This window comes from Prunus mume, linkage group LG2 (assembly GCF_029339155.1).
Source record: "Prunus mume cultivar Tortuosa linkage group LG2, ASM2933915v1, whole genome shotgun sequence".
Classification (NCBI taxonomy): Eukaryota; Viridiplantae; Streptophyta; class Magnoliopsida; order Rosales; family Rosaceae; genus Prunus; species Prunus mume.
The window spans coordinates 2,333,412-2,458,621 of NC_142699.1; the positions used below are offsets into that span (position 1 = coordinate 2,333,412).

At 36.7% G+C, this 125,210-nt stretch overlaps 14 protein-coding genes and 3 pseudogenes across 21 annotated transcripts; 10 read left to right on the plus strand and 7 right to left on the minus strand.

Moving 5' to 3' along the window:
- Window positions 1-1,593: 1,593 nt before the first annotated feature.
- On the minus strand, window positions 1,594-5,042 carry LOC148919414 (disease resistance protein RUN1-like; annotated as a pseudogene). The gene is made up of 4 exons (XR_016124440.1): window positions 4,476-5,042; window positions 3,066-4,183; window positions 2,401-2,671; window positions 1,594-1,677 (listed from the first exon to the last, which is right to left on the minus strand). The product of XR_016124440.1 is annotated as a disease resistance protein RUN1-like (transcript).
- Window positions 5,043-12,305: 7,263 nt separating this feature from the next.
- On the plus strand, window positions 12,306-16,352 carry LOC103319112 (cytochrome b-c1 complex subunit 6-1, mitochondrial). 2 transcript variants are annotated; one of them, XM_008220611.3, is made up of 5 exons: window positions 12,306-12,436; window positions 12,948-13,017; window positions 15,425-15,509; window positions 15,944-16,033; window positions 16,132-16,352. In XM_008220611.3, coding segments are annotated over exons 2-5 (210 nt in total). In that variant the 5' UTR covers window positions 12,306-12,436; window positions 12,948-13,015; the 3' UTR covers window positions 16,165-16,352. The 2 variants fall into 2 exon arrangements, with proteins under 2 accessions (XP_008218833.1, XP_008218834.1); XM_008220612.3 differs by lacking the exon at window positions 12,306-12,436 and adding an exon at window positions 12,680-12,731.
- Window positions 16,353-17,599: 1,247 nt separating this feature from the next.
- LOC103319111 (phosphatidylserine decarboxylase proenzyme 3-like) lies at window positions 17,600-34,267 on the plus strand. The gene is made up of 21 exons (XM_008220610.2): window positions 17,600-17,924; window positions 18,038-18,117; window positions 19,425-19,449; window positions 19,906-19,965; window positions 21,007-21,075; window positions 23,176-23,274; window positions 23,357-23,407; window positions 23,506-23,589; window positions 23,958-24,049; window positions 24,630-24,785; window positions 24,917-25,001; window positions 25,749-25,860; window positions 27,222-27,322; window positions 28,368-28,415; window positions 29,015-29,161; window positions 30,990-31,085; window positions 31,187-31,261; window positions 31,384-31,476; window positions 32,963-33,049; window positions 33,156-33,206; window positions 33,943-34,267. Exons 1-21 carry the CDS (start codon window positions 17,736-17,738, stop codon window positions 34,087-34,089), a joined length of 1,947 nt encoding a protein of 648 aa, XP_008218832.2. The 5' UTR covers window positions 17,600-17,735; the 3' UTR covers window positions 34,090-34,267.
- Window positions 34,268-35,229: 962 nt separating this feature from the next.
- Window positions 35,230-37,869, plus strand: LOC103319110 (serine decarboxylase-like; the record flags this gene model as incomplete). Its single annotated transcript, XM_089046805.1, is given in 8 exon segments — window positions 35,230-35,416; window positions 35,603-35,834; window positions 35,962-36,137; window positions 36,140-36,154; window positions 36,221-36,280; window positions 36,283-36,306; window positions 36,309-36,353; window positions 36,632-37,869. Coding segments are annotated over 8 exon segments (1,308 nt in total), but the record flags the coding sequence as incomplete, so codon positions are not given.
- A 1,097-nt stretch (window positions 37,870-38,966) lies between these two features.
- LOC103319109 (peroxidase 43) lies at window positions 38,967-41,256 on the minus strand. Its single transcript, XM_008220608.2, is given in 6 exon segments — window positions 38,967-39,270; window positions 39,273-39,620; window positions 40,306-40,438; window positions 40,440-40,469; window positions 40,577-40,759; window positions 41,003-41,256. Coding segments are annotated over 6 exon segments (969 nt in total). The 5' UTR covers window positions 41,207-41,256; the 3' UTR covers window positions 38,967-39,199.
- A 1,808-nt stretch (window positions 41,257-43,064) lies between these two features.
- On the plus strand, window positions 43,065-56,873 carry PDR2 (phosphate deficiency response 2). Its single transcript, XM_008220607.3, has 22 exons — window positions 43,065-43,277; window positions 43,425-43,675; window positions 44,074-44,166; window positions 44,346-44,548; window positions 45,446-45,518; window positions 45,620-45,792; window positions 45,875-46,046; window positions 47,479-47,583; window positions 47,698-47,808; window positions 47,902-47,988; window positions 48,067-48,249; window positions 49,151-49,201; window positions 49,292-49,417; window positions 50,371-50,450; window positions 51,246-51,354; window positions 52,392-52,520; window positions 53,100-53,165; window positions 53,362-53,433; window positions 54,192-54,343; window positions 54,575-54,686; window positions 54,771-54,887; window positions 55,397-56,873. The coding sequence occupies exons 2-22, from the start codon at window positions 43,427-43,429 to the stop codon at window positions 56,516-56,518; spliced, it is 3,585 nt and encodes a 1,194-aa protein (XP_008218829.2). The 5' UTR covers window positions 43,065-43,277; window positions 43,425-43,426; the 3' UTR covers window positions 56,519-56,873.
- A 736-nt stretch (window positions 56,874-57,609) lies between these two features.
- On the minus strand, window positions 57,610-60,024 carry LOC103319107 (putative clathrin assembly protein At1g03050). Its single transcript, XM_008220606.3, has 2 exons — window positions 59,364-60,024; window positions 57,610-58,873 (listed from the first exon to the last, which is right to left on the minus strand). The coding sequence occupies exons 1-2, from the start codon at window positions 60,022-60,024 to the stop codon at window positions 57,747-57,749; spliced, it is 1,788 nt and encodes a 595-aa protein (XP_008218828.2). The 3' UTR covers window positions 57,610-57,746.
- A 7,743-nt stretch (window positions 60,025-67,767) lies between these two features.
- LOC103343072 (disease resistance protein RPV1-like) lies at window positions 67,768-69,761 on the plus strand. Its single transcript, XM_089046928.1, has 2 exons — window positions 67,768-68,297; window positions 68,548-69,761. The coding sequence occupies exons 1-2, from the start codon at window positions 67,768-67,770 to the stop codon at window positions 69,692-69,694; spliced, it is 1,677 nt and encodes a 558-aa protein (XP_088903054.1). The 3' UTR covers window positions 69,695-69,761.
- On the plus strand, window positions 67,798-73,676 carry LOC107880241 (disease resistance protein LAZ5-like). Its single transcript, XM_089046927.1, has 7 exons — window positions 67,798-68,297; window positions 68,548-69,667; window positions 70,073-70,345; window positions 70,495-71,352; window positions 71,486-72,346; window positions 72,426-72,814; window positions 72,937-73,676. The coding sequence occupies exons 5-7, from the start codon at window positions 71,899-71,901 to the stop codon at window positions 73,522-73,524; spliced, it is 1,425 nt and encodes a 474-aa protein (XP_088903053.1). The 5' UTR covers window positions 67,798-68,297; window positions 68,548-69,667; window positions 70,073-70,345; window positions 70,495-71,352; window positions 71,486-71,898; the 3' UTR covers window positions 73,525-73,676.
- LOC148919415 (TMV resistance protein N-like) lies at window positions 70,148-71,827 on the plus strand. The gene is made up of 3 exons (XM_089046810.1): window positions 70,148-70,345; window positions 70,495-71,352; window positions 71,486-71,827. Exons 1-3 carry the CDS (start codon window positions 70,148-70,150, stop codon window positions 71,825-71,827), a joined length of 1,398 nt encoding a protein of 465 aa, XP_088902936.1.
- Window positions 73,677-75,072: 1,396 nt separating the features above from the next.
- Window positions 75,073-76,716, plus strand: LOC103319198 (VIT-like transporter 1b pseudogene; annotated as a pseudogene).
- Window positions 76,717-78,807: 2,091 nt separating this feature from the next.
- LOC148919416 (TMV resistance protein N-like) lies at window positions 78,808-83,151 on the plus strand (annotated as a pseudogene).
- A 2,475-nt stretch (window positions 83,152-85,626) lies between these two features.
- XND1 (xylem NAC domain 1) lies at window positions 85,627-87,359 on the minus strand. The gene is made up of 4 exons (XM_089046337.1): window positions 86,985-87,359; window positions 86,198-86,524; window positions 86,103-86,119; window positions 85,627-85,944 (listed from the first exon to the last, which is right to left on the minus strand). Exons 1-4 carry the CDS (start codon window positions 87,145-87,147, stop codon window positions 85,807-85,809), a joined length of 645 nt encoding a protein of 214 aa, XP_088902463.1. The 5' UTR covers window positions 87,148-87,359; the 3' UTR covers window positions 85,627-85,806.
- Window positions 87,360-89,989: 2,630 nt separating this feature from the next.
- Window positions 89,990-98,123, minus strand: ARC5 (P-loop containing nucleoside triphosphate hydrolases superfamily protein). Of its 2 annotated transcripts, none has more exons than XM_089045809.1 (16): window positions 97,385-98,123; window positions 96,995-97,117; window positions 96,686-96,907; window positions 95,812-95,945; window positions 95,617-95,709; window positions 95,341-95,404; window positions 94,833-94,881; window positions 94,553-94,635; window positions 93,663-93,820; window positions 93,460-93,520; window positions 93,097-93,159; window positions 92,888-92,988; window positions 91,666-91,723; window positions 90,843-91,187; window positions 90,472-90,636; window positions 89,990-90,363 (listed from the first exon to the last, which is right to left on the minus strand). In XM_089045809.1, the coding sequence occupies exons 1-16, from the start codon at window positions 97,928-97,930 to the stop codon at window positions 90,274-90,276; spliced, it is 2,355 nt and encodes a 784-aa protein (XP_088901935.1). In that variant the 5' UTR covers window positions 97,931-98,123; the 3' UTR covers window positions 89,990-90,273. The 2 variants fall into 2 exon arrangements, with proteins under 2 accessions (XP_088901935.1, XP_088901936.1); XM_089045810.1 differs by having other exon boundaries at window positions 96,995-97,127; window positions 97,385-98,023.
- Window positions 98,124-101,146: 3,023 nt separating this feature from the next.
- LOC103319150 (uncharacterized) lies at window positions 101,147-104,798 on the minus strand. 2 transcript variants are annotated; one of them, XM_008220660.3, is made up of 4 exons: window positions 104,585-104,798; window positions 104,056-104,486; window positions 101,848-101,907; window positions 101,147-101,755 (listed from the first exon to the last, which is right to left on the minus strand). In XM_008220660.3, the coding sequence occupies exons 2-4, from the start codon at window positions 104,470-104,472 to the stop codon at window positions 101,414-101,416; spliced, it is 819 nt and encodes a 272-aa protein (XP_008218882.2). In that variant the 5' UTR covers window positions 104,473-104,486; window positions 104,585-104,798; the 3' UTR covers window positions 101,147-101,413. The 2 variants fall into 2 exon arrangements, with proteins under 2 accessions (XP_008218882.2, XP_008218883.2); XM_008220661.3 differs by having other exon boundaries at window positions 104,056-104,491; window positions 104,585-104,796.
- A 3,378-nt stretch (window positions 104,799-108,176) lies between these two features.
- On the plus strand, window positions 108,177-114,899 carry LOC103319242 (zinc ion binding / DNA binding protein). 2 transcript variants are annotated; one of them, XM_089046571.1, is made up of 10 exons: window positions 108,177-108,300; window positions 108,499-108,648; window positions 109,887-109,966; window positions 110,507-110,694; window positions 111,647-112,460; window positions 112,753-112,865; window positions 113,198-113,257; window positions 113,922-113,972; window positions 114,177-114,247; window positions 114,544-114,899. In XM_089046571.1, the coding sequence occupies exons 2-10, from the start codon at window positions 108,527-108,529 to the stop codon at window positions 114,698-114,700; spliced, it is 1,656 nt and encodes a 551-aa protein (XP_088902697.1). In that variant the 5' UTR covers window positions 108,177-108,300; window positions 108,499-108,526; the 3' UTR covers window positions 114,701-114,899. The 2 variants fall into 2 exon arrangements, 1 of the variants encoding a protein (XP_088902697.1); XR_016124327.1 differs by lacking the exon at window positions 114,544-114,899 and having other exon boundaries at window positions 112,753-112,923; window positions 114,177-114,201.
- Window positions 114,900-115,289: 390 nt separating this feature from the next.
- On the minus strand, window positions 115,290-120,186 carry LOC103319151 (loricrin-like protein). Of its 3 annotated transcripts, none has more exons than XM_089045581.1 (3): window positions 119,940-120,186; window positions 118,368-118,478; window positions 115,290-117,721 (listed from the first exon to the last, which is right to left on the minus strand). In XM_089045581.1, the coding sequence occupies exon 3, from the start codon at window positions 117,406-117,408 to the stop codon at window positions 115,489-115,491; it is 1,920 nt and encodes a 639-aa protein (XP_088901707.1). In that variant the 5' UTR covers window positions 117,409-117,721; window positions 118,368-118,478; window positions 119,940-120,186; the 3' UTR covers window positions 115,290-115,488. The 3 variants fall into 3 exon arrangements, with proteins under 3 accessions (XP_088901707.1, XP_088901706.1, XP_088901708.1); XM_089045580.1 differs by having other exon boundaries at window positions 118,252-118,478; window positions 119,940-120,176; XM_089045582.1 differs by lacking the exon at window positions 118,368-118,478 and having other exon boundaries at window positions 119,940-120,175.
- Window positions 120,187-125,210: the final 5,024 nt, after the last annotated feature.

The following is a 125,210-nucleotide window of genomic DNA, read 5'->3' on the forward strand; positions in this document are numbered from 1 at the left end:
AAGCCTTGTAGCTTCACACTGCACTGTTTATCGCCTCTAAACTCCTGCTTGAATATCCCATGCACCTTTTGAGGTTTCTTCATTCACTATTCTGGGAAAAATTTGGTCTGAGACTGCACCTTGGATTAGTCCAAGTGCACGAGCATCTTTCATCAAAATCTCAGCCGTTATAGACTTCTCTTCTTCAGCAGCTTTAGATCCTTCTTCCTTTCCTTTTTTTTTCTTTGGATCTGAAGCATCAAAACCATTTTCAACCAAATCCCACAGTCCATGAGATTTCAGAATGGTCTTCATTCGAATGCTCCAAAACTCATAGTTTTCTCCATTGAAAACTGGTGTACGAAGCTCAGAAGAGCTTGATCCTGCCATGTTAGACATCAGACGCAGCTAGAAAAGCTTCGTGAAATTTTGAGTGAGCTCAACGTCAGCCCAGCCAAACACCAGCTCGATCTTCACAGATTCACGCCCAACAAACAATCGAACCTGGCTCTGAGGCCATGTTAGAATTCTCAGTTTGTATATGTATTTTCAGATTAGGAAGAGATGTATTTTCTGGAGATTTTAGCTAGAGAGAGTGAAGAGAAATGAGGAAGGCACTGTTCTATTGAATTCTTACAATCTGCACATAGTGTGTCTGATGAGAGAGAAATGTGATTCTCTTCTAACAGAATTACAACTGTCACCCTATTAGGTGCTTACACGTGTCATACCAAATCTAAGCTAGAGAATCCACCTAGACTATGATCTAATGGTTCTCATTACATCATTTAAAATAGACATAACAGAAAATAGAAAATGACTTCTGCTCTAAGAAATCAAGAACAGATTATAATGACTTCGCTCTAAGAAATCAGTGAGCAGATTATAATGACTTCTCTAAGAAATCAGGCAGATTATATTTCAACAGTTCCCATGTGGGAGAACGGTGAAAAGATAATATTTTTTTGGCTACACGATCTACTGGACGGCTAAGATTGAAGGTCAGGAAAATGCAAGGAAGCGGCATGGAAAGAGAGGGAAGAGACGAGCACAATGTCCAATCAAAAAGAAAAAGCCGAAGAAAAACACAAGTCTTGTACTCAGGTCCACCTCTCCAGCTTTAAAGTGGTTATCTATTCAATTTAACTCTCACACAAGCATGGAGCTTTTGCGCATGTTGTGGATGAAATTCAAATGGGCAGTGCATCTATGGGGTTTAAAGACATATCCTATAGTCTGAGAAGTTTAGGCCAGTCCAAATTCTCTCAAATTTAGATATGGCATTCTGCGTACACATCTGCTGGAACAACTCTCATGGAGGAGTTAACTTCATCGGAGCAATGGAAGTTCCAATCGGACTTATTCAATTTGATTGACCGTCACCAACACTTTCTTCGAACATGCTTTAGTGTGTGACAATATGAGAAGGCTACGACGTCACCGGTCCAAATGCTCCCACATTTGAATACGTTATTCATGAAGGAGTCAACTTTATTTGAGCATCATAAGTTGCTCATCAGCTTGATGCACTTGGCTGGCAGTCCATAAACTAGCAAATTTTGGACATGTATCGGCCATATTGCATGAACCAAATAATACATTCTTGTCTTTCAATCAACTTGGATAGGAAAAATCATGAGAATAGCTCTGAGAATTCCTCAATTTTACTCCAGAGGCCGAGTTGAGAACTTTCAACGACTGAGATTAAAAACTCACAAGAATAAGCAAAGACTCCAACGGTTGCATTAAATCAAAGCCTCCCAGTGGCGAAGTCGGTTGAACCTCTCTCGCGAACAATGGTGAGGGATGCTCAAAAATAAAATTGTTTCTACCAAAAAAATGCACTTTTGAGCCAAATTCTTTATTAGTTTTGCCCAAATTATACAGAGGTTGGAGATCAATTCTAACAGGAAAATGTGAATTCGAAAAGGAAAGTGAAAATTCGAATGAAAGTGAAGCACTACTAATTTATCGAAGGGAAGAGGTCGCCCAAATCATATGCCAAAAACAGAGCTGTTAAAATTGACTTGTTTGATAAATTCAGAAAGAAATTGGCATTGCAAGAGTCCAATTAAGACAAAGACTTTCCAATCACCACCATGTCTGCCAACAACACGATTGTGACATCCACCAGCATCAAATGGGTGACGACCATCCAGCACCACCAGAAAATAATGCGCGAGTCAAGGCCAACCCCTCCGAACACCCGAAAAACAAGGAATTGGTTTGTGGAAATCAAAGTATAACCGAACGTTCAGTAGCCATGCAATACGAATTAACACCAAAGGGACAATACAAATCATGAACCGAGAATCAGGGTAACAATAAGGTCTGATATTAAAATGCTGTTAAACCCTCTTATCAGGGTAGAAACTGGAGTTCAGAACAAACAACAACTAGTTTTGGTTGAGATTATTATACCTTGCAATCCTTCCAAACTATTTTGAGTCTGCTACGCTGCAGGTCTAAAGCAACTAGTTTTGGTTGCATAGGAAAGTCGTCTGGTATGGACTCTAAAGGAAAATAATGTCAGCACAACAATATTAACTTTTTTGGAAAATCTTTGTACTCTCCAGTGAGCTCTACTCATGAGGTGGAGTAACCTCAGTTTTTTCATGTTGGTAAATGCTTGTGCACTGAATCTAGCCCTGTAAGAGCCATGTAGAGCAACTCCTTCAATTTTTTTAGTTCCCTATTAACAAAAGATACCGAGTTAGAAAAATGATTTACAAACATGAAAATCCGTGTATGTATTAACCAAGAGGTATAATTATTAGTTTGTGTTTGCAATCAAAGACAATATTTTTTTGTTGGTTATGCCTAATTGAGCTTTGATATTAATGGATATAATATGAGCAATAGGTCTACTGAAGTGAAAAATGGTCTAAACTTGCAGACTAAGGTCTCATGTTCAAATGGCACCTTGGTAGCGTGGATGTGTGAGAACCCCTCTTTTACTTTGATTTAGAGCTTGTACTAAACAAAAAAAATAAAGAAATCGAGGACATTCTAATTTATTATAGATATGGGATACATATGCTTCTCTTGCATGATGCATTCTAAAACTTTACTTGGAAAGTACTTACAGATTTGTCTCTCAATACATCTGTTACGTCTTCACGTTTCCACAATCTACTAAAATTTTCAGGGTGACCGTCGGCATTTTCATAAACGATCTCTCTTCCCATGTCTCGAAGCAAATCATGCATCATCAGCTCGTTTTGTTCACTAACAGTTACAAGACACCGCTCAATGAGGACACTGATTCCTATCGTTGCAGAAAAGCCACATCCATCTAATATTTGTGTTACATAGTCCCTGTCCATTCCTATAAAGAAACAAGATATATCAAGGAATATCTCTCTCTTTGTATGATCAGGTAGCCCATCAAAGCTTATTCTGAGTATTTTTTGAATATCTCCATCAGGACTTCTTTCCAATTTCTCCAAGTGGCTTTCCCACTCCCCTATGGATCTTTTAATCGAAAAGACCCTACAACTCGAAGCGCTAGTGGCAAGCCTTGACAGTAACGAATTACATGTTTTGAGAGGTCAAGATATTCTTGATCAGGATAACCAATTCCAAAGGCATGCCAACTAAAGAGCTCTAGAGCTTCTTCCTCGTCCATTGCTTGAGCCATATATGTGCTATCCACTCCAACTTGGTCTAGCAAATGTTGATTTCTTGTTGTTATAACAATTCTACTTCCAGGACCAAACCAATCACGAGCTCTAGCTATTGCTTTTAGTTGCTGTAGATCATCTGCATCGTCAATTAGACAAGTGCTCTTTTACAGCGCAATCTTTCTCTTATCATATCGATCCCTTTAGCAGCAGAGCCAACCTTTATGCCCTGACTTTTCAAGATATCATTCAGAAGTTGTTCTTGCAAACCAACCAGACCATTAATGGGTTGGTGTGCAATTACTTCCCTCACGTTTGCAAGGAAACTCCTACCTTCAAAGCTACCTTCAAATTTTTTATAAATGGCTTTGGCAAGCGTTGTTTTCCCAATGCCGCCCATCCCCAAAATACCAATCATGCGAACAACACCCTTAGAACCTGAATTTACAATATCCAAGTGATTACTCAAAATCTTCACCCGAGAAGTAATTCCAACAAGGTGTTCGATGTCTAATTGGTGTTTGCTGTTCACCAAGTCATTAACCTTCCCAAGAATTTTCTTGATAAACTTTGCTTCATGCCTGGCAATTAAACACAGAAGCAGAATAAACTACAGGGTTAAATTGAATCCCTAACTTAATAATTTAGAATTAAGATATAATTAACAATTAAGATTGGGATTTAACATCAAATGTTAAATGGATCTTGCATTATCAAGTCAGAAAGAATGGATAGTTAAAATCAAACCAAACCAAACCATAGTTAAAAACATAGTTGGAAAAACAAAAACAAAAACAAAAACAAAAAGGACAGAAAACATATGGTTGTCAAGTAAGGAGATGATAATCCGAGGAACAAGAAATTAGTAATTACCCATCAGCATTTTTAAGATCTTCCCCACACAAATCTGCAGCTTGAGTGAGAGCATTTCTCCATCGCTTTACCTTTTCTTTCTTATGTTTGCCCGCTTCATGTTTCTTAAATGCTTGTGCAAAACTACCAGTTTGTTTCTGGACATCTGAAGCATCAACATTATAGAACAATGGCATAACTGTTGCCCCAATCTTTCTCTGCACTCCATGATCTTCACCAGCTCGTCAAGGCACCAACTGAATCGCATAACTCTTGGAGAAGACAATTATGGAGATCATGGACCCGTTGATTGCCCGATCCTGTTGGGTTTTATAAATTTCGCTCTTTCTAGCTCGTTGTCGTCAAGAAAGGTGCGGATTCCGACATCGATAATGCTTTGCGTGGAGGTGGCCTGTGAAGCCCTTGCGTGTGTCTTCACCTCAAAGCTCAAGAACACTTGGTACTTACAACGTTTTGATGAGGATGAAGAGGAGGCATCCATTAATTGATACTGGTTCAGATCAGACCAACTACAAATTATGCCAAAGTTGGCCTTCCGATCCGACTTGAGCAGAAGAAGTTATTTCATAATTATTCGGGGAGTGGTTTGGCCTTGAGCAGCAGATGAATATGTCACTGAACCTTCAATAAAGGCTAGCATGTAGAAGACAAAATAGGAGAAGCAGTCGTTACGCTTCGGACACCGATGTGGTGCCGGCCGAAGGCTCTCCGATACTTAAGTCAACTAAGAGGGGTAACTTTAGCATAGTAATAGAAAAGGTAAGAAAGTAGTTACCCTTTTTACTAGGGTACTGTTCCCTTTTTATAGGGAAGTGAAAGTGGGAGGTTTGTGTAGATTTTCGATGTGGGACTTTGTGCAAGTCGTTGTGGTGGTGACACGTGTCATGGAGATTAGGTTTAGCAATTGGGACCTTCAACAGTCGGGAATTTCAGCATGTGTTTGGCACCTCGGAAGGGTGTCTTCCTTCGGCATGGGAGAAGGCGTGTCTGCCTTGGTGCTAGTTGTTTTGAGGCTGAATATGCTCGGTTGATTATGGTGTAAACAATAGTCCCCCAAGTTCGCGGTCAAGAAGTGACTTTTGGGTTGGGAACTTGTGTAATCATGACCGAGCATTCCAGGTTCAGTGGGAGCCGTAGGGTAGTCCCTAGTCCCCCAAGTTGGCAAGCTAGAAGTTGCATTAATACTTGGTAGGTATGATAAAAGCTGTGGTAGCCTCTGGAATAATTGGTAGATGGGTACCTTTGAAAGAAAAGTAGACTTGGGTCATAAAGCTTCAGCAAGTGTCTTGGGGAGCATGTGATGAGCCTTGCATTTCTTTTTGCATGGCCCTTGCCGTTCGGCAAGGTTGCAAAAATTTATTTATTTATTTATTTATATTTTGTTTTGGTCTAGGTGCCTTGTGAGCTGAGACTTGTGGGAGCTCTTCAAGAAAAACTATGACCCCTACCGTTCGGCAAGGGGTTTGAGAGTCTCGAGCTTGGGCCTCATGGGGCAAAAACGGACTGGGGTCTTGCTGTGCCTTCGGCAAGGGGTGGCCTCTTTGTTGTTTCGTTTTTCTTTTCTTTTTTTTTTCTTTTTTTGGTATGGAGTAAAAGAATTTGGGCTTGGGCAACACATATTCGTTGAGCTGGGCTTGGGATTTTGGTAAGGAGAATCCTTTGGGAGCCCATTTCGCTAGTGCACAAAATTGGACTTGGGTTTTTTTTTTTTTTTTTTTTTGTAATAGTTGTATGAGGCCATGGTAGTCTTTATGTGGCCCTTGCCGTTCGGCAAGGGGCCAAAATGGTTTAGGCCGGTATGGGCTTTCGGCAAGAGGGGCCAAGAAGGCCTTTGCTAAGTGTTGAGTTCAGCAATGCTTGGGCTATCTTCACTAGTAGTTGGGCTTTAATATCTTCAGTAAGGGGGGTATCACGTGAGGCTTCCTTTAGTTTGAATGTTCCTTGCCATTCGGCAAGGAGGCCAAGACAATACTCAAGTTATCTCACGGTTTTGGCTTGGGCCCCGTGTGGCTAAAGTGTGGAACTGGGTTCCACACCGGGCTTTCAGTGTCCCATTCCCAGTTAGTTGCTAAGGTGTTTGGATTGTGCTAAGGAGAGGTTTATGTCTTGTCCAGTCTCAGTAGGTGCCGATCGGCAACCTTCATACTTTTCTCCGTGAGTCCTCACATACCCTTTGGCTTTGTGGTGGGAAAGCCTACTTCAGATAGACAAAATTTAAAAATTTCTGGAGGTTGCTTTGAATCGGGTGGTCAGACAACCGTTGCCATTCGGCAAGGGTGGTCCGACATTTTCTGCAGGTTTGTTTCAAGGGTCGGTCGTTGGGTCTCTCGGAGAGTCGGAGCTAGGCCTTCGACAACAGAGCCTGGGCCTTTGGCTACCTTAGCTGGAGGTGAGAATGGAGAAGGTTTCAACAACAGGTGTTTTCGTGATCTTGGAGTTGGAAACGGAGCTGGCCCTGTGGGATCCTTTAGCCACTTGGGTTGGTGATCCGGCTTTGGCAAGGCTTAGAGTGTTGGCAAGACTTGGGGTCTGTTTCCTTCGGTGAGAGCAAGTACTTGGTGAGTTTTTGAGCCTCCAAAAATTTGTGCACGGAGTTCTGCCATTCGGGTTCCATTCACTTGGCTCTGGGGCTGTTTTGGCAAGAAATATCTTGTGGACTCCTTAGGCTAGGCTAGTCTGTGCGTGACTGAAGCTGGGATTTGGTGGCTAGCCATTCGGCAAGCCGAGTACTTGAGGGTGCCTTGCTAGGTGGGCCTTTTGGTGGGTGCTTAGAGAAAATTTTGAGTTTTCTGAAATGTTTTTGTGAGTGTGACTTGGGTATGCTTCGGCAGGTTTGAGTATTGGCCAAGGATCTGAGGAGCTGGGCTATTCCGTAGGTAAGTATATTTGTGGATGTCTATTTGGGGCTGGGCCTTTATTTTTGTAACCAAGGACCAACCTGCCTATTTCGAAATGATAGTAACCTTTGTTCTTTTTTTTCTTTTTTTTATAGGCGTTAGGAGCTAGACCTCGGAGCTGGGCCATTCGTGGAGTCGGGCCATTGTGAAGTTTCGGCAAGGGTCTGAAGTGAGAGAAGAGACTCGAGGATTTAGGCTTCCTTTCCGTCTGCAGTACCTCATGTGAGGCTCCCAAATATATTTCATGGGCCTTGCCGTTCGGGCAAGGCCACTGAAATCCTTGATATGAAATTTGTCGTATTTTGTTTGAACCTTTGGCAGGTCGGCTCGGGGTTGTGCCTTCGGACGAGGGCTAGGATCGGGACTTCTTGGGATGGGCCTGCCGTGGAACCGGGCCTTGGTGAATAGGGCCAATCTAGAAGGGAGCTGAGTCGTGACCTTGTAAGTGGGTCCAAAAATTCTTGTTGTGGGCAAGGCCCTTTAGAATTATCTATTTGGTTGAAATTTGGATATCAAATGTTGTGCAGGTACAAGGATTTGGGAGGGAAACTAAAAGGGTACTAGGGTTTTTTGTGTACCCTTGGGACTTTATAAATAGGAACTTGGAGTGACGTAGGCATCACACTTGGAGAATTTGAGAGAAAGATTTCCAGAAAGTGAGAATGAGAAAAAGAGATTTCCGGCGAATACCTTGTGGTGGTGCTAGGGCCAAGGGGATTTCCGACGACTTTCTGTGGTGGTGCAAACAAGGTTAGACCTCATTTCCCTTAAATTTTTGAATTGAAATTCATCTTTTAGTATGAACATGTTGAAGATTTTGATGAACACCTTGAGCATGAGTATGAACATGTTAAACATCGTGAACCTTGAGATGAACTTGTTGAATGTATACATCTATATCAAAAAGATCTAGAGAGGCAGAGAGAGCATGGAAGATCGAACAAAGGGTAATTTCTGGAAGCAACTAAAACCAGGGGTCACTTTGTGGCTACGGCTACACGATCTGGACGGCTAAGATTGAAGGTCAGGAAAATGCAAGGAAGCTTAGGGAAATAGGCATGAAAAAAGGGAAGAGACTGAGCATAATGTCCAATCAAAAAGAAAAAGAAAAGAAAAAAACACAAGTCCAGATCAGTGCCCACCTCTCCAAGACATCCGACCAACGGGTCGTGCTAACGGGTTTCGGGTTGTATTCGTGTAAACTCGTTAACTTAACGAGTTAACACAACTCGACACCTTAAGTTAACGGGTGACAAATACTAGACTCAAACACGACCCGTTACAATTAGGGGAAAGAGGCGTGAAAAGAGAGGAAATAGACGAGCGCAATGTCCAATTAAAAAAGAAAAAGAAAAAAGAAGAAGAAAAACACAAGTCTTGTATCATTTTGATTTCACAAAATTCATTTTCGTTGATTGTTTGTACAAAAATTTATGATTTCATTTATATATTTAAAAAAAAAACCTTATGCAAATGACAAAATTAACCTCGATGAAATATATGCAATCTAATCTCAAAGGCCAACTTTGTCATTTAAAGATTTTTATTATTATAAAATAATCAATCTTTGAATGAAAATGAGTTTTGTGAAAACAATTTAAAACCTCAAGGGGTGTTCTTGTAATTTCTAAAACCTCAAAGAATTTTGTGAAAAAGTTCAAAACTTCAAGAGGTATTAGTGTAAATAACTCAAAATGGATACATACAGTGTGTATAAAGATTACAAATTTATTGTAATCACCTTTTTTTTTTCGTCAAAAGATGGAAATTCATTGATAGAATAGAATACAAGAGCCCAAAGGCCCTACAAACATAACCCATACACAAACCCACTACAAGACTCATACAGATTATACTGGGATACATTGAAATTGTCTGCTATGGTACCACCCCAAGACATCACCCAAAACAGCATCCAGGGACATAATCCTAGTATAAAGCCAGCACGCCAAGAGATAATATGGACTAGCACTAGACCAACACGCATGGGTAGATCACGAACCTCTCCCAAAGGGAGCACTAACAACCTCCGCAACAAAAGACATTAATTGTTGCCAGTTATTTTAACCTCACCCGAAGTGAGGACCCAAGGCAACCTCCGAAGAGTTGCAACCCTGATTTTAAACACAAAACAGAAACCCAAAAGACTCTAACACCACCATCACATAGATCTGCCCAGATCTAAAGTAGATTCACCACAACAGCTACAACTTGCAAAAACCACTTATGACCAACGAACAACGAATCTGTCCATATCCAAAACACAATAGTCGGTACAGAGCCTAGTGAGTAACGAGAAGAATGAGGGAGAAGTATAGAGGAGAGAAAGGTAGAACAAAATGAAGCTGAGGAGAGAGAGAGATAGAGAGAGAGAGAGAGAGAGAGAGAGATAGAGCAGCATAGGAAAGGGTATAAGGGGGAGATATGAAAGGAGGAGAGGGGAGGGAAGGAGGGCCGGAGGCCACCTTCCCCCTATTGTTGCAATCGGTGGGGGTTTTTGTTTGAGAGAGAGAGAGAGAGAGAGAGAGAGAGAGAGTCTTTGATATTATGAGTTAAACCTAATTAGAGGTCAATGATATTTATGCGGTTATTTATTTTTAGGCTTAAGTGCCCCTTGAAACATTGGTCAATTCTCACTTTACCCCCTGAAAGTTAAAGTGACTCATTTTGCCCCCTTGACCAAGGTTTGATGTTCCACATTGCCCCTACCGTTAACTCCATCCAAAAGTCCGTTAAGTTTGATGACGTGGCATGAGTATTTTAGTAATTTTGTACACTTAAGTTTTTTAATTACTTTTAAAAAAATTAAAATATAAACATAAAAATAGATTTTAGGGGGAAAAAAAAAACCCAACCCATCCCTTCTCCCCCAATTGCATTCTCAATGGCCTCCTCAACAAGGTGAGCCAAACCTATTGGTGCCCTGGCTGTTATTAGTTGCAGGAGCAGCACCCAAAGTGAAAATATATCAGATTTTGTTCCAAGCATGCGGGTTGTTTTTTTTGTTTTTGGATTTGTAGAGAGGGGAAGAGAAGAGGAGTTAAGGGAGAGGGGAACATCAATGTTGCTTGGGGTGGGGGAAGATTGGGACACCCTTCCTTCTCTGTCCTTGTAACACCCCCACGCACTAGAAACCTAAAGCTGCCCCCCCAACCCGCAACCCACCCTTCTCCTTGTGCAGAACTTGGAAAGCCATCACTCCCCACCCGCAACCCATCCCTCTCTGCAGAACCCAGAACCTATTCCTCTCCCCACCCCCAACCTGCAACCCACCCCTCCCCGCATGTAACTCAAAACCCATCGCCCCCTCCCCAAGAACCCATTCTCCTTGGACAGAACCTCAGCAAAAATCAAAACAACCCAAAACAAAAAACCCTCCCCTCGGCAAAAATAAAAACAACCCATCCATCCCAAAAATCAAAACAAAACCCTCCCTCTGTTTTTTATACCCCACTCCCACAGAACCTCAACCTCCATACCCATTAATCAGCTTGAGAGAGAGAGAGAGAGAGAGAGAGAGATCAATTTTTTAAAGTTTTAAATTTTATGTTTGTATTTTAATTTTTTAAAGTTATTAATTTTTTTTATCCATTATGGAGGTGGGCTTCACTTTGCCACATTACCCACTCAAATTTGTGAATAAAAAACTTAGGTGCACAAAATTACTAAAACACCCCTACCACGTCATCAAACTTAACATATTTTTGGATAAAATTGACAGTATGGGGCATTATGGAACTTCAAACCTTGGTCAATAGGGCAAAGTAGGTCACTTTAACTTCCAGGGGTAAAGTGAGAATTGACCAATGTTTCAAGGTGCACTGTAGCAATTAAGCCTTATTTTTATTCTAATCATGATATCTACCACTAGTTTTCTAAATGAAAAAATAATGCATTAAATTTCCATTGAAAAGTTGATATAGATACAGATAATGCAGTTGTATGAAATATTTTATTGTGAGAGAGAGAGAGAGAACGCTAAGTGCTCCCTCATCCGATCCACTTCCCCGGATGTTTATTCCAAAAGTGACGTATATATTGAGCGGAAACACAAAAGCTACATGCATGTTTTACATATATATATATATATATACAGTCCCCTTCTATTGAGGGATCCCTCAAATAATTTTATTTGAGGGACGCCCTTTAGGGTACCCTACAATTTTTTTTCCAATGATCCAAACCATCTATTTTTTAGGTCTTCATTCATAGATCATCCTCACAAAAAATTAGACAAATCGGAAACCGTTTCGACATCTAATTGGGTCCTACAAAATCAATGAACACGGTACTTCAAGAAAGTACTAAAATTTTCAATAACTCAATTGAATGGTCAAATGATATCGGATTCAAATGATTTTTTGTAGAGATGATATTTGAATGTGTATCTACAAAATAGACGGTTTGGATTAGTGAAATACAATCTGGAGTGGGCCCTACAAGGGGTGTCCCTCAAATAAGCTTATTTGAGGATCCCTCAATGGAAGCTCTCTGTATATATATATATCCATATTTCTCAACAAAATGAGACTTAGTTAGGTTTTATCCTGACGTATGATTTGATCAATAATGTATTTAATAAATGTGGGACAACAATACGCATTCAATAGTTAATGATTGAGAGGCTTCTAAGAACTTCCAATTTTTCCCTTCCTTATTGATTAAAAAATATCCGATAATTATGTTCGTTCTTCAAAAATAATTTAGTTATAGCGAGAGCCTTATATATTGCCCTTATGTGAGACTCTATCTCTTAACCGTTAAATCAAATTAATTAGCTTGATTCAACAGTTAAGAAATAAGACCTCACCTAAGGCCATATATGAGGTAGAATCACTCTCATTTCTAGGTTGTGTTATTGGACTTGGCATTGATAGCAGCCTGGGCCGGCTAAGGGTTAGCCCATCTTTGCCAAAGCCTTCAAAACTGGCCAGGCCCAGGCAATAAAACCTCCTCAGAAGCATAAAAACGCAGCGTTACGCCGAAGCAATAGACAAAAGAGTATAGCTGAATTTAGCTCTGGTTCTTCGTTTGAACTCCCGCAGACTTCTTCTAGACTGAAAGGTAAACCCCGTGTTCTTCTCTACGCATCTAAATTAATTTTTCGAACCAACATATTTACCATATTTTCGAATTTTTATTATTTATCAGATCTGTTTTACTTTTTAATCCTTCTTCATTTTCCGCTATTTTTATTTTTTATTTTTAGAAAAGAGCAGGACCTGTATTTGTTCATGTGGAATGAGCCTATCTGAAATTATTTTAGGCCAACAAAAAATTATGGGTAGTTGATTATTATGGTTTTTGTTTCAGATTATTCAACATCTCTCTGTTTAAATCTGCGTATGAATTAAAAAAGGTAGATGGTTAACTGGGTTGAGCTAATTTGTTTCTTGGCAGATCTAATGCTTGTAATTATGAGTAGTGCCTGTTACCATTTTTCTTTTTGCCTTCAGTTTTACCTGCCTGTTGATAGATTTTCTGGTATTTTGTTTAGTAATTTAAATCATCATATTATGCATTTTTTTTTATCTGGGTATTTTGAGAAACTTGTCTTTTTGGTTACGTGATGCAGTCAGGTGACTTGAAGGCTCCTCTGTGCCCAGTTTTGTGACTTCCCAACTTCCTCTTTGTTTTTTTGCTATGTAAGTGTATATTTGATTTAAATTGGGGTTATTTATGGCTTGAAACTCGTCTGTCGATGATATTAACATTTATGTGTACTAGAGTAACTTATGTTTTCTTTACATTTCGTGAACGCATCTCTTTTTTTTCCATGTCCATTTTCATCTTTGCCTGAAGCATGCATTTGCCAATCTTCTAACTTATGTGGTGAGAGGTCAACCTTTTGTAATAGTATTCCAAGATGTGCAACCATTCTTAAAATGTTCACTTTGTTCTTCTTTTACTAAATGCACCAAATGATTGATCTCACCTTATTACCTCTTTTGCTACCAAATGTTGGGATAGCATGTAAAATAGGATTGAACAATTAAATGATTTCCCTTTTCATGGTTTTCAATAAGTGCTTGTTAGGAGATAGCGCCTCCACAAGCCATATTTGCTTATTCATAGTGCTAGGTGATTGGACTAGTATACAATATAATAAAAGAAGAAAAAAAAAACTCAATGGATTTGAAAAGAAATGTTAGATAGGCTGCATATGTGGGTCAGGTCGGTTGGCTAAGGCATCGGTCCCCCTCCCCGTACACTACTGCAGTTTAAAATATCCCTTTGTGAAAAGAAAAAAAAATGTTAGATAGGCAAAAGGTAGTATGATAAGCATTCCTTTAGAAACAGACCAAGATTTATTATCTTGATACAATAGAGAGGTGAATCATTTGTACTATAGATTACCACTATATATCCCACTGAGCTTTTGGTTTGATAGTCAAAAAAGTTATGAATCAAGTTAGCTTTGAAGTAGGTCTTGTATTGAGCTCTTGGTCAGAAAAAATATTTTTCAAGTAATATTTTGTTTTGTTAGTGGGTGCTGATTAGTGAAACAAAAGGTACTACTTGACGTTAAGGATTAGCAACATGATACTACTTGACATTTCATGTTTTTCTACCTATATATATTTCCCCCCTTATAAAAGCAGAGGGCTCTTTAAATGGTTTCATCTTTTTAGTTACATTCCTAACTAAAAATTGGGTTGGCGTGCTTACTTTCTCGTGTGGTCCTGGAAATAAAGCAAGAATGTCTCCTCTTTTTTTTTTTTTTGGTTGTTTTTGTGTGTCATGATTTCATTGTTATAGTTGCTTCTCAGATTAAACTTTGTGGGTTGGAAATTTCATTAATTAGATCTTAATGTAATATATGATGATATTTTTCCATTATCACATGAAGTTGTTAGCTCACTGACTTTAACCAATTAAAGGATCATGTTCAGTATTTGTTGACTAGCACTTGTATCATATATATGTATATAATAATCAGTTGTATGTGTTAAGTAATATTGAACTTAGCTTCTTTTGCTTCACGTCATAGTTGAGTAGTTTCATGTGATCCTCTTGCAGATAGTAGATTGGTGAATCCACCACAACCATTTTCGAAATGAAAATATTAGAATTGACAACTTGTCCCTGTGTTGTATTGTTCTTTTTTATTAATGAAAGGGTGTTTAATGTTACTTATCAACAAGGAAATAAAAGTCACACCTATTAAAAAAGCATTAATATCGTACATCTGAATTTGAAAGTCAAAATCACACTTACAAAGTAAACCAGAGAATATCTGAATTTTGCTCAACTAATATCTTAAAATTTCAATGTAAACTTGGTGAACTTTGGAAAATCACACTTAATCTTACATCTGAATATCAGTGCCCCTAAACCTTATATACATCAATACCCTGATTGCAAAATTGGACCACAACACTTAAATGTTGATAGATTTGTAGAGTGTTCAGGTGCAGAAAATGCTTGATTTTGTCTATGCCCAACAGATTTCGATGATGATAGATCAATAATGGGAAAGATGTTCATAAGGGTCATGTTTTTGGAACATAAATTGTGATGTAGAAAATAAGAAACAGGAACTGTTTTTACCATTGGACATTATTAAAGAGAATAACACACAGGAGAACTTTTAAGGGATGATAAGAATAGAAACAGCCTACTTTTTTATTTGTACAATTGAAACAAAATGGAATTTGATATTGAGGAATCAATGTTTCACAACAATCATGGAATACATATTCAAAAGGTTAGAATGTGGGTAATACAGTAATGGGTAATACATATTCTAAGATTAATTTCTCACTTAGTAACTAGGTAAATCACAACAATTCATGATCAGGTAGAATTAACTGGAAACTCTGTTCTCTCCATAACAAAATGGTCAGTTCTGAATGTTCACAGTACTGGATCCTTCCATTAATAGTTGGCACTGGTAGTTCAGTTTCTTGCCCTAGCGATATTACAATAATGTTTTCTCCAATGCCTGTATGTAAAGCCTATGATATCGTCGATGTTGGGCTGTTTGTCTTTTGTATGTGAGTGCATGCACGTTTGTTTTTCTTTTTTCATAGTTTGTTAATATATGTTTAGGGCGGACGAGGAACCTGTTGATCAAAAGAAGTACCTTGAAGAGTCTTGCAAGCCAAAGTGTGTCAAACCACTACTCGAGTATCAGGTAATTTGCAACATTTTGAAAATTTGAACTTCATAACATTGGCAGTTTAAAGATAAAACTGTTCTGTATAAAATGAAAAATGAAAAAAGAAACAGAAAAGGTGAACTATTCTTTAACTGCATGGGTCTCCCAGAAGATGGGCCTGACTTTTGAAATTGAGAAAATGAGGAAACGGAAATGAAAGTCAGATGTATTTCACCCTAAATAATAGGGAATTGATGAATAAGAGATCATGAAGATAGAATATCAACTGAACTCTCGACTCTAATACTTATGTGTACTCTCTGACTTGCCTGAGTTGAACAAGTAGCATTCTTTGGCTTAAATTGTAAAATCTTTCCCAAAATAGTGACCTACACTGAATCAAAGTTTGTGTTACGCAGCATTTGAATTAGTTTGCAAATGGTGTGTAATGGCTTCATACTTTGTTACAGGCATGTGTTAAGAGAATCCAAGGTGATGAAAGCGGGCACAAGCATTGTACTGGGCAATATTTCGACTACTGGTCTTGTGTTGACAAATGCGTAAGTTATACTTTTTGATTGTCTTGAGACCCATTTATTTATAACGTCTTGTATGCTCTGCTAAAATCCTAAACTAAAACCACCATTCTGCAATGCAGGTTGCACCAAAGCTTTTCCCAAAACTGAAGTGATGTGGAGATTACGTTTGTCCTAAACTGACATAGCATGTCTTTACGTTTTTGAATGGATTAAATGTTTCAGAACAGTTTATTTTGTTCCCTGAACTAGGGATGGAGGTATGACGCAGTTTTCAGAACATGGGGACACATAAGTTATGATCAATAAAAATGAAAATATCCTCTTTGTTGGTTTTGATCAATGGAGCTTGCATTGGTAGTTTTATTGGTGGTCTATTTATTATTTTATGCTGAAAAAACGTTATAACTTAAAACCCCTGGCAGTACCCAAATAAATGAGGGAGTAAGTTGTAATATATATTTTAAAAGTATGATATTCAAATATATTTAAAGAGTATAGTTGTGTGATTATATTATTAAAATATTAATATATTTAAAGAGTATAGCTACGTGACTATACTCTTTAAATATACAATTTTGTCAGATTATTTTAGCTTGAGTTAGAGTTATTTCTTCAATTATTTTATTTATACAAGCGATATTGGAGAATGATAATTTAAATTTTTTCTGATACCTCAAATTCTAATGATTTTTAGCTATTAGCTTATTCGGTAAGAATAAAAAATTGATTTTATTTATAAGAAATAATAGGGGTTAAACTCATAAATACAACCCAAAAAAAAATAGAGATTCACTAACATTTTGTGGATCTAAGAATGATAAATTTCAAAGCATAAAATTGCTTGAATGCCTTTTGAATCTAATTTTCCATGTCCTAAAAAAGTCTTGCTCGTATTTACTCTTTTTAACCCCCCAAATAAACGTAACTCTCCTCCCTAGTTTGTTCTAGGGTTAGAGTAAGAGAAATATATATATGGGAGAGGGAAAGAGACTCAACTCACAACAACTACTCAATCGCACTTAAATACATGAAGAAAGAAATATATATATATATATATATTTGAATAGTATGGCCGGACGGTTATATTTTTAAAATATTTTGCTATGTGATACTAAATATTAATATATTTAAAGAGTATAGCCGCACGGTTATACTATACTCTTTAAATATATAATTTTATCAAATTATTTTAGCATTTAGGGCTAAAATTTAGCCCATTGAATTTGAGTTATTTATTTAATTATTTTATTTATACAAGTAATATTGAACTTGGACTGAATCGAAAGGGTTTAAGACACAGCCCGACCCTAAACCCAAATCAAAACCGAACCACATCAATTACTCTATTTGATTCGGTCTAATTTTGGCATAAAGCCAACCAAACTCGACAATGTCCATCCTAATTGTTACAAGAAAAGCTTTCCACCATGGGTCACCGCATAAAATAAGCTTTTTGTATGGTACACTAATAGTGCGGTCTGACAAGTCCATCATCCAAAAGGTAATTATATTTTCTTTTTGGAGTTTTCGTAAAAGTTGACTTTTATTTATTCTTCAAATTCCAGAAATATTTGCCTTCTTTCTGTATTGGTCATTTCCATAAAAGAAGATACAAGAGAAGAATATACTCCCGAGTCCCCAATTGCAGGGAAACATTACCAATCAAAAAGCAGAACAGTTTAGAGAGAGAATCAGAGTCCCCGTAGGTAGAGAGAGAGAGGCAATGGGGCATGGAAGCTCGAAAGAAGAGAATGGCGCTGCAGAGTCACAGTCGAAAGGATCGCGTCGCGCTCGGCTGAAGCAGCGACTTCACCTTCATCGACGACGTCGCAGTCGCTCAAATTCCCCGTCTCATGGCAAACGCCTGAATGCTGAAAATTTCGCCGGAATCGCTTTGCTCACTCTCGTTCGAGTAAGTTTCTTGTTCTTTGTTTTTTGTTTTATTGAATTAGCATTGCAGTGTTTGGAGTGAGTGAAATGAATAGGGGAATTTTGTTTTGGGTGTTTTTCTGTGTTTTGTGGTAGGCTGAAATGAAGTTCAAGGACAAGTGGCTTGCCTGTGTATCTTTTGGAGAACAGACCTTCCGTACGAATATCTCCGATCAGTAATGCCTCTTTGTCTCTTTGTTCTTTTTTCTCCTTGTTGAGAAGCTTCTTTTTCTCCTTTTCGAATCTTTATCTTTGAATGCCAACTACCCTGTGCATTCGTTCATTCATTAATTTATTTGTTTTCTTAAAATAACTAAATAGTATAATGAGCACATAGATAGAAACACCAAAATAGAAAGAACTACAAGTGCCTGAAATTACCTGTTTCTGCAACCCTTTTCCTCTTTTTTACGTTTTGAGTCGTGTCTCATTAGAAACTTACAGGTAAGTTTTCGTTCTGCCCCATCTCTTTAAGCAGTGATCAACCATTGTCCTTTTCCTTTAGACTCTGATCTTAAGGATCACTGAAAATTGAGATCAACATCCTCATCATCAATAGTCATGTGAACTCCCAGGGTTAAGGAAGTTGTCCTCTAGTTCACAACATTCCTTGTCCTTTTCCTTGTCACATTGTTTGCAGCTTTGCAGTAAAATCCCACTGAAATCTTGTATGCCCGTAGATATGAAAATGCTGTTTGCAATGAAATTCTTTATGGAGAGGAGGAATGACCTCGCCGATTCAGAATCCTATGTTTTTAATTATCATTTTTGTTTCTATTCTTCTAAAATACGAGATATTGTCTTTAACTGCTTACCAATATAAAATGCATCTGCTTTTTGTATACCGTATCTTGAAATTGCTTTTTTAATAAATAAAATTTTAAAAACACTACACCAAATTTGTTTTTCATCTTCAGGCCAGCACAAAAAAGAAACTTGTTTCCCGTTTCTTTTGTATCTCATAAAACAAACAGTTGTTTTTAGGAAACGGGAACCAAATGCCCTCTTAGTAACTTTGTATGTAATTGTTTATTCTCTCAAAAAAATTAAAGTGCCGCAAAAGAAAGGGCTTAAAAGGCCAAGTGAATTGGTTGAAGGGTCACACAACTGTAGAAATTGTTATTTTCAAATTTTCAATGTTCATCCTTTTAAGATGATTTTTCGATTTATGACATGGATTTCCTATTATTGCATAACTTCATAAAAATTTAATTAGCAATGTTAGAACAGAAATGTGCATGTCTATTTATTTTTTTTATTATAAGGAGTTTTAAATTTTTGTAACACATTGTCTCAGTAGATCAGAAATTTTACTGATTGATACATAGCATAAAAAATTCCACCTTAGTTGGCTTGTCAGACATTCATTTCTCTGTAGGCTACAAAGTCTGCCCTATGAGATAATATTGCATTTTTTGTATATATTTTTTTTTACAGAACACACCAGCTTATTTGTATTAATTTGTTTTTACTGGTGTTGCAGAACTGACAAGCCTGTTTGGAACTCTGTAAGTACCTGAAACCCTATATTATATCTTATTATGGCAACATATGAGTGCTTGGCCTTTTTTCAAGACCTTAATTATCTCACTTAGGGCCATCTGTGAAAGAACTCAGTATATCTCCCTGTATTTTCTCTTTTTGGTTTTAGATCTCCGTATCTCTGTGATGTACAAAATATACATAATCTGTCACACACACATCAGAGATGCTGTTGGGAAGTTGAGATTAATTTGCTGAGTGCATTTCTTTTATGCTAGGGCTGACACACTTGTTAGTATAGGTATGCTTTTTGGATCACTTTGGTAATCTGATAAAGTACTGGAACCTTCATTACAGTCTTTGAAATTGTGGAAAAACTCAACTCTCTCTCTCTCTCTCTCTCTCTCTCTCATTTGCTTCTTAGTACGAGCAAGCAACTGAGCTGAAAATAACCCTTCGAAACTTTTCCCTTTGACTTTCAGGAGAAGAAGCTTCTTTTGGAAAAAAATGGGCCTCATGTTGCAAGGATATCCATTTATGAGGTATGCTTTGCTTTCAGTTTACTTATAATCTCCCCATTTAGTAGTGTCCTGAAAGAGGTATGTTCTTCCATGTGACAAGGACGGATACATAGGTCTCCTTATTTAGGGATGGTTGTGGTGTCTGGCATGGCATAGATTTATAGAATTTGGAATGTTTTTCACTTATAGATTCGTATTGATTTTTTGTATTGTATGAGATATAGGAAATGGAAATTCAAAGTTTCTTATGTAGAAAGCCGCTAGTATGCAAAGTGCAGTCTCACACATTGACACGTTGGAGAAATATGCTAATCATGTTCTAGGAACTTCCCAAATACACATGGGCAATGTACCATATAGTCCCATAATTTAGGATAACTTTCCAAATTTCTGAAACTGTAAACTGGATACGCAGCATACACTTCAGATACCCGTTGCATGTCTCTACCATTATATTCTGGGTCTCAGAGTTAAATAGATACGTTCTTCATTCTCACTTCTCTTAGATTTTTTTCTTCCACATATATATGTATATATTTGAATTATAGTATTAATGGCAGTCACTTACATGATGTTTATATATATAATCAAAAGCTACAACTGTAGATTTTTTTTTATGAAGCAATCAAAATTAATGCTGGCAATGAATCATAAGTTTATACATATACATGAATAGCTGAATGCATATAACGATACATGAATTTAGTGATGACCATATGGTAATCATGTTTATATCTGGTGTTCCATGAATTATTTCCTGCAGAATGTAATGGCCTTTTTATCTTCTATTTCCTTTTATAAGTATAAATTCATGTTTTGCTTCAGATGTAGTCATACCCCTTTTTTTTTTTTTTTTTTGTATGTATCTCAAATTTAAGGCCTTTTCTTTTTGTATACACTAATTTTATTGTATCTGACAGTCTTGTATGCTCTTTATTTAAGAGATTTCTCTATGTCAAAGTTTTCTTTCCCGGTTCTGTTGTATATTCAAATTGAAAATGCATAAGTGTTCTTCAGGTATAATTTTTAATTTTCACTTATTCAATTTATCATACAATGCAGACAAATAAAATGTCCAGAAACAATCTGATAGGATATTGTGAAATTGATCTGCTTGAATTTCTAACCAGGGTGAGCAACCTTCTTTGTTGAATTCTCTCTCTCTCTCTCTCTCTCTCTCTCTCTCTCTCTCTCTCTCTCTCTTGTTGACATGTTTAACTTCTTAAATTGTGCCACTACATGGTACTCTCTCTAATTGCACTTTTCCACAAGCTCCAGTAATGATGTACTGTTTTTCTTTCTTTTTACTTATTTATTAATGTGTGTGTGTGTTACAACAATTACGCTTTGTGGTATTAAAATCAATGGAGTTGATTTTGGAAACTTATGTATTTTGGTAACTCAGAAGAAGCTTGGTACAAATGTATACAGACTCCATATTCATTCCTGGGAGAATGCATCTTGTCACCTTTGCAACAGTTCATTTAAATCTATACACCATATACTAATTGCTTGCCCAAAGGCTTAGGAACTGCTTCAATTTGCATTGGAAAATTAAACATACTTTCTTTTCAAATTTTAGTGACTGGTTAATGGAAATAATATGAATAATGTTGAAAACTACAAGTGAGGATGATACTATTTTTTTCTTGACAAGTGAGGCAGGGAAATCGTCAATTTGGTTCAGATTGTCAATCTTTTGTGTTAGTCCAAGACCGGAAGATTAATATGGCCAAGAGTGTACTAGTTGTTGTCAATGTGGGTTATAGACTTTTGGGCGGTGGAAAAAAGGCTAAATAAATATGGGGTGTATGGTGGTGATGGCTATTATCTGACTATTTTGGAATCGGTGGATCTTTGAAGATGTTAGGGGATGGAAGTGGAGGAGGTGTGGGAGATGGTCAAGTTTTGGGTAGCACTTTGGGTTTCTGTATATCCTGATTTTAGGAACATATCTTTATCTGACATTATTCTAATTGGAAAGCTAATTAATGTTCTTTTCTCTTCTACTTCTGGTGGATTATAGGCTTTGGGAGTCTGTTTAACAAGGAGTGGCAAGTGAGGGAGAGAATTGCCCTTTGAGTTACTTTGCCTTCCCTTGGGGGCATATTGCTGAGTAGCGTCCTTCCAATCTTTCAGATTGCCTAATAGGGTTGCAAGGAGGACTAAGAAGTTGATACGGGATTTGTGCGGGAAGGATGTGATGAAGGAAGATAGGATCAGCCAATTATTTGGGATATTGTTCAGAGACCAATAGTGGAGGGAGGGGTAGCCATCGGTAGCTCAATGAGAGGAATCACTTTTATCTTATTATTTACTTTTTGAGAATAAAAAAGAGACATAATTTGCGAAAGAATCATAAAAGTTGTCAAAGTTTCAGTGAATTCATGTGTAAATAATAATTTAGGAAGCCAAATTTTTTGCATCAAATAAAAAATGTACTTGGAATTGTGAACAAGATAGTTGACTTGTAATCTGAGGTGGGGGTGGTGAGTGAGTGCCAAATAAAGGTCATTGGAAGCCATTGGTAACTCAATAAGAGGAATAGAGCTCTCATAAAAAAAAGGATAGAGCCGTGCTGGGTAAATGGTTGTGGCTGTTATAATGTAGGTGCCAAGATATTATTCTGCTGGGTTTGGTTAGATGTTTGAGTGCCTATCAGGCCCCTTCTATGTATTGTAGTTTGGGGTTTCTGCTGTGTTTGAGTGCCACCTTGATTTTGCATCCCTGCCATATAATATTTTCATTTTGCTTTCCATACCAACATATATGCCTTTCCTTGGAAATGTCTAGAATTTAATTGTTCTAACTACAATTTTCCATTGATATGAATCATGGCCCGTGGGCCAATATTCTAGCTCCTAGTATCTTGGGATTTTTTTATTTTTATGTTCCAAGCATGCCAAGAGAAAAAGTTTCTGCAGTGAGGTAAATACCATAAAAATGATTAAAAAGGAGATGCTGAAATTGCATGGTGAACTTCTGAGAAACATTAAATTGAGTATGAACCCTTTCCCAAATTTCTTTTGTTTATAAGTTTTGAGTTTGTTTTTCTCTGCAGCGTTTTTTTTTCCTTCTGCTGGCAGCATTCAATATTTATGATTAAGCGCATTTTGAGTATGGAATTAGTTGGCTTACTGACTGATTCTTATGTTTTCAGATTTTATGTTCATCTTCTTACTGATTCTTGTTATCACTCTCTCATCTGAGGATAAATTGTTGCTGTTGCAGGATTCAGATTCCAACTCCATCTCTGAGATATTGGACCTGTTAGATCCATCGACATCAGACAAAATTGTCGGAAAAATTTCTGTTTCATGCTCTGTTGAGGTATGGCATGTATACACCTCATTTTCTTAGGTAACAAAGTCTATATTTAGGAGTAATAACACTTCATTGGAAAAATTGACAGGATCCAATTGAAACAGAAAAGAGTTTTGCAAGGCGCATCTTATCTATAGTGGTATGTCCTACATATATGGAAAGAAATGTTCTTCAATGTTGCCCCAATTCTTATCTATAGTGGTATGTCCCAATTCTGAGGCTTTGTAACATACACAGGATTATAATGAAGATGGAAAGCTTTCCTTCTCTGAATTTTCTGACTTAATTAATGCTTTTGGGAATCAAGCGGCAGCCAACAAGGTTTGAACTTAATGAACCTATTTTAATTCACATGGGTTCATCGTCAACCCAGTATATAACCACACTTAATACACATATTCAATTTTTTTCTCACAGGTCTTGGCTCATCTGAGCCTAACTCCTATAGTCTAAGCGGCTGTTGGTGTGTTCTTAAAAATTTGATCTCAAATTCTCAATACACACAAAATAAGCAATTAATCACAAAACCCACATTACATTTGGCATGGGTTTGTGGATTGGAATCCATAGAGTTGGCTTCCTCCAATTTCAGAAGTCCTTTGTGATATATTTTTGTTGTTGGCGTGTTTGTGTTTTGTGTTTTCCTTTTGGTTCCATTGTCTCAGAAATATATCTTCCTTCCTTAATAGAAAGAGGAGATGTTTAAAGCTGCTGACAAGAACGGGGATGGTGTTGTTAGCATGGATGAGTTGGCTGCCCTTCTTGCCATTCAACAAGAAAAGTAATTATACATGTAGATATTAGACCAAAAAGTTTGAACTTACCACTGTATATATTGCTATTTTGATCTCCATGTCTATAATCAGACCCCCAAAAAAAAGAAAAAGAAGAAAGAAAACAACTTTGCCTATACAGTTGCAAATTCTTATTATGTAAGAAATGTGAATTTATTGTCTTTTTATAGATATGTTCGTTTTGTGTTATAGATCGTATTTATAGATATTTGCAAAATGTTTTATTTGATTTTGTTACAAAATGCTTCTCATGTAGTACAACTTGAGACCATTGACCAGCAAATTCGTATTAGGCCAGTGAAAAAATTTACTGAAAATTTATATTAAATTAGTTCAACCCACCGGAGTATATACATTGGAAGAAGTGTTATAGTTCTCACAATTCAGATTCACACCATTTCATGACTGTTTTTTCTAATGTCAGACCTGAGCTTGGATTTTTCATTTCATTTCTTTGGATTGTACCATGATTTTCAGTTTGATATAATTGCAAAATGTTTGAATGTAGAATGTATTTTCCTTTAGGCCCCATTCTTGGAAAGATGAGCAGAACTATTTTGTTTTCAGGGAACCACTAATGAATTGCTGTCCTGTTTGTGGTGAGACTCTTGAAGTTTCTGATAAGCTGAACTACATGATACATTTGACCCTATGTTTCGATGAAGGAACTGGAAAGCAGGTCATGACTGGAGGATTTTTGACTGATAAACAAGCTTCTTATGGGTAAGAATTGTGTTATATCATCAGGCTTCTTATTGCTGACAATTCTTCTTGTTGCGGTTCATTTCAGTTCAGTGGTTATTACTATCAATCTATGGTATGATTGGAATAGTAACATCAAATTTTATATGTAGGTGGATGTTTAAACTCAGTGAATGGGCCCATGTTTCATCTTATGACGTTGGTTTAAATTCTGGATCGAGTGCTAACCATATTGTGGTATACTTTCTTGGTTCAGCTTTTTCTTTTTAAATCAGCTAAGATTAGTGGCAGAAATTTTTTTAATGGGTTTTTCATTTGAAATGGGACCCTTTCTGTAATAGGCATGAAGTGTTTTAGCTGCAATACTGTTCCCATTTTCTCTTTCATGTAGTTTCTGCTCTGCCCCTGATGCTGTATGTTTGTATACAATGTTTTAAGTCATAATGATGAATTGAAAGTTTAAAATGATGTACCAGTTACAAGAGACGCAGATATGTAAAAACTTATAATTTGCATGAGTGTAATGTACTTGAGTCTTGTTTGTATTATAATGAATTTTTTAGTGAGATCATAACGTACCACAAGAATGGGACCTCTAGTGGTAAGGTGTTATGCGGACATGTTAGATGTCCTTGATATCATTTATGAAGTCTAAGTTATATGGATCACTTCCTGTGTTGGCAACTTAGCCTGTTTGAAAGTCCAACCCAAAACCAATTGGCTGTGGGTGGAGAGGCCCAGAATATTATATGTAGCTATACAAGGCTTTTAATTTCCCTATATGGGTTTTTCATGATATAATAACAAATTGATCATAGTACTGGCTAGCTTACTGGTATGCATCATAGTATCTATGTAACCTATTAATTTTTTTCTTTTTTTCTCCCTGAGCATCTCATTGAAGCAGATGTGGTTCAATCTTCTTTGTTTCCAAGCTATAGTTCTGGTCTACTTTATTTTTCCATTAACAGTTTATCGATTTAGGTATTTGATCGGAGGACAAAGAGACTTGTGGAAGAACTAATAGATGAAAAGATTGTGTTGTCAATGAGAGCCATTTACCAATCAAAACTAGGGCTTGGCCTCCTGGATACAGGTATTAAGTTGCATTTATGAATAGATGTTTATCTAAAGAAGTTGCAGAGATTACATTAGAAGCAACCTTCCTCTTTCTTTCAATTGCTATCTTGTATTACTCAATAAATTGTTGATGCAATGTTGTTTCTTATTTTTCGATAGTATCTATCAGAATTAGATCACCCATAAAAAATATCATGCTGATGCCCTTCTATACCTTCCTTTCATTTTCAGTTCTGTGTTATTATTTTTGTAGAACATTAATTTTACAAAATGTAAAGGAAAAGATATGAGAAAAGACGGATGAGGTGTTCAAAGCTTAATACATGAACAGGAAAAATTACAGAACAACATTAAATTTAGTTTTTACCTCGTGTCTAATCAAGATGAATTAGACTAAATGGGTACCTTAAAACACTTATACTATCAGCCCTGTCAAGATGCCAAAAATATTTCCTCTCCCATAGAGATTCCACTTCCTCTCTGGGTGCCTTTAAAATGCTTAGATTATGAACCTTGTAAAGATGCCAGGAATATGTTCCTCAAGTGTTCTGTTTTTCTTTTTCATCCAGTCAATTTAAATTATCACCAAGACTGCACATTTCCAAAGAATGGACTACCTTACCAACCCCCAGAAAAACCTCCATCCACAAAAGGTAGGAATCTATGGGCCAAGCACCCATTATTCCTAACCTAACACTTGTGGTAGTGTAATAAACACATTTTAGAAGCGAATGGGCAGCGGTCTATGCTCTCAGCATAACTTTTTCATCAGAAGATAAATTTGTGATGAGCAAAGCATGGGTCTTCCTTTTTCAGAATCAATGGAAAGCAAGCAATCTCTCCTCTTCCTCCAAAATGAAAAGCAGTAAATGAGAAACCTGCGTAGACTTCCTTTCCACCAGAAAATCATGAACTCATGTTAAGCCATCTAGCTTACACTAACAACCTACTAAGACAACCATTGATCTCAATCACCTTCCATCTTCTCTGTCAGTAATATTGCCTTCCTCATCCTCCAATAAATTTTGCTTTGTAGATGCTTTTAACATAAGTTCAGCAATCCAATATTAACAACTGTAGTTTCAGTTTGTTCAGGGTCTTTGTCCATGTGGGTGGACAGGTTGGTTGTAACTTGTTAGGCTCTTAATGCTAATAGTAAATCTACCAACGCTAAATTTACTTCAAGAGGAGATGCCTTTGTTTTGAACTGACTGTCAATTGCCTGTCCAAAATAACAAGAAGAAGAAGAAGAATAATAATTAATAATTTCTGCAGTTCGTTTGCTAACTAGTAGCAGGTTTTAGTTTTTATGAGTTCTTTGTTTATGATCGTTCCATAATCTTGTTTTCTTTATCATGGTTCACTATTTCAACACAGGGGCAAAGGATATCTTGCAGAGCCTCTCTGAAAAGCAGGGGAAGAAAATGAACTCAGTGGAATCTGCTAAAGATATACCAAAATTTGTCGAGTTTTTTAAGGCAGGACTCTTTCCTTAGAATAACATTATGATTATGCTGTTCTGAACTTTCTTGAAATGATGCAGTGTCATGATTCACATAATTATTGTCAGAAATGAAATTCATAAAAGTGTACAGATGGTTTGATGGTGTGTTATGAAGGGTGGCCATGTATACAGACAAAGGCAGGGATGTGTTATTATTGAGGGTGAACATACACATTGAAATTGATACGCTGATACATTTATCCTACAATAAATACTTGGAAAAGGCTGGGATGTTTGTGTGTGATGCAGTGCCTACAACATTTTCATTTTTGGAAGCCCAAAACTAAGCTTTTTATTTTATAAGATGGAGGAGCATGCTCCATATCTTATGTTCCCTGGACAACAGATATGTAATTACCTGACCCTTCAGGGAACATAAATCTCTGGATCATGTTTTCTTACATTGTCCTGTGGGTTTTTTTGACTTCAGTTGAGGATGTTTGGGGAGATGGAAGTAAGCTAGCTAATTTTGAGGGACTGTTTTTCTTTTCTTTGTGAGAAGCATAAATTTTCTGGCAAGGGGAAGAAGGCCAAAGTTATGTTGCGTTGCATGGGTATGGCTGTGATCTGGGGAGTTTGGCCGGAGGGAAATAAAAGGATTTTGAAGACTTTGTTGACACTGGGACAGAGCAGTTTTTGAATAAAGTTCGTTTTTTGTCCGTACTTCGGGCTTCTGTTTCTACAGAATTTATGGTTTATCTTTCACTCACATTTAGTTATGCTGGGAAGCTGTTGTGTGTTAGGTGTTTACTGTGTTAGCCTTAGCTAGTTTTTTTTTTTTTTTTTTTTTTCTTTGTAGTGGCCGTCTTGTCCACTTTCTTTGGTCTTCCTCTTTCTTTCTTCTTGTCTTTTTAATGAAAGTGTGTTTCTTATCAAAAAGTACATTTTAATGTGTATGTAAACTTTATTCACTGGTTTGAACTGTTTTTATTGTAATGCTCGAGTTTGAATAATGTAGTGTACATTTATGCTAAGCTGAAATTACATCCATTTGATTAAGTTTAACTTGGTTGTTGTAGGATCAAATCAATTTGGCTGAAGTCAAGCACCCTTTGGAACATTTTAAGGTAGGCTGTACATTTGAAGTCGATGAATTTCATCTTGTTTTATTTTATCTACATATTGAAAACATTTCTGCTTGTGTGGCTTATCAATGCTTCCATCACTTTGATTTAATATGTTTGAACCATTGTTTTGAGGGGTGGTGCGTTGAATTTATAGCCTAAGGGTTAAATTCTGCAGATGCTTGTCAAAACATTTCAGAAGCATTCCTTTTCGTGTAATTTTTCTAAATTGGGCGGAGCTTTGAATTAAATGTAGTTGTCTTTAAGCTTGAGGGTATTAATAGGATTAAATGGGCATCCTGTTTTTCCTACTTGTATCGTTTTTCCTTTTTCATCAATAAAACCCTTGTTTGCTATCCATACAAAAAAACACACAGAGAAAAAATTGTACACATTTTACATTTCTTAATATTTCATCTTATGATTTAATTTATTAACCATGTTTTCAAGTTTCATACATTCTTTTAGCTGATTATTTTATGCCTAGGACAAGCTTATTTTACTATTGATTTCTTGCTTTTGCTGGAATTTTTGATGTGTAACAATGTCTTTTACATTATGAAGATGATAAACATTTCTAATTTCTAAATTTGTGGATGTAGACGTTTAATGAATTTTTTGTGAGAGAGTTAAAGCCTGGAGCAAGACCCATTGCCTACATGGAATGTGATGATGTTGCCATATCTGCTGCAGATAGCCGTCTTATGGCATTCAAATCTGTTGATGAAAGTCTGAGATTTTGGATTAAGGTATTTTTACTGTTTGCACTTGAGTTCTTGTAGAAGAATTCACACGCTTCTAAAGATTTTTCGTGCTTGTCTCTTCTTAGTTCAGATAACAGAATTGCAGCATATTTGGCTAATTTGAAGTAAGAAAGATGAAAGTTAAATGATAAATATGACGTTTTCTTGAAGAGAATACCTAATCACTCTGGGCTCTTAAATGTTACGCATTGAAATAACACTTTTTCAGCTTCGACCCTTCATCACTACCTTCTCATAGACAAAAGTTTAGAAGGTGCTTGTGTATAAATGTATCAATGCAATAAGCCCATAGTATATTAATCCTTTATCCTCTGTTCTGCCACTTCACCTCCAAATTATTTAGAAGAATGACTGTTCCTGTACTCTTGCTGTTAGTACTTTGAATTCTTCTAAAATAGTGACTTGGCTGGTCGAATTTACCTCTTAGACCTGAAAATTTTCTGACTGGTAGAGAAGTATGCACTCAATCTTAACCACCTTGGAATGTAAGGGTTGATAGGAGGAAATCACATTTCCTGACAGTGAGAAAGGAATTTTAGAATTTTTATGAAAATTGAATAATAGTGTAAACTAAATAGAATCATGATTTAAAGGTATCCATTGAAACACAGTCTTAAAAAAAAATAAGGCCTCCTAAGACAGTAATATATATATATTTTGTAAGTCTATGGCTAAGATGGGAATAGAAACAACCTAGTAGAAATCAAAGAGATGGTTAGAATGAGTAATGACATCAATGTTGTCTGCTGCTTCAGGACTTTGCTTGCCTCTAGCCATTCCTGCCTTAGAAGCATAATCCAGACTCCCATCTCTGAGGAGAAAGCTAGCTCCCTATAATATGACAGCTAAGGAGATCAGGGTGGTATGGTTTTGACCTGAATCTAGTAAGGCCTACCAGATGGTTTTGTTGGATTATTCTTCCAAAAAGTCTGGCAATTCTTGATGATGATACGATAATTTATTGATTGTTCAAGCAGGCTCTCAAATGCTTAATTCAAATCTTGCCCTTGTCCCCAAGGTACACGTCTCAGATTATTGGGGACTGTAGTTCATCTTGGGAAATCTGTGACGGTTTCGATTTTATGGGAAGTTTCACATTTTTTACCCCCAGTGTTCTGTGACCCACATGGTTTCAATTTGATGTCCTTTGATTTTGTTCAGTCTGTCCCCAAAGTTGTTCGTATTGGTCTTGTGTTTTGTACCCTTGTGTTTTGTACCACGGAGCTGGACTGTTTGAGTATTTAAGTTTTTGGAGAAGTTTTCCTTTCACGTGTTCAAGTTGACTAAAGAACCCAAATATTCAACTCAATCAATGAAAGCACCAGTTTAGTTGAACTGATATTAGATATGATGTATTCTTAAGTGCTGAAATGCTACTGCCGAGCTGTTTACTAGAACCGTATTGACGTGGTAGTTCTGTGACTCATTCACCTGTTGCACACCCCATCCGGTTAGTTCTGCTCTGCATGGTAGTTCCATCCTGAGCTTATGATGTGGAGCCTTCTGGTTAGTGAGGGGCATATTGTCTTGCAAGCTTCAACCGGGACATGTCTCCCATTCCTGAACTGGCAGTTTATCTCCACACCCGTGTACCCAATTTTAGTTATTCTGTTTTGTACGACTTATTGCAAAGAACAAATAGTTAAAAGGATGAAGGTTCAAATTGTATTAAATTAATAGATCAGTTGGGTCATTTTTCTTTTATATTTGGATTGGATGTCTGTAATCCACATATAGTTTTTAATCTTGTTCGTGTTTTTATTGTTGTTTTTTGTTCTGATTTTATTTTCTTGGTTTTTGTTTGTGTTTCTAGGGTCGAAAATTTTCAATTCAAGGGCTTTTGGGGAAAGATCAATGTTCCAATGCTTTCATCAATGGAACATTGGTAATATTTCGTTTGGCACCGCAGGTATTTATTGCAATATGTACTTTTATTAACTCATACCATGAAGTTGAACCATGCACACTCTGATTTGTTATTTTGATATTAATCATCTACTATGGTTTCAGGATTATCATCGTTTCCATTTTCCTGTTTCTGGAACTATTCAACAGTTTGTACATATACCTGGATGTTTATATACGGTATGTGATTATAGATGTGACATGTTGGAAGTCCTTTATTTTTTGCTTATCATCTATTTTCTGGCTTCTCTACAGATTTCCTTTGTTCTTTTTCTTGATCTATTTCCTTTTTCTTTCTTCAGGTTAACCCCATAGCTGTGAATAGCAAGTATTGTAATGTTTTCACTGAGAATAAGCGAGTAGTATCAATTCTATCAACTGCTGAATTTGGAAAGGTTTGTTGGTGCAATCATTTATTTTTTTTCAAAATATCAATATCATTTCTATTTACAAAAAGGCAACAGTCAACCCCATTTCTTGGATATTAGTAGTGATACATGCTCACTCCATTTTCTTATTAGAAACTACTTAAACTGGTGCATTACATTGAGATGAAAAACTGACCGAAACTTCAAAAAATCAGTTTATACTTTGGTGTTTTAGCATTTCATCGCATTCTGTTGCCCAAGAAGAGTTTGGGTGGAAATCCAAAAATTCTGATGTTTCCACCTAAATTTGGTGGAATATATTTTATCTGTGAAAATATTCCAGCTGCTTAATTATGTAGGCTGTGGTCTGCCTGCTTGGGGTGTGTGCGCTGCACCCCATGTGATAAAAAAGTAGTTGTTTACCAAAATAGGAAAACAAGAAAGAGAGGCTGCAAAGGCGCCCACTTTCATGTGAACCAGCTGGAGTCTGCAATTGTAGACATATAGATCCAAAGAGAGAATTTCAAACTACTCTCAGTAAAAACTGTGCTTATAAATTGTGGCTTGGGTTTGGGCTGTATATATGGCTTAATCAAAATGTGGTCCCTCAAAGTGTCGTGCCTTCATGAAATTTGAGCTACTCAATCAAAATTTTAACTGAAATTAAAGTGTCAGCTTATAACCAAATTGAAGTATGGGCTGTAAATTACAAACTCAATTAATTTGATTTAGATTTACAGGCGTTCCTTGTTGTAATTAAGGTTGTATACTTGTAGTTGGTGTCAAAGCTCATTATGGTAAATGTATACTAATGTTATTTAAGGAAGGCCAGTTAAATTTAAATTAGTATGTACATGTTCTCAAAGATAAAATTTAATGAACCAAAAATGTTTTTGCACATTTATAATTAACTTTCAATGTCATATGCTTATCACCTTATATGTTTATCATTAGAATACCATTTTTACGAAGTTCAGATGGTTAGATGATGGATTATTGATTGGTTTAGCATTTTGTAAAGTTTCATTCAATTTCATGTTATTAAGCAAATTTCCGTCGTCTTTTTCTACCAATACCAATATTTTTTATAAAATCTCACTACCATAATTTCCACTGACATTGACATTCTCAACCTAGCTTTCGACTGAAAATATCTGTCTTGGGTAAATCTGCTACAGAAAATACCTGCAGTTGCTATGCTATTATAATGCAAGAAAAGTAAAAGCATTCACGCCCTTTACTTGAATGGCAAATTTCAATAGTAAACTGGGTTGAGCTCTCATATTTATTTCCTGTTAGAATAGTGCCATCATTTTGTTGGATAGAGTCAGCACGTTTTTCTTTCCTAATTAAGAAGAGATGTATCATTCTTGGGTATTAGTGACATAATACTATTAGCACTCCTCTTTTATTTCTTGCACTTCAAAGTGAATGTTTTATAACTTTTCTGTACTTACTTATTGGAGTGCCGATAGTGGTAGCCTAATTCTTTTGTTCATCTTTTTCTCTGCAGGTGGCTTTTGTTGCCATTGGTGCAACTATGGTTGGCAGCATTACCTTTTCAAAGAAGGAGGGTGACCATGTTAAGAAAGGAGAAGAGGTTAATATTCTTTATTTGATGAGTTTTCTTTGGTTTTATATTTTATGTATTTACGCAGATAATGGGTTGATGTATACTGTCTTGACATTGTGTTCATTTATTACAGTTTGGCTATTTCTCATTTGGTGGAAGCACTGTAATCTGCGTCTTTGAAAAGGTTTGTATTTGATTGAATAGGGGTTGAATAAACATCGTCACATTACTATTCTTCTCTTTTTGGCTTCTTTTTGGTATATGTTGTAAGGAAACAAGTCTCATATGTTCTGAGAATTGACACGTCTAGCTTTTGTTTTTGACACAGTTCGGTTCATCCAGTTTCAGTTAGGCTTTAGGTTGTTTAGTTTTATGAGTTGTGACGTTAAGTGGGACATGGGGCCACCAAAACAGATGGTGAGGATATTGTTTTGGGACTATGTGAGGACCTGTGAGAACTTTAAAGATTTTTAAAGGCAGAAAGTGAATTTTGGTCTTTGTAGTTTGATATTCCTCACAATTCAAGGCCACGTTCATATTTCCTTCCAATTCCGTGACAGAGTAAGTATGTGTCATTGACGTTGAGGGGTATTTTGATGGAATTGTAAGGAATTTGACAAATTTGTAACATGTCCTTGAATTGTGAGGAATTTAGAACTACATGGATAAAATTGACAAAATTTAAACTACGGGGGACCAAGGTGGTAAAATAAAACCGGCAACTTTTTTTTTAAAATTTTCATGGTGGGTGCGTGGAGTATGTGGGTGAGGTGGGTATTTTTAAGGGTGCAATAGAAGCTTTCTTAATCTAAACTTTACGTGGTAAATGTCGTTAAAAATTTGCACTTTCAGATTTATGGTGGCATGCATAGGGTATTTCTGAGTTTAACTGTTGGCTTATTGTGTGGGTTGTTATGCAGGATGCTATTGAGATAGATGAGGACCTCCTAGCAAATAGTGCCAGATCACTAGAGACCTTGGTTACTGTTGGGATGAAGTTAGGTGTCTCCAAGAAACTAGCCAATATTGGGTTGCCAAACATAGAAAAATGTGTGTTGCAAGATTGAGAGACCTCATTCTTGTGTTCTATATATACACAACATAGTCTTTATGTGTTAAAGATGTCCTTATTTTTAGCATAGGTTTGCCAAAACCTATATATATTCATGCTAAACTAGGTTTTTCAGCGTAATCTACAAATATTGTATTATTTAAGGATGATCTAATGGAACTAGTTTGAAATCATTCATCTTATTTTGAAAGATTGTCCGTTATCCCACTATCTTGTAGTCCACACCAATCTGAATATTTGCATATGAACGCCATGTGTTGTATTTCAGTGATTCGAACAATCTATGTTTTAGTACTCAACTCAACCAACTCCCCATCCCCAAAACCCCGATTCCCCTTGTAAATCACGAGCCACAAACCCGAGATGTAAACCATGTATCACTGAAATACAATGCATGGGGGGAAAGTGGGAGGTGGTGGTGGAAAGGGTGGGCAGGCCAGTATGAGGTTTTTTATGGAGGAGGGGGATGTGCGAGGAAGGGAATAGAAGGGGAGTCTTGATTTGATTTTTAATTATTTTAAATGATAGTGAATTCATTTAATAATTGACTAAGGACTTTATAGGTTTTTCTTGAGTTTTTAAAGCTTCAAATATCGGATACCAATTTGAAATGACCACCAAAATTTGGGGGTTATTATGTAATAAACCTGTTTGGTAAATTGCAACAAATCAAAATGTATTCTTCATGTGGATTTCTCCAATAACAAATCGTCCAAGTCTAAAACCGCACCAAATATAGAGCCGTTAGATTTATTAACTAAGCTTGATTGCGCGCGCTCCACGGCCTAAACCTCCTGAAAAAAAGTCTGACACTTTGGGCCACTACCTCTAACCTTGACTTTGTCCCATTTTTGAGCGCCTCGATCGCCTCTCCCCAAGTCTGCAAAGGGTTCTCTTCTTTCAGATCCAACTTGTTTCATTTCTTATAAAAACAAAGTTTACAATGCCTTGGATTTGTTCTGCACTTTGTTCACTGTAATGCTGCTTGTTTTCTATGCATCCATTCTTTGATTCCTTGCTTTAGCGTGACAAAATAAAAGAAAGCTTCTTTCAATAAAATTACATGACATAAATAGCAATGGTTGGAAGTGTTGAGACGAGAAGATCCAAGCGTTGCGGGAGGATTTCGTGAACAACGACGGTTGATGGTGAGGTGGAGAAGAAGAGGGAGATTTCGCTCGGAAGGAACGTGCACACCACATGCCATGAAGTGAGTGAGCCCAATGACGACGATGATTCCACTGGAGACAGGGAAGCTTATATGGCCAGCGTCTTGGCTCGCTACAGAAAGTCTTTGATTGAAAGGACCAAGCATCATCTTGGTATTTGCAACCTTTGTACATTTTCTAGTTAGTACGTTAATACCGCGCATACATAGAATAGAACATTGGGTTATGGAAGTTTTTCTACCGCAGCTTTAGCTTATTATTCTATGTTGCTGTTCAAAAATTAGTATATTGCTTATAAATTCTGACTGTCATATGTTGGCACATGAAAATCTGGAATAGGCTACCCCTATAACTTGGACTTCGATTATGGTGCACTGGGACAGCTTCAGCACTTCTCCATCAACAACCTTGGGGATCCGTTTATCGAGAGCAACTACGGTGTTCATTCCAGACAGTTTGAAGTGGGCGTTCTGGACTGGTTTGCGCGCCTGTGGGAATTGGAGAAGAACGAATACTGGGGCTACATTACAAATTGTGGTACAGAGGGGAACCTTCACGGTATTTTGGTTGGGTTAGTATCAAAGATTCTCAGTTTCTTTCTTCTTTTTTAATTTCTTTTCCGAGACTGAAACAATGGAATTTTATGAACTTGAAAATAGAAAATAGGTATGTTGATTATCATTTATTTATTTTGGCAGGAGGGAAGTGTTTCCAGATGGGATTCTATATGCTTCAAAAGACTCACATTATTCTGTGTTTAAGGCAGCAAGGATGTATAGGATGGAATGTGTAAAGGTGAACACTCTTGTCTCTGGTGAGATAGATTGTGATGACTTCAAAGCCAAACTTCTTTGTCACAAGGACAAGCCAGCCATCTAAATGTCAACATTGGTAGCTCTCTCTCTCTCTCTCTCTCTCATTCATTTGATTTATGGCTCACATACTACGTTGTTGCAGGAACAACTGTTAAAGGAGCTGTTGATGATCTTGATCTGGTTATACAGAAACTTGAAGAAGCAGGTTCACACACGACCGGTTCTATATCCATGTGATGGGGCTCTGTTTGGTCTCATGATGCCTTTTGTCATACATGGGGCACGCATACTGCTCATTTCAAGTGCAACTGTGCCCATCAATAAGTCATCCTGCACTCTTGAATTGCAATTTCTCTCTTATGTTTTTATAATACAAGAGCACATGATGACTTTTTTGGAGTGCCAAGAACAGTTTCCTTGTCTTTTATTAAGGTTGTGTTTTCAAGAATACACATGAAGGTTTGCTAGATTCTAACATTGATTAATTAAGTGGCCTTTCTATATAACTTTTACATTTCCAAAACCCCACAATCTCATTGATTTTGGGGATGACAGGCACCAAAAGTTACTTTCAAGAAACCCATAGGAAGTGTGAGTGTTTCAGGCCACAAGTTTGTTGGATGCCCAATGCCATGTGGTGTGCAAATAACAAGACTGAAGCACATTAATTGCCTCTCAAGCAATGTGGAGTATCTTGCTTCAAGGGATGCAACAATCATGGGCAGCCGAAATGGGCATGCTCCTATTTTCCTTTGGTACACCTTGAATCGAAAAGGATACGGAGGGTTCCAGAAAGAAGTTCAGAAATGCCTTGAGAATGCACATTACTTAAAAGACCGCCTACGCGAGGCCGGGATTGGTGCAATGCTGAATGAGCTGAGTAGCACGGTTGTGTTTGAGCGGCCGCAAGAGGAGGAGTTTGTTCGCAAGTGGCAGCTTGCTTGCCAAGGAAATATCGCTCATGTGATTGTAATGCCCAACATCACCATTGAAAAGCTTGATGATTTCTTGAGTGAGCTTCTTCAGCATCGTGCCAAATGGTTTCAAGATGGAAAGCTTCAAGCTCCTTGTATTGCGTCGGACGTGGGCACAGAGAATTGTCTATGTGCTTCGCACAAGTGACCGGTATGCTAGATGATGTTGTAATCCAGATCCCTGATTCATGTTTTACTTTAGTTTTTCTGAAATTACAAAGACAAATATAAACCCTAAAATTAACACATCAAGCAACAAAGAGAAAAATTCACCAAATTTTTATTTTTATTTTTCAAACGGGTTGCCATCTTTTAATGGATAAAATAAAACCAGATTGCAACTTAAAATCTCTAAACACACAGAAAGAGAAAGATGAGTGGGTTGGGCCACTGTAGATGGGGCAGGAGGGGGGACTGGACTGGGCAGCAAGTGGGGAATTTTCTCATCTGTGTTACAATAGAGAGTCGTCGAAATTAAAATGTAGGCTAAATATATGCTTGGGAATATAGCACCAGTTAATACGGAATGCTATAATGAGGGGTTATTTTAATGCACTAGTTAACTAGAATCTTAAATTAAGAAAGTTAGACAATTAATTAAGGTGCAGCCAAAGGCCACCATGAGATTGCGTAATTTGAAAATTAGATTCAAAAGGCATTCGAGCAATTTTATGCTATGAAATTCAACATTTTTTTATCCACAAAATGTTGGTGATTTTTTATTTTTTGTTGTTGTATTTATGGGTTTAAATTTTATTATTTTTTATAAATAAAATTATTTTTTTTATTCTTGTCCAATAAACTAATAGTGGAAATTATTAGAATGGGAGGTATCGGAAAGAATGTAAATTATCATTCCCTATGTTTTGAGTTTGCACCGGTTTTTGTTTTATTTTGCTTGGCTTGTCACGTTATCAATTGAAACTTAAAAATAAAACTCAATTCCTCTACACTAAGGGTTATTTCAATTTTATTTTAATAAATTGAACTTTTGACTTGAAGTGGTAAAATTCAATTCATTTTAGGAGTCAATAAAATAAACTCTAAAATGAAATTCATTTCAATAAGATGACCCACCATAATAACTCTACAGTCTCTCTTTTATTGACACATGGACAACATTACTTTTTACTTTTTAATTTTTTAATTACATTTAATTAGTGTAAACTAGCCGTTACATTTTTTTTTCAAAGCGACTAACTAAGCCGTTTTTGATTGATTTCACTGTTTTAAAAAAATAAACATCTGGCAACAGTTGAAACTTGAAACACATGCAGCTATATATTCCTTCCTTTATTTCCTTCACAAACTTTAGTGAAACCACTATGTATCACTATGTTATGTAGCACCAAAAACCCAACCATATGAGGCAAAATGAGATCATATTAACGGGCTAATTATAAACCAAAAAATGAAAGAAAAAAAACATATAATATAATCGACCTAGAAGCCAGTTATTGTAGCTAAACCGAGCCACCAGAGGCAAGAAACCAACAAGATACATCAGGTAGAATACGAAAAAAAAAGAGGAACATGTACAGTAAGAGCAACTACATGACTTCAAAACTAGCTGGACCTCAATGCTAGGTGTTTAATACATAAAGCAATCAAATCGCAGATACCCAATTTTTTTTGTAATTTTGATGTGTTTCCAATGCATTATAGTAAATCAGGATTGTATATTTAAGTGATTGGCTTCTAGTGGAATATGGAGAATTAGATTCTTATTTTCCATATTAGTAAATTATATAGTGAGCTTAAACTAAAACTCCCTTTAATAAACTAAAACTCCCTTTAATAAATAAGCTTCAAACGGGCTGAATTACTGCATCAACGATACAACCAGGTCGTGCCGAGCCTTAATCCGGCGGGACTCATGTTGTGCTTGAGTCGGCCATGTCCATTTGACACCTCTAACAATCAATGCTTATATAATAATAAAAATTTATTAGTGTAAAATATCAACTAACCCTATTATTGGCAACAACATCAAAAGAAGAGAAGGATTAAAAAAAAAAATAGTGAATAGAGCCTAGATGTCTAGGAATATACAACATGAACCTATCTACACCATTCACCACCACAATCAATGCATTATGCATAACATCGTATAAAGCCTCTCTATGTATTGTCATCCATCCTTTGTGCTAAAAGCTAGCACAAACTCGCCTAGGCGCACCCTGGAAACCTATCCTTACACCAATCTGGCCCATTTTAGAATTGCTTCGACAAAATCTGCCTCAAAAGAAGGTCCAAATGGGAGCTTACTGAAGAAACCAAAGTAATTGTCCATTATACCCCTGGTCACTGCGTCCTCATTGAGCTTGGCATCGGATTCTAACACGGCGAACCCATTTCTGATATTTTGCAGAATATGAAGGTCAAATGCCTGCCTGCTTCCTTGGTCAATGGGTAACCGCACATTAACGTCGCCGTTTTGAGGGCACTTTTGTTTTAGTTCGACGAGGAGAGTGGGGTTGATTGCTGGATCCGATCCCCCTCCTGGAAAGAAGTTGTAGAGCCTTTTGGTCAAAAAGAAGCATGCTGTTGTCCCTATTGTATGAGCAGCTGAAAAAAAATATCAATAAAATGAATGTTATTTCCAACAAAACGAAAACCAATCCTTCTCGCACTTCAAAGTTTTTTTTTCATGACATGTTACTCTCCTTGATCAAGTTTATATGTAACAAAGAAATTCAAGTTACGTGGAGCATTAAATCAATTATTCACGACATTCGCCATTTACCACATTGAGTTTCTGAAGTATTTATACCTCATATTTTCTCAGAGAAGAACATGGTAGCAGATAATTTTAGCTAATCTTATGACATGATTGTCAATAATTTTATATTTGATTTTGTAATTTTCCTCATTTTGTTTCTCATACAATTAATATGTAGAGGATTGTTTTAAATTTCCTTGTTAAAGAAAAGGTTTATATGTATGTACATTTATACATACATATATATAAAATAAGTACCCATTATCAATATTCATATTAAAAAAATTAAAATTCAAAATAAAATCAGATAATGAGTCTTATTTTTATGTTTTATAATTCTAAAAATAAAATTTTAAAATTTTTGAAAAAATCAATTGCCAAGGGGCTAGTTAATTAATTAATTGAAAGCAGGAATATTACTTGAATTGATCATGCATGTAACATTAGTCACATAAACTTGGTTTTTCACCAAACCTCACCATCACCCCCACTTGCATGAGAGAGAGAGAGAGAGAGAGAGAGAGAGAGTACCAGAGAGGAGGACAAGGTCCTTTTCTGTAAGGCCCTTGCGCATGAACTTAACCTTGAGCTGTTGGATTGAATTACTAACATCCGGCATGTCATCTGCCAGAGACATATTTGAAACCACCCCATCTCTTCGGCCCGGTAGGCACCTCGTACGCCGGTCCACCAGCCTACATATATATCGATAAAGTGGTCAATAAATATGGTTCAAATAGTATTATTGAATTATTAATATTATTAATTTGCTTAATTAATTAAGTAGTAAATTATAACCCACCATGGCTATAGCATCTCTAGCTGCCAAGGCCACAATATCTGCACAAGAAACCACGCCTTGGCATGCAGCCTCCAACTCTGCCTTGGCTTTCTCTATCACTTCAAATCCCCCAACGCCTTGGTGACCAAATGCATGCCTCTCACCGCTTGGGCCGTTCTCAATCAGAATTGACCCATCACAACCCTGCTTTACAAATGCTAATTATATAAATAATTCAAATAATAATTAACAATATTATTAATCTATTAATTAACTAACTAATCAGCTGTTTATTAGTGTGAAAGAAGTTAAGGGTTAGAGATGAGAGAGGCAAGGAGCTTGTAGCTCAAAGATTACTCCTGAACCCGAGATCTAGGTTTGATTCCTTCTTTTTTCAATATGACTTTTATAAAAACACAATAATAATAGAGAAAGAGAGAAGAGGACCTCAACGAAGCAGTCGTGAAAATGGAGCCTGAGCAAGACTGGTGCCATGTTGGTATCGGAGAGAATAGCTTCTCTAACGACGTTGCGGACAATGGGCTCGGCTTGGGGGCATGTTTCACCATAGAAACCTACCATAAGCTGCCCCTCAACCTCCTGAGCCACAGCCAAAACCATGGCCAAAGCCATAGCCAAAACCAAAGCCATTTCAATGGGCTTCGTCAGAAAGAGGCAGAAAGAAGCAATAAGAGAAAGGCCAGCAAAGTAATTTAAATACACACACACACATGTTATGTTAGAAACGCTTGACAGGTTTTTGAGGATGGGACCACAAGCAATGTGTCAACTAGAGTGCATGAGAATTTGTCACCTTGCTATAATCCTTTTATTTTGGCCGCGTTAATAATAATTATACAAATTTATAAATAAACTCAATTTTAGACATGTATTTGTAAAAAAACTCAAGCTATTTAAACATAGAAACACACCCAAAATCAATTCCAAAGTCAACTTTTTGGGTGTGTTTATAAATGGGTTTTGAGTATGTGTAATGATGGGTTTTGGGTGTGTTTATAAAGTGTTTTGAGTGTTGGGTTTTTTTATAATTTCAACCTCCATTTTGGATGTTTTAGTGAAACTCCCTAATTATTATTCACCTCCTACCTACTTTGTAGTAGTGTGTTCTTTTTCCTCAGTCAAATTCCTTTTTTTTCCCACCACTTTTTAACTTTTATGTTGCTTTTGGACAAGGAAATGTAAAGGCAAAAAGTCATACTTTTGGTCTTAATAGTTCTTTGGTCATTGTTGCTTCAATTTGATTAATTTTGTCTATGTAGTTTCTAATTTTGAGCAATTCAAGAACAATCGTGAATTTCTATAAAATGTCTCTAACTTATGTTACTTTTTAGATATGTGCCTCTCACGTGGATGGGAACTTTGGTTCATCATGCCATGTTTAGGGTTCTGCCACGCCACTCTCCCTCCATTGCTAAGACTAAGGGAGTGAGTTGTGATATTTATAGACTTCTATAAATTTGTAATTAAATACAATTGTACTTTTAAACTTTTTAAAAATCTTTAAAAATATTAATTGAATATAACCTCTAATTTTACAAACAATAGTCCAAGCAATGCGGGATGTTTTTCAAAATTATGCCAAGCTTGTTTAAGAAAATGAGAGAGCCAAAGAGCTTGGAACTTCATGTGCTATTCATGTTATTCAAAGTTACTGAAATTATTAAGAAATGACAATTGACACACATGGAAGAGTTGGAGGATCAAAATGAAATTCGGGTATAAGTTCAGAGATTATTACGGGTAAAAAAATCTATTTTTATTCTCTGTCTTTTTTTTGGGGGGGTAATATTTCTTCTCTCTTTATTAGCACTAAAAGTAAGAATCTAGTACTTTAAAATGAAAAAATATTTATTATTAGCACTAAAAGTAAGAATCTAGTACTTTAATATTTAACGGAACACTAACTCTGTTAAGGTCATTAGTTTTTTTGCCAGACTCTGTTAAGGTTATTAATTGGGAGTTTCACTAAAACACCCAAAATGGGGGTTGAAATTATAAAAAAACCCAAGCACTATTGAAACATATAAACACACCCAAAACCCATCATTACACACACTCAAAACCTATTTATAAACACACCCAAAAAGTTGACTTTATGGTTGATTTTGGGTGTGTTTCTATGTTTAAATAATGCTTGGGTTTTTTTATAAATACATGTCTAGAATTAGGTTTATTTATAAATTTGTATTATTAATTTTACTAAAAACAATTATAAAATAATACACAAAAGCTTGGTTCCTTCATCCTCTCTGTAGCCCACCTCAGCCGCAACACATCTCTGCTCACCGCCCCAACCCCAAGCCTCCTTTCTCTCTCTTCGAATTTTATTTGTTTCACCTTTTTAGCATAAAAATTTTATTAAAAGCTAACAGCGTTAACTTATATTGATGGTTAAGTGAGAGGACAGGTATTCGTTAAAAAAAAGGAAAAAAAAGTGAGAGGACAGCTGTCAAGAGAATATGGAGGGTACAGGAGGGCAAAGAGAAAATGGGCATACAGGAGAATTGAACTCGGTTGGCTAACAAAGGGGGTTTAAGACGACGAAACGGAAGTAATTAGGGCTTGCAGAGTTTGTATCCCCGTCCACCACCTGAACTTAATATGTACCGTACTCATCATCGTCCTGGGTAGTTTCAAATTAGGGCTTGCACAGAGGCGTTAGGCTTGCGATCGCCGTTGAAATTGAAACGAGGAGATTCAGGTAAAGAGAAAAAAATGTTGTGATTTGTTTTCAGAAAGATTTGATATTGATTTGGAGATAATTTACATAATTTGTTCCATTATTTTGTTTTCATTTTTGATTTTGCTGAAGTGGGTTTGATTTTCGAATCTGTAATGTGGTTGATAGAGATGTCGAGGTTCCATGTGGGAGGGAAGGTGGTGGATAAAGTTGATTTGTTGAGGAAGAAGAGCTTGGGGTGGCGCTTCGATGTCTGGCCTTTCTGTGTCCTCTATGCTCTGTGGCTTACTGCAATTGTTCCTAGCATTGACATTGTCGACTCCGCTATTGTTTTCGGTGCCCTTGTAGCTCTTCATATTCTCGTTTGGCTTTTCACCGTTTGGTCCGTGGATTTCAAATGCTTTGTACATTATACCAAGGTATGTGTATATGTATTTGTTTGATATATGCATCTGCATTTATGTTATATGCGTGTGTACTTTGGTACAACGATAAAGTTGCTCCATGCAAAGTGGAGGTTGTGCTTTGTGTATATATTGTATATAGTGGTGCTGTATTCTGAGGGAGGATTTTCATGACAATGAGGACCGTATATTGGCACATAGTCTCACTCATCAACTTCTTTGATGGGTAATAACAGAGATTCTGGCAACAAAGCATATTCTTGGTCTGAATAAGCTAGAGTCTAGAAAGATACAATCCCTTTGTAATATAATCCTAATTAGTATGCAAATACATGAATTGGACCATACATTGGCAATCCATTAAGTTTTTATGATGATTTGTTGTTGTAATCAGTGTTCCTTTTGTTTTTAAGGTAAATGACATTCACGAGGCAGACGCATGCAAAATAACACCAGCAAAGTTTTCCGGTTCTAAAGAAATCGTATCACTCCATTTCCGTAAGCTTGTAAGTCCATTATACAGTTCGAATACTTCAACCTTACTTGAGATTCAATGGATAATATTATACTACAGTTCCTGGTTATTAAGAAGTATCAATTACTAGAATGACCAAATTTTGCAAAATGATGTGCCTTTTTCCCCACATTGGGAACTATCGCCTGATTTATCTGGTGACTTTTTCAGCTTGGAGGTTCTTCATCCTCAGTGGATATTGAAGAGATTTACTTTGATTTCAGAAAGCAACGTTACATCTTTTCAAAAGAGAAGGATAACTTTTGCAAGCTTCCTTACCCTACCAAGGAAACATTTGGTTACTATTTAAAAAGTACTGGCCATGGGTCGGAACCTAAAGTTATTGCTGCTACTGAAAAATGGGGACGGAATGTGTTAGTTGCCTTTTCCCTTTTTCATTCTTAAAGATGTATTTGTTGAATTATCTTTTTTTTTTTATAATGTTTCTTGATTCATCTTTTAGCAATTATAGTATAGGTTTGGTTCCTATGGAAGCTGGATTACATTTTCTTATTTTAAATTTTAAGACTGATTTACCATCTTGTTTTCTTTAAGCTGTGCCAATGAATATCAATAAATTTTTAATGCTGGACTGCCCTCCATTTAGTTGATTTTGCTTCTTTCCTAGATGAATATATTGTTGCTTTGCTTCTGCCTGGTCACTTTACACCAGTCTTCAGAATATTCTTTTGTTAATATAAAAAACTTATGAGATTCTGGCAACCCTTGTGAGTCATATAAGGAAGATGTGTTGATGATATTAGTTATAAGGTAACTGGTTGTTTGCTGTTTGGCAATTTATTATTTCTTGTGTATCACTTGTCCTCTGGTTGTTTAGTTCTTCATGGATTTTGCATATGCTTTACATTGTAAGTATCCTTAGGTGCAATTCTGCATGCCTTGTTTTGTTACTTGATCGTTAATGTGTATTGTATATTCTGCATGTATTAACTATCTCTTGGTGATTTGGAACATGAAGCTACCTTTTATTATCCAGTTTGTATCGGCGGTATTTCACACAGTACTTCTGTAACTATTCTTGTTTCCTGCTCCTCTTTTTGGTTGTTAGCTAGCTTATGTATATGATGCACCTGATAGCTACTGGTTTTATTCTTTCTTGGTATCCTTGATTGCAAAGTCTTGTGGCTAATTAACATCTATTATTTTATATACTCCCTATTAAATTGGTTACATCCTGTACACTGAGGATGATCCAGTTAAATTATCATTTTTTAACTGCTCCTTGTTGTACACGTTTCTTGGTTGTGCAGATTTGAATATCCACAACCTACATTCCAGAAATTAATGAAAGAAAATTGCATGGAGCCCTTCTTTGTCTTCCAGGTTTTAGCTCCTTTCTCACTCTCTCTCTGTCCAATGTGAGATTTCCTTTTCTTCCGTACTCACTTTCCTTCACTGCATTCTTTTGTGCTCCCTGTATGTAGGTGTTCTGTGTGGGCCTCTGGTGTTTGGATGAATATTGGTATTATAGTTTGTTCACGCTTTTTATGCTGTTTATGTTTGAGTCAACAATGGCTAAAAGTCAGTTAAAGACTCTTACTGAGCTAAGACGTGTCAGAGTGGATAACCAGACCCTCATGGTGCATCGGTGTGGGAAGTACGTTGTCTACAAGGAAATTATTTATTTGTTTGAATTTTTAAGCTGTTTATACCTTATACATGACTGCTATAACTTTTAGGTGGATAAAGCTTGCTGGAACTGATCTTTTGCCTGGGGATGTTGTTTCTATTGGGCGATCTTCTGGTCCGAATGGTGAAGATAGGGCTGTGCCAGCAGACATGCTTTTATTAGCTGGAAGTGCGATTGTCAATGAAGCCATTCTCACAGGCGAGTCTACTCCCCAGTGGAAGGTGGTCACCTCTTTTCATATTATATGTTTTAATAAGCTGCCATTGTTCAATTTTGGTTTCTTTATATATAAATGTATAAATTTATACATATATACATGCATCTCATGTGCATACATTCTTCCTGGTGATGATTTCTTGGAAAAATTGCGTTGGTCTCCTACTAACACTTTTTCCCTGTTATTTTATATCACTTTATCTTTGTCTTCACCTTCTACTTTTCCCTGGAGGCTTGATGCAGCTTCAAAATCTTAATAGCTTAGCACAAATTTGAAGATTTAGGGTTGATGCAAAGTTTACGAGGGTAATCAGGTGTGGTTTGATGAATCCTTCGTGGAACAAGAAAGGGGTTGTAATTAGGTTCAGGTGGATAAGATATAAACAAGTGGATGAGAAAATTAGAACGAAAGACTGCAAATAGGTGTAAAAGTAGGAGAAATTGAGAGGTAGAGGAAGCAAAAAGAGGGACACTACTAGGCATCTGTGACTCATAGTAAGCTGAAAATGAAATTTCATTCACTGTAAAAAAATAATAGGTTTTAAGATCACTGTGATCTCAAATCCAAGATCGGAGTAAATTTGGTGTGGTAAAGTCTGAAGAATTGGTGGGCTTGAACAAAATACAATTTTGGAATAAGCAGGGGCTTGTTGTCGAGAAAATCTGGTTGCAGGCAGGGAGATTCTGATTTATATGGTTGCTTGGGTAGTTTTTTGGGGCCAGAGTTTGATAAATATGTGGAGGATTTGGGCTTTTGATAGGGGCAAAGGAATGGGGTTAATTTGTGGATGCTTCCTAGTACCACGTTCTGCTCTTCTGGATGTATTCTGCTGTGTATTTGGTTTCTAGCTTATGGTAGTAGATTTTAGTGCAGTGGGCTTCTTGTGCTCTATTTCTGTATTTGCTGATTTTTAATTAATTAATGAATTTCACTTATATATAAAAAAGTCCGGTGGTGGACAAGAAGTCCACCATCTAAAAAAAGCAAGAAAAAAACATTCTGTAACCTTAACCAACCTAAAGAAAATAAACCATCAAAAGTTATTCAACAAAGTGCCTATCCTTTTTAATTGGTTGATTATTGTGCTCTTTTTTTTTTGTTTTTTTTTTCCCCTCTTTCTCCCCACTCCTTCTGAGATGATATGAAAAGTAAGGTGCCTTGTAAGGTACAAGGTCTTTCTTGGATAATTGCTCATAGGGACGGGTGAATACACGACAACCGATGGTTTCCAAACTTTGTTACTTATTGGTGTATTTCATCTGGAAACGGTAGCAGAAAATGTTGATAATTTATTTCTCCATTTTCCAATTGCATTTAGATTAATGGCATAAAGTTTTCTTCAAAGCAAGGTTGAGTCCATTGCTTTTGGCTTATCGTGGATTGTTATTTTGATGATATACATATTGGAGAATGATTATAGGATTATTATTTTTCAGGTATCAATCATGGGCAGAGGAATTGAGGAGAAGTTATCAGCAAGGCGAGATAAAAGCCATGTTTTATTTGGTGGGACTAAAATATTGCAGCATACTCTGGATAAGGTGGTTTATGTTCGAACATATGCTTTAACCAAGAAAAGAACCAACAAACTTCATAAAAAATGTTTTCATAATCTCATGGATTTTGTATTTATGCTTTTCATTTTCTGGAGTCAGGGCTTTCCCTTAAAAACCCCTGATGGTGGCTGTGTGGCTGTTGTTCTGAGAACTGGGTTTGAAACAAGTCAGGGCAAACTTATGCGTACAATTTTGTTTTCTACAGAGAGGGTAATTATTTTAGCAATGACTACACAACTCTACACGCACTATGGTTTTACTTCATTTATACTTTATATAATTTGTGTATACATTTTATTCTAGGTGACTGCTAACAGCTGGGAAAGTGGGCTGTTCATTTTGTTCTTGGTCGTATTTGCAGTGATAGCTGCTGGTTATGTACTAAAGAAGGTATTCAGTGGTACTTAGGAGACTTGAGGCTTATGCTTGTGATGTTGTTTTGTGACAATCAGGACATCTTTGATGTAGGGGCTTGAGGATCCCACTAGGAGCAAGTACAAGCTTTTCCTTAGTTGTTCACTTATTATTACCTCTGTGATTCCTCCTGAGCTACCAATGGAATTATCTATAGCGGTTAATACATCTCTGATTGCTCTGGCACGCCGTGGAATATTTTGCACAGAACCTTTCCGAATTCCTTTTGCTGGAAAGGTCTGTTCTGATCGCTTTAATTACGTTGTCCTTTCTTTTTCATTCTTTCTTTCTTTCATATATAGAAAGGATGTTCTTTGGATAATGCTGCTTTAATCTTTTCGTTATGAGTATCAAACTTTTATTAATATAAAGATGACAAGTACAACACAGGGGACGTGGTGTACACTGAACTATCTGATCTACAACTGTAACATTAACAATTATACTAGCTGTTACAATGAATCTTTAAGAAATTAATAGTTTAGAGCACAGAAGCACTCCAATCACTAAAAGTAGCACAAAGTGAACTATCTATTAACTCTGAAGATTCCCACGCCCAAAGTGATCAACCTCCTAACCCACAGCTCCCTAAAAGATTTCCAACTACACCACCCAGAAAATTACCATCACAGTACATCTTCCCAGCACCTTGCCCGTCTTTCCTCCAAAGATTTTATAACTCTCACACAAGGGATTGCATGAAACTGGAATTTCCCAGTTCTCTTTGTTCTCTTTCTAAACACTCTGCCCCAAGGATAGAGTAATGAGACAATGAAGCATCATTTTTATACATCTCACACCATCAAACAGGGTAGCACTGCTTTATTCAAAATGGCTGTATTTACCTGACCTGGAAATCCAATGCACAATTTGGCTGCTTGGGCATGCAGTGTTCTGATGTTATCTTCCATTTCAAGCAGAAAATGCATTATAGGGATTTATAAAATGTGATTATATCTATAGACTTGGTAGTTATAAACCATTCATATTTGTTTGATGCTTGTACTTTATTTTTATTACCTTATTTTCACTGTTTTGCTGTACTGACCCAGTCGTTGCCAAATATGGTATACAACACAGTAGCATTGTTCTGTGCAAAGTATATTGATACGCCATTTGTTTTCTGTTTGGCATGCAGGTTGATATATGTTGTTTTGACAAAACTGGAACACTTACATCAGACGACATGGTATTCCACCTTAATTGAGAATATGGTTCTCACTAAATTGAATGGATTTATATACAGTTTATTACTTATTTCTTCCTTTCTCTTCTCCAGGAGTTCTGTGGGGTTGTTGGGTCAACTAGTAGTACAGATATAGAACCTGACATGACCAAAGTGCCTGTGCGCGCAGCAGAGATTTTGGCTTCTTGCCATGCGTTGGTGTTTGTGGACAATAAGCTGGTATGCTAATGTTATCATGTAAACAAGTGGTCTTCTGAACTATGTTTTTGGTTGTATTCTATTTTATGTAGTTTGTGTGATACAATGTGCTTGTTGATGAAGTGAATTCTTTTAGTTCTAGATTGCATATGTTGTCAAAAAGATATGCCAATTGCAGTTGCGTAGTTTTATGACCATTAGATGTTTGTTCCTTTGCTTTCATCTTTGAAGAACCATTAGATGCTTGCTCCTTAAAACCTGCAATAAAGAGAAGCCTCAGAGTCCTTTTGTGGTTGCCATTCAATGGTCAGTTAGAAAAGTTTGTCTCACATGTTTTTTTGTTGGATGATTCTTGGTCTGTTTTTTGATCTAGTGCATCCTTCCATTTTTATTTATTTTTTATTTATTGAAGTTTGTGTATCTTATAAGAAAAGGTTTCAATATTTTTATTTTATTTTACGAAACAATCTTCGACTATAATGTTCTGTGCTATTCCTAGATTTTCCTATCTACTGCATCAATTGGTTTTCGATATGAATGAAAAGGAGTGCTAAAAGCGATCTAGGCTCTACATATTTTTGTATTGTTTGTGCTTCTGGAGTATCTATGCATAACAAATCTCGTGAATCTATTTGTTTTGGAATCTTGTCTACCCACTTTTTCAACTGCGTAATCCAATCTATTTAAGTTGCATTTCCCACCTTTTGTATGAATTTATAAATATTCAAAACAGCTCCTTTTTATATTTTACTGGAATATGTAACACTTTCAAATGAGTTAGAACGTAAGATCATATTAACATGTTTGTAAGAAGATAAATGGCTACTACAGTGAGTGGAACAAGAGATACTTTGCTGAAGAGAGATTTTATCCTTACTCATGAATTGGTTCAATATGCTGTTGTGTTTTCTATCAAGACCTGGTTACAAGTGACATTAATTGTTGAGTAATGCTCCATCCACAACTGCATGTAGGTTGGCGATCCTCTCGAAAAGGCTGCGCTTAAAGGAATAGATTGGACCTTTAAATCTGATGAGAAGGCTGTGCCAAAAAAGTAAGCTGCAATTATTATTATTGTTTGTTTTGTTTTTTTTTTTTTTCACATATCGAAATGTCTGCTGTTATAATCACACTTTTGGACTGATTCATATATCCTTAAACACATGTAATTTCATATTTGTTTCTCAACCTTTTCTTCTCCTATTGCTTATTCATATTTTCCCTATTCGTTGGTTGCTAAAAGTATCCTGACTCTGTTCATGTTAGCGTGTCTTTGGAAGTTGTATTCAATAGGAATGACAACTTTTAAAATCTAATTAAGCAAGGGAAGCTTTAGAAAATAGTTAAGAAAAGAAAACCTTTTGAAGAACATAGATCAATGTAGAATCTTATCTCGAAAAGCCCAGGATCCATCTTGGTATGAACTGCCCTTTTTCATATCTAATTTAATTTGTCTTAAAATGTCCAACCCAATTATGTATCCTTAAGGCTTAAGCCAGTTAGTTTCTTATGGAAAGATTGTTTTTCTCTTTTGTACAAAAATAACATTAGATAGTGCTCTTCCTTAAGCCCGGTATAGTATGAGAGGTAGTTGTGAAATTAGATTTACAAGGTTGGGAAAATTCACCCGTAATGTGCGTTGGTATCAATTTGAAATTTATAAATGAAAAAAAGGGGCTGACATATGAGTATCTTATGAATATACGATTTGTTAATTTATCATCATAAAGTTTGATTATTTTCACCATTCATTATTTTCTTCTGAGGCAGCAAATGCTGCGGTTTCATCTATGTTTATGAGTTACAGTGGTTTCTACTTTTTGCTTATTGTACTTCTCACCAAACGCAGGGGAACTGGTAATCCTGTGCTGATTGTTCAGAGACACCACTTTGCATCCTATTTGAAACGAATGGCAGTTGTTGTTCGCATTGAAGAGACATTTTTTGCTTTCGTGAAGGTTTGCCAGTCATTCATCACTGTGCCATGCAAACTATATTATGTGAATGCCATAAGTAGATTTGTCATTGTAGAGTACTAGATTATGGTCAATTTGCATGTTTCTGGTCCGGGACAGGGCACGATATATCTTAAATTCATCAATCTGTTTATTTCTACAATCAATCAGATGAAGGAGTTTTGTCATGTTTGGTCTCCTTCGATTTTTTCCATTAGCATAGTCACTGTACTGGGCCGTGAAGATATGGATAATAATTGGTTAATGTTGTTCTGGTCCAAAAGCCACATGGTAAAGCTGGAGTGGAAAAATGAAAGTGTTGAGCAAGTCATAGTAAAAAAATAGATGGACATGTTTATGAATCTTTTTTGCTATCTGACAGCTTGTTACCCTGACTAGTTCAAATCATTGGCCATCGTAAAGTAGCCTTTTGTTTTCTGAATGTGTGGCTAAGTAGAGATGACTTGATTGAGAGTGGATAACTGGGAAAGAGATGAAGGTTCGATGGTATTCGATGTCCAGTATTGGTTAATTTACCTGTAAATGTTCATTTTTATGGATTGTTGTTGTGACTTGTTCAACACTTGCGATTTGAGCAAAGGAGGGAATTTTTTGAAGATTGTGGAAGGGAGGCGGAAGAACTGTGGGATGGATTTGGGAGCCTTAATTTCTAATGAGTTTACTGACTGTCCTTTTGTGTTGAATGTGAACTCGGAATGCAGTTTATTGGGCTGCTTTGGTGGTTTTGGCCTTTGGGCTTGGTATCCTGCTATGTTTGGCTGTCTGTTTGATATGTATTTTCTGGTCTTGTTTTGCTCAAGTCTCTTTTAGGTTATCCTCTGCTTCACCATTTTGTATTGTTCCCTTTTGTTGTCATTTAAGATGTTCTGTTTCCTATTTAAAGTAACACAATCTAGAAGCTCCGATCGCTATATTTTACCTCATGTCTAAAAGGAAGCCAACATAAATGTCTTACTTCTTTGCCATAGTAATCTCCAGTTTGGTAGTCATTAAGCAATGGTTTTGTCTTTTCTCTGCAGGGTGCCCCTGAAACTATTCAGGGTAGACTAACTGAGGTACCATCATTTTATGTTGAGACTTACAAGAGATTTACACGACAAGGGTCTCGCGTTCTGGCCCTTGCCTACAAATCCCTTCCGGACATGACAGTAAGTTCTTCAGATTTATTTTTTCTCCAGAAAGCTTAGAGTTTGAAGCTATTAGTAATAACTAGTTAGTCTGTACGCCACTCTTTATTTATTTATTGTTTTCTTCTTTTGCCCAATCAAACTTGTGGATTTAATGCTTTGGTCTGCCTCATAATGTCATGTTAAATTTTAAGCAAACCTCATTTTGCTTATCATATTCAGTCTATCCCAAGGCTAAGTATTTTTCTTGTACATGTTTTTTACTCTAGAGATTTGACCTTATTGATAGAATGGTTACAAATATTGAATTGCTTATGAAGTTTGACATGCATGAAGATGCCAAGTCAAACAGCATGAATTAAATAAAGCACAGTTCTTTATTTTTCTATTTTACATCATTGTTAAGTACATCTTTATAGTATTACGGATAAGTGAAATCAACTGCAATGGACCTTCTTTTACTCAAAAAAATTTCGGTTTATCTGAGTTTATTTTGGGCTGAGAATCATGTACTTTAACCCCTGTGAGAGGAAATATTGTAGGCTTTGTTTTCTAAAGTGTATATTGAAGTGCTTTTTATTATATGTTTATTGCATGAAGGTTAGTGAAGCCAGAAGCTTGGATAGGGATGTAGTGGAGACTGGGCTTACCTTTGCTGGTTTCACGGTAAATGACATTTTTTTCTATTAATGCAAGTTTATTGAATTCCTTGTCCACATGAAGTTACTAGTTTTGACATTATGTTAGATTATGTATTTGTTTTTCGTCCTTTTTTTTAAAATCCGTTGTAGATGATTAGATAAGTGTCTGGAGTAAGTTTGTGTTACTTGTTGTCACTAAATTCTCATAATTTGAATTTCAGGTTTTTAACTGTCCAATTAGGGCAGATTCAGCGGCTATTTTGTCTGAGCTAAAAGGATCCTCGCATGACTTGGTATGTGGGCATGCTATACTTTCAGACTCCCCTGACTAACTAGTACATAATCTATCTATATTTTATATAAAGGAATAGTAACTTGTATCTTGTCCATAACTGCCATAGCTTGAAAAGTGTAAGTTCTAGAACCAAAAAAGAAAAAAGAAAAAGATTTAAAGGTAAATCTTTGATGAGTTTGAAGTCATTTAGTGAAGTGTAGAAGTCATTTCCATTATTTGATAGTTATTTTTGGAAATAAAGATAAAGAATCTGTAAGATTCATGTTTGATATTATTATTACATTTCTAGGAAGTATTCCAATGAAGAGATATTGCAGAGTTACGAGATTTGATTTGTTGAATTATCAGCAGTATGGAATTTTAAGTTTGATTTTGGTGTAGCTGTTCTTAAATTCTTTCAGTTGATAAATTCAAACCATGTTTTACTGTTTAACTCTGACAGAAACAGTGAAATTAAGGGCCTAGAATCATTTATGAGTCTTCACAGTATGCTCTTTAGTTTTATTATATCGAGCCATGCATGCATATAGTGTTAAGAATATTCGACCAACTCCTTGTGTTTGGGTTGTACTGTTTCACAGCTTAGTGTTGTTTCTATGTGTTTTTTCCTCCAGTTCTTTTTGGTTTTCTGTTCCATGTCTCTGGTGTTCGGTCGTCCTTTCTGATGTAAATTTGTTCTCGTAATGAACTTTGGTGCCGCATGGGCGGATTTAAAAATAAAGTCTAGATGCTTATCTGAAGTTTTTCTTTTGGCAGGTGATGATTACTGGTGACCAGGCTTTGACGGCTTGCCATGTTGCCAGCCAAGTTCATATTATATCAAAACCAGCATTAATTCTTGGTCCAAAAAGGGACAGTGAAGGATATGAGTGGATATCCCCTGATGAAGCTGAGGTGATTCCTTACAGGTAAAGTTTTTCTTGTTACTGGATTGACTATTTTCAATTTGGTATTAAACTTCTGATGTTTTTCTTGGCTGGAGACCTACTACTTGTTCTGGACATGGATGTTGCTCTCCTTTTTGGTTTTCATTTTTGTCTTGTCATTGCTTTTCCTTGTTGGTCTGTCTATTTGCTAATTCACCTGCGTATTTCGTCTTCCTTCTTTGTTCTGACTGGACCTTATGAAATTGATTTCAGTGAAAACGAGGTGGAAGCTTTATCAGAGAGTCATGATCTTTGTATTGGAGGTGACTGCTTTGAAATGTTGCAACAAACCTCTGCTGTTATACAAGTCATTCCATATGTTAAGGTGCTTATTCAAAACTGTTGATTGTGAAACTTGTCTTTGATAGAGGCTTTATCTTGTCATTGCTGACCTGAGTCATCTTCTTAGGTTTATGCTAGGGTTGCTCCTGAGCAGAAGGAACTGATCTTGACCACTTTCAAAACAGTGGGGAGGATAACATTGATGTGTGGGGATGGAACCAATGATGTTGGAGCTTTGAAGCAGGTAATTTGTTTTGTGAAGATATTCAATTATTGGTTGAGTTGTTTTTTCTTTTGTCATCAGACAACCCGTGTTAAATAATAGTTCCTCAGTATAAGTATTAGAAACCGGCGTTTGTCATAATGGCTATTAGTAGTGATAGCTCTAATCCAACAGTTCTAAACCATTTAGTCCCCTTGAGGGTTATCCTTTGTATCAACTCCGCTGCTGTAGATCTGTCATCAAGTTTAAAGTCAGTTATTAAGGCTTTAAATTAAAGAATTATAATTTAAAATTCTGTGTGGCAACTTTTCTCACTCCCATTGTGCACCACACACATTTACACTCACACCTATAGGTTCTGCAGATTTCAGATAAGGTGTCTCACTTTTTACCCTAATAAATTTTGAGATACTTTCAATTTGGATATTTTATTCTCTTTTCATGCATTTAATATAAGAAAGTGAAGTAAGCATTGCGTGTACGATTTTTCCAAAATTAAATTCTTTTGATATATGTTTCTCCCCTGTCAGGCCCATGTGGGAGTTGCTCTATTGAATGCAGTGCCTCCAACTCTGAGTGGAAAGTCACCCAATGAAACATCTAAAGACGAGAGTGGAAAGACTACGCGGACAAAGAAGCCCAAGCCTGCATTGGATGCTGCGGGTAAATCTACTGGTATAAATGGAGAAGTCTCTTCAAAAGGAAAGGCCATCGCAACCGCTAGCCACTCAGCTGGTAACCAGAATGTGTCAGCTGCCGAGTTGAAACGGCAGAAGCTAGTCTCATTACAAAAGAAATTGATGGATGAGCTGAATGAAGAGGGGGATGGTCGCTCAGCTCCAGTTGTAAGGCTTGGAGATGCCTCAATGGCATCACCATTCACAGCAAAGCATGCATCCGTTGCTCCCACCACTGACATAATTCGTCAAGGTCGCAGTACTCTGGTGACTACCCTCCAGATGTTTAAAATACTAGGCCTTAACTGTCTCGCCACGGCATATGTGTTGAGTGTTATGTATTTGGATGGTGTCAAGTTGGGCGATGTGCAGGCTACAATCAGTGGTGTATTTACAGCTGCCTTTTTCCTATTTATCTCACATGCGCGCCCTCTTCCAACCCTTTCAGCTGAGAGGCCGCATCCACATGTCTTTTGCTCCTATGTGTTTCTTTCTCTGTTAGGGCAGTTCACAATCCACTTGTTTTTCTTGATTTCTTCTGTGAACGAGGCTGAGAGATACATGCCTGATGAGTGCATCGAACCGGACTCTGATTTTCATCCGAATCTTGTTAACACAGTTTCATACATGGTCAGCATGATGCTCCAGGTGGCCACCTTTGCTGTGAACTACATGGGGCATCCCTTCAATCAGAGCATCTCCGAAAACAAGCCATTCTTGTATGCCATCGTAGCTGCTGCTGGTTTCTTCACAGTCATCACATCTGATCTATTCAGGGACTTGAATGACTGGCTTAGGCTGGTGCCCTTGCCAGTGGGACTGAGGGATAAGCTACTGCTATGGGCCCTTCTCATGTTTTTGACCTGCTACTCATGGGAGAAGCTTTTACGGTGGGCTTTCCCAGGTAAAGTCCCAGCCTGGAAGAAGCGCCAACGGCTTGCTGCAACTAGTCTTGAAAAGAAGAAAAATGTTTGAGTGGATATATGCTTGATGTCCAGAAAAATTAACTGCATTTGGCATTTTTGGCAAATGGCCCTGCAGAGTTACATATAGCATAATATGGATTTTCTTTTTCTAAATATGCCACAGCTCTCATTACAGTATGAGGTTTCATCCCCCTGTATTAGGGAATATTTATTAAACGATCAGTTATTCTATTTCTAGGAGCATTATTTTTGGGACACGTGCCTTGTAAGCATCTGTATTCATAATTAGTTTCTTTTACAAATTGTCTGACCCCTTCAAATCCCTTGTATTTGAAATTACATGTCAAAAATTGGAAATCTTGGCCCCAATTCGAAATGATGTTTATGCTGATTAACCTTCCTCATTGTGTGTTCATCCAACAAATTTTGTTTCATTTATGTTCCAGTTGGTGGTTTGCTTGGTTTTCAATGTTGGTCTAAAATTTCATGAAATATTGATATTAAAAGAGGACAGGGCCAGTCTGTTTGAATCTCAATGTTTGCTCAGATAGCTTCGTTTTTGTTAAACTATTACACAATGCTTCAAGTTGGACTACTTAATTTCCGATGCGGAATTCATAATGTCAACATATTTTGGTGACCTTGATCTTTGCTCGCCAAGATGGTAAGATCAGAAGCAAGAGCAACACTTTCGATGATATTGAAATGATTACAGGTGGACTATCAACGTCGTTTGGAACTCGTAGGTAGGGCTTCAAAGATAAGCGTATGTGAATTCTTGGGTCGCAAGAAACATGCTGATTCGCATGGACACAATACTTTGCAAGTGTCCGGCCAGGATTTCCATGTCACCTGCCTGATTTGTTAACACAGGTGGTTGGCAAGTTTCTCCCTTCGCCGGTTGCCTTAAGATGTCTGCTTGTACTTGTGTTTTGTATACATGTGTATTGCGGACCGATGTGAGTGCAGAAAACAATGATTCTAGTTTCCAAGGATAGCTTTCAAAACGATGGTTGCCAAGAGGGCCATCTATATATGCATATGCATATAAATATAAATGTGGATCATTTAGTACCCTTTTCATACTTCGATGATACATGGATTACCTTAATCCTTTGCATATTTCACTTGCCCTACCAGCATAAAATGCTACCGAACTGAACCTCACCTAAATAAGAGGAAAAAACAATATGTCCAAATTCACATGGAGGTTGGTTAAACCCTAATTAATGACCATTAACAACTCAACCAATGTGTTAATTAAGTTAAAGTCATCGTCAGTAGGTGTGTGTGTAACCTCCCATGTTGATGTTGTGAGGATTATGTTGTAGCTTTGTCAATCCAAGCTGCCCTTGCATCCCATCTCTTGCATACTGCTGCCACATGAACTGTTCTTCCACCAACAGCTTCTGCTTCTTCTCCAGGTCCGACATTTGCACGTATGAAGGCGGCGGCACCACCAACGAGGGAGCAAACGGGTCCACGTGTACGTTTGATTTACTAGACTCATGATGATCTGATGATGATGGTGGTGCAGGCAATGCTAGCATTGCAGGCAGTCCTGCTGACCCCAATGCAACACTACTCGCACTTCCACTCACTCCAGATCCTGGGCCAGCCATCGCCGCTGATATCTCAGCTTGCTGGTACATTCCATCTAACAACAAAACGTCAAAGCCGCCTCCGAGGGAAGCCTTCTGATGGGACAAGTGGCTGGACGACTGGACCAACGCCGTCTCCCAATCAGCTTCATCAGCAAAGGCTTCCCATGCTGGAAGGCGTGTTTTTGCCTCTGCAGTAGCGCCATTGAACAAAGCCAACGCCAATTTGTCAGCATGCTCTTCGCTCGACACAGCGTCGTCTCCCAAGTGCAACAGGTCCCCTTCTTGTTGCGGTTTCTTAGTTTCTTCTTCCTTTACTGGCTCTATTTCCTTGTTATTGCTTTCCTCGACAAAACTTTCAGGTGGTGGCAAGGCCCTCATGGCATTCATATCTTCTTCTTCTTCGTCGTCGTCCCGATTAGTTTCTTGATCTATCTCCTCAATCTTCTGTTGCTCCAGCAGAGCCTTGACAGACTTCCTGCCCTGCGCCAAGGCTGACTTGTCGCGTATGTACTCCTCCATCACCTCCAGTTTCTTGGGTGTAATCTTCTCAACCTCGGGATACTCTGAGGAGCGAGCAATGCCAATGGTTTTGCACCAGCTGTAGAATGTGTCCAGCTCATCAAACTGCTTTCCGATGCGGCAGAATATCTCGAACACCTTGGCACAGTCGTGGATCTCCAGCTCCATGAAGCGATCGATTAAGACGCCCATTATTTCTGTTATGTCATAATATATCTGGAAGCTTTCTTTCACTATTGGGAACAGCGCCACTATTACTACCCTGTTGGTCTTTGCTTCACCTGTTGTACGTACGTTCCAATTTGGATGCACATAAAAGCAACAAAAATGTTAGAAACGATGAATTATGATATTAATTGTTCATGAAAGAAAAGAGTAATGCTCTCGAAACAAGAAAAGAAGAGAGTAATTATAGAATAGGGTGATTGACTGGTATTGAGTACTAATCTACAGTACCTAATATTTAATGTCTTGTCAATATTTTATCGACGTTGCCTAATATCAAAAACTATTGACAAAATATCGACAATGTACCAAGTACCAAAGATTGACTTATAATGTATTTCCTTCTAGACAAACTATGTATTTAATTGATAATATGATGTGGCAGATGATTTTCTTATAGAAATGATGTTGTCACCTTAACATTATTGATTTGATTGAACAGATAATGCACGAGCGCAGCCATGCATGCATGGATGAAACGTTTGCATGCAGGTGCGTGCGTTATGGATATGGTAAATGGTAAATGGTAAATGGATTGGATGAAACCTGTTGGGCGACATGCTAAGAAGCGCTCAAGGAGCTGCTGCACATGCTGCATCCTAGAAAAAAGCTTCTCAGCTTTCATCTCATGCACAGGCGTGGCTCTGGGACATGACTGCTGGTTAGCATAATTATGGGGCGGCTCCTGAGGATCCTCTTCTTCGTCGATTCCGAAGGCGCTACGTTTCCCGCGCCGGCTTTGCATTCGGAACTCAAGCCGTTCATCCAGATACAAGGCGTACGTGCGCACAAACGCAGAGTAGTCCCACGAATTGGACGTGGAAGCGTCCCGAAAATCGGACATGTTGAGGAAGCGAGTGCCGCGCCTTGTGGAGAAAAATATTTCCTGTTCATAAGCCGGGTCGCCCTCGGACAGCAGCCGTTGGACCAACATTAAGGTTTTGAGGGCAACGATCCAGTTCTTGGTCTTGTTGAGGCGCCTGGAGATGGTGTTGACGCAGGCGCTGATGTAGGCGCGCGAGTAGCATGTCAAGCTCAGAATCTCTCGTATGTATTTCTCCTCTGTCGGATACTCTTCGTGCCTCGATGCTTTCACAATGGCCACGTCTAGGTCCGCCAGAGATGTGCTGCTACCAACTTTAGCTAGGCCTATACTCGTCTGGTCCTTCACTGCCCCCAAGGCTCTTCTAAACTTGCTCGAAGTCATGATTGACACCCAGCAGCAGCAAATGTTGGAATTAAAAGGGACCGCCTTATTAAAAATTTATAGTAACTTCACTTATTTTGTGATGTTAAGATGGAGGAAAACAAAGAAAGATTTTATATTAAGAAAAGAAAAGAAGAGAAGAAAGACAGCTTCGCCTTTTCGCTTCTCTTCTCCTCTTTTTTTCGTTTTTTTGTTTGTATTTTTGTGTTTTTGTTTTCCTTGTTCTTCTCCTCTGTCGATCCCTATTTCCTTCCTTGTTGCTCAAAATCTAAGGGTATACGCCTTTGAATGCAACCATGCATTGGCGCGGCATTGTAGCCAAAAAATGTGCAAATTCAATGGAAGCAATGGAGCCACTTGTCACATGATGATTGCCTGTCTCAGGAATTCTTGTAATGCAGAAATGAACCCTTTGTTTTTACTTTTTGTGGGGGGTTGGTCTCCTCAGGAATTCTTAGCTTGTCTGTTTCTCATTACCCTTTGACCATTTCAACGCTCTTGGGGCCACGAAAATGATTGGTGCTGGGAAAGCAGCTGGATCCTCTAAATTTCTTCCCTCATTTTCTCTCAATTCCCCCAAATCTTCTCATTTCAACTTCAATTAAACAGAATTCAACGGTTCATTTCCTTATTGAGTTGTTGACTATGGGGATGAATTTCTTAAATTCGATATGTTTTATTTTTCTTTTCAAATTAATGTTTTAGTGAGATGATGAAAATTTCTGCCACCCCTTCAATGAGTAGTATTTTTAATGATTGAAAAAAAAAAACACAACCTAAAATGAAGTCAAACTACTGATGTGTTTTTTAGTGTAATAATGCTATGGGGCTAATTTGTTTACCAACATATTGATACTAATACATGTCATATGGCATGATAACACATGTCATCTACCGCCTCATCTTTTTTTAATTACACGGATTGTCTTGAAAAAAAAAAACAAAACTAAAATAATCTCTTTTTAATTACTTGAGGATCAAAACGCAAAAGAGCAAAAGTCGCATAAAGAAGTTTATGAAACTACACATGAGCATGTTTGAAAGCAAATCTTTTTTTGACATTTGACATATATGCATGTTTGATAATGACGAAAACTATATTTGCTCACCTTCTTTTTGATCAAAATACCAGGTGTTATTGGATTTTTTTCAATTCAATATTATATTTTATGCCATAGCCCATCGTTGACAGTGATCAACATAGAAAAAGTTATGCAGCTTCTAAGGAGTGTTTGATCAGTAAACGATTACCATTTTTTCAATTTTTAATTTTAATTTTTGCTCCAAGAAAATATCTAAAGAAAAGCCATGGCATCAAACCACACTAAAAAATTTTAAAACAAAGAAAGGCATGTTTATGCATACAAGGCCAACCACCATAATGATTCTCAAAAGCTTTTGAAACTTTAATTCAAGAGGCAAAATACAACATTTTGTTTATTTAAAACTTCAGTTTATAAAGTTTATACTGTAGACGTAAACTGATGAATTTGTGAACTGCATTTTGTTGGTGTTTGTGATTAGATCAAGATTTTCGTATGGGTTTAGACAAGAAGCAAACACAGTTCTCCTTCGAGTCCTCAAGCAAAGCATCTATACTACTATTCCAAATAGTATCGTTGGAGGAGGTGAATCATTCCCGAAGGTCTTTGCTCTCCCTCTCTCCAGCAACCCATCCCCTCCTCTTTAATAAAACCCAGATCCCAACCCAACCTTACCCACCTCCCATCTCCCAACCTGGAATCCAGAAAAAAATTTCCATATGATTTTGTTTTTGGATTGTGGTTCTGCTCAATCCATTCTCAAAAGGATGCTTTTATCCTCATTTTAACGGACAAATTGACAGAATTGGATGACATGACTCAATTGGAACTATTTATCGAGTTAGTGGATATAATTGCCTCCAAAAAAAAAAAATCAGGGACTCAATTGTAAATGAGAGCCAAGTTTAGGGATGTCTATAGTAAATAACTCAATTATAAAAGTTGTCTATTGTTGTAAGCCAGCGCTTGGTATGCTAATTTCTCATTTAGCATCAAATTTCTATGCAATATAAGCTCAAGTCAACTTCTAACACCTGTCATGGACAATGGAAGAAAAGAGAAAATTCTACAGTAATATACAAGAAATTAGGATAAATTACTCAAATGGTCATCAAACTTATACTCGATTTACATTTTGGTCCCTCAATTAAATTATTCATTCAAATGGTCCATCAACTCTATATTATTCGCTCCATTGGTCCTACTGTTACATTATGTCAATATATCTGTTAAATATAAGGGCAAATTGATCATTATTTACCCTAAAATTAGGTTAAATCTAACAGAAAATTAGACGATAGGACCGCTTGAGCGAATAATATAGAGTTGATGGACCATTTGAACAAATAATTTAATTGAGGGACCAAAATGTAAATCAGGTATAAGTTTGAGGATCATTTGAGTAATTTACCCCAAGAAATTATTGAATGTTATTCATGTGTTACAATATAAGTGAATTAGTTATATCACGTGATGATATACTTAGTGCCAGTTTGGCATTGCTTATTTAGGGTGATAAGTGATTTTTTAAAAATTTTGAGAAGCCCAACCCGTTTGGTAAACTGCGAAAAAATCACTTATTGTTAAAAATTCTGTGAGAAAGCTATAAGGGAAAGCAACTAATGATGTGCTTTCATTTTTTGATTATGCAGGAATCAGTTTCGAAGAGGTGTTGGGTTTAATGATTATGCAACAATCATTTTCTGATTTTGCGTAAAATCAATACCAACAACACTTTTAACAAAAATTTTACCAAACGCTAAATCGCTTTCTCTCACTGATTTCTCTCACAAAGAAATCGACGATTTATTTTCACAGCATAGCAATGCCAAACTGGCCCTTAATATATATAAAAAATACTTAATTGTATACATCTTTTCTCATATAACACAAAATTAAGTTATTTTTGAAGAACGAACATAACTATCAGATATTTTTTTAAGGGAGATTCACTATAATACACAATATAAGAGCCCAAATTATAAAATAAAAAAATAAAATAAAAACTATATGAAATGGACTTTAGAAACACACCCAAAGCTCATTTACAACATAACAAAAAGGCTTTTAACTTCTTTTAACTTACAAAAATGTCATTGATTTTTTAAAACAAACCCAACCCAAATACCTCATAAGAAATCCCAAAACACTCAATGGGGCATCAAAGTAATTTAATAATTATTATTAAATTCAATAGGACCATCTGTCATTTTTGGGGTTTTGTTGTTGTTTGTTTATAGAAATTAAATGGCGTATAGTTTATTTATAGTTTTATTGTAACAACCTGACCCTTAATTAATTTTTAATTATTATTTTATTCAAGAAAAAGGGCTAGAATACCCTCGAAATATTTTATTAGGTTTAAAGTTGACTTTTTGACCAAAAAGGAATTTGGGAATTTCGAATGTGCCATTTCAGATATCACGTTGAAACGAGTCTATAGACACATAGTAGGCCCGAATCCGAGTTGTATTGAGGGAGATACAATCAAAATACATTGAGGGGCAAAATGGTAATTTTTCAGGTCAGATTTCAAAGACTCTCTCTCTCTCTCTCTCTCTCTCTCTCATCTGTGAAACACCCTGGATTGTTTTCTCCACCGGCCTCTCCTTCTCTCGCATCCACCACGTCGCCACCCTAACCCCAAACTCGACGCCAAAGGCTCATGCTCAGTCACCGATGTCAAACCAGAATCGTTTTCCTACGTCAAACGTGCCAAACTCGTCAAAAAACACTTTCGGCCATATTTGTGACGGATTTTCGTCGGCACGTTCTCTCTCCTCCGGCCGCCAAATTTGTCGTGTGAGGTATGGATTTCTACCTATTTTCCATGCTCTAGCTGATGGTTGGGTAGATTTTCATCAATTTGTAGCGTAGACACCTTGATTTTCGAATTGGATTTCGACCAGTTTTTGGATTGCAATTTCGGCCACTTCAGGTCATTTTTCGGGGTAGGCCCAAGAACAAAAGTGATTCCAAATGAGGTTTTACACCTAGGGTAGGAGTCTTCAGCCGTAATTTTGAGATTTTCCGGAGAAGCGTTATCGATTTGGGCACCCACGCACTGCCAACGTGTGTGGCGGCGAGTGGGCATTGTAGTAAAGGGGCATTGTGTCCTAAAAGGATCTCCTGGTCCTCCCGAGCTCGTAGGTACTTTCAAATTTCAATTTGGTTAACGTTTGAACCCCGAACGGATCTAGCATATTGTGCAGTTTTCGAGTTCGATACGTTTGAACCGTTGGATCGTAGTCAATTTGGTATATGTTGATCTAGGTAATTCCATGATCGTATAGGAGTCGACGGATCGTAAATCGGAGTCCCATATACTCCAAAATCACGAGCCCTAGGGTTAGGTTTACAGAATTGTCCGGTGTACGACTGGGTAATCCGACCGTCCGATCGAGACCAAACTCTCGGGACATGTGTCCTATACATATTGGAATCTCTAGGGACTTCCGGATTCGTGATAAGAGGTTGTGGGCCCCTCGGGCTTGGTTGACCGAGTTTAGGCGATTTGACCCTTCGGTTGACCTAGAGTCCTCCGAGGTAGTTATATCCTTTTAGAAGGGTTAGAGGACCATGTAAATGAGTCTTGACCAAGAATGATTTATCATAATCAATTCATCAAAAAGTTTATATAAAGGCCAAGAAATAGATTGTGAAATAAAGGGAAAGTATTGATATAAGTTTGGGATATGGTTTTTCAAACCCATCACAAAGGTACCCCTTAGTTGCTTGAAACGGTGTCATTTATAAATAATGCCCCACGTGTTCTGAGGACCCTTACACCGTGTGGTACGAGGAATGTTGTCACATCCCGGGATCGGCTCCGCCATAACACGACATTGTCAGCTTTGGGTCCCCCTCTCTACCCTCACGTTTTTTTTATGGGAACTCACGAGCAAATTCTCAGTAGGTCACCCATCCTAGGATTGCTCTAGCCCCCAACTCGCTTAACTTCAGAGTTTCCATGACTCGAAGCCGGTGAGCTCCCAAAAGGCCTCGTGCTATATAGAGGTGAGCATGCACATATAAGGCACATCACCCCCTCTCCGTTGGTCGATGTGGGATGTTACAAATGTGGCTCAAGCTGATCAGTAGTCCCTTGAGTCTTGTGAGGATTGCGGCTCGGATAGAAGTGGTATCTTTGAGGCTTGCGAAGGAGGATTGCGGCTCGGATAGAAGTGGTATCTTTGAGGCCTGCGAAGGAGGATTGCGGCTCGGATAGAAGTGGTATCTCCGAGGCCTGTGAGGATTGCGACTCAAGTAGATTTAGTGTCTCCGAGGCTTGCGATGATGGAATTGATGGTATTAATGGAATTGACGGATTAGGAATGGGGGTACGCCTAGGTGGAGAATGATTGGGTCTTAAGAGGTTTAAACTAAAAGTTGAGGATTTCTAAGTTTAGGGATTTTACGCAGTTCACAATTATTTTCTTAAGTTTACCAGTAAAAGAGAAAGAACTACGTGTAACTTGATCCCTTAGTAAGGGTACGTAGGCGGCCTAAGGTTACAAAGTGCAGCCACGAGTTGGAATCTTTGAGATTGCTTATGTACTATTGATATTGTGAAAGTTGAGATAAATGTTATTAGTAAAATGATTTATTTGAATTGTTGAGGCTTAAGGCCAGAGTGTTTTATGCTTGGTTTATTGAATATAATCTGATGCATACAGGCAGTTGGGCTATATATATATATACTTATATGCTTGTTTTACAAGTGAGAATTTTTGGGAAATGTTCAATTTATAAGGGAGATTCTGCTGAATTTTCGGCAAAAGTCGCACTTGAATTCCATTGGATTTTGGTTAGAAGGGCAATTTGGTTAATTATTTTCGGCAACCGTCAGGTGTCAGACACTCGTAACATCTCATATCGACCAACGGAGAAGGGTGATGTGCCTTATATGTATATGTCCGCCTCCATCTAGCATGAGGCCTTTTGGGAGCTCAGCGGCCGGAGTCATGAGAACTCCGAAGTTAAGCGAGTTGGGGCTAGAGCAATCTCGGGATGGATGACCCAGGGAAGTTGCTCGTGAGTTCCCGAAACAAAATCATGAGGACAGATATGGGAGCCCAAACGGACAATATCGTGCTACTGGCGGCCCGATCCGAGTGTAACAATTTGGTATCGAGCCATTCGCCTTTTGGTGCGAGTGTGCGAAGGGACGTCGAGCCCTAAGGAGGGTGGATTGTAATATCCCACATCGACCAACGGAGAGGGGGTGTTGTGCCTTATATATACATGTCTGCCTCCATCTAGCACGAGGCCTTTTGGGAGCTCAGCGGCCGAGTCATGGGAATTCGAGTTATGCGAGTTGGGGTAAAGCAATCTCGGGATGGGTGACCCTTGGGAAGTTGCTCGTGAGTGTGATGACACGCACAGGGCTCATTCGGATTCCAAAGTGGAATTTGGGTCAGGTCCTGTCATTTATTGCTAAGAATGGGTATATGACTAAATATCTCTATTTTTCAATCAATAAGGAAGGGAAGAAAGTTCTTAGAAGCCTCTCAATCATTAACTATTGAATACGTATTGTTGTCCCATATGTATTAAATACATTATTGATCAAATCATACATCATGATAAAACCTAGCTAAGTCTCATTTTGGTGAGAAATATGGATATATATGTAAAACATGCATGTAGGTTTTGTGTTTCCGCTGAATATATATGTCACTTTTGGAATAAACATCTAGGGAAGCTCCATGTATTTGATGGTGTGGATCGGAATTCTCAAAACTACTCATAACATATTCTGTTAGAGTACAACATATAAGTGAAACCCACTTGAATTTGTTCATAACATTAATCCAGTAATGAAATTGTACAATTGTGATAAAATTAATTCATAACAAGGGAGCACTTAGCTCTCTCTCTCTCTCTCTCTCTCTCTCTCTCTCTCTCTAATAAAATATTTCATACAACTGCATTATTTGTATCTATATCAACTTTTCAATAGAAATTTAATGCATTATTTTTTCGTTTAGAAAACTAGTGGTAGATAAGGTGATTACAATAAATTTGTAATCTTTACACACATTGTATGTCTCTGTTTTGAGTTATTTACACTAACACCTTCTGAGGTTTTCGGTTTTTTCACAAAACTCCTTGAGATTTCAAAATTTACAATAACACCCCTTGAAGTTTTAAACTGTTTTCGCAAAGCTCATTTTCATTGATTTTTATCCAAAGATTGATGATTTTATACAAAATATTTCTACAAATGACAAAGTTGGCTTTTGAGATTAGATTGCATATATTTCATTGAGGTTAATTTTGTCATTTGCATAAGGTTTTTTTAAAAAATGAAATCATCAATTTTTATACAAACAATCAACGAAAAAGAATTTTGTGAAAACAAACTAATTGGACATTGTGCTCGTCTCTTCCCTCTCTTTTCATGCCTCTTTCCCCTAAGCTTCCTTGCATTTTCCTGAACTTCAATCTTAGCCGTCCAGTAGATCGTGTAGCCAAAAAGATATTATCTTTTCATTGTTCTACCCACATGGGAACTTTTGCTTTTGTCGACTATGCGTATTTCGAATTTATTCATCTGCGCTGCAACACATAAACCACTGCCCAGAAAAAATATTTGATTATGAAATAACTTCTTCTGCCCAAGTCGGATCGGAAGGCCAACTTGTGCATAATTTGTAGCTGGTCTGATCTGAACCGATAGCTCCTCCAGTATCAATTAATGGATGCCGGGAAAGCCCATAAAGCCTCCTCTTCATCCTCACCGTCCTCCTCATCAAAACGTTGGGAGTACGAAGTGTTCTTGAGCTTCAGAGGTGAAGACACACGCAAGGGCTTCACAGGCCACCTCCACGCCGCATTATCTGATGCCGGAATCCGCGCCTTTCTTGACGACAACGAGCTAGAAAGAGCGGAATTCATAAAAACCCAACTGGAGCAGGCAATCGACAGGTCCATGATCTCCATAATTGTCTTCTCCAAGAGTTATGCCGATTCCAGTTGGTGTCTTGACGAGCTGGTGAGGATCATGGAGTGTAGAGAAAGATTGGGGCAACAGGTTATTCCATTGTTCTATAATGTTGAGGCTTCAGATGTCCGGAAACAAACTGGTAGTTTTAAGCAGGCATTTGAGAAACATGAAGCGGGCATCTGTGAAGGTAAACATGAGAAAGAAAAGGTACAGCGGTGGAGAAATGCTCTCAGTCAAGCTGCAGATTTGTGTGGGGAAGATCTTAAAAATGCTGACAATGGGTAATTACTAATTTCTTGTTCCTTGGATTATCATCTCCTTACTTGACAACCATATGTTTTCTGTCCTTTTTGTTTTTGTTTTTGTTTTTCCAACTATGTTTTAACTATGCATTCTTTCTTATTTGATAATGTTAAATCCCAATCTGAATTGTTAATTATATCTAAATTGTTAAGTTAGGGATTCAATTTAACCCTGTAGTTTGTTCCACATCGAATTATTCGTGGTTCTGCTTCTTTGTTTAATTGCCAGGCATGAAGCAAAGTTTATCAAGAAAATTCTTGGGGAGGTTAGTAAGCAGTTGTACAGCAAATACCAATTAGACATCGAACACCTTGTTGGAATTACTTCTCGGCTGAAGGTTTTGAGTAATCACTTAGATATTGAAAAATCAGGTTCTAAGGATGTTGTTCGCATGATTGGTATTTTGGGGATGGGCGGCATTGGAAAAACAACGCTTGCCAAAACCATTTATAACAAATTTGAACGTATCTTTGAGGGTAGGAGTTTCCTTGCAAACGTGAGGGAAGTAATTGCACACCAACCCATTACTGGTCTGGTTGGTTTGCAAGAACAACTTCTAAATGATATCTTGAAAAGCGGGGGCATAAAGGTTGGCTCTGATGCTAAAGGGATAGATATGATAAGGGCAAGACTTTGCTGTAAAAGAGCACTTGTCATAATTGATGATGCAGATGATCTACAGCAACTAAAAGCAATAGCCGGAGCTCGTGATTGGTTTGGTCCTGGAAGTAGAATTGTTATAACAACAAGAAATAAACATTTGCTAGAGCAAGTTGGAGTGGATAGCACATATATGGCTCAAGAAATGGATGAGGAAGAAGCTCTAGAGCTCTTTAGTTGGCATGCCTTTGAAAGTGGTTATCCTGATCAAGAATATCTTGACCTCTCAAAACGTGTAATTCATTACTGTCAAGGCTTGCCACTAGCACTTCGAGTTGTAGGGTCTTTTCTGATTAAAAGATCCATAGCGGAGTGGGAAAGCCATTTGGAGAAATTGGAAAGATTTCCTGATGGAAAAATTCAAAAAACACTTAGAATAAGCTTTGACGGGCTACCTGATGATACAACGAGAAAGATATTCCTTGATATATCTTGTTTCTTTATGGGAATGGACGAGGACTATGTAACCCAAATATTAGATGGATGTGGCTTTTTTGCAACTGTAGGAATCAATGTCCTCATTGAACGGTGCCTTGTAACTGTTAGTGAGCAAAAGGAGCTGATGATGCATGATTTGCTTCGAGACATGGGAAGAGAGATCGTTTATGAAAATGCCCGCGGTCGGCCTGAAAAATTTAGTAGATTGTGGAAACGTGAAGACATAACAGATGTATTGGGAGACAAATCTGTAAGTACTTTCCAAGTAAAGTTTTAGAATGCATCATGCAAGAGAAGCATATGTATCCCATGTCTATAATAAATTAAAATGTCCTTCTCCATTTCTTTATTTTTTTTGTTTAGTACAAGTGCAAAATCAAAGTAAAAGAGGGGGTTCTCACACATCCACGCTACCAAGGTGCCATTTGAACATGAGACCTTAGTCTGCAAGTTTAGACCATTTTTCACTTCGCTAGACCCTGTTGCTATTTCTTATATTATATCCATTAATATCAAAGCTCAATTAGGCATAACCAACAAAAAAATATGTGCTTTGATTGCAAACACAAACTATTAATTATACCTTTTGGTTAATACATAAACGGATTTTCATGTTTGCAAATCATTTTTCTAACTCGGTATCTTTTGTTAACAGGGAACTGAAAAAATTGAAGGAGTTGCTCTACATGGCTCTTACAGGGCTAGATTCAGTGCACAAGCATTTACCAAGATGAAAAAACTGAGGTTACTCCACCTCAGCGGAGTAGAGCTCACTGGAGAGTACAAAGATTTTCCCAAAAAGTTAATATGGTTGTGCTGGCATTATTTTCCTTTAGAGTCCATACCAGATGACTTTCCTATGCAACCAAAACTAGTTGCTTTAGACCTGCGGCACAGCAAACTCAGAATAGTTTGGAAGGATTGCAAGGTATAATAATCTCAAGTTTCTCTGGTTCTTTCCTTATGGTTCTATACATATATTATACTTCACCTTCTCTTCATTTTGGTTTAATTTCTGTATCAGAGACCTTCCTTTTGGATTTTAATTTCCATTCTAATTTTGTTTTTGTGTAACAGTTGCATCAGAATTTGAAAATCCTTAATCTCAGCCATTCCCATGGGCTAACAAAATCACCAGACTTTTCAAAACTCCCAAATCTCAAGGAATTGATATTGGAATACTGTGAGAGTTTGTCTGAGGTTCACTCATCCATCGGGGATCTTGGAAGACTTTCTTTGGTAAATCTTAAAGACTGCATAATGCTAAAGGATCTCCCACTGAATTTCTATAAATCCAAGTCTATTGAAACTCTTCTACTTATTCGGTGTTCACGTTTTGGAAAGTTGGTTGATGGCTTAGGGGACATGGTATCATTGACAACTCTGAAAGCGGATTACACAGCCATCAGACAAATTCCATCTTCCATAATAAAATTGAAGAAACTGAAAGTTTTATCTTTATGCGATGTGAAAGGGTCGCCATCAACAAATCTTTTGCCTCCTTCATTGCAAAGTTTAAGCTCTTTAAGAGAATTAGCTCTTGCGAACTGGAATTTAACCGATGATACATTCCCCAAGGATCTCGGTAGCCTAATTTCCATAGAAAATTTAGATCTTGCAGGAAATAATTTTTGCAGCCTACCAAGCCTCAGGCGTCTTTCAAAGCTTCATGATTTGTCTTTAAATAAGTGCAAAAATCTTCGTGCAATCCCAGATTTACCAACAAATTTGAAAGTCTTACGAGCAGATGGCTGCATTGCATTGGAAAAAATGCCATATTTTTCAGAAATGTCAAATATAAGAGAATTGTATCTAAGAGATTCGGGCAAACTCACTGAGATTCCAGGCTTGGATAAGTCATTAAACTCCATGACAAGGATTCATATGGAAAACTGCACTAAACTCACTGCCGATTTTAGGAAGAACATCCTACAGGTCAATCCTTCTCTCTCTCTCTCTCTCTCTCTCTCTCTCTCTCTCACATACATCTTTCTCTTTCTATCACATACAACGCACATGCATGCATAAGAATGAATTTCTCATAATAATTTGGCTCTACATGGTATAGGGATGGCCTTCTTGCGGATATGGTGGCATTTTTCTGAGTGGAAATGATTTTCCTGATTGGTTCGACTGTGTCCATGACGATGATATTGTGTATTTCACTGTGCCTCAAAGTGTTGGTCGTAATTTGAAAGGGTTAACTTTGTCCTTCGGTTTCTCTTCCCCTTCAAATTGGTTCATTTGTTATCGTATTCGCATTAGCATTAAAAACATGGTGAGGGTACTGAGCTTGAGGCCAAGATCACACCCGACAGTATTTCCATTTGTCCAATTGAGGGTTATTATCTTTGGCAGGGACAGTTATCAAATGACGAGCTCAAATTGCAAGAGGGTGATAAAGTCTTGATTGAAATAATAATAGTGGACAAATGGGTGAAGGTGAAGAAAACAGGTGTTAGTCTGGTATGGGACAAATTTATGAACGAAAATATGATTGATTACCATCTTTGTGCGTATGAACGACACCCATATCAAAATCTGGTCAATGATGATGACATCATTCATGTCGAATGTGATAATCACATAACAAAATCACCAGACTTTTCAAAATTCCCAAATCTTGAGAAGTTGATATTGAAAGGTTGTACGTCGTTGTATAAGATTCACTCATCCATCGGGGATCTTGGAAGACTTTGTTTGGTAAATCTTGAAGGCTGCAAAAGCCTAGAGGATCTCCCATTGAATTTCTATAAATCCAAGTCTATTGAAACTCTTATACTGAATGGTTGTTCAAGGTTTGAAGACTTGGCTGATGGCTTAGGGGACATGGTATCATTGACAATTTTGAAAGCAGATAACACGCGCATCAGACAAATTCCATCTTCCATAGTAAAATTGAAGAAGTTGAGAATTTTATCTCTATGTGGTGAGAATTTTGAAATTCCATCTTTTATCCCTTTCGTTACATGCCTTAAACTCTTTAATAGAGTTATTATGTCTTGCAGGCTGCTGGTTAACTGAGCATGCAATCCCTAAGGATCTATGTAGCCTAATTTCCTTAGAAGATCTGCTTCTTGAAGAAAATAATTTTCATATCTTGCCAAGCCTCGCTAGTCTTTCAAAGCTCAAGGTCTTGTGTTTAAATGCATGCAGAGAACTTCTTGCAATCCCAGATTTACCAACCAATTTGTATGTTCTGAAAGCAATTGGCTGCCCAGAATTGGAAAAAATTCCAGATTTTTCAAAAATGTGGAATATGAGAGAATTGCATCTACGTGATTCGGTCAAACTCACTGAGGTTCCAGGCTTGGATAAGTCATTAAACTCCATGACAAGGATTCATATGGAAGGCTGCACCAATCTGACTGCCGATTTTAGGAACAACATCCTACAGGTCTCTCTCTCTCTCTCTCTCATGCACACACACACACACAAACACAGAGGCATAGCTGCAGATGCGGCCCATGTAATGATATATGCAAGCATGTATAAGAATGTCTTGCTTCTGGTGTGCAGAGATGGACTTCTTGCGGATTTGGTGGAATTTATTTGAATGGGATTTATGATATTCCTGAGTGGTTCAAAATCGTCAATCATGTGGACAGTATCGTCTTCTTTAAAGTTCCTCAAAGAATCATGGGTGGTGATTTAAAAGGGTTGACTATATGCTTCGTTTACTCTTCATACAGGCGAAAATTCTCAAGAAGGCCTTATAAAGATTCTCAAGATCTTATTGGCATTATCGTTAGAAATCTTACCAAACAAGCTGCTTTGCACACCAAGATAGCAATTGCCTCCTTAAAAACTTGGAGTAGACCAAGTCTTTGGCAGGGACAATTGTCAAACGATGTGCTCCGTTTGCAAGGCGGGGACCAAGTCTCCATTCTTGTAAGGCCTGATGATGTTGATTTGGTGAGAGTGAAGAAGACAGGGGTTCATCTAGAATGGGACAAAGTCATGAAGGAAAATATGGATAATCCGGATCCTCATTTGTATGATTCGGAAACAAATCGGGATTTTTCAGGGGGAGTTGATGACTCCATTTCAAGAAACAGAGAGAACAAGGGAAGAAAATCGAAGTGGAGGAGGAGGAGGAGGGGGTGATACCACTGAGGCGCCGATTTCAACATATTCAGAGATGAATGAGGAAGAGACCTGAAGAAGAAGGAAAGAGAAATTGCAATCTTGATTTCTGTGTTTCTTAAATTTTTTAAGCTACAGCACTATTCTAACTAATTCACATACACTGCTAACAATTCACGTGCCTTGTACACCTAACTCACCCTTGAATTAGACCAACATCCCAATGCCGGTTAAAACAACAGCACTTGCCAAAACTCAATCCCGTTTTCTGGGCCGTGGTTGTAACCGGTGTTTTGCAACAACTCCAGTGTGGAGAGACGTCCATCCCGTTCTCTGAGCTGTGGTTTGGTAAGATGACCCAAATCTATTATAACGTTACAAATTTTAGTAGGAAATCTACTTCAATGATTTGGTGATGAGAGAGCCACGCGGAGACCACCACATGTTCCAAAGCTCCACATGTCACCTTCTGGTGCACTCTTCACTACTGTAGGTAGCAGACATGTGTCAGCATAAGCAAGAACATACGCTTCACACCTCCTTCACACAAAATAAAATACTCATGGATTGTAGATAAAAATTAGAGCTAAAGGTTGTGCCGATATTCTACGATGTGAGGAATCAGACTGGTTGTTTTGCGAAGGCATTTCAAGAGCATAGACGAAAGAAAAAAGCTAAAGAGTAATCTGACAGGTCCTTTTCGTTCTTTTTCTTTTTCTTTTTGCCGACTCTGTTTTGGTAATATTTTATGTTCTTTATCCGAAAATATTTGGGAATTTCTGTGTTTGTATTCTTCTCCCCTTATGAGATATTTATATTATATGAGATAGCTCTTTACTAGGCCGAATAATACAGGGAGCTTCACATTTAAGCCCAAACATAGATCCCAAAATTTATAAAAACCTGATGCAATCCAAGTTCTATAAAACAGCCCAATATTCAATACACTTACCAATACAAACAACCTTTGAAATTTGTACAATTTATAAAACTGCCACTGTAATAATATTACTAGATACCCAAACACAATTTTTCCAAAAAAACCCAAAAACTGCCCAGCCCACTTGTTACAAAAATACCCATTACAAAACCGACAAAAAAACTTGATATCTTATGCTTTTGGCCCTTGATTAGAACCCTGTGTCTTGATATCCATCTTTTATACAACTGCATTATATATAGTCCTTTGACACACTGGCATTATTTGTATCTATATTAACTTTTCAATAGAAATTTAATGCATTATTTCTTCGTTTAGAAAACTAGTGGTAGATAAGGTGATTACAATAAATTTGTAATCTTTTTACACACTGTATGTCTCCATTTTTCTTTAACTTGTAATATTAAATTTTAAACCCATACAGCTACAGTATGATGTTAAGGATACTCCTTTTGTTTTTGTTTTTAAAATAATAATAATAATAATTTACACACATACTTCACAGGGGTACCCCCCACAATTCATTGTAATAACTAGAACATTTTTTATATATATTTTTTTAATCAAGTAGAAACTTCATTACGATTGTGGGAGCCAACGATGGATTGGTCCATATTGCTTCGGTGATGATGGGCGTAGGGGTAGTCAAAAGAGACATCAAAGCCATGCTGTTAGTATTGATTTTGTGATTGGCATTTTCTAGAGACAAATTAGACTAAATATAGATGGTAAATTAGTTGTGATGGTGACTGTCAAAATTCCAAGATATGATCTGAAGGCTTATATGTCAACCAACGATCACTAAGGTAAATTCTTCATTCAATCATGCATCTTGATTGTGGTATTTCAAGCATTATTTCAAAGTCACAATCTGTTTAACATTTTGATTAAGAAGACTTTTTATTTTAAGAAATATTAAATTGCTTTCTTGTTCTGAACATTAAAAAGTCTTCTTTAATTGGAAATCAATTAGTCTGACTTTGGCAAATTAATATGTTGATTATGAACTAATTGATCTTGTTTCCAGTTTTGAAAACCATTATAAAAAGCAAGGCTTGGTTTTCATTCGATAACTTTTCAACGACTAGAGTATTTCTTGAGTTTTCATATACACAAAAGAAAGTTGTTGTGCTTTATTTTCCAGAAGGATAAATTATCAAGAGTGAGATTATCTTGGTGATTTATCTTTGTATTCATATTGTATTCATTTGCATGTTCGGTGACTCATACGGTTGAGGGCACCAAGACCGCTGTGGCGGTTTTTCTCCGGTGACCTTGAATCGATCGTGACCAGTATCAGATTCAACATAAGAAGAGTTGGAAGAACTCCGGCGAGCTTGAAGCAATAGCGATCAATATTGCGCTCAATATAAGGAGTGTCAAAAGATCATCCTGCGAGAAGTTGATTTACGAAGAAGTTGGTACGTTGTCTAGAGCCTCTAGGACAAGTTTGTATACTTCTTGTAATCATCGTTCTATAGTGGATTTGTTTTACCTCGTAAAATAACTTCTGTGTTTTTATCTGTTTTTACGTTCTGTACTGTAGAGGATTGATACATCATGTCAATTCCTTTGGCGTGTTTTTATATATTACTGTATTACTCTTCACTACTCAAAACGCAGACTTTACTCTTGCACTCTTTTAGTGTTTTAAGCCATCCTATAGGTATTTTCACTCAAAACGCAGAACATTTTATATATATATATATATATATATATATATTTTTTAATCAAGTAGAAACTTCATTACGATTTTGGGAGCCAACGATGGATTGGTCCCTATTGCTTCGGTGATGATGGGCGTATGGGAAGTCAAAAGAGACATCACAGCCATGCTGCTTGCTGGATTCGCCGACTTAGTTGCTAGGGCATGCAACATGGCAATAGGAGAGTTTGTGGCTGTGTACACTCAACTTGACGTAGAGACGGCTCAAATTAAGAGAGAAAACAACAACATTACCAACGAAAAAGAAACTACGAAAGTGAAGCTACCGAGTCCATTTCAAGCCAGCGTGGCGTCTGCGTTTTCGTTTTCGGTGGGTGGATTAGTCCCACTATTGGCAGCTGCGTTCATCACCGATTACAAGGTTATGGTTATTGTGGTGGGTGCAGTGTCTAGTTTGTCATTGGTGGTTTTCGGTGATGTAGGGGCAGTTTTAGGCAAAACTTCTGCGGCAAGGTCTTGTAGTAGGATGTTGCTTGGAGGGCGGATGGCCATGGCCATTACTTATGCCTTCACCAAGTTGATTGGTTATAGTGGAGTCAAAGTCTAATTGTTTCCAAAAGCCTTTTGTTTGAGGTTTCTTTCTGTTTTAACTTTTACATTTCACAATATATATATATATATATATATATATATATATATATATATACACCAAATGTTCATGAGTGGCATGCTTTATATTTGTCAAATAATGTTCTTTCATTGAGGTACAAGCTAGACTGATTGGGTTGAAGATTTTACTTTTCAAAAGTACTTTTCCTACTTTATCTCTTTGTGTCGATTGCTTGTTTTGTAACTAATCAATGCCTTTGTTGGAAAATGGTGATCACATATGTACAAGAACAAGAAAACGGGAAAAATTATGATAGTTCATTATTGTTGATACCCAAAATTTTATGGTCCACTGCAACAAACGCCCAAGCATGGAAAACACTCTCATGAAATCAAAATAGTTATTCCCTATGACCAAACTCATATGGACACAAGACATGTGGTTGAAACAAAGTCCATGCAAAATTCTTAGGTGATGAAGATTTTGGGACTGTTGGGAGCACCAAAGCCCATTTCATACAGTTCTCTCATGCAAGTAAGTAAGTGAGATATTTTTATTGAAACCTTCGGAAAGTAAGGATTCAAACAAGGAACGAGTGTGAAGATTCAAACAATGAAAAGAGAGGGAAGAGACGGAGCAAAAGAGAATTTATCAAAAATAGCCAAAACTTGACTCTCAATTTAAAAAATGTCAGTTTTTGTAAAATATTTGAAATGTAGCAAAAAACTCACCTAAATAAACACAAATGCCCTCAAATTTAAAACCCACATAAACTTAAAAAAGAAAACCTTATTAGATTGGGAATCTTTGTACATACGTTTGCAGACGTATTGCTGCCCTAGTCAAATAGTGAGTGCAGTTCTTCCTTGATTCTTCATTCAATTTCTTCTTCGTCTATTCTTCATACTATATTATATTACATATAGGGTAGACATCCAACAACAATTGTTTTTTTTTTTTTTGGGTGAATTAAACAGAAAATTGTATACCGTGAATATGAATTGTGAAGCATAAGAAACATAAGTCAGACTTTTTCCATTCACATCAAGATAAAAAAAAGTTTTCTCAGTATGCAGATTATTGCACTTTAAACTTCCTTGCCTAACTTCTATGGTTTTTACTTCCCTTTTATATTATGCTTGGAATACATTAGAAATAAAATATGAAGTTTGATGGCAATGATGTAAAAACATAGGAATATTATAACCTCTTATATCTTACTAGTCATTTAAGTTTAAAATTGAGTTTACACATAGATTTATAGAATGATGAGCATATGTCTAGGAAATAAAAATTGGAGGGACCTATATTGGACAAATCCTAAATTTTATTAAGAAACCACAAAAAGGCACAACAATACAACAAAAAGTAAAATCCAACCAAGCTCAGCAACAATGATATAATTTTTTAGTGGAAAATGTTGGGAACACTGACTTATATCATGATTTGATTTTTCTTTGGCCTACAAATAAATTCTTTTATGTGGAAAATTCTTTTGACTTTGTCACTCAAATTGTACAAATATGGTTGTGTGGCTTTTAAAAGGCAATGTGACGTGTGGGATGGGTTGCCAATTTTGAAACTTTTTAGCTTCTTTGAGAAGCCGGTGCAGCATTTATGCGTGTGGGGAACACTCGGTGAATTGATCCATCAAAGAAGACAAAATAATGGTGTCATTCGGACAGACTTGGGCAATTTATCCGGCAACAAGTCTTTCAGTCATTTGCCAAGTTGGTCCCTTTAGCCTCGTTTGTTACGGAAGATTGTCTTGGCATGAACTATTCTCAGAAATTGTCTTGGCTTGAATTGGCTTAAGTTGAATAACACTTAACCGATGTTTGGTGATGCTTGGATTGAGACTAAATTTAAATTGATTAAAATATCAATAAATAGGATGATATATTTCAACTTCTGTTCTTCTTTACAAATATGGGTTAAAAATATTCCAAAGTTTTATTTAATAAGGTTTATTTTTTAGATTTATACGGGTTTTAAATTTGAGGGCATTTGTGTCTATTTAAGTGAGTTTTTTACTATATTTAAAAGGGTTTATGGGATCCTTGCTTTTCAAGATATCATTTAGATGTTGTTCGCATGATTGATATTGAAAATTCAGGTTCTAAGGATGTTGTTCGCATGATTGGTATTTGGGGGATGGGCGGCATTGGGAAAACAACGTTTGCCAAAGCCATTTATAACAAATTTGAAGGTAGCTTTGAAGGTAGGAGTTTCCTTGCAAACGTGAGGGAAGTAATTGCAAACCAACCCAATACTGGTCTGGTTGGTTTGCAAGAACAACTTCTAAATGATATCTTGAAAAGCAAGGATCCCATAAAGGTTGATTCTGTTGATGTAGGGATCGATATGATAAGAGCAAGACTTTGGTGTAAAAAAGCACTAGAGCTCGTGATTGGTTTGGTCTTGGAAGTAGAATTGTTATAACAACAAGAAATGAACATGTGCTAAAGCAAGTTGGAGTGGATAGCGCATATATGGCTCAAGCAATGGATGAGGAAGAAGCTCTAGAGCTCTTTAGTCGGCGTGCCTTTAAAAGTGGTTGTCCTGGTCAAGAATATCTTGACCTCGCAAAACGTGTAAGTCGTTACGGTCAAGGCTTGCCACTAGCACTTCAAGTTGTAGGGTCTTTTCTGATTTCAAGATCCATAGCGGACTGGGAAAGCCATTTGGAGAAGTTGGAAAGAAGTCCTCCTGAAAAAATTCAAAAAATACTCAAAATGAGCTTTGACGGGCTACCTGATCAGGAAATGAGAGAGACATTCCTTGATATATCTTGTTTCTTTATAGGAATGGACAGGGACTATGTAACACAAATATTAAAGGGATGTGGTTTGCTCAACCGATAGGAATCAATGTCCTCATTGAACGGTGCCTTCTAACTGTTAGTGAGCAAAAAACAAGCTGATGATGCATGATTTGCTTCGAGACGTGGGAAGAGAGATCGTTTATGAAAATGCCCACTGTCAACCTAAAAAATTTAGTAGATTGTGGAAATGTGAAGACGTAACAGATGTATTGAGAGACAAATCTGTAAGTACTTTCCAAGTAAAGTTTTAGAATGCATCATGCAAGAGAAACATATGTATCCCGTGTCTATAATAAATTAAAATGTCCTTGATTGGGCATAACCAACAAAAAATATGTGCTTTGATTGCAAACACAAATTATAGGGCGTAACATGGTCCAATACTATTAATTATACCTTTTGGTTAATACATACACGGATTTTCATGTTTGTAAATCATTTTTCTAACTCGGTATCTTCTGATAACAGGGAACTAACGAAATTGAAGGAGTTTCTCTACATTTGGATCGAGATTCGGATCTAGATTCGACTAGATTCAGTGCACAAGCATTTACGAACATGAAAAAACTGAGGTTACTCCGCCTCAGCAACGTAGAGCTCACTGGAGAGTACAAAGATTTTCCCAAAAAGTTAATATGGTTGTGCTGGCATGGATTCCCTTTAGAGTCCATACCAGATGACTTTCCTATGCAACCAAAACTAGTTGCTTTAGACTTGCAATATAGCAAATTCAAAATAGTTTGGAAGGATTGCAAGGTATAATAATTTCAACCTAGTTGTTGGTTCTTTCCTTCTGGTTCTATACATATATTACACTTCACCTTCTCTTCATTTTGGTTTAATTTCTGTATCAGAGACCTTCCTTTTGGATTTTAATTTCCATTCTAATTTTGTTTTTGTGTAACAGTTGCATGAGAAGTTGAGAATCCTTAATCTCAGCTGTTCCCGTCGGCTAACAAAATCACCAGACTTTTCAAAACTCCCAAATCTCGAGGAATTGATATTGCAAAACTGTGAGAGTTTGTCTGAGGTTCACTCATCCATCGGGGATCTTGGAAGACTTTCTTTGGTAAATCTTGAAGGATGCAACAATCTACAGGATCTCCCACTGAATTTCTATAAATCCAAGTCTATTGAAACTCTTTGTTAAATATTGTCGAAGTTTTGAAAAGTTGGCTGAAGGCTTAGGGGACATGGTATCATTGACAACTCTGAGAGCGGATTACACAGCCATAAGACAAATACCATCTTCCATGTCAAAATTGAAAAAACTGAAAGCTTTATCTTTATGTTATGTGATAGGGTCGCCATCAACAAATCTTTTGCCTCCTTCGTTGCAAAGTTTAAGCTCTTTAAGAGAATTAGCTCTTGGAAACTGCAGTTTGACTGATGATGCATTCCCCAAGGATCTCGGTAGCCTAATTTCCTTAGAAAAATTAAATCTTGAAAGCAATGACTTTTGCAGCCTACCAAGCCTCAGACGTCTTTCAAAACTTCAAGATTTGTCATTAGGTCGTTGCAAAAATCTTCGTGCAATCCCAGATTTACCAACAAATTTGGAAGTCTTACTAGCATTTGGCTGCATTGTGTTGGAAGAAATGCCAGATTTTTCAGAAATGTCAAATATGAGAGAATTGTATCTAAGTGATTCGTTCGAACTCACTGAGGTCCCAGGCTTGGATAAGTCATTAAACTCCATGACAAGGATTCATATGGAAAACTGCACTAATCTCACTGCCAATTTTAGGAAGAACATCCTACATGTCAATCCTTCTCTCTCTCTCTCAAACACACACATCTTTCTCTTTCTATCACGTACAACGCACATGTACACATGCATGCATAAGAATGTATTTCTTATAGAAATTTGTCTCTACATGGTATAGGGATGGACTTCTTGCGGATATGGTGGCATTTTTCTCAGTGGAAATGATATTCCTGATTGGTTCCACTGTGTCCATGATGATTATATTGTGTATTTCACTGTGCCTCAAAGTGATGGTCGTGATTTGAAAGGGATAACTTTGTTCTTCGTTTTCTCTTCAGCCGAATCAAACCGTTTTGGAATGGTCATTAAAAACATGACCACGGGTATTGAGCTTGAGGCCTGGATCACACCCGATTCAGTTGGTCCTGACATCGTGATCTTACTCCATTCAATTTGTGATGCAATTCAGGATTATTATCTTTGTCAGGTACAGTTATCAAATGACAAGCTCGAATTGCAAGACGGTGATAAACTCTTGATTGAAATAATATTCGAATATGATGAGTTTGTGGTTGTGGAGGTGATGAAAACAGGAGTTAGTCTGGTATGGGACAAATTTATGAACGAAAATATGATTGATAATCATCTTTGTGTGTATGAACGACGCCGATCTCAACATCTGGTCAATGATTATGACATCATTCATGTCGAAGATGATATTGACATAACAAAATCACCATACGTTTTTAAAATTCCCAAATCTCGAGAAGCTGATATTGAAAGGTTGTGACAACTTGTTTAAAGTTCACTCATCCATCGGGGATCTTGGAAGACTTTCCTTGGTAAATCTTGAAGGCTGCAACAATCTAGAGGATCTCCCACTGAATTTCTATAAATCCAAGTCTATTGAAACTCTTATACTGAATGGTTGTTCAAGATTTGAATACTTGGCTAATGGCTCAGGGAACATGGTATCATTGACAACTGTGAAAGCGGATTGCACAGCCATCAGACAAATTCCATCTTCCATAGTAAAATTGAAGAAGTTGAGAATTTTATCTCTATCTGGTGAGAATTTTGAAATTCCATCTTTTACCCCTTTCGTCACATGTCTTAAACTCTTTAATAGAGTTATGTCTTGCAGGCTGCTGTCGGTTAACCAAGGATGCAATCCCAAGTCTCACTGGTCTTTCAAAGCTCAAGGTCTTGTGTTTAAATGCATGCAGAAAACTTGTTGCAATCCCAGATTTACCAACCAATTTGTATGTTTTGAAAGCAAATGGCTGCCCAAAATTGGAAACAATTCCAGATTTTTCAAAAATGCCGAATATGAGAGAATTGTATCTAAGTGATTCGTTCAAACTCACTGAGGTTCCAGGCTTGGATGAGTCATTAAACTCCATGACAAGGATTCATATGGAAGGCTGCACCAAATTGACTCCCGGTTTTAGGAACAACATCTTACATCTCTCTCTCTCTCTCTCTCTCTCTCTCACACACACACACACACACACACACACACACACACGCAACACATAGGCACAGCTGCAGATGCGGCCCATGTAATGATATATCCATGTATAAGACTCTGTTGCTTCTGGTGTGCAGAAATGGACTTCTTGCGGATTTGGTGGAATTTATTTGAATGGAATTTATGATATTCCTAAGTGGTTCTAGTTGGACGGTGATATGGACAATATCGTCTTCTTTGAAGTTCCTCAGATAATCATGGGTCGTGATTTAAAAGGGTTGACTATATGCTTCGTTTACTCTTCAAACAGGCCAAAACTTGAAGATTCTCAAGTTCCTATTGACATTATCGTTAGAAATTTTACCAAACAAACTGCTTTGCACACCAAGATAGCATTTGCCTCCTTAAAATCTTCCAGTGAACCTGAAGACGATTCCGGTGAACTGAACTGAACTGAACTCGAAGGCGATTGCGGTGAACTGAAGAACACGAAGATGATTGCGATGAACTCGAAGAACACGAAGACGATTGCAGTGAACCTAAAGAACACGAAGACGATTCTCTTTCGCAGGGACAATTATCAAACAAACCTGAAGACCATTATCTTTGGCAGGGACAATTGTCAAACGATGTGCTCCGTTTGGAAGGCGGTGACGACGTATCGATTCTTGTAAGGCCTCATGATGTTGATTTTGGGAGAGTGAAGAAGACAGGGGTTCATCTAGAATGGAGCAAAGTCATGAAGGAAAATATGCATCATCGGGATTCTTGAGGGGGAGTTGATGAACTCCATTTCAAGAAATTGTTGTCACTGAGACGAATGGTAACCATACTGAGCAAGCCGTCAATCTTGATGGAGGAAGAAGAAGCCATGATAAAGCAGAGACTGTATTTCTTAATCTTTTAAGCTACAACACTGTTACACTATATACATATGTCTAACTAATTCACATACACTACTAACAACTCACGTGCCTTGCACACCTAACTCACCCCTCAATTGGGACCAACACCCCTAATTCCGGTTAAAACAACAGCCAGTGTGGAGAGACGACCATCCCGTTTTCTGGGCTGTGGTTTGGTAAATGACCCAAATCTATTACAAAGTTACAAATTTCAGTAGGAAATCTACTTCAACGATTTGGTGATGAGATGACTCAAATGAGAGCCACGCAGAGATCACCACCTGTCCCACCACATGTCACATTCTGGTGCACTCTTCACTTCTGTTGGTAGTAGACACGTGTCAGTATAAGCAGCAACATACACCTCACACCTCCTTCGCACATGAAACATCACAAACCACTTGTGCAAGAATAATACATGGGCTTCACATTGAAGCCCAAACATAAATCCCAAAATACGGAAAAATCCTATGCAATCCAAATTCTATAAAACAGCCCAGTTGGACTATTCAATGGACACCCCAATACAAACAACCCTTGAAAATTGTACAATTTAAAAAACTGCCACTACAATAATATTACTAGACACCCAAACACAATTTTTCAAGAAAAACCCAAAACCTGCCCAGCCCATCCATTACAAAACCTAAAAAAAAAACATGATATCTTATGCTTTCGGCCCTTGATTAGGACCTTCTTTTTCTTGATATCCATCTTTCATACAACTGCATTATAGTCCTTTAACACGCTGCATTATTATTTGTATCTATATCAACGTTTCAATAGAAATTTTTAATGCATTATTTTTTCGTAAACTAGTGGTAGATAAGGTGATTACAATAAATTTGTAATCTTTTCACACACTGTATGTCTCCATTTTTCTTTAACTTGTAATATTAAATTTTAAATCCATACAGCTAAGATAAATTGAATGATTTTGATAAAGTTGCTACTAGAGAGAAGATTGAGAAAAACGTATATATCATAAGAATAATATTGTTTTGTCATCTCCAACTAATTACGTTTCGTCACGTGTGATAAGGATTTCACATGATAAAATGTGATTGGACATAAATAGCAAAATAGTGTCATGCAACTTCTTTTCCATTACTATGGTATGCAATCAGAATGGAGCATGGGAATGCTAGCTAGCATCACGGATGAGTCATGCTGCCCTAAGCTGCCACCCAAAAATACCAATTGTGGCTTGGCATTGTGCAAAATATTACACTCGGAGGCCATAAAAGTAGAAAAAGGAAAAAGAAGAGTTTTTGAGGTATGCTCAATGTCTCTTTACAGTGCTCACTGGGCTCCACATTCATCCCTCACGTTTATCCTCCTCACAATAATTTCTACACGTGAGCATCCCAAGTTCCAACAAAGGCTGAGGACCAAAACTACCAGATCTCAAGTGCACCAAATTTCTATGCAACATAAGCTCAAGTCAACTTCTAACACCTGTCATGGACAATGGAAGAAAAGAGAAAATTCTACAGTAATATACAAGAAATTATTGAGTGGTATTACGAAATTGTTAAGGGATGTTATTATTTGAAGTGTTACTGTATCTACGTGTTCTAATATAAGTGAATTGATTATATCACGTGATGTTACATTTAATTTTAAAAAAAACTACTTAGTTGTATACATCTTTTCTCATATAACACATAACTAAGTTATTTTTGAAAAAGGAACATAACTATCGGATATTTTTTAATCAATAAGCACGGGAAGAATTGAAAGTTCTTAGAAGCCTCTCAAGCATTAACTATTGAATACGTATATATTGTTGTCCCACATTTAGTAAATACATTATTGATCAAATCATATGTTAGGATAAAACCAAGCTAAGTCTCATTTTGGTGAGAAATATGGATATATATATATATATATATGTAAAACATGCATGTAGCTTTTGTGTTTCCGCTCAATATATACGTTACTTTTGGAATAAACATCCAAGGAAGCTCTATGTATTGGATGGTGTGGATTAGAATTATCAAAACTACTCATAACATATTTTGCTAGAGTACAACATATAAGTGAAACCCACTTGAATTTGTTCATTAATCCAGTAATTAAATTGTACAATTGGGATAAAGTTATTTCATAATAAGGGAGCACTTAGCTCTCTCTCTCTCTCTCTCTCTCTCTCTCTCTCTCTCTCTCTCCATGCTAATTAATTTGGCAAACTTATTTCATCGAGGTCATCCAAAGATAAGAACACCTCGTCCAAGCATGAAAGCTCTGTCCCATCATCGTCGTCGTCATCTTCATCACGCTCGTAGACTCGACAGAGAACGTATCCACTAAATTCCTGAGAAAATTTGTAAATCAAAATATCAATAAAACTCCATTTATTTTATGTCATGCACATTCTCCTTTCTTTTCTATTTTCTGTTTTTGACATGCATATGTAAGAAAAATGTCATATCTACGCAATTATTTTACTTGATGACATGATAAATAAAGTACATGACTTGCCACGCATGCTACATATGTCATAGAGTAAAATGTCTAATTAAATCAAATAAATAATTAATAACGTAATTATAAGTAGTGATTGAGACATGCATTATTAACTGTTTTGAGATGCCCTCTTCTTTTGGATGATGATCTTGTTGTGGTGGAAGAAGAAGAAGGTCCATCTCCTGCTGAGAGTGGAGAGAGACGATACTCATGCATTATCCAATTAGTTTTGATGCCTGAATTTGGAGCTTCTCCTACGTAAAAAGCCAAATATCTTTTCATCCCAACTTTGTGTGTAGAATTACAAGAGCTTCCTGTGATCACTGGTTCCTCAACGCCTAATGGCTTCCAATACCCATTGCTTGTAACCCGATTCTGCGTCCTCCTGCTGTAGAAGTACCACTTATTTCTCTCACGTAGAGCCTTACCTATACATTCATATATGCATACAATGCACATATCAAGATACTTATATACCGAAAACATGCTCTCTTATCATACAATTTGACAACACAAGATTTAGGCTGTTATATTTAATCCGTACACCGTTTGTCATGTGAAACTTTATTTGAATATGTGTGGTCTATATTCACAGTTCATACAATAAACAATTGTTTTGACAACATAAGTAGTTCGACAAGAGAATAGTACCCTACTTATGTGTGCAATATGTACGTACTAGTATTAGTATGTCGATTACTCATTTCAGTTATATATGTAAGTGCACAAGTGTTTGTCTAAGGAAATAGGATATACATAAAAGGGCGGCAATTAAATATCAAACATCATGAAATTAATACATAATTAAGTTAATTAAATTAAGGCAACGCCAAGAGATTTTTTAGCAGCATTAATATAGTAGTGAAGGACTATATGGTAGGTGCATACCATCTAGTTCCCATGGATCGTATGGGTAGAGATGGAGATCGGGAATGACGTCGGGATGGAAAGGTAAGAGAGCTGCCTTACGTTGAAGGAAATGAACTACAAGCTCTTCGTCCGTCGGGTCAAATCGAAAACCAGGAGGGAGCTTAAACTGGTCATCTCCCATTACGATCGACCCAAGATCATAAAAACAAACAACAAAAACTAACAAATAATAAAAATAAAACAACAAAAACAAAGAAGAAGAAAGAAGAACGTAGTAGGAGAGTATATAGGTAGGCTTTGGATGATTCGCGTGTAAACAAAGTTTTAGCTGAAGGTGATACTTATAGCTAAGCGATAAAGCAGAGAGAGAGAGAGAGAGAGAAATAGTTTAGAAAAAGAAAAAAGTGAGTGAGTGAGTGACGTGAAAAAGAAGGTGGGTTTTCATCAGAAATGTGGAGTTGATGGTTTGATTGATGATGAAGTGCTTTCAATATGCAAGGCGGCGGCCAAAGGACCTATTTATGCAACGGCGGAGTTAGAAATTTTCAATCGACTTGTGTCTATATATATAGATGGTTGAATGACTTTGTATAAGAGAGATGTTCGAGTGTAGACAATCAATTATTACAAGGGTGGGGTTGCCAAATTTTCACTTGCTAAGATCGATTTCTTTACAAAATTAGCATCAAAATTGTTAAAGTTCTATAAATTGCACTGGGCTCGTCCATCTTAGTCTAAGTGTGGTTCCGCCCTTATCTTCATGTATCACTCGAAAAATAATAATAATAATAATAAATAAAGTAAAGACTTGTTTGTACAGTAAGCAGCTGCAAGCCTGCAATAAGAGTGAGTGGCTGTGCCACATTCATCCAATTATGTATTTATTCATATTGAATTTTGGCATTTTGGTATAAACAAAAAAAAAAAAAAAAAAAAAAAGGTGTACTTCATCATCCCACTTCATGCTGATCTCATGCACCTCTTCTCATCCACGTAGCACACATTTATAAGGGTTTGGTCGTGGACCAATTTGAGGTTGGATATGGCCCACATTCCTTTTGGAGTGTGCCCAAACACCAATAATGATTTTGGGTTCATAATTATTGTAATCTATAGCTAAACTTCTGGCTTTGCCTCTCTTTTAGAATACTAGTCACCAATAATTTAATACGGCAATCGAGATCATCCTGCACTCACATAAAAACAACAATTAACGTTCATGTTCTGGTAATTGCTGACTGCTACTTCCACTTACCTATACTTCTTTTAAGGCAATTTGACAACACTTCACTCTCTAACCCTCAAATCACAAACACAAAGCCAAACAAAAACCCTATTCACCTACAAATCTCTCAGCCTTAAGAGTCAACGCAAAACTTTTTGTTCTTTTAGGAGTGTGCGGATGTGACATTACTCAGCTTAAAGTAGGCAACTAGATGAAGTAGGAAATATAAGACAAACGTAAATAAGTGTGTTGAAGATAAACCTAATTTCAAAATAGTTGAAGATAAAGTGAACTTATGAATGGAATAATTATCCAGTTGGTTGGAGGAGGTCTCAGTTCGATTCATATAGATGGTGAGGATGATATATATTCAATACCTAGTTGTGGTGTGTAGCTTTACTGTGGGTGTATTGGCATAGCTTTATTGTGGGTGTATTGACCCATTGTGTGAGTTTATTGGTCCGTTATAAAAGTACATTATAAATATATTCCTTTCATTTGTCAAAAAAGAATTATCAAACAAGGTAGAAAAGGCACTCATTTGAGTTCTTCGTAAGTTTTAACAATTAAATTACTTTGTTGGGGTCCTTTTTATGTTGGAAGGTTTGGTTGGACGTGTAGATTTTTTGAAATGCCGTAGAAGGGTGAATCAAGTGTTTGTTGTCCCCTTTTCTGAGTTAGCAAGAACTAAGCATCCTGAATGACAAACAAGTCCTAGAGGAATACTTTATTGTGCTTCCAATGGCTAGGTGTTTTACGGCCTCTTGGAGTGCTCCTGAGCACAGATTCTTCTCTTTTACTGGAATTTTGACCCACACGTTTTGCAGCAGCCAAAAGAAGGGGTGTCTTTGCCTAGGTCATGGTTGTCAATTTATAGAAGGTGAGGGCACTGAGACATGCTTATTTCCAAGGGGAAACGAGGCATACTAAACCAGTTGTTTCCTATGGATGAAAGGAAATGCCGGAAACAGCTTGTTTCCAACGAGTAAAAGGGAGCAACGAAATTGACTTACTTCGAGCAGGTGATAGGGAGGCACTAAAAAGTATCTCATTTGCTTACTCATATGGGCGAACTCCAAGTAATGAGCTTGGACTTTAAAGTCAAAATCTCTATCATCCAAGAGCTTGGATGAGCCTTGTGGACCTCTGTAACCTTCCATACTACAACCTCTCATGCAAGCATCGTGTACCATATGACTTGGGTTCATGTGAGCTTGGTAGGTCATTTGTCATAGGAAATATGTATCATTGGTGGTGATGAAGCATCCTTGGTGGTGGACCGAGCACAGTGAGATATCATATGAAACTTCGCATGGCATGGATATTATTAGAATTTCAATAAAAACTTCAATACATATTTATTTTGCTGAATTAATTCCCAAAACATATTTGGGATTAGCACATGACCAATTTCCCTTTATCCATATGTCATATTGGGCTTTAAATACTCTTGGGTTTCTCTTAACATTTTGAGCTTTAACAAACTTAAAACAAAACAAAAAAAAAAAAAAAAAAGACAAAAGAGAGCAAGTGCACTGAAAAATAAATAAGACTCCGATAAATGTTTTCAGTCTCACATTGCCCATTTTCATCAACTCCATTAGAAAGTCCATTAATTTTGCCGAAGTAAGTGTTGGGCCATTAACAAAGGTGTCGTCAATGTTGAAGTCAGCCTAAACAACAAGAAAGCAACGTTGGGTTAACTTCACATATAAGACACGTTGGCATCAGGAAACCCAAACAAGAAGAAAGCAAGTTGAAGGCAACCAAACCAAGTTCTTGCTTCTTTTGGCTAACGTTAAAACAGAAATGTCTCATATAGACTTAGAATAGGTACATGAATAAAATCTCCACAACATTAGGCCATTAACAAAGTGCATACTCACTGTATAATTAAGAAAGACATGTTATCTAAATACAATCCTCTTGTCCAAATAAAGATCTAAAGATTTTTCTCCACTAGATTTCTCTAAGCCAAAACAAATATGCAGTTATCTCAAACACAATACCAAAAACAAAAACCAAATCATTTTTCATCCAACAAATTTGACTTCCGTATCAGTATGTTGAATTGCAAAACACTCAGCGGTAGTCGGAAAAGGCAGTAGAATGGGCTTGATGCAAACTAAGATGCTTATGCAGTGATCTGAACTTATCCTTTAGCCTTTTGATCTGCAAAACCAACAGCATGTCAGACAATTGTGTGTGAGCACGTTTGGGTCAGTGAGAAAGAGTCATTTGACAAGTTTGGGTAAAAATATTAAGGCATGATTGAAGTACCCTTTTAAGCTCGATCTCCGCGTCTCGCTTTCGCTGGCCTAATAAGTGCCGCAGGTTGGTGATATCAAAAATATTATCCAAGTCATCCTCAAAAGCAGATTTTAAATCTTCTCTAAGGAGTGCAGGCAACTTGTCTACGACAGGCATCAGAAGAAAGCAGTTGAACTGCAGAAACAACAACAAAAAAAGGCCTATTAGCAGGAAAAAAACCAAGAAGCTCAATAAACAATATATATTTTAATTTAGAATAAAAGAAACAAATCATTCTTCATAAAACGGCAGGCTAGTTATCTCTTCCGCATACTCAGTTGATGGTTATTACAGTGCACTACTAGAAATACATTCATAAACAAGCAGTTTGTATAACAAACCTTCAACTCTGCAGAGGCCAAAAAATATTCTTTTATGCCATGAAATATCTGCTGCACCAAAGCATAAACAATCCTTTCAGATGAAGGAGCAAGCCTCCTATTCCAAAGTGTACTATCTAGAAGATCAGCCAGCCTTGTTTCTGTTGTCTGAATAGACGATGCCACATCAATGCCAGACGCCACATGGCTGAGCTTCACATCTGCCTTTGACTTACTATCCTTCTCATTAGCAACAGACCCAAAGGATGAATCTTGGGAAATACCAGCAGGTACACAATTACTACCCATAGTGTTATGTTCTGTTCCAGCAAACGAGTCTAAAAATTGACGTAACCCAGCTCGATTCTATGAATTAGGCATTAAAAGACATGTCAAAGGGAGAACAAGTAAATATTTACCGGAAAACATAGATATATATCTGAAAAAGCAGTTGATAGTCCCATGCAACAAAATGAATAATGTAAAAATTATAAGGCTTAAATATTCCGGGTACCACCGTATTAGAAAAAGAAAATGGGAAGAAACAAAATGAGGATTATGCCAAAAAAAAAAGAGGGGGGAGAGGAGGGAGAGATAGGATTAGGATAGGTCAAGGATTCGATCTGATCCTAAGTAACCATTTGATGTTTAATCTATTTATCCTAGAAATTCTACAACATAAATTTTTTAATATGAAAAAGTATAAAGTTTTTTAAAGAAACTCTCATTTTTGCTCATCTCTCTCTCTCTCTCTCTCTCAGATTTTTCTACAGCAACATAATACACCAATTTGAAATTAGTGCATAAGACATGTAAATATGCCTTCATAATCAACTAAGATAACCTTGTTGTGAAGGGACCAGGTGACATAGCGGGTGGTGCTTACTAAATCCTCCATGCATCTGCAGCAAAAACATATGTATCATAAGAGTAGGTTCAGTTGAAGAAAACCAGACCATACAAGATATCCACATTTTATATTTTTGGGAATTGGATGCTGTTATCAATCAATCAATAAATTACATTCTAAACATAAAAGCTGCAAGTTTTTGGGCTACAACACTCAATTCACGAGATAAGTAGGATGGCCTGAGTTGTGACCTGGATGGTTGAGCTTACAACTAGTATGTTAAACCTGGATGGGCGGGTTTACAACTAGTGTGTTGACTCTAAAGTGTTAATTGCCATTATTTCATAAAACATAGTAACTCAAGTAGTTCAAATAAAATTTGACTTTTAACTCTAAGAGGTAAGATTCAGAGCTCTTGCAGTGTTATTTACATTGTTTTTTTTATAGAGTAATATCATATTCTCTGCATTCCGAGTGCGTTAGGGAATCAGTGTTTTCAATTTGTGAATTCATTTATTTACAGTACGAAATCCCCAAGAAATATGCTATTGGTTGATTACAATCCATAACCTACAATCACTTTATTTCATTAACTGAGATTTTCCAAAAGGATTCTATGTAGTGTGTGGGCAAGGACGAAAATATTTGCTGATATGTCGGATGTTCATAGTGTCAACACTAAAACTGGGGGCTAAGCTTATTTATTCCCCCCATATCGGCAATATTTCCCTGATTTCCTGCATTTCCCCGATATTTGACCATAGTTCTGACATTTCCCGGTATCTGCCTAAGAACCCAGAAAAACTTCACGATTTTTTAAGGTAATAGAAGGAAGAAGATGCAAATCCAAACCGAAAAAATCTCTAATTAAGCCAAACATGAACCAAATTAAACCTTAATTGAATACCCATCTAATAACCCACCCATTTAATCAAACGAAATATCCAATTAATCCAATGATCATTCTAATCCAAATAAAACCAAAAAACTATTGATGATATACACCGATACCAAAAACCATAATGATATATCCCCCAAAGGATATAAGGATGTTGACTCCTTTGGTTGTACATTGTATTAATTTCAACTCCTTTGAACTATAAGAATGTTTGTTTTAATGTATTTCTACCAGCCAAAAAGAAACAAAAGAACACAGCCTCAACAGGGTATTCACTTACTAAAAAAATTAATAGATATAAGCAGCAAAGTGGTTTACTTTTCACGACATGCCCTTTCGGTAGATTCTGCAAAGTCATTGAAAGCACAAGCAACACGCCTAAGAAACACCTCATGGCCACTTAAATACTCACCATCTTTCTGCAAAATCCAAGATAGAAATTGAAAAAATTAACTGCATAGAACTTGAGCAGGTTATATGCACACAATAATAGAAGCCACCAATCTACGCAACAGTGGAGTCCATACCTGAAGAAGATAGACTGATATAGGAAGTAATCTCTTTAGAATGTGCAAGAGTCTACAACCTAACTGCACAAGTAGAGAAATATCGATTTTCACACAGATGGCTAAGACTAGCAGTAATCAAAATGTCTAAGACTTAAAAAAAAAAATTAAAACAGAAACAGACTTTAAGGATAAATAAGTACATAAATAAAATGTATTGATCATAATATTCTCTTTGCAAGCGATTTAATCACTGGACATTGCACACTAGATAATGTTCATGAATTGGACTTCTAAACACATAACGAGACAAGATACTTCGTGTCTCAGGAAAAAGGATAGAAGAAAAGAATGTGAGAATTACTGAGATAAATTATTCATCACCTGATGAAGGAAAGGCTCAAATGTATCACGGGCCTTTGCAACAGCTATTACGCAAGCTGTCCTGATTGATCAAAAGTAAGTTTGAAAACGGAAATGGATTAATAGAAAACAAAACAAAAAAATTTAAGAAAAATTTGAAACACAACTACTACAGCTTAAAAACCAGTATCACAAGTATGATTATATAATAAAATTATAAATACCTTGAGTAGTTTGTGCCGTCATGTAAATCTTCAACTCCACATGCATTTACAATTTCTTCCCTTGTAATTGGAGGGCATTTTATTCCTCCAACTACAAAGCGGAACTCAGCCATGGCACGGTGGTATTGTGCACCACCATATAAACGCATTCCTGCATTCTACAAATGAAGTATACACAGTGCTTAGATGCATGTATACGAAACTCTAAGAGCATCTCCAAGGGAGATGTCAAATACCAAACATCAAATTTAAATTTGATGGCTGATGTGGCAATTTGACATCTTACACAGCTTTACACTTCACCCGATATGTCAAATTAAATCATTACTTTATTACATTTTAGTGTTGATTCATTTTTAATTAATAAGAAAAGAAAAGAAAAAATAATAAAATATTCATTTGACATCTTGCTTTTGGGATGTCAAAAATAACATCTCAACCTCCAGCCTTCATTCCACATCAGCTTTGACATATCGGTTGGAGTGATGTGAGATGTTATTTTTAGCTGTTAAATGTCTATGTGGCACATTTGACACATCGGTTGGAGATGCTCTAAGAAGGTACAAGTCAGTTTGGGTCCAGAACACAAGAAACAATTATGTATTTTGCAGTCTTATAGAAACTATCACATAGATGTTAACAAGAGACAAACAGAGAAAGGAAAGCACAAATAGCCTGATTTTTTTCAGTGTGTTATTCAGTATTAGAAGTGACAGAAAGAAACAAGCCTGATTCATATATGAAGATTAAAAAAACATGCCAAAAAATCCGGAGAGAGAGAGAGCAAAAAACTTTCAGCAAAAAAGACGCCAACATGCAAGACATGCAAACACAGAAGGAAAAAAATAAAGAAAAAGGTAAATTTACAGTCTAAGAATTCTTTAACTTACAGGTATAAGCTTGTGAGGGAACTGAAGGCCATCACTGCTAACAAATGCCCCTCCGTTAGTCCTCTCATCCTGTAGTGTCTCACCTTGAAAGAGAAATGACATATAAATGAAAGTAAAACAAACAATAGTCCAACAACACAGCATGAAACAAGGCACAATCTTAAAGGGCGGGAAACAGCGATGTTGATATTTGAAAGATTACAAAAGCTATCCTTCTTTAGTAACCTTATGCTTAAATTGTTTGTGATAATAACTGATAAGAAACATTAAGCTGAATTACCAAATCTATCTGGCGGTGCAACAACCGTTCCTTTTAGTAGCAACGATAGCTGAGGAATAAAGCTAACTTTTGTCAGTAAAAATACAAACAAAATAGAAATCATAAATTTTAAGGCATTAAAATACCAACGTAAAACCCTGAAACAAACAAATTAATCAAAAAACGGAAAAAAAAAGAAAGGTCTTATGAAATCATGAGACTTCTATTGTTACCACAAACAAATAGAAACTAACCATTATGACTAGTTCACATGATTCCGTCCACCCTAACAATTCTGAAGAGTAAAAAAGGCCCTAATCTACTTTTGACCACACTTCACATCCTGTCAAATGCATGAGGCTAAGGTGGTCCTACCCTTCAGCATTATTGCATGAGGACATTCTCAAGTGTCAAACGCCACATTTTCTACTAGATAAGGTACAATATATAATCGGAAGGTTCAGATGCTGGGATATTGATAAAAATAACATAAACTCTTTGTAACAGAGAATGCCTCAACTAAAAATACCTTTGTCAAGAAGAGATCATGAAATACTCTTCCTTTTTCCTTTAGTTTCAGTTCATCCAAAGTGCTGCATAAACACAAGAATGCAATATAATCAACCAATATAAAAGAAAGAAACCAATGATCAAATATTTATAATACCAGAAAAATATAATTTGCTTAATGGTTGTACCCCCTTCGTGATCCATGTTCTGATCAGAGTTTAAGAAAATAAAGTGCCATAAATTGCATCCAATCTGTTAATTGCCTTAAAAGAATATGCTTTGTCAGTAAAAAAACCTGAGTTCTTGATTTATTTCATTCATCTTTCTTGTTGCGCTCCGGTACTCCTTCTCAAGAAGTGGAATGATCAGTGGCACATTATCCATATACCTTGCAGAATATATTTCCCAAACTTTTAGGCATGGAACTTAGCAGGTTGACAATTAACTACGTTATTTTCATCACAATACGAAAGGTCAAAACTATGGGTACCTTTTCTGTAGCAATTCTTCCAAAAAACACCTAAGTTTGCTTACACCTATTCTACTTCTTTCTTGTATTGACAGTGACCGGCCCAATTTCTCCTCCAAGCTTGCAACATCTTCCATCTCTCTTAATGATATTGCCTGCATAATAAAATAGTGCAAACCAACCATATCTATGATTCTGTTTTATTTTTAAAATTTTAAAAAACATAATTTTATACCAGCTTAAACTATCTTATGCTTATGTTTTAAAAGAATAAACACGAAGGACTTGTCAAAAAGAGTTCACAGAAAAATTAGCTTAAGAAGTTTAGCATTTTAATTAATTAATTAATTAACTAATTCTGCATAGTTCAACACTGAAATTCCTGTATAGCCAGAAAGGGAAAGAACAAAAAAAGAATAAACTTAAAAACCATTTTTTTTCAATATGCACTTTGTAAACAGAATTGTATCCGGGTTAACAGCGCAAATATCAGTACAGTGGCTGGTAAGTCTGAAATATACCAGGCCAAAGTTCGGAACAGCAGCGTACATATTACAACCCTTATACTGCCAAATTATCACTACTGGAAAAATGTTTCTTTCAGTAGAAATACCATTAGTTAGAAACATGGGAGCAATTAGAGTCGACTAAAAAACAAATTTTGACTTCGAAAGTTGCTTTAAGGATCAGTGGATTAAATTATGACACTTAATTTACTACAAATTACTAAATAATAGAGATGTACAATAAAACTTATGGTTTATTATCATTAAGGTGATCAAACATAACTCAGTAGTGGAATCTTGGAAATTATAAATTAAGGACATTGAAGGAACATCGCAATCCTTCCTTGTTATTTATTCTCCAAAAATGAATACAAGATAAGCACGAATACCTTTTTGAACTCATCATTAGATCTATAAACCGAATCATGTCCAGAGCCAACTCTTCCAGAGGGCACAGAAGTGAAAAAGGGAGAGTCACCCAAGATGCAACCATCAAGCATGCATGTGGGAGGTGACAGAAATACTTCCACATCTGATGAACGCGCAAACTGGGGAATTTTGGTATCAAGCTTGGTTGAAACAATTACAGTCCTTGAGAGCTCGGGATCAATCTATACATGATGCAACCAAGGCAAAGCTTTACGCTAGAGTTCAATAAACAACACAATGCCTAAAAAGGCGGAAAAGGAAGTGGCTACCTGCATTACGACCCTTCGTGTAGTTGCATTACTCCAGTCACTGCAATCTTCAAGACACAATATAATAAACTCTTTATGCTGCATTTTAGCTCGAACTAGAGCTTCCACAGCACGAGCTTGGACCTGACATCAGCTTTAAGCAAACAACTATCAAAATTCAAAACAAAATCACCATTGCAAACCCCAATTTAGCCAAGACAAATACCTAGTCAGTAGACTAACTCAGTACATCAATCATTTATTTTTACTAATAAAAATAAAAATTTCCCTAATAAATGTAACTATAGTTACTCTCTCTCATGATATACATTACCCAAATTGACCAGAAAAGAAAACACATCAGCAGCATTTCAATTCAAAATTCAGTACAATAATAAGCAAATTGACCACCTGTAAAGCTCGATTCTTAGGACCAGGAGCAGGAGCAATAAGCCCGGGAGTGTCGATGATAGTGAGGTTCGGGCAATACTTGTAGTCGACCCGAACAATAATCTCCTTGGCGGAGAAGAGACAGGGCTCCTTCTCCAACCTCATGTTTTCAGCCTCAATGTAGGCCTGAATCTCTTGGAGGGAGAGGGACTTCTCGTGAGGCTCAGAATCAGAATCGGAATGGGAACCGGAATTCGAGGGAAGGAGGAGGCGGCAGAGAGGGGAGTGGGCGTCGGCATCGTACTTCATGTGGAGGGTGATGGGGCGGCGGGTCTTGGTGCCGCCGCCGACGTGGTTGAACTGGAAGCCCATAAGTGCTTCCACCAAAGCGCTTTTGCCGTCAGTCTGGTGGCCAACCACGAGTACCGCCGGAGCGTCGAAGGGAGTGTCGAAGGCTTGGGCGAGGCCGTGGAGCTCGTTGTAGGCCTCGTACAGACGACACTGCTCCTCCTCCCATACGCCATTTTCGTTTTCCATTTCTGCTGCCCTTTCCTCCTCCCTCGACATTTCCTTCCTTATCAGCCTAGACGACGACGAGGAGAAGGAGGAAGAGGAGGAGGAGAGACGGTTGAGTGGGAGGGGAGTGAGAGTGGAGTGGAAGCCAGTGAGAGAGATTTCTGTTTCTGCTTTGATGCTGTACAGTATTCAGATAGGAGAGGAGGAAATTTCAAACATTATCTCCTTTTTTTGTTTTGTTTTTTTATAAGCCACGGCCCACGCCTGAACTTTTTTGTTCTTTAAACAATCGATATTGGAAAGATATGTACAGCCGAAACGACTTCATATACCAAAAACCCAGGTATAGCCGCGCGGCTATACTATTTCTTTTTTAAAAAAAAAACCAACCGCGTATCGCCGAGCGGCTATACTATTTCTTTGTTAAAAAAAATTAAAAACCCAGTATGTCCGATCGGCTTTACTATTTCTTTTTTCAAAAAATAAGAAAACAGGGTAGAGCCGCGCGGCTATACTATTCCGTTAGCTTTACTAAAAAATTAAAAATCCAAAGTATAGCCGGCTATACTATTGCTCTTTAAAAATTAAAACCGAGTATAGCCGATCGGCTGTACTATTTCTTTTTTTAAAAAAAACCGCGTATAGCCGATCGGCTATACTATTTCTTTTTTAAAAAAAATAAGAAACCGAGTATAGCCGTTCGGCAATACTATTTCTTTTATAAAATAAAAAAAAGGAAAAAACGAAGTATGGCCTAGCGGTCCAAGAGATCTGATCTGCTGAAGTTTAATTGCCACCAACCCAAATCGATTCAGCTTTCCCAAGAAATGTCAAATTTTTTAACCCCCAAGTTTCTCCAACTTTTGTCAAGGATGCTAAGCAAGCCAAGCATATTCATGGAAAATCTTAATATGCAATCAGCAAAACTTTTCTTGCGGAAAAATTGCAAGCTTTGTAGCTCCTTCTTGTATTCCTCGAAAGTCCAAGGGAAGGCCCTCACGGTACCATCTTCAACACCCCAAATTTCACTCTTCTCTTCATCCTCGCACAGACGCGATATCAGAATAGAATCATGACTCACCAGTATAACTCCACCGGTGAACTCATCAAGTGCATCAGCCTGCATATCTAAATGATTTGTGGGTTCACCCAAGAGCAAAATGTGGGGCCTTTGACATGGATATTGATGTGAAGACAACACAGGGTTTCTACCCTCCTGATAATTTTGATTCATCAGAGTTGTTTAGGCTTGGATGGTGGTTGTGTTACATACAGGTGGTGGTTGGCTGCGGTTGGGTGGAAGCTGTGTGTGGGTTACAGGAGGAAGAAGACGATTTCGATTACAATTTCAATTTCAATTTCGTTAACCTAAACCCAAGGAAAAAAATCGAATATAAGAAATTAGAAAAACCTAGTATCGCCGGGCGGCTATACTATTTTTAAGATATTAGAAAAACCGCGTATAGATGAGCTATACTATTTTTTAAGAAATTAGGGAAAACCGATTATAGCCGGGCGGCTATACTATTTGCTTTTAAAGAAATTAGAAAAGCCGAGTATAGCCGTCCGGCTATACCATTTCTTTTTTTAAATAAAAACCGAGTATAGCCGCCCGGCTATACTATTTCTTTTTCTTTAAAAAAGGGGTCACTACTCGAAACTCGTTTTACAAAACAGGTCACGGCGCAACCGCAAGGGTACGTAGGCAATTCAACATCCAACTAGATGCAACCACAACCAAATTTAAAACACATGTTACAATTAACCAAATTCAACCCAAATAAAATTCTTGGATTGTTCTCAGCAAATTTGCCCCAAACACTACAAACTTCCATGCCCAAATCACCTTAAATCTCCATCAACAAATCCAATGAACTACGAGTTGGCTTGAATCCCATTAAAGGATATGCAGGCAACTTTGAACTCATTTCAAGCCCAGTCACAAAATCAACCAAACACACTTTTACCCCATTATGTTTCTTTGTAATTTTAATCCAAAGGTTTTTCTCATGTAATGAGTTGAACTTAAAAACTACAAAACCCCATTCTTTGAATATTAGCGAAATTGTATTGGCAAATTTTCATATCATTTACATTTTCTCTCAACAAAGGGTATGTCCTGATGTGAGAAGGTCCTCGTCTAATAAGTAGCAATTTCCTCAGCTACATTACCATAAACAATTTTGAGGCTTTTTTTTTTTTTTTGGGCCAGAATTTTAGGCATTTCAATGACCTTGTTTTTGCTTAAGAATATTGACTTTAAGGTCCCCATTAATATCAATTTCTGGTTACTTGGTATGAGATGACTTGCTAGATCAGCCTGGTCTTAGGAAAGATGAAGATGAAGATGAACACCGCCCCTTCTCCACCAAAGAAAACACATCATTTCTCTTTTCCGTGGAGATTACATATTTGTAATACAAGCAATATTGGAGGAGGAAATCGAACCTACGACGTAAATTCTCTTAACGAGCTACAATACCCTTGCAACAAAATAATAAAAATTTCTTTGCAAAAGACAAGGTGAAAAAGATTAAGATACATACTTGTATATGTCTTCCCAAACTCATTGCCTAAAATTTTAAATCATTTTGCAAATTTTAAAATTTTAAATTAACAACGTTTAACTTTACATCCAAAATCATAGGTTTGATTCTCCCTTTGTATATGAAAAGAAGAGAAAGAATAGGAAAAATAAAAATAAAAAAACTTTTTTCTAGTTTGAAGAATTCGTCCCGCCGTAAAAGTTCGATTCTTACTCTCCTTATTCCCAAAGATTAACCCAAAAGAACAAAAGATTTCAAAACTTTTTTTCAGTCATGAAGAAGATCCGAGCTTTTAAAATCATTTAACAAATATGGCCCAGAAACCCATTAGCTTACAAAAGCGGAACAGCAAACTCGTGCCTATCTCAATATCTACAAACTAAAGATAAGGAATCTGAAGGTTTATCCACAAACCCATTAGCTTACAATACCACTCCTGCCTGATGAAAATAATAATAATAATAATAAGAGAGGGAAAAGGATGATTATTTGGAGTGCTAAGTATTCATATCCCCCAAATTCTTATACACAAAAAATATATATATAAAATCTCCCAAATGCAACTAGACCATTATGTTGTTTCTCAAGATGTGATTCTTTCTACCATATATAACCAGATGCAATGCCAGCATCACAATCTGTAAGCAACTACGCGCAATCACACACGATTCATACACATGTTGATTCTCAACACGCAACAGAAAGATTCAAGTCCATTGTCTTTATCAATTTCTAAGTACGACATTATGTCTAATACCATCGAAAAGCTATACACTATAGTTGGCAAGTACTGCAGTAATGCAGCACCAGCAAAGATCAACCATTTGTGCTCAATCTAACCCCATTCACATACTAGATTGTGAGCAGCAAGTTTGAAAAATTAAGGTTTCAAGGAACCAATTATGTATCTGAAACAAACAGGAGGAATGTACAAATTATACCTTTGGTCTCAAGTGGAAGTGACTTCTCTACACAAATCGGATCGATACTACTCTGGGAAAATTTCAGCAAACACTGGTAATATCCTTCTTGTAGTGGGGCCATAAAGAACATCAGTGATGTAGGAACTTATATCTTCCCTTGATGGAGGTGTTCCAGTTGAAGAATACGGCAACACAACCTCAATGCCATCATCTTGAGGTGACCAGTCCAGGAAGCTGATGGTGGTAGTGGGAGTCTTCATGGTGGCTTTGGGTGCAGTTGATGAAGCTGCTTGTGTTGTGGCTGATGCTGCTTCTGTAACAGAAATGGCCATGACCGGATGGACAAAATGAGACTTTGGGCTGGGTGTGCATAATCCTGTGCCAGTGTATGACTTGCACATCAGTGCCTGCACAAATCAAAACAGAAGAAAAGATGGCATTTTCAGTACGTTGACTATGTTAATAGTAAACAGCTAAAACACACTGTGTGACTGTTAACCTCAGATTTGTTCTTGACAGGGAAACGAGTTGGGCGTGGCTTTTCTTTTCCTGGTGCAATCTGAAAAGAAAAAATGAAAGACACAGAAATTTGTCAGGACAAAACTGCAGCAAATCATAATTTGGTCAAGTACTCGTCATCAGGAAACAATTTGCTTTCAATGAATAAATTACATATTCATTTCAACCAACACTACTGCACAACTCATCTTGAAACATGATTGAGATATGACAAACATACAGGCAGAAGATCCAATCCATTAAAACACACACTCATGCACAAATCCACCAAAGGCACCAAACACAAACCTAAATTCTAACACTAACTCAAGCTACAAAACCCAACTTGTTGAGCACCAGTCAACAAGTTTTATAGGAAAATTGAAATCAAGTAGAAATTACTTCAGTAGCAACACCTTTCAATTTTTCAGCCAAAGATGACAGCTTCCTTTCAATATAAAAAGCCCAATGAATTTGTCCCAATCTTAAAAGGTGGTAAACCATTTTCTACAGAAAGCAAGATAACTTTACAAAATGATTATAGTTGTATTGCAACATCCATATAAGCCCAAGGAAACCAGTTGAACACTAGAATAGGCTATCACTGAATTGATTAGGCAGGCAGCAACAAGAAGGCAAAATTTATATTACTGTCTCATTCAGTTACAACATTTTGCTTAAAAGGGAAAGAAAAAAAGTCAACGGAATTTTAGTTTCTAAATGCACCTCCAAATAATCTAGGTTCAACAAGAAACCAGCTAAGTTTGACAAGTACAAGTCTCTTACTTGAACCTTTATCTTTATTCAAACCAATCTCAACTTTAACCATCCAATTTGGAAGGTAAAATAAGTTCTTTCTCGTACATTCCTTTCAATGTCAAAACAAACTCTTAATGGATGGACTAGCATTTTGACTAACTATAGAATTATCTGAAATCTCAATCAATAGTAAATGTTGCAAGTATTATTTGCTTGTATGTTTATGATCTTTGGAAGAAGCGAGCAAGTAGCAACAATTTCTTCTTTTGTGCTACTGTATAATCGAGAAAAATATCCTGTTCTCTAAAAATTGGAGTTTTCTGGCAGTTGATAAGTAAAATCATTGAGAACACTAGCAAAATCAATACACAAAACAAAGATGCGTGACATAGATACACTGCTGGCATACAAGACTTTTCAAATCTCAGACTCAACTGAAATTCAAATGCAAGAGTAGTAAACTGACATACGTAGAGTTTGGATCTTGCAGATCAGAAAACGCTCACACCAAGTGTACCTAATCTTTTAGATTCCAAAAACAGATTTATTTTTCTCCAAACAGAAGGATCTTAAAACAAAGGAAAGAAGAAAATGGTTCACACCAATCTTTTAAAGAAACAATGACATTCACAAATATTATGGTTCCAAAACAATACCAGCCATTAAATTAACACATAAATATTAAGAAAATACGAAGAACAGAGATGGAGAGAGAAAGAGAGATCTTAAACATTACTACAGCTAAGTTTCAAGTGTGCAACTATATCTTACTTGAACCTTTGTCTTTATTCACCAATCTAAAAGTTCCATCCAATTCGGAACCATCCACTTCTTCAAATATTAATGAATGAGCATACAACCTAAGTTCTTTCTCGTATGTCATTTCAAAGTCAAAACAAGCTCTTAACGGAACATCATTTTGAGTGACCATAGGCTTATCTGAAATCTCAAGGAATTTTTAATGTTGCAAGTGTTGTTTACTTGTATGTTCTGCTCGTGTGGTAGCCACAATATTTTCTGCTTTGTACTACTCTATAGTCGAACAAACATCCTGTTTTGTAAATTTTAGACTTTCCCTAGAAGTTTGTAAGAACAAGCAAAAAAAGGCGGACTAAAGAATTTAAGAACACTAGCAAAACCAATACACAAAAATAAAAGGTGTGACAGAAACACTGTTGACATAAAAAGATTCTTGAATTTTAGGCTAAAAAGAAGTTCATGTGCAAGAATACTAAACTGGCATACAAAAAGTTTGCATCTTGCAGATCAGAAATGGCTCGCACCAAGTCTACCTAGTCTTTTAGATTCCAAAAACGGATTGTTTTCTCCTAACAGAAAGATCTTAAAACAAAAACAATAAACGAGCAAAAGTTTCACATTTTAAAGAAACAATGAAATTAAAAATGATTATAGTGGCCAATAAAATACTTCAGCCATTATAAAGAGAGACCTGGCCTTTGGAGGTGTAGCGGCAGCTTCCAGAATCCTCCCAGGACCTGCAAAGGTCGGTCTTGTACAGAATCTTCCCCGAAGAATCCGAAGAAGAAGAAGATGACAACAGATCAGAAGCAGACCTTGCGCTCCTTCCTCCTCCGGTGACCAAAACACCGTCCATGACCAGAACCTCCTCCCTCTGCACCCCTCTCACCGGCGTTCTATAAACTATCGAAGGCGGCGACCTCTCCATCAGATTCTCCACAGGCGAGAGCGGCGAGAGGTGGCGACGACGCTGCTTCAAGGCGTCCATCGGCGACTGACACTGAGATTGAGCGCACAAGTACCTGAACAATGGTGAGTTGAGGTCCACATTCTCCAAGTTTCCTTTGAGCAGTTTCGCCATTTTCGAGTTGCTGTGAAAACCTTCCATCAATTTGCTATGCTCTGCTCTGCGCACAAACAATCAGATTACGTTTCCGACGAAAACAAAGCTTCCGAGAAAATGCAGATGATAAAAATCGTTAATCGTTTCAGAATCGTACCAAATGCAATCACAGAATTAGGTTTTGGATGAAAATCGCAGAGGAAGAAGCGTCAATCTAAGGTCTGAGATGAGAAATGGCAATGGCGAAGAAGAGGCTTAACACTAGTGCTCCGATTCTGAGGTTTTGCGCTTGAAATGCATCACCGCCATTCTCAATTTCTCATCTTCTCGTTCTCAGAGAAGCTCACGTGCTCTGCAAGTATCTGTTGTACTAAAATTCTGATCGGTTTCTTAATACATAAGCGTGACTCTATCTTCCCCGCCTCTTATTTTTAGTAAGCTTGTTGAAATTTCCACATTGCTATATTTTTTTTTTCTTCTTTTGTTTTTTATTTAAAAAAAAAACAAATAATAATTTATTCTTTTAGGGTCAACTTAGTCCTACGTGTCAAACTTTTTAGAAAGGAACAATCTGGTTTCTAGTAGTTGTACTCTCTTTTTCCCCCCTAATGAGGTTATTGTAGTTAGATTCAATTACAATCAATGATAAATTTCATAATTTATTATTGGATGAAAATATCACACAATTCAAACGTGTGATGTAAAGATAGGAACTTAATTGAAATGAAAATCAAACTATAGAAACATATTTGACATTAAGATAAAGGAAATCAAAAGCAATCATTCGGATGACAAATTGACGTTGAAAGATGGTGCACATTGGTTCAAAAATTCATCGTGAATTATTAAAGGGTAGTTGAAAAGAGCTTTGACTTGTAGACCAATGGTATTAGATTCGAAATCCTATATGGCACCTTGATAGTGTGTTTATGAGAAATCCTCTTCCCCTTGTAGTTTAGACTATCGCTTGTATTATATATGAGAAATCCATATATAAGGTTTTTGTTTAGTTTGTGGATTAGAGGTATGAGATTTCATTAGTATATAAGCATATTTTTGGAAATGTGATACTTGTTTCATGAGTGTCTTATGCTCATGAATGGTAACCTAAAGTTTGTACAAAACAGGACCATTTAACACAATATATTAAATACATCATATTCTATATCAAGTTTAATTAAAATTGAGATTTCCTTCTAAGTTCATCTAGAAGTTGCACTTCAAGCTCACACACATGTAGAGACAAAATATCATTTTATGTCATTGACTGCCTCACCAATTATGAAGCTCATGTATCCTTACCCAAATTTAAAAAATAAAAATTAACTAGGCATGTTTGTATTAGCTAAAAAAAAAAATTAAGTTGGACCTAGCATCATAAAAATTTGATTTTTGAACTCTTTTCTTTGCTTTTGATGTCTAATAAATTACAGGACTACATGACTTATTTATCACAAAATATTCTTTTAAAATCTCAATAGAATACACCCCTTTTTTTATTTTTCTTTTTAATATTTGAAAGGTTCAACAAAACAAACAAGGTTTAAATTTACAATCCTTTTTCCTTTATTTATATTAACATGGATTTGAATGAAATTAAAGGGTGAAGGGAAAAAAAAAACGATAGAAGGCTAAAGTCATATCTAAACGTTTCAAAATTTAGAAAGAAAAAAAAAATCAATAATGGTTGTTTCTCTCACCGTTGTGCTATATTAAGAACATGAAATGTGATAGCCAAACTTCCAATAAAAAATAGACTTGCAACCTTACTTATTTCAATTACTCTGATGTCGTGTCAGAATTCGATGTACATGACTTGTTTGATACTAAGATTTACATGTAATGACCAGTATATTTGTATAATTCCACACTTTTTTTTTTGTCACTTCAAATATTTACGTATAGAAAAATCGGCTACATTGTAATCTTAGTATTTTTGTATTCTTCAAATATTTACGGTGATGAAAGTTGATATGACAAGATATTTAAGTCTTCAATGGAGAGGAGTGAAATCCTCCTTTCTCCCAAAAAACACTCTTAGAGCCTTTTCCACTTTGAGGGGGGAGGAAGCCATTGTTCTTCCCCCCTCTCCTCTCTTCTCTTCCTCCTTTCACCTCTTTCCTCATTTTCAGAGACAAATGGTTTTTCCTATTTGTCTTAGTTTTGTTATGATTTTCATCCAACCATTATAAGTGGCTGCGGCTCAGCGTCAGATCTTCACCTACATTTCGGTGTCGGATCTCCACCACCATCTTTTTTGCAATTTCTTTATGTTTGGAATAAGTTGCAGAGACTCTTTGAGTTCTCTGTGTAGTTTTCACCTCTCCTTTTGTGAGAGTTTTTCATCTCTCATTTTGAGAGCTTTTCATCTCTCCTTTGTGAGAGTTTTATTTGTATTGGTATGGCTTGATTTTTTCAAGCTTTATCTTTTTTTTATTATTCTAAGTTTGCAATCTTAGTTGAGATACCTATGCCTGAGTTTCTTCGATCATGTCTGATCGATAGTGGAGATGCACCAGATTGCCTTAATTTTGATATTAGACCGCTCCATTATTGTAATGACCATTTTGTGGCTAGTTTGTATTGGTCTTTTGTGGCTAGTGACTTTTTTGACTGAATTATGAATGCAATCATAGAACTTCTCAAAAAAAAAAAGGTCTTCAATGGAGAGAGAGAGAGAGAGGAGAGAGAGAGAGAGAGAGGCTATTGAGCTGCTGCTAGGGGGGTTATTTTTTATTGGGTGGGGGGAACTGAGGTTTAATTATCTCATTTATACCCATGAACTATTTTTGTATTTTGCTGGGTGCGGTGAGAGGAATGAAGAAGTTATGGTGGCATAAGCTATAGCTCAAAGGTTCTTTCAGCTTTTGTTGAATGACGATTGATGTTTTTTATTTATTGTTGTCTGTTGTTGTTGGTTAATTTCCCTTTTAAAAAAAATAACTTTTTAAACATGTAGTATGAGATAGACAAATGACATGACATATTATATCAATGTGTCATATATGTTTGTGTTAGTAAGTTGATAAACAAGGTGATGTCCGTAACGTTATGATTGACGACAAGTATCGATTACATATTTCATCATTATGATTAACAATAACTACCAATTACATACTTCATCAAATAAATAAAGGAAATACCATCCTCGTATTACTAAAATTGGAAAAGGGTACAAGTATATAACTGGTCAGATGTAATTCCCAATATCATGCGTGAGAATTTATTGAGTGCTTAAACAGGTTCTCCTTTTTATTTATTATCAATGCCTTATATCCTTGATCTTTCCTTTTTATTCTTTGTTGTAAATTGTGATTGAGGCAAGGTTTTTTTTTTATTTTAAAAGAAAGGATGAGTAACGGGCTATCGTCGGATTAGACGAATGTCTCTACACCAGTGGACTGTAACTCTATTTTTATTGTTTAGCTCCAAATAGAAGGAAAGACAGGAAATAAATAATATAATATAATCCTCCCGCGAAAAGTAATATAAAAAAGGAAAGACAATCGGAATTAGATTTTGAGAGAGGCTTATTATTGGGAAGGGTGAAGAATGTCAAATCAGTCGGCCTCAATTTACTCGTTTAGAACAGACGGAGGGTCATTATCGGGATTCTGGGCAGTTTCGTGCAGAGCAAGAGTGCAATTGTCAGGGACAAAAGGGTAATTTAATCTGCTGGTTGAGTTGTTGTAGAGTTCAACCAGCCTACAAATTCTAACTCAACAGCAGCTTTAGCAGTAGAAGTAGAAGTTAGAAAACAAAAAAACAAAAAGAGAAAATATTTTCCTGTTTGATTTTGGGTTTTGATCATCAAAGTTAGCATAATTTTCTCTTGTCTTGAAGAACATTGATTGCATGGTGCAATTGGTTTTGGTAAACTCACTTTCTTTTTTTGGTTTTTGCATGCTTTAATTCTTCGGTTTCAAACACAAGATTGAAAGCAAAATAAATATTGGGAATGTTTTTTTGGTAGGTTTTAATGATGTGTGTGTGTGTGTATATATATATACATTTAAAGCAGTAACTTGGGTTTTTTTGGTTCTTTATTTTGTGGGTGGTTTTGTTTCTCAGTTGAGATAGAAGAAGAAGGAGGAGAAGGATGAAAACATGGAAGAGGCAGAGGAAGGAAGAGAAGAAGATGGTGTCAAACGAGGAGAGAGAGGCAGAGGATTGGTGCTTCATCTGCAAAGATGGTGGAGACCTCATGCTATGTGACTACAAGTGAGTTTTTACTTTCTTTCTTTTTTTTACTCTGTTTACAGTTTTACTGAATCATCTGCAAAAATGTATGTCTTGCTTGTTTGCATGTTGCAATCTAATGCATTCGCTTTCAAGATTGAGAGAGGTTCTAAAGCCACCGGCCGGCCTAAGAAGCCTCTTCTAATGACCCGCCAAGCTTCGGCTGTCGCCGGGCCCAGGCGGCCCATCCATTTGAAAGGCTTAACCATGGGCTTTCTTTGCTCTGCCTGGTCCACCGGCTGACTGACATGGCCCAACTAGGGCAGGCCTCAAGGAAACTAGAAAAAATTGACATGTTTTTTTCATTCATTTTTAGTATTATGAACCTATCAAAATTAACAAAAATAGGGTTGTGGTTCTATGTTGTGCGGTGGCCCGTGAATCATGAGCGGCCCAGGCCCGCATGGGGGCGGCCCGACACTTAGACCCAAACTCCTCAAATTGGGGTCCCTCCAATGCAGGTCTGATGCAAAATGCACTAGTGCATATTTAACCAGGAAAAGGAGCAAAAAATTATTTGAGTTTATGTTTCATAGAGGTGGCTTATTATCAAAGCTAGCCTAGAGGCAAAGTAATTATATGCAAAGGAGTGCATTATGGTACATTGTAGGGGCCCTAGGGGGTGGCCCAACAAGAATTGGGGTTTTAGACAAACCTATAAATGTACCATTTTAATATTAAATATATACAATGTGAACTAACTTTCAAGCCAAGGATTCAGATTATGTCATATGAGTGTATTGTGCTTTCTTTGGAATTGTTCTCTTTCCAAAGCTCAAAATATTATAACTAGAGACATGCAAAATAGTGTGAGGAAAATAAGGATGTGTGGAAATGTTTTCTTGCCATATAGGTGATATCGAGTCTGCATACGGGGTTTGATTGACAGTCTGGCAACATAACATGCATAGAGATAAAGATACTCCCTTCCTAGAACATGTTAATGTTGTCAGATTGTGAATTAGAAAACCACATATTCAGACCTAATCATCCTCATTCATTATTTGACATCATGTCTGATAATCGAGAAATAAGAGAGCATTATTCTCTGTGTGTGGCTGTAATTTCGGATACCAGAAGAGAGCATTGCATCTTCTGTTGATCCTCAACCTGTACTTTCTCGTCTCTTCTAGCATTTACACATGTGCCTCAAATTATTCCTGTGCCTAGACTTAGGAAATTTTTATGCTTCTATATTTTAACACAATTACTCATTTTAGGGACTGTGTAAAAGTTTATCATCCTGGATGTGTTGGCAAAAAGAAATCCTTCATTGATACTGGAAAGCGCTGGACTTGTAGTAAGAAACTTCACTTTTATCAATAATGATTCGTTTGTGCTTTTATTGAAATCATTGTACATAGCATATTACAGAATTGATAATGTGCATGCATGGTATATATGAACTTTATATGCTTCACAATTTCCTGAATCATGCATACCTTCCCCAGAATTGTATTTATTCTTTTATCTCTTGTTGTCCTTCTATCGGTAAGTTATATGTGATCGGGGATCTTTTCAATTGGATATCTCATCATGATTGCCAGTCACATATCCACTAATCACTTCAAAGTCCAAATATTTCTCAATAATCTGAATTGGCTTTGGACTCGGTACCAAACTTAAGGTCAATAAGCACTAAAAAAAACTCTTGGCCAGAGTTCCTAACACTTGGAAAGGTATACAATTAGAGGTGTTAAATAAATTACGTTTATTATGTTTGCAGATTTTCTTTCACATGATTAAGTTTTGCTACTAAATAGATTTTATCTTCATATTTGCACTACAATGGATTTATTATGTCTAGCAGTTTAAAAGATGATGCAATTTTATGTTTCAGGGAAGCATTCTTGTTCACTGTGCCTTGATACCCCAAAGGTTTGCTGCTATTGTTGTCCGAATTCAGTATGTCAACATTGCATAAGCGGTTCCGAGTTCACAGTGGTTAGAGGGAAGAAAGGCTTTTGCAAGTACTGTTTGAAGCTTGTGTTACTCGCAGAAGAAAACTCAGAATACGGTTTAGATGGGGTATGTTAAGCAATATTACTGTGTTAAACTAGTTTTGAGAAATCTCTTTTACTGGTTTTACTATTGAGATGGATGCTTTCTTGATCATTATTTTTGCTTTTTGCTTTTAATTACTTTCTTTCTAGGAATTTTTAGTGTGTATGTAGGCCTAGAATGTTACAGATTGGTTATGTTATATTTGGACTTTCGTGACAAAATATGTATGATTTTTGTCAACTGATTAATGCCAAAATAAAAGGGGAATAAACAGAGTAGGAGTTGATTATATCTTAGCTGTTATTATCTGAAGTTTATAAGGATGCACAATCTATGAATGGTAATTAATAAAATAAGAAAAAAGGAAAGAGAAACCAGTGTAAATCTAATCGCCTTTTGGTGTGTAGCTATTAAAAATCATTTATGCCTTCCAGAAAATTGTTACTCTAATCAGAATGAGAGTAATACGGCATGTACTACATGTGGAATGAAGTCAGATAACACGCCTGAACATTCACATGAAACGGCACACCAAGAACCTGTATCATTTTCTTCTTCAATTTGAAAGGGCTATACGTTTGCTCTCATTTGAAGTGTTTGGGGAGCAGGAGAGTGAGAGCGGTGGTTTTGGCTTGTCGGCAACCAATATAGCGTCACCTCTTTTTAACGAAGGGTATTAATTTTCATTTGACCTGAAACTTTTATTTCACTTCATGAGAAATTTTCTTACGATATTAAAATCTATATGGTTGTTCTGTCTTTAATGTAAATAGTTTATCCATATGGTTCGTTTGCACTCGATATACGTTGTGAATAAAATTGATGACAAGCCTTTAGCTCAAAGCAACAGAAAACATAAAATTCATCTCTTTACTATCAGTTTCAGTCTCTTCATTGGATTTGTTCATCATTGTTGAGGTAGCATCTAGTTAATTATTTATGTTTCTCTTACAGTTGTATGGTTGTTGAATTTCAGGAAAAAATAGACTTTAAGGATCGGGATACTTTTGAATGCCTATTCAAAGAATATTGGGAAATCATAAAAGGAAAGGAAGGTTTGAGTTTGGATGATGTCTATTCTGCAGATGTTGATTCAATAAAAATTGGTGAGAGTGAAGAAGATATTGACCTGACAACACCTAATAGTGACACTGATAGTACAGAACTTCAGAGGTCGATGGGAAAAAGGAAGGCGCCAAAGGAACAAGAATATCTCGGATGGGGATCGAAACCTCTCATTGATTTCCTCAGATCCATTGGTAAAGATACAACTAAACAGTTATCACAGTATGATTTGGACTCTATCATCTTTGCTTACATCAGAGATAGAAACCTATTTCACCCTGAAAAGAAGAGAAAGGTTCTATGTGATGATAAGCTGTATTCTATTTTCAGAAAGAAGTCACTAGATAGGATGAAAATATATGGTCTTTTGGGGGCACATATTAGTGAGAACTTGGTATTATTGGATGAGAATACAAGTGAGGATGAAGATGAAAATAAATTGGAAGACAAGAAGAAAGATACAGTGATAGTAGGGAAGAAGGGAACAGTAAGCTCAGATATAACATCTCTTGAAAATGAAGTGAGTCCTAGCGTCCGACAAAGTTGTTTTGCATCTTTAGTGACTGATAATATCAAGCTTGTCTACTTAAGAAGGAGCTTACTGGAGGAGTTGCTGAAGCAGCCTGAAAATTCTGAAAGCAAGATTCAAGGAAGTTTTGTGAGAGTGAAAAATGACCCCAGAGACTATCTTCAGAGAAATTCTCACCAACTTCTACAAGTTGAAGGTAAATTGTTTGTAGTCAATATTATGTGATAGCATGCATTGTGTTAATAATCTCAAATTGGAAAACTGTTAGCCTTCTAGTCTGATTTGTTTGAAGTCTTGATAAATATAACTTCTTTGACATATCTATGAATGGACATGACCCTATACTGGGAATATAACATAAAAGATAGATATTCGAAAGTAGTCGTGATGCTATCTTGACAGAAAAGCTCTTGTTTCCTCCACAGATTTTTAAGGTTTCCTGAGATTCCTTTCAATTATATAAGTTTTTTGCTTTTATATCCTTGCAGGCATAAGGAAAATCTCAAGTATTAATGAAATGAACGGTGAAATTCTCCTGCAAGTTTCCAATATTCCAAGAGATATTCCCATTTTTATGCTGTCAGATGTTGACTTCACTGAGGTAACTGACCTGCTCATGAAATCTTTCCATATTTATGACGCGGAGAAAATCTTAAGAGGTATTTGAATTTTAAAGCTGACATTATTAAAATAGGGTACGTGATAATGTCAATAGAAGGATACAGATAAAATATGATGTGCTTCCCATTCCTATGAGTTGAACTCACAACCTATAAAATATGATTGTGCTATTCTGACATTATTAAGCTATAAATAACTTGTCATTTGCATTTCCGGAAATATACAAATTGGTTTGTTTCTTTTATAATAAGAATTTTAATTAGGACTTTCCCTCTATAAGAGTATTATGGAATTCCACTGTGCTTCTTGCAGGATGAATGTGAGGATTTGCGACAAAATGTGACAAATGGCATTCTGAGGAAACCTACAGTTGTAAGTATAAGATTCCCCTCTTAGAGATCATATTGATCTTTCTTACGAATAATAATAGTGAATAACCTTTATTCTTTTTCTATTTAATTCTCTTTCATCTGGTTTCTGGAAAAAGATTTGTATGGCTCACCATGAAGATCTGTATTGATATGGCCAAATTTTAGAAACTCGAACTCTTGTGTTGAACGATGGGTCAGCTTTATACTTTGTGTTGAATCAGCCTCTCTAGACTAACAATGCATACAGACATTCATGCATATACATGTAAACAGGGAGTCCCATATTTCTTAAATACAACACGGGTTGAGAAAACCTCTCACTTCTATTCAATTTTCTTTATCCATTTATTGACATGGTTGATCTTTTGGGGTATAGAATGGTCCTTTAGAGCCCAGAATTTGACACTTAAAACCTAAAACCGAAGTGATTTACCAATCCGAGGCTAGAAACCTCAAGTCTAAGCTCTAAATGGTGATTCTACACCCTAAAACTATCCACCATGTCAATAAATGGGATCAAAGTTGAAGAAAATTTAGTTGAAATGAGGTTTTCTCAATGTGTCACGTCTTTACGAATTATGGGACATCCTCCATAGCAAATAATTGTATGTGTATACATAATGTATAACTTTTCCAAACCTTAACCAAGGTGTGTTGTTGGACAGGTTGAGCTTCAACAGAAGGCAAGAGATCTCCATGAGGACATAACTAAGCATGTAGGTATTTCTAATTTATGGTATTAACTTATAAAATCTGTTGCCGATTTCCCCCATGTGGCCATTCCTCTCACCCTCAAAAAAATTTCCAGGCGTTTATCACATAGAATTTCTCTGAATATACTAGTACAATTACAAAGAGGAATGTTGCTAGCTCTTCATTTTTCTGATCCTTTCTGCATCTTGTGGAAATATTGTTGTCAGCGGATTGAGCGAGAGTTGGTCAGGTTACAGAAGTACATTGATCGGGCAAATGAGAAAGGATGGAGAAGAGAATATCCTTTCATAGTTTCTATGTCTCTTTAGTGGTAAAAATAAAATTCGCTCAACTTTAAGTGCTTTAATCTGAGTGTTTTTTTATTGAAGGCTATTCAACTAGATGGAAGTCCTTCCGCTCACGATCTTTTATCTTGAAGAAAATTACACACATACACAAACATTTGTGTGGGCGTCTCTATGCACGCATACACAACACATGCACAAATGCTTGAGCATATGTTTACCTTCATTTGTGTTTTGCTATTTTTGTCCCAAAAAATGATAGTGGACCTTAACCTGCTTTGTGTTCAACGTTATGCGAATATTTGGACCAAAGAGAGCTGCTAAATCAACCGTCTGAACAGGCTCGACTATTAAGACAGGTGCCAAAGGTCATTGCAGAGGTTTTAGAGGATGAATCTGGTTCCGTAGACTCCATAGAAGTTGACAAGCAAGGAAATCTGGAATAGCAGAAATCTAAGATTCATTTGACATATGGTGTATTTTGTTTCCTTATAAAAAATCTAGTGTTGTATGAACAAAGGACAAAGCCTTTCTAGTCTTTATGTAGTTTGACTTCGCAGTGGCCAACAAAATGGCCATCTGTACTGATGGTTACCATATTTTGCCTCTATTGTTAGCTCGTGTAGCCCCGTTTCTCGTGTTTCAGTCACCTTTCAATGGCTACCTTAATTACGTGCACTATCATTTAGTCGCATCGGAAAAAAAAAAGAGAGAACAGTTTTCCCGTTTGGGGAAATCGATTTCCATTTCATCACTGGAACGAGTTATAATTAAATAACAAATTCTGTATAGTTCAACTGCAATACTAAAGTTGTAAACTACAGAAAGTATGAATAATTGAATCAGAAACATGCTAAAAATTACTTTCTGCTACTGGTGATTGTGTCAATGTGTGTCTGAGTATCCCCTCCTTTATCTACTGGAAGAAAAAGAGCTGTGTTTTAAACCCCTACAGATTTGAAACAACTCAGAACCAAAAAACAGATTTGATACAACCAAGAACAAAAAAAGACAGATTTGAAACAACATGCAAACTGATGTAAATGTTTCCACCATTTATGGCCATTAAACAGCATAATCCACAAATCAGAGTCAAAAATCCCCATGACTGGCATTACAGTAAAGTGCACAAACTATATACGAGTGTCGTTGAGCAGAAAATTATACACAACTCCCATCACCAAAAATATCCCAATTATACAATAATAATCTACAAATTTAAGGCACTTAGAACTCAGATGCCATCAATAGCATTTTTCAGGTCACCACCAAATAGTGACATGAGGGGTCCTCCATGGACCCTCCCTTCTGGAATTTTAAAGTCCAAGCTCTTTATTCCGTCACTACTATCGACACCAATGCCATACTCGTTTCTCCGTTCATCAGGCTTCTCAGAACTGAAGAAATTTGAATAGGATGAGGACTTCATCGATAGTGGAACCAATACCTGCGAGGGTATGAGATGTCTTTTTCCTGGCTTTTCCAGTGATTCAACGCTGTCAGATATGACACTGATTCCTGAAGAAGAATGATTGTTATCAAAGCTGCTTCCTGCTGTTGAAGACGCAGATACAAGCCCATGGAAAAGTCCTGGTCCAATGAGACCTCCCTTATTTGTCTCCCGGTCCTGCACCATGCTGCTATGAGCAGCACATAAACCACTCTTTCCCCTGGCGAATTTTTCACATTTACCCTCTTCCCATGTACACCTCTTTCCCCCACCATGGGCCTTGCAGAAGTCTGTGCTCCCTTGGGCACTTTTTCCACAGTTGTCAAACTTACACCTCTTACCTCCACCATGCCTAACACAACAGTCAGTACGGCCACGGGCACTTTTTGTGCAGTCTGGCACAGAACACCTCTTTCCACCACCATGAGCAACACAGAAATTAGTGCCTCCATGCACACTCTTAGGGCAAATCCCACCACCATCGAAAAGGCAGCGCTTCCCCCCACCATGTCCCTTGCATAGTGGTGTACTTCCTTCAGCACCCTTGGTGCACCCTTGAAATATGCAACGCTTTCCACCACCATGTGCCTTGCAATACATAGTGCTCCCTTGCGCCCCCTTTGCACATCCCTGGTACTGGCAACGGCGACCACCGCCATGCGAGATGCATAAACCAGCCTGTCCTTCGGCACTACGAGTGCAGCCATCAACCTTACATCTTTTCCCTCCACCATGTCTAATGCAAAGCCCTGACCTTCCTCTAGCAGCCTTGGTACATCCACCTGGATAACCACATCGTTTGCCACCACCATGAGCTATGCAGTAATCTGTTTTCCCCTCAGCACTTTTGGTACACCCCAAGTGTTGGCACCTCTTTCCTCCACCATGTGCCTTACAGTATGCTGTTCGGCTCTCAGCACCCTTGTTGCACCCAGGTTTCTGACACCTCTGTCCGCCCCCATGGCCAATACAAAGACCTGATGCCCCTCGTGCTCCCTTTCTACAGCCAAAAAATTGGCATTTCTTAGGATTGCTAGTTCGGTGGTCTGAAGTTGTCCCTGTGGTTGCCTGCTCAGAGATTGTTCCTGTTGAGTAATCTGCTGTAGCAGAAGGTTCATTTCTCAGGTGGGGTTTGGACCCGAGCTCTAAAAGTTCTTGAGTCAGCAGAGAAACCTTGGCACTTTCTCTTCTCGGAGCAAAAAGAAGTGATGGCATATAACCACCTGATTTCTTGGCTGAAGTAGAACCCTCATCAACAATTGGAATTGAGACTTCAGAAGATACTTGGTTCTGGATATAGGATACATTAATATCAGTCCCTCCTGAAATTGAATAATCAAGCATAGCTGAAGCTTCAAGATGCCCTCCAGAAAGACCAAGTTGGAGGATTGAATCACCCTCAGATGCAAATCCCTGAGATAATGCAGTGGGTAATCCTCTATTCTTTGTAGATCCGAAATTATAATAATCATCGCAGTAGGCACTTGGTGTTGGGCCCAATCCAAGTACCAATTTGCAGCAGTCCTCGGGTGCACTGGAAGAGTTAATGTTGAAAGTGCTTCGACTACACCTATACCTGGTTGTGTTGCTTCCACCTGAGCCAGGGCTATTCAAGCATAGAGCTGTATCGCCAAAGCCAAAGTGGTCATTTTTCATGAATTCCCCATCATGGGAAAATAGTACACTCTTCTTGTTCAAATCCATTTTCTGGGAACTGGGTTTTAAGCTATCCGAATAACAGACTACTCTTTATCACATACAATTAGTAAGTGGACATATCAGAACTGAATGAACAAGTAGACGAAATCCTAATAAGCAACCTCCACCGCTAACAAAGCCTGATGTGTCTGACCTGTCCATCACACCCCAATATCTTTCAACAAAATCACTCACTTCCTAAAGTATCTGATTACGTTTCGCGGATAGAACCCCCTTATAAGAATAGTTAATATCAATGTGCAGAGATCTTTGGAGCTTGTTGTGCTCCCTGCTGAAATATCATTTAGCTTCATTAACCCTGACAATAAGAGGAAAACAGAAAACACAATTTATAGAATGTACAAACGAAATTGATAGAAAGGATACCTGCTGAAAAGATCGAAAACAATATCGGGAAAATTAATTCCAGGAAACGAAAGAAACAAAGGAAACTATTATAGATAATGGCCAAAAAAATTCAAGAGGTATAAACGCAGTTTTCAGAAAATTCAACATGATATGTTTCTGATAATATGTGACAGAATGATTAGTACAAGCAAGAGAGTCTGAATCCAACACCAGAACATAGTCTTTATTTTATTATTATATTTTTTAGAACAAATGCTAAGAGTCTGACTGAGTAAGTATCTAGTGATCCTAGTACCAGCCAAACGTTTGAAAATTTTGGAGACACTCTAGATTGGATCATGCATATATAGAAAGAATTTGAACAACGATAAAGTTTTCCATAAACCAAGTACAACAAATGTGGAAATATCGAATGCAAAATGCCAAAATGAAAATTGAGTTTCCAAAAATTAAGAAACTAAATCCCCGATATAAACTCACAACTCATAACCATGAATCCATGATCCAAAGGTGCAGCAGCAACAGGAGACTGCACAACTCAATAACATAAATTTCACATTTATAATCCAATATTTATAAAGCGCAGATGAGTTAACTGTTGTTAAATTTTTCGCCATGTTGCGACAGAATTTTATAAGAACAAAGCACTTCCAAGTCCTGACTACTGTATCTGGTTCAGTTTGATTTGCCTAAGCAAAGACAGCAACCTTCAAAAAAGAAAAAGGGAAAAACAACTTAATATCATGTCTTAAACCAACATACAAAAGTTTAAACTAAACAAATAGCACATCAAAGGTTTTTCTACAATTCCTTGGTAACCACAGGATTATTTATACAAAACCTAGGGCATATTCTCATAACCAACACATTGTCACTCCAGAGAAAGAATCCCCATATTCAGTGGTTGATCAACTTCAATCATTATATATTTTCATTTTGATATAATTTTATTCAATTTACTTGTACTTCAATCCTTCTTTGGAAGAACTAAAATTAACTTCAAATGAATTCTAACAACTTTTAACCAGCGTCGGTGTTAGATACAATATTTTCCAGTAATCAAGTTTTGTACTTCCATTCAAAATTTCTATCTAATCTCTCAATGTTGATATTTTAACATTTGCAGACCCTTGATATTTCTGTCAACATCAACATTTAATACTTCATTAGCATATTTCATGTCGATCACGAAGAACCGATAATCTACAACTGTCTTATACAAAGCGGGTAGCACAAAGTTAGGTCCACCTACTTGCAATTATCAATATGGCTCACTTGTTACGGGACTTCGGAATGCAATATAAATAGCTAGTGCCTTCGTGGATTAACTTGATTCTCAAAAGGTCAAAAGGTATTAGAGGAAATCAAGATCTGCAGATGTTTGAATTGTGAAAGACAAATCTAAGCCAGACAAAAACGTCAAAATCTTCAACATCTGTGATTTTTCCATTGAGCCTAACGTTTTCAACTAAATTTCGTCGTTTAGGTTTTTACCAAAAATTAAATGTTCAATTCTGGAAAATTGTCATAATTCTGCATAGACATATGGTCTCAGCTTGTAACAAGAATTTTAGTCCTTCCGCTTATGAAACCTTCCATTCATCAATCTTAAACTTCATCAATGTCCACGATGCAACTTCAAAATCAAATTTTTTAGCCTCATCTAGATTTATTACTCTCATCAATCAATCATTAACAGACAAAAAACATAGTTACATAAATGCAAAAACCATATTGAAGCAGGCACTAAAGTTTAAGATCTACAACAAAACTACCATAACAAGTCCCATAAAGATTCGTTAAAACAAAGCAAATTAGTAAGGACCCAACCAGATCAGAGATATACCCAGATTACAACATCCAAATTGGTAATAAATAAAAACTAATTTAGTATAAAATAAAATAAACAGAGATTACCCAGTAAGTCAAATACAGCAATTAACTCATTAATCTTCAAAACTTAAAAATAAATAATATAGATGGTAACCGGAAAAAAAAAAAACCCTGCAAAACCAATTCCAGTAAAAACAAATAAAGGTTAAATTACAAACCACATGAAAATATAAAATAAAACCCATAAATATGACAATAAAAACAAACACAGGCACAAGCAGAGAGGGTACAAAAAAGATCAAGAAAATGAAGAAACAAATTAGCAGATGCAATACCCAGATGAAAATTCAGAGGAAATTTCGACAGAGGTGGCGCATCTGAGTAGCAGCTGTAGGAGACATATCTCTAAGGCTGAAAAATTCTTCAGAACACAAAAGGCACAGCACAGGAGAAGAACGAGACCCAATAAAGAAAGAGCAGAAAAGGGAAGAAGGAGGAGGAAAAAAATGAGAGAAGCAGAGCGGCAAAGTATTTAGTAATGTCCTCCCCCCATTATTTTTTTTATTTGGGCGGCTCTCTCCGGTCTCTGCCTTCTTTATTTTATTTTTAATTTTTACCTTGTGAAATACCAGAAATAGCCTTGACGTCACAACTGTCATCACCCCATGGGCGCACAAGGGGCCTCCTGATTTGGACAATGCATACTTTTCCTTGAAAGCGACGGCCTCCGCAAAGTCAACATTGCCCTCACCAGCTACCAAGTGGTATGTTACTGCGGACATGGGCGTGTGGCTATCTTCTCAGCCCAACACAAAAGTGATGGATGTGGCTGAGAGTTGTGTACTGTACATTTGGTGGTTGTCAAAAGTACACTTATGAATCTATACTTTAGTATCATACATCTCTTTTTTTTTTTTCTCCCGAATGATACTTCTCTTTTTAATATTGATAGAGGTTTCAAATTCGGTCTCTTCCTCTTTCTCAAAAGGTGATTACTTTTTAGATAATAAAAAAATTCTCTTGAGAGGAACATGGTCAATAACATGCATTTACCGCATACCAATTTTGCCCGTTATTCTTTACACTTAACCTTAAGACCCTTTGTACTTGAATAGACTATCTAGTCAAATGTAAACATAAAATCGTTTTAGCCTTAATAGGATATATTAATTTTTAGGTGAAAGAATTAAGGGAACCTCTATTGAGTGTCAGCATTCCTTGAACATTCCTTATGATTCACATTGAATAAGATTCATAAAACTAGACCTAGTACTTTTTGCGTCATTTTTTGCTTGAATTTTTTCTGTTAAGATTTGCTTGACTTTTACTCTACAGATGTCACCATGTAGATGGTGTAACGGAAATTTTTAGCAGCAAAGTTTAATGAAGTGACAAATATAAAATAAAAATCAAACAAATTCTAGAGAAAATTCAAGCGGAAAATCTTAATAGGTGTGTGAGTAGGAGAAGGTTAAAGAAGAGTGAAATTTTGCTCAAAAAGTGAGTAAGAGGAGAGGTGTAGGTACAAATTTGTCCCCTAAAAAAAGGAGTAGGTACCATACAAAGCATGAAAATTCAACACTAACTGGTCAAATGTGTGCAATTTTAATTTTGCCCAACATACTTGAAAGGGTAATTGTGTCTTTTTGATTGAATAATTTTTTTATAAAAATTATTCATTTTTGTCTTTGTCTGGTATGAGTATTTATTTTGTCTTTTGCGTGAGCAATGAGTGGCAAAGCTGGTGGGTTGGGTGCCCTTATCAAAATAATTAAGAGTTCAGATTCTTGTGCACGCTGCTGCTGATCTGGCTAATGACGCAGCCTCGCGTCGGCTTCGTCTACGCGCTCTGGGCTCCTCCTTGATTAATTTCGTTTGTGGAGGAGAGACATCAGACATGAGCTGCGGCTGAAGCCGAGAGCTTTGGGGTGGACCAGCAGTTGAACACAAGGCAGAAGGCAGAGGGGTCCAATTGTGTCCGGTCTCCATCCGTCCACGCTGTAATTGAAATTTGACAGGTTGTCTCTAAATCTCATCGGAATTTAGCTTTTCCAGTTCGCTGCATACACCTCCTCCTCAACTGTAATTGGTCGAATCTACCAATATTCCAACTGTCGGTTCCCCATTGGCCAGCACTTCAATAATTGCTAAATTCCCTTGATTCCTATTTCCAAACTACGTCGTATAAACAACAATAATAATAATAATAAATAAAACATTAAACGTGGTGCTCCCATGACAAATGTGCCGCGTTTTTAGAGTGAGTGTGGCATGTGCATCAGTAATAAAAATCTACGTGTTAGTCACACAACGAATCTTTTATGATTTTTAAGATTAAAACAAAATAGGACATCTGTTGTATCATAAATGCTTCAGTAATATCATGTGACCTCATTTCTATATATAAAGCAAAACACAAATAATGATAAAACATTCAAAATATTAAAAAATATTATTATTTAATGCAAAATTAAGGATTAAAATTATTACTTAAATAAGAATAATATGATAAATTCATATTTTTTATATTAAACAAAATTAAAATTAAAAGAAAAATTAGATAATGAATCCTATTTTAATGAAACACAACTATTCATTATTTTTTTTAATTTTAAAATATTTTTTTTTTTTATAAAAAAAGCCTATTTTAGTTTCAGAAGCGTGTACGGAGATGCTAGTATGATCATTAAAATTTTCATAAATTACTTTAAATTAATATAATTTACTGAATGATAACTTGTACTTGGGTTGGGTGTAAGGGAATGAAGTAACTCACGGTCAACTGACTTAACCCACACTTGCAATTTTTAAAGTTTTAAAAGAGAGTAAACAATAATAGGACCCAATATTTAAAAAATCATAAAATAACACTTAATACCAAGTTTTATGAGACACGAATTTTGACATTGCTTTTATTGCGTTCAAATTCAGGTAAGATTTGGCTACTCATATGGAATAATTTTCTCTTTCAAATTTTATCATTTTATGTTCACATAATAATTTGACATAGGGGGCGAATACCTTTCGAGCTTGTATCTTTGTTTCACTTGTTTTCACACTAATCTCACCCCATGTGAAGAGAAAGACTTCAATAAAGCATAAATATCACTATTTTGTTATCTCGTCCAATTACATTATGATATGCGTGATATTACTTTCACGTGACAGAGTATTATTGGTCGAAAATAGCACTACCATTGAAATTAAGTTTTTTCTCCCACGTGAGAAAGGTGCCCAAGTTTCTCTCGTCTTTGTCCTGGCCAAGACAAAAGTCTACCAACGCAACACGAGACCTACTCACCCACCATCAAGGGACGATTTTGTTGATGTACATATTTGTAGACAGCAGTGGAGGAGTACGACAAAATATGTGAGACTTTGGAGAGAAAATAAATATACTTGGAGGGAAAACCAAAGCATTATTGATGACTACGCAAATGCACGCTCATCATTGGACACTTCTCTCTTTGTGGGCCATGTGTTACGTACACTTACCCACAACAAGGCTAACTTCGGAGCCCACTATGTTTTCGAATCTTTTTATTTTATGCCATTATTAAGCAATCACAAAACAATAAACAAATCCCTTTGCATGCTTTTGTTTTTGTTTTTGTTTTTTTTTCCCTAACTTAGCTAATAAATTTGTTTCGTTTAATCAACTAGAGGCTGGTTTGAGACTGTTTTTACATGAAATACTTCTACTCATGATCGCTTTTGTTATAAGCGGTTTTAATAAGCACTTATTAGATGCTTTTCTAAAAACCCTTTTTTTGACCCATAAATACTTTTAAAATGTTATGCCAAACATTGTTATAAGCGCTGTGGTTGTCAGAAAGTAAGTATTTTTGGCCATTCCAAGCATTAAGCTCATTAAATTTTTTTACGTGAAATGATTTACACTGGTCTAATTAGTATATAATGTATTTATCTTTCAACCAAATTCATCCCGCGTGCTTAAAATAATACTATTAAAAATCCAAGATAAAAGCTTTTTGATTTCTCGAGAATTCATAGAAGACCAATTAAGAAGTGAAAAAAACTCAAACAAATATATATTTTCTTGTTATTCAAACATATTCCTTATGTTGAATCAAGTATTTTTATTTGACAATAACTCTGATATATGTTCATTACTTGTTTTTGTATGTTGTATTTTATTTTGCAACGGTGTCAGTAATATTTTTCAAATTTGAATTCTCTTCTCTCAGATAATTAAAAACAATTATCAAGTAAATTTGTGGACGAATATTCGAGATATGTGGTCAAGTGGCGGATGACGCATCCTAGTAAGAAACAAATGAGAAGGAAAAACAGAAAAGAAAACAGTAGATGAGCCCTTCGTTGTGCAGAAGGGGTGCGGTAGAAATTGGAAGTCTAATAAATTTGTTTTAAAAAAAAATGAAAAGAAGACATGACTGGAGTTGGTTGCATATGAAGAGAGGAGACCAAAGTCTTCTGTTGGAGATAGCATCATTTTTTAATGATTTGGTATGGATTTGCAACGTCTTAGGGCTCTAAAGTATTTTACATGTGGGAGATTGAAAATTAATTGTGAGGAAATGTACTACAACTGTTTCGTAGCAGATTCGCGGCTGGACAACTTAAGGGGAAACGACAAAAAAAGAGAAAGAAGAGGAAGTTTGAACATCCCTTCAATCTACATACCAACACCAGGATCCTGCAACCTACAACAACAACAACAACAAAAATTCAGAAAAACAAGCAGAAAGTAAAATAACAAAGAAAGAAAGAAAACTAATAATAAAGGAACATTAGGAAACAATAAGAAAAGAAAAACTGGCAAGAACCAACCCAGCACAGTGACAACACAAAAAGAATGAAACCCCAACCAAGAAACCAAACTGAAAGAAGACAAGGAACCAAAATAAGGAAAAATTGTAACATAGTTGAGTCTTGGAATGACATTGGCATAAAATGAAAGTATAAAGACTCATAAAACCAAAATGAATATTCGGAGAGCAAATTTAATTAAAGTGCAAAGTTCATGAGCATTGCTAAATTCTTCCCAAATAGAACGAAGGTAAAAGAAAAAGTCAATACATACTCTACCCAACCAACAAGCAGAGTTTCATCTTCTTCATCTTCCCGACTATAATATATTATTAATCTCAGAACTTTCATACATATGTTTTTATTTTTTTATGCTATTGTTGATTGCATTTTTCTCATATTATACACATAAATGTTTGAAAACTTAGGTCACTTTACATTTTTTTTAGTACAAGCGATGAGAAAGGAGGGTTTACACATTAGGTGTCTAGGAGTTTCAAACCTTTGTTCACATGGTTCCTAGGCGTCACATTACATTTGTTGGTGGAAGGTCTTGGCTATTTATATTATTTCTGACTAGCCCTTTGACATATGCTCACGCATGTGCCAATTGATTTTATTTTTTATTTCTATTTTATTTTTAAAATTAAGAAAAGATAACATGAGTAGTTATGTTCTATAAAAACAAAACATATTATGTGATTTTGTTTTTAATTTTAATTTTTTTAATATGAAAAAGTGTGAATTTGCTATATTATCCTCATTTAATTAATAATTTCAATTTTTAATGTTTGCATTAATCAATGATATTTTTT

Excerpts from the sequence above, each read along its gene's own strand:
- LOC103319112 (XM_008220611.3), top strand. Across the intron at positions 15,510-15,943 it reads AACCACTACTCGAGTATCAG|GCATGTGTTAAGAGAATCCA; the intron begins GTAATTTGCAAC and ends ACTTTGTTACAG. Across the intron at positions 16,034-16,131 it reads GGTCTTGTGTTGACAAATGC|GTTGCACCAAAGCTTTTCCC; the intron begins GTAAGTTATACT and ends TCTGCAATGCAG.
- LOC103319111 (XM_008220610.2), top strand. The coding sequence starts at position 17,736 with ATGGGGCATGGAAGCTCGAAAGAAGAGAATGGCGCTGCAGAGTCACAG. Across the intron at positions 31,477-32,962 it reads CAACTGCTGAATTTGGAAAG|GTGGCTTTTGTTGCCATTGG; the intron begins GTTTGTTGGTGC and ends TTTTCTCTGCAG. Across the intron at positions 33,207-33,942 it reads TAATCTGCGTCTTTGAAAAG|GATGCTATTGAGATAGATGA; the intron begins GTTTGTATTTGA and ends GTTGTTATGCAG.
- PDR2 (XM_008220607.3), top strand. The coding sequence starts at position 43,427 with ATGTCGAGGTTCCATGTGGGAGGGAAGGTGGTGGATAAAGTTGATTTG. Across the intron at positions 47,989-48,066 it reads CTGGTTATGTACTAAAGAAG|GGGCTTGAGGATCCCACTAG; the intron begins GTATTCAGTGGT and ends TCTTTGATGTAG. Across the intron at positions 54,344-54,574 it reads GCTGAGGTGATTCCTTACAG|TGAAAACGAGGTGGAAGCTT; the intron begins GTAAAGTTTTTC and ends AATTGATTTCAG.
- LOC103319107 (XM_008220606.3), bottom strand. The coding sequence starts at position 60,024 with ATGACTTCGAGCAAGTTTAGAAGAGCCTTGGGGGCAGTGAAGGACCAG. Across the intron at positions 58,874-59,363 it reads CTTAGCATGTCGCCCAACAG|GTGAAGCAAAGACCAACAGG; the intron begins GTTTCATCCAAT and ends TACGTACAACAG.
- LOC103343072 (XM_089046928.1), top strand. The coding sequence starts at position 67,768 with ATGGATGCCGGGAAAGCCCATAAAGCCTCCTCTTCATCCTCACCGTCC. Across the intron at positions 68,298-68,547 it reads CTTAAAAATGCTGACAATGG|GCATGAAGCAAAGTTTATCA; the intron begins GTAATTACTAAT and ends TTTAATTGCCAG.
- LOC148919415 (XM_089046810.1), top strand. The coding sequence starts at position 70,148 with ATGAAAAAACTGAGGTTACTCCACCTCAGCGGAGTAGAGCTCACTGGA. Across the intron at positions 70,346-70,494 it reads TAGTTTGGAAGGATTGCAAG|TTGCATCAGAATTTGAAAAT; the intron begins GTATAATAATCT and ends TTTGTGTAACAG. Across the intron at positions 71,353-71,485 it reads TTAGGAAGAACATCCTACAG|GGATGGCCTTCTTGCGGATA; the intron begins GTCAATCCTTCT and ends TACATGGTATAG.
- LOC107880241 (XM_089046927.1), top strand. The coding sequence starts at position 71,899 with ATGAACGAAAATATGATTGATTACCATCTTTGTGCGTATGAACGACAC. Across the intron at positions 72,347-72,425 it reads GAGAATTTTATCTCTATGTG|GCTGCTGGTTAACTGAGCAT; the intron begins GTGAGAATTTTG and ends TATGTCTTGCAG. Across the intron at positions 72,815-72,936 it reads TTAGGAACAACATCCTACAG|AGATGGACTTCTTGCGGATT; the intron begins GTCTCTCTCTCT and ends TCTGGTGTGCAG.
- XND1 (XM_089046337.1), bottom strand. The coding sequence starts at position 87,147 with ATGGGAGATGACCAGTTTAAGCTCCCTCCTGGTTTTCGATTTGACCCG. Across the intron at positions 86,525-86,984 it reads CGATCCATGGGAACTAGATG|GTAAGGCTCTACGTGAGAGA; the intron begins GTATGCACCTAC and ends ATGAATGTATAG.
- ARC5 (XM_089045809.1), bottom strand. The coding sequence starts at position 97,930 with ATGTCGAGGGAGGAGGAAAGGGCAGCAGAAATGGAAAACGAAAATGGC. Across the intron at positions 93,821-94,552 it reads TCCCTCACAAGCTTATACCT|AATGCAGGAATGCGTTTATA; the intron begins GTAAGTTAAAGA and ends CTTCATTTGTAG. Across the intron at positions 90,364-90,471 it reads CGGAGATCGAGCTTAAAAGG|ATCAAAAGGCTAAAGGATAA; the intron begins GTACTTCAATCA and ends TTGGTTTTGCAG.
- LOC103319150 (XM_008220660.3), bottom strand. The coding sequence starts at position 104,472 with ATGGAAGGTTTTCACAGCAACTCGAAAATGGCGAAACTGCTCAAAGGA. Across the intron at positions 101,908-104,055 it reads GCTACACCTCCAAAGGCCAG|ATTGCACCAGGAAAAGAAAA; the intron begins GTCTCTCTTTAT and ends TTTTCTTTTCAG. Across the intron at positions 101,756-101,847 it reads CTGTCAAGAACAAATCTGAG|GCACTGATGTGCAAGTCATA; the intron begins GTTAACAGTCAC and ends TGATTTGTGCAG.
- LOC103319242 (XM_089046571.1), top strand. The coding sequence starts at position 108,527 with ATGAAAACATGGAAGAGGCAGAGGAAGGAAGAGAAGAAGATGGTGTCA. Across the intron at positions 108,649-109,886 it reads CTCATGCTATGTGACTACAA|GGACTGTGTAAAAGTTTATC; the intron begins GTGAGTTTTTAC and ends TACTCATTTTAG. Across the intron at positions 110,695-111,646 it reads CAGAATACGGTTTAGATGGG|GAAAAAATAGACTTTAAGGA; the intron begins GTATGTTAAGCA and ends GTTGAATTTCAG.
- LOC103319151 (XM_089045581.1), bottom strand. The coding sequence starts at position 117,408 with ATGGATTTGAACAAGAAGAGTGTACTATTTTCCCATGATGGGGAATTC.